General features: G+C 46.6%; 2 protein-coding genes across 2 annotated transcripts; one reads left to right on the plus strand and one right to left on the minus strand.

The window, feature by feature from the left end:
• The first annotated feature begins 3759 nt into the window (after positions 1-3759).
• On the plus strand, positions 3760-62969 carry SCAP (SREBF chaperone). Its single transcript, XM_079116697.1, has 23 exons — positions 3760-3895; positions 24614-24833; positions 40243-40372; positions 50663-50820; positions 51546-51766; positions 51948-52053; positions 52609-52781; positions 53147-53273; positions 54713-54825; positions 55748-55842; positions 56999-57097; positions 57221-57439; positions 58133-58503; positions 58994-59179; positions 59259-59460; positions 59531-59646; positions 59740-60259; positions 60331-60416; positions 61642-61724; positions 61806-61972; positions 62096-62176; positions 62289-62495; positions 62577-62969. Exons 2-23 carry the CDS (start codon positions 24712-24714, stop codon positions 62820-62822), a joined length of 3828 nt encoding a protein of 1275 aa, XP_078972823.1. The 5' UTR covers positions 3760-3895; positions 24614-24711; the 3' UTR covers positions 62823-62969.
• Positions 62970-63078: 109 nt separating this feature from the next.
• Positions 63079-90749, minus strand: PTPN23 (protein tyrosine phosphatase non-receptor type 23). Its single transcript, XM_079116812.1, has 25 exons — positions 90502-90749; positions 79889-79963; positions 71609-71736; positions 71297-71373; positions 70576-70625; positions 70318-70449; positions 70014-70094; positions 69812-69943; positions 69680-69727; positions 69268-69324; positions 69097-69155; positions 68850-68929; positions 68648-68762; positions 68490-68555; positions 67969-68114; positions 67378-67689; positions 67146-67300; positions 66900-67051; positions 66630-66809; positions 64794-66558; positions 64515-64699; positions 64290-64394; positions 64080-64218; positions 63876-63989; positions 63079-63808 (listed from the first exon to the last, which is right to left on the minus strand). The coding sequence occupies exons 1-25, from the start codon at positions 90583-90585 to the stop codon at positions 63323-63325; spliced, it is 4923 nt and encodes a 1640-aa protein (XP_078972938.1). The 5' UTR covers positions 90586-90749; the 3' UTR covers positions 63079-63322.
• Positions 90750-102769: the final 12020 nt, after the last annotated feature.

Raw genomic sequence — 102769 nt, forward strand, 5'->3', positions numbered from 1 at the left:
TTGGGACTCAATCCTGCAGGATTATAATATGTTCAGTCAGAACATATTATAACCTAAAAATTTGCCAGGCACATACCTGTAACCCCAGTGACTGGGAGACTGAGGCAGGAGGATTGCAAGTTTGAGGCCAGCCTGGGCAACTTAGTGAGACCCTATCTTGAAATAAAAAATAAAAAGGGCTGGGGGTGTAGCTCAGTGGTAGAGCACTTGCCTAGCATCCTTAAGGTCCTGGGTTTGGCTGCCAGCATCACACAAACAAACGGATGGACTTTATATTTGCCAAGAGAAAAGAGGCAGTGGAGAAAGGAAAAACTGGTGATAGGAAATGAGATTATTTTTGAGGGGACAGATCAAACTTTCCATCCTCCTGCCTCAGCATCCAGAATAGCTGGGATTATGGGAGTGTACTACTGTTGACTAGCAGCAGATGATCATGGTATTTAAGGGATCACATTTGGAGAGAGTGACTGATGTAAGGGTGAACAAGGAGTGAAAGAAGCGCTCACCATACTGCTCGCTACTGTTGCTCCTAATTAAAAAGTGGCAAGCATATATGTATGTGTGTGTGTGTGTGTGTGCACGTGTGTGTGAGAATTTTTTTTTTTTTTTTTTTGGTACCAGGAATTTAACCCAGGGGTGCTTAACCACTGAACTACATACCCAGACCTTTTTATCTTTTGAGACAGCGTTGCTCAGGGCCTCACTAATGTGCTGAGATTGACCTCACACTTGTGATCCTCCTGCCTCAGCCTCCAGAGTCCCTGGGATTACAGATGTGTACCACTTCACTGCTTTAAACGTATTCATCTTTTTTTTTGTTTATTTGTTTCGTATTCATCCTTTATAGGAGAAAAATTCCCATTTTAGTCCAAAATTCAATCCTGAACACAGGGCATATAATTTGAAAGCTCAATTTGGGCCAGTCACCTGTCTGTGTATTTTTAGTGTCACTGCCACAATAGCCTGGGCACAGGAGGGAGGCCAGACTGAGGCTTAAAGAGGTAGTCCATTTGTATGGGAGCAGGTAGTCCATTTGTATGACTTCTCTCACTCTTTTTTTTGAGGCAGGGGCTCTCTAAATTGCTGAGACTGGCCTCAAATTACTAATTCTCCTGCCTCAGTCTTCCAAGTGTTGGTCTCACAGGTGGTGCATTGGGCCCTGGGAATGACTTTTCCTAGATTGCGTAGGAGGGTCAAAGGGGCCACTTCCAATTCCTGCCTTGCACTGTGACTGTACCTGCACTGTCTCCCATCCTAGCCCTAGTGCCTTTGAGGGCAGGAACAGATTTGGTTTCATTGGGAGCCCTGGGTGGATATAGGGTAAGGCTGACCCCCTGACTCTCCAAGTGGTCAAGGTGTCTCTGTGCCTATGTAAATGGACCAGGCTGCCTTCCATGGATAGCGCTTAAGTCTTAGCATCGCCTCACCCTCTCCTTCTGAGAGGCAGTAAGGAGACCAGCCTCCAGTGTTCATGAAGGTGGAATGTGAGGATAGTCAGAACGCTCAGCTCAGCACACGACAGTCTGATCACTCAACGTCCTACTGCCATTGCATGACACCTGTTCCATGCACAGGATGGTTACCTGCACATTAGCCACTGGAAAAACCACACTCATATTCCTCCTGATGTAGGATAGAAGACACAGGGATAGGTAGAAAGGAGACAATCGGAGAAAGCAAGAGGGACTACCACTTTAAATCTAAAAACTCCAGAAATGCCCTTACCTTCACCCCCCCCAGGCCTGTTTTCCTCCAGGCCTAAATTCTTCAAAGGCCTAATAAATCCTAAGAATGCTGTAACTTTAGCTAATTAGTGCCTATATACCTTGTTTGCGTACAGAATGTATTTTTACACTAATTAAAAGAAGCCTAGGGAGAAATATTGTTAAAGACCCATGATGTGGATACAGTTCAAGTGCTGTCAACTAGATAACATCAACTTGAGGACTTTGAGAAGAACGTGGCCTGCTGTGCTCCACCATCAAAGAAATTGAGCATAATAGGCTGACACCACCTCTATTTGTTTCTCATATTCAGTATTTACAAAGTTTTCTTTAAAAGAAGAGCCAGGCAGGGGTGGGGAAGCATGCCTGTAATCCCAGCAACTCAGGAGGCTCAGGCAGGAGGCTCCAAAGAGTGAGATCAGTCCCAGCAACTTAGTGAGACCCTTTCTTGAAATAAACAAAGGGGTTTGTGGTACCTGTAGCTCAGTGGTAGAGTGCATGCTGGGTTCAATTCCCAGGACTGCAAAACAAAACAACCTAGGACCCCCCCAAAGCGAGTCTCATTCTCCAATGCCAGCACTTCTATATTCTGTCCTATTGTTTGCTTTCTTGAATAAATCTCCTTGCTTTCCTGAATAAATCTCTACTTGTACCTCCTCTGACATCCCGAAACTCCTTTCTGTGGTGTTCAGTCAAGAACCTGCCAGGGCTGAGCTGAAGTTCATTCTGAGAACTTCCTCAGACCCCATTCGGTGACAATTCCACTGACAACAGTCACTACCACCTTAGACCTTTCTCCTTGCATTGTGCTTAACAAAAATGGGATCATACTCTACAGTTTATTTTGAACACTCATTCAAGAATGACTTTCAACTTCAGTAAGGAGCAATAAAACATTATTTCTTGGTACTGGGGTTTTATTACTGAGCTACATCCCCAGCCTTTTTAAAAAATTAATTAATTAATTAATTAAATTTTTATTGTTAACAAATGGGATACATATTGTTTAATAGCATACCATTTGCATATTCATAAATTTACATAGAGTAATGATGTTTGATTCATTCCATTATTTTTTTCCTTCCCCCCCACCCCTCCCACCTCTCTTTTCCCTCTATACAGTCCCTCCTTCCTCCATTCTTGTCCCACTCCCACCCCCATTAAGTGTCATCATCTGCTTATCAGTGAGATCACTCGTCTTTTGGATTTTTGAGATTGGCTTATCTCACTTAACATGATATTCTCCAATTTCATCCATTTGCCTGCAAATGCCATAATTTTATTATTCTTTATAGCTGAGTAATATTCCATTGTATATATACACCACAGTTTCTTTATCCATTCATCAACTGAAGGGCATCTAGGTTGGTTCCACAGTCTGGCTATTGTGAATTGAGCAGCTATGAACATTGATGCGGCTGTATCTCTGTAGTATGCTGATTTTAAGTCCTTTGGGTAAAGGCCAAGGAGTGGGATAGCTGGGTCAAATGGTAGGTCCATTCCAAGTTTTCTAAGGAATCTCTTTTTTATTTATTTTGAGACAGGGTCTTGCTAAGTTGCTGAAGCAGGCACTGAATTTGCGATCCTCCTACCTCAGACTCCCCAGCCTCTAGGATTACAGGCGTGGGTTACCGCTCCTATTTTAAAACATTCTTTTAAAAGGCTGTAGGGGAACTCGTTTTATGTACATAACCTATTCAACTACCTCCATCTAATGTATCTCAGTTGCTTCTCCCCTACCAGCTTCGGTGCTGCGGCTACAACCCAGGCCCTGGAATGGGAGAGGCAAGCGCTCCACCACTGAGCCACACCCATCCCTGCCTCCAATTTTTTGCTGTTATACAGCACAGAACAGGAGCATCTTGTGCGTGCTCTCGGCTCCTCGGAATGTTCTGTCAAAGCTCCAGTGCGCTCTTCCGCCCAGTACAGCTTGGTGCGCTCGCGCTTCCAGGAGCTGTGCGGCAGGTGGCCGCCAGAGGCCGCGCAGGAACCGGACGAAGCCACTGCGCATGCGCAGGCCGCTGGGCGCACGTGTGGAGGGCGGTGGGCGGGAGGGGAAAGGTGGGAGGTGAGAGGTGAAGGGGCGGGAGTTGCGCGGGAGCCACGCACCGGACCGCGGGCCGGGAGCGCGCACGCCGTGCCGCTGCCGTCGGGAGCTGCCTCGGCTACAGGTACCGCCGCGCGCGTCTCTGCGGAGCCTGTCCGCGTTGGGCCCAGCCTCTGCCGCCGGGGAGTGTCCAGCAGCCGCGCGGGCCTCGGACCGCAGCCCGCGGGGGCTGCAGGTCTCGGTCACCCGTCCTCGCACCGCCCTGCTGAGCTCCGCGCCCCCGCCGCGCCTGCCGTCCGTCCCTGCCCGGCAGCTCCCCGGGCCCCCGAAGCCCCTGGTCCCGCCCCACCCGGTCCGGCCGAGCTCGGCACCTCAGCCCCAGCATCTTGGGCTCTGAGCCTGCCGTGGGGCTGCCGGGATTTCCCGAGCACGGGGAAGCGCGTTGTCCGTTCTTCTCTCGGAAGGTCTGAGAGGCAGCACTACTGTTTGATGGTTCGCTCGATTTCTGGTTTTCTGTGTAGCTTGCACCCTAAACTTTGCTCGCTGATGTTGCTTCTGTTGACTTCCAGGTGGGTGTATCACCCCAGTATATGCAGGGTTTTAATGTCACGCCAGCGCCAGCTGCAGGGAGCCCTAGATCTGGACTGCGAACATCGCAGCGCGCTGTGCAGCTGGAAGTGATGGAGGGGCATTGAGCCCCCTGGTGCCGGCAGTCTCCCCTGGCTCCGACACTTACTACACCCCTTTCTGCGGTGGCAGGTAGACCTGGGCGACTATACTCTAGCGATTTTGTAATAATTCTTGTGAAGTGAACATAGATTTCTTTAGTGATGTTATCTTTGTATATGTTTCTTTCATTTGACCAAAGGTTTTGTGGAGTTTGGTTATTCAGTGTCCTTATTGGTGTGCTGCCATTGATGTTGTGCTAAAGGTTGAAGGTTTTATTAAGGAATGAAGTGTACTAACTTGGGGGGGTGGTGATGCATTTTAGGTGTTCCTAAGTGATGCTTAATTGAAGATGGTATCTTTTTAACCATGTGTTAATATAGTTTAGATTTGAAATGTTTTACATATTTGCAGCATTCCCACGGGCCACATAATGTAAAAAAAACAAAACAAAACATAATACAAGTATAAATGTTATCTCCATATTCATTATTTTGATCATAGATTGAAATGGTAGGAATTAGTTTTCATCTATTTTGGACTAATCTGGCTTTGGAATGCTCTCTATCTTCTTTTGTTACTGTGGAAAAAACAGCACTTCTCTGGAGGCTTCCCTGTATTTTATAATCACCAGTTTAGGACCTCACCAATCTAGATTAGTTTATTGTCATGATCTGGGTAAAAAGTTTACTCCTTGTTTTTGACAAGATAAGATAACAAAGGCATCAAGGTGCTGATTTGCTTGATGGTCATGTGAACTAGTTAACTGTCCAGTTCGGGAAGGAACTGTGCCTGCTGGACTTTGGTACACATGTATTTATTAAAGTTGGTGATAGACTTTAGGGATGCCAGTGCCTAGCCATGCATATGAATTTGTCCCAGGAACACTGGAATGACACTTAGGTTCTTGTGTTGGTTATTTACCCTCACTGTGGGTGGCCATTCGCTGGCCACCAGTCTTAGTTTTTACCAGCTCCAGCAGGTACTCTCTATGGTTTGTGTCATCACTCCCATTGGAAGTGGATTCCCAAGGTCTCCCAGCTGTAAAAGATGGATTAGGCCTTCAGACTAGGCCTGCTGGACTCCATCACTTGAACTGCTGCCCTTGGAACTTGCTGTCTTCCTGCACTGGCTAAAGAAGCAAGGTGCATTACTCAGGAGGCTGAGGCAGGAGGATCCTAAGTACAAAGATAGACTGGGTCACTTAACAAGACCCTGTCCTAAAACTAACTAAATAAATAAAGAGCTGGGGTTGTAGCTCAGTGGTAAAGCAACCTCTGTTCAATACCTAGTACCAAACAAACAAGATCCATGTGACTTCTGCCACCTGAATTAACACTTCTGGGTAATATTTGTTGAGTATGTATGCTGTCTGGGCACTGGGCTGTGTGCTTTAATGTTAGCTTATCTTACTTAATCCTCATAATAAACAGATGAGATGATACTATTATCCTTTCTTTTATGGATGAGTTTCAGAGAAGTTAGCTGACTGGTACTGGGTCACTGGCCAGTTAGGTGCTGGTCCTGGGTACATACCCAGATCTGTCTGACAACAGAGCTTCCATGCTTTCATGCTGTTGGACCTGCTGGCTTCAGTCTTTGGTTTGCTGCATTGGCAGATAGATGCAGTGGAAGAAGGTGGTGGGGTGGAGGGAGGAAACCAATGTCACAGACTTGAATTAGACATGGTAGAACTCAGATGGAGATAGCAATTTGACCCATGCATTTGACAGTTTCCACTTGAGCTGTTAGGGGCATCGCCTGAGAATGCTTGTAGGGTTGCTAGATCTTGCATAAGCTTTGCAGTGGAATCCAAAGAGGGTGTGTTTTCAAGCATCAGGGGTACATGGGTCTCAGGGAAAAAAAAATATTAAAACTGATATTTGTGTTAATTTGAGACTTAATTTTTTTTTTTTTTTTTTTAATTGAACTCGGGAGCACTTGACCACTGAGCTACAGCCCTATTTTTTGTATTTTATTTAGGGTCTCACTGAGTTGCTTAGCCCCTCACTTTTGCTGAGGCTGATTTTTTTTTTTTTTTTTTTTGTGGTGCTGGGGATCAAACCCAGGGCCTTGTGCTTGCAAGGCAAGCACTCTACCGAATGAGCTATCTCCCCAGCCCGAGACTTAATTTTTATTATGCATTTTATAATGTACAGTATATCTTCACAGTAGGACATGTATATAATTTATATGTAAACATATATATATATTGAGGGCATGTACTTGAATAATAATTATTATTATTATTTTTGGTTGGGGGCGCGAGTCTCATCATGTTGCCCAGGTTCGCTTTGAATTCCTGGACTGAAGAGCTTCTTTTTCCTCAGCCTCCAGAGTATCTGGGAGGACAGGTACATGCCCTACCCACCACCTTGAAATTTTGTTGTTGGGATTTCATGATCAAAATATTTGGGAACTACTGATTTCTTTGATGTTTACCTTTTTTTTTTTTTTTTTTTTTCTTTTTTGGTATTGGGAATTGAACCCAGGGCCTTGTGTATTCTAGACAAGTGCTCTACCACTGAACTATATCCCCAATCCTTTTAAAGCTTTATTTTGTTTGTTTGTTTATTTTTGTGGTGCCGGGAATTGACAAGCACTCTACCAACTGAGCTATATCTCTAGCCCCTTAAATTTTGTTTTGAGACCTAGTCTTGCTAAATTGCCCAGGCTGGCCTTGAACTTGTGATCCTCTTGCCTTAGCTTCCTGACTAGCTGGGATTATGGATGTGCAAGCCCACCCTGACTGATTCTTAGCATTTTCTGAAAGTATAAAATATGCAAGGCATTGTGCTCACCAGTTGTTCTTGAGCAGTAGTCTAGTGAAGTTCAGTGTAATTCCACATAATCAGAGAGAATGGGTATTCATATAAATAACCAATTACAACTTATTTTCTTGAAATTGCAGTCACAAATCTGAAAGAGGATCTGATATTTCAATAGTTTATGTCTCAAACTTAGTACCAGTCTTAAGTTTAAAACTCTGGTGACTGACATGGCTCCTTAGACAAGACTAGAAGTTAAGAGTTTGTTGAACTCCTATTTTTTTATTTTTAAAAAACTTGTTCTTTTTATACATGACAGTAGAATGCATTCTGACCTATTATATGGACATGCAGTATAACTCCCCATTCTCGTGGTTGTACATGATGTGGAGTCACACTGGTCGTGTATTCATATATGAACATGGGAAATTTATATCTGATTCAGGCTACTGTCTTTCCTATTCCCTCCTCCCTCCCCTTCATTCCCCTTTGTTGAACTCCTATTTTATTTTTATTTTTTAATAAAAAATATTTTTAGTTATAGATGGACACAATGCCTTTATTTTATTTAGTTTTATGTGGTGCTGAGGATCGAACCCAGTGCCTCACAGGTGCGAGGCAAGTGCTCTACCACTGAGCCTCAGCCCCAGCCTGAACTCATATTTTAAAATGTTAATTTATGTTGGAGGGCAGAGGGACTAAATCAGTTTGCATAAATATTGCAACTGTAATAGTTCTGTTTGTTCTCGTCTCCATTTAGAGTGTTTTCAAATAATCTGAATGTTGAAATTCTTAATACATTGATTCTTTATCATTTTTATAATCAAATTTTATTTTCTTCAGTTTCATTGTAGTGATTGATACATTGCCTCAAAATGAGCAGTTCAGAATTCTACCTAATTAAAAAAACTTTATCTTCTTCCAGTTTATCTTTTCACAGTTGAATAGTTTTTGTTTCAGAGATTGAATAGTTATAATAGTGAGTATAGAGGAAGAAATGTTTTCTTAACTAGAGAAATTATTTTTACTTAAAGGAGACATTATTACTCTCTACCATTGGTTCTCAAACTTAAGCATGAATCAAAGTTACCTGCATGGTTTGTTTTAACCCCACCCTTATAGTTATCCATTCTCTAGATCAGAGGTATATCCGGAAATTTGAATTTCAAGCAAATTTAAACTCTCAAAGCTGCCTGCTGCTGACCTGGGTGCAGCTTTGAGAGTTCCATGGAAAGACACTTAAGTAGACCCAGCCCAATGCCAGTGTTCACCTGTGCTTCCTGCTAAAGCCCATCAGTATCCGTCAGTTTCGTAGAGTTGGCTTGCCAAGTACATAATTGGCTTTTGTTTTTAGCCCATTTTCTTATTACTTTTAGATGATGTCATAGTTAATATTGCATTCCTGCAGGTGTGGTGGCACATGCTCGTAATCCCAGTGACTCGCGAGGCTAAGACAAAAGGATCACAAATTCGAGGCCAGCCTCAGCCAATACATGAGACCCTGTCTCAAAATAAAATTTTTAAAAAGAGCTGGGGATGTGGCTTAGTGGTCAAGTGCCACTGGTATTGTCAATAACACTCCAAAAAAGATTGCATTCTCAATTATGGAGGTATTACCATTTTCCCCCTTTAATCCCATATTCCTAAATTTCTTAAGAGATTCAAGTATTTATATATTTTTTGTGGTATTGGGGATTAAATCCAGGGCCTCTCCAATTCTAGGCAAGCACTTTAGTACTGAGCTGCATCCCTAGTTCTTTTTTAAAATGTTATTTATTTACTTATTTTTGGGTGCCAGGGATTGAATTTAGGGGCACTCGACCGCTGAGCCACATCCCCAGCCCTATTTTGTATTTTTTTTTTTAGAGACGGTCTCACTAAGTTGCACCTCACTCTTGCTAAGGCTGACTTTGAACTTTTGATCCTCCTGCCTCAGCCTCCTGAGCTGCTGGGATTACAGGTGTGGGCCACTGTGCCCCGCTAAAATATTAAGACAGGGTCTCTCGCTTGATTACCCAGGCTGTCCTGTAATTTATAATCCTGCCCCAACCTCCCAAGTTACTGGGATTACAGGCATACACCATCATGCCTGGCTATTTTTTTTATTTATTTGGCTGTGCTGGGGATTGAACTCAGGGTATCCTGGATGCTAGGCAAGAACTCTACCACTGAACTACATCCCAGGCCCCATTTATTTATTTTTTTAGTGCTGGGAATAGAAGGTAGGTCCTTATGCATGCTAAGCCCGTGCTCTACCACTGAACTACACACCCAGCTCTAGTTTGTGTGTGTTTTTAAATATAAGTCATTCAGGTTGAAGAAAAGTTAACACACACAGGCAAACGCACATGCGCATGCAACCAGTTTAGATAGTCTGTAACCCCCCCCATTGGTAACTACTAGTACCTGCTGCTTAGACTTCTGAGGCTGCTTTCTTGCTCACTTTCTCTGTATAACTGGATCATACCATTTTGTACATTTTTACGTCATACTGTGAACATTTTCATGTAAAAATGATAATACTTTTTGTTTTTGTAAACGAAATCTCATTTATTTTTATGTTTTCAAAAGCCTCCTTTGAGCAACCTTGTGCAACCCAAGCAGCTTTGGGATGTGGGCTTGGGTTGTACCTTTGAGAAGACTATACTGTTGGAAGGTCTCCGTAGCTCCTCTCTTTCATTATCTGCTCTAAGCTCGCCCACCCGGTCCTTCCTCCCTCTACCAAGGTCATGTTCTTGCTGCTTCATCTCCATGTTGTAAGCAAGTTAAGGCCTGAGACTTGGTCAGATTTGACAGCGATTTGCATTTGTCACCCATGATGATAGTGATTAAAAGAAATATCAAGGCCTGCTTTCAAGGCCTGGGAATGTAGCTCAGAGGTAGAGTGCTTGTCTAGCCTACTCAAGGCCTTGGTTTCAATCCCTAGTACCACAAAAACAACAAAAAAAACCCCTGCCTTTAATAGACAACAGCAACTTAGTGAGACCCTGTCTCAAAATAAAACATCAAATGGGTTAGGGCTGTGGCTTAGCACTGCCTGGGTTCAATCCCCAGTACAAAAAAAAAAAAAAAAAAAAAAGCCTATACATGGAACTGTGCCAGAAATGCTTCAGTGCACCTATTTTAGGTCTGTAATGTTTTGGTTTTGGTTGAAGCTGGATCATGACGAAGCACTGTAATTCTGGACCCTCTTCCAGTTGTTCTTACTTAGCTTCATTTGTATGACTCCATCAGCTTGCATTATGTTTTTCATTAAGACACTGTGAAGAAAGCCTTGGGGGCTAATGAGAAATTTTCTTCAAGACAGATACCTGGAATGGTTGTGCCTCTTTCCAGTCACTGGTTTGATTTTTGTCACTGTGAACTATGTCAGTGTTCCCTCTTTGCCTTGGCCACTAGGGAGCTCAGAGTTAGATTTTGTACTCTGTTTTGCACTTTTCTTATTAACAGTTTTTCTGGTCTATGTCATTTTTCTTTTTGTTTTTTTTTTTTTTGGTACCAGGGATCGAACCCAGGGATGCTTTACCTCTGAGTTGCATCCCTAGCCCCTTTTTATTTTTTATTTTGGGACAGGATCAAAATATTTTTTATTTTTTAGATAGCTAAGTTGCTGAGTCTGGCCTTGAACTTGTGATCCTTGTGTCTCAGCCTCCCGAGTCACTGGGCCAGGCTTGGATTAATTTTTGTGTATAATATAACAAGGTATAATGAGTAAGGGTCTTAGTATTACTCTTTTGCATGTGACTGTCCAGTTAAACCCATTACCGTTTGTTGAAAAGATTGTCCTTCCTCCATCGAATGGTTTTGGCAACTTTGTTGAAAATCAGTTTATCATAATTGTGAGGGTTTATTTCTGGGTTCTCTGTTCTCTTTCATTGATCTGTATGTCTGTCCTTAAGCTAGTTCATTGTTTTGATTACTGTTGCTTAGTAGAAAGTATTGAAATCAGGAAGTGTAAGTTCTTCAATTTAGTTCTTCATTTTCAAGATTGTTTTGACTCTTTAGGGTCCCTTGAGATTCCATGTGAGTTTTAGAATGGGCTTCTTTGTTTCTGCAAAAAATTCTGTTGGGATGTTAAAAGGGGTTACATTAAATGTCTAAGTCATCTTAAGTATATTACATCTTCGAATTCATGAATACAGGCTTTCTTTCCATTTACGTCTTTAGTTTCTTTCAGCAATGTTTTGTAGTTTCACTTTGTCTTTTGCCTCCTCCTCTGTTAAATTTATTCCCAAGTATTTTTTCTTTTTGATATTGTGAATTTAATGTTTTCTTAATTTTTTTGATAGTCATGGTTAATGTATAGAAAGGCATCTGTCTTTTGAATGTTCATTTTGTGTCCTGCAACTGATGCATTAATTTTGTAGCTATGTGTAATTTTTAGAGTTTTCTACATAAAGGAGCATGTCATCTCAAAAAAGTAATTTTACTTCATTTCCAATTTTGATGTCTAGGGAGAAGAGGGAGATGGGAATGGGAAAAGGTTCTTGACTCATTGCTCTGACTAGAATTTTTTTCCTCCCAGTACCGGGGATTGAACCCAGGGACACCCCCACTGAGCCACATCCCCAGACCTTTTTAATATTTTATTTGGAGGCAGGGTCTCTCTGAGTTGCTTAGGGTCTCACTAAGTTGCTGAGGCCAGCTTTGAACTTGAGATCCTCCTGCCTCAGCCTCCTGAGAGCTGCTGGGATTATAGGTATATAGCACCCGGCATCCCAACCATTTTTATATTTTATTTTGAGACAGGCTCAATAAGTTCCTCAGGTGAGGCCGGCCTTGAACTTGGCAATCTTCCTGCCTCAGCCTCAGATCTCTTGAGTTGCTGGGATTACAGGTTGTGCCTCCATGCCCAATTGGCTAGAATTTTCAATACTGTGTTAAATAAAAGTGACAAAAATGGGCATCATTTTTTTGTTCTTGGTCTTTTACCATTGAATGTGATGTTAGCTGTAAATTTTTCATATATAGCATTTATCACGCAGAGATTTCCTTCTGTTCCTATTTAGTATTTTTATTAAGAAAGGATGTTGAGGACCGGGGTTGTGACTCAGTGGTAGAGCACTTAACCTAGCATGTGCGAGGCCTTGGGTTTGATTCTCAGCACCGCATGTAAATAAATGAGTAAAATAAAGGTTCATCAACAACTTAAAAAAAAAAAAAGAAAGAAAGAAAGAATAGAGGATGTTGAGGGCTGGGCACAGTGGTACATGCCTGTAAATCCTAGTGACTCAAGAGACTGAGGCAGGAGAATTTCGAGTTCAAAACCAGCCTCCTGAATCACTGGGATTACAGGTGTGTGCCACCATGCCCAGCTAAGAGAATTTATTATTTTCATTTTGTTTTTTTTGCAGTGCTGAGGATTGAGCCCAGGGCCTTAGGCATGCCAGGCAAGCACTGTACTATTGAGCCACATTCCAAGCCCTCAACTGCTTTTTCTGCACCAATTGAAATGGTCATCGTGGTTTTTCCTTTCATTCTGTTAATGTGATATATTACATTAATACTTGCTTGTTGAATTCTCCTTACATTCTGGGAATAAGCCTTTGTCATCTGAGATGAATTTTTAATATCTACTTTTTATAAAACTCAGTGAGTCAAAAATAATTATTGAGTTCCTCCTGTGTGCTCAGTACTATTGAAAATGCTAGAAATTCAGCACTGAACACGGCGGTTTGATTCCCTGCTTTCAACAAGCTATGTCATAGGGGAATGGAGTGATACACAGAATAAATAAAGTTTCGGTCGAAAGTGCTGCAGAAAGCAGAAAGTTGGCAAAGGCACTTAGCTCAGGGGCTGCACACTGTAAGCCTGTGAGTGTTTACACAACACTTGTAACAGTGGTTACAAGTGGGGTAGAGTTGGACTGGTGGTGGTGGAGGGGAGCATTTTAGTTTGAGTTGGGACAGGTGGTTCCGAGACGAGAGGTGAGTTGGTGGCAGTATGTAAAGACCTGGGAGGCAACTTTCCCAGCAGAGTAGGCAGTACAGAAACCCAGAGATGGGACTCGAGCATGACCGTCCTTCTTACCAGCAGAGTCTGGAGGAGGGTAGGGGAGGAAAGGTCTGAGAAGTCGATAAGGCCCAGATTTTGTAGGGATGGTAGCCTCGTAGTAAGTTTAGATTTCACTTTAAGTGTAATGGTCAACATTGGAGTGTTTTAGGCAGTGTAGTGACATCAGTGACTTGTGTTTCAGAAAGATGTATGGAGGATGTTGTGAGGCAGAAGAGTGGAGGTAGGTACTCCTGTCCACATGACGGACGAGGGGCAAGCCAGGGAGATGATGACGTGTGCTCCGATTGGGATCTCGCTGGGAGGTGCAGCTGTTACAAGCAGCAGAGGCAGCGGCTCCTTTCTAGGTTGCCTCCTAGACTTTTGGCTGGAGCCATATATAGGGTTGCTAGCGGTATAGTTAACTGAAATGAGTGAGAGAACAGGATTTTGTGTGGGCATGGTGGCACATGCCTTAATCCCAGTGACTTGGGAGGCTAAGGCAGAAGAATCAGGAGTTCAAAATCAGCTTTAGCAACTTAGCAAGACCCTGTCTCAAAATAATGTATAAAACGGGCTGGGGTTGTGGCTCAGGGGTTAACCCTGGGTTCAGTCCCTATACCAAAAAACAAAACAAAACAAAACAAAACAAAGCAAAAGAACAAAACAAAACAGAAATCAAGAGTTCTGTTTTGGTCTCATTAGATTTGATATGGTTATTAGACATCTGAGTGGAGATGCCAAGTAGAAATGAGAGTTTGAAGGAGTCTTTTTGGGGGAGAGGCTTGAGATGAATGTCTGAGAGTCATTAGCAAACAAAGGTGACTCGAGCCAGCAGGCTGCATGTGAAGCTCTGGGGAGATGGGGCAGATGAGACCTGCCAGGAGCAGTCTCCAGGGACGCCGCAAAGGAGGCTAAGAAGAAGGGAGCACACATGGGTTCATGGTAAAATTGAAGGCCAGTACATAGCATGTTGCATGTTATTTTGGGATACTGTCAGACCTTTCAGTGGCTGCCTGTGCAGGTGTTTGATCCTGAGAGTCCATTAAGTGGTTTTACAATTCTTTCTCAAATAGGCAGTGCTTCAGTTGAAAGAATGGAGACGTCCTTGTGTTCTCAGTAGCCTGGGGAGCAGAGATTGCCAGATACTGTCTAATAGGAAAAACTTTGATAAGTTACATAGTAAATTTCTTGTTGAGAAACAAAGTTAAATTTTCAGAAAAGACAAAAGGTATAGTTTGGGAAGATGGAAAAGAAGCATGGTGGTGATGGGTGCACAACAGTGGAGTTGTACCTAATGCTGCTGAACTGTACACTTAAAAATGGTTAAAATTAAAAAAAAAAAAAAAAAGGTTAAAATTGTGCTGAGTGCGGTAGCCCATGCCTGTCATCCCAGCAGCTTGGGAGGCTGAGGCAGGAGGATTGAGAGTTCAAAGCCAGTCTCAGCAACTTAGTGAGGTATTTAGCAACTCAGTGAGACCCTGTCTCTAAATAAAATACAGAAAAGCACTGGGGTTAAATGGTTAAGCACCCCTAAGTTCAATCCCTGGTACAAAAAAAAAGGTTAAAATTGTAATTTTATGTTTATATACACATATACACTCACACACACTTACTGCACAACCAAGGTACATCACTTTGTCACTGATTATAGTAAGATAAACCTTTAAATCTGAATGGTAAACTGCTCTCATATTGGTTAAAGTGAAGTGTTTTGTTGAGAGGTACTGTGCAATCAACTTTCTTTTCTTCCTTGGTACTTGAGATTGAACCCAAGAGTGTTTTACCACTGACCTACATCCCCAGTCTTTTTAAAATTTTTGAAAATTTGAGTCTCGCTAAGTTTTTGGGACTGACATTAAACTTGAGATCCCCCTTCCTCAGCCTCCTGAGTCGCTGGGATTACAGGCATGCTCTATTGCTGTTCACCATGGAAATGATCCTTGGCTAGAAGTGGAATCAGTGTTGACCATTGTCACACTCATTGACCTGGACTGTGTGGCATAATCTCCCTAAGCCTCAGTATCTTTATCTGTAAAATAGGATTTTTTGTGGGGGTGATCCCATCTCTTTCAGCTCTGAAATTCTGTAACTTCCTATTTTGCTTAATACATATCTGAAAGACAGCACTTTACAGTCTGGGAAGTGATTGAACATTTGGGAGAATTTTGTGGTCCCAGGGATATCATAATCCATAACTGTTTCCATAGATGGAAAATGTTACTTAGTATCAGACTGTAGTTATGAAAAAAGAGCATTTAAAACTTTAGTAGGCCTTGCAGTTTGAGGCAGAAATAAGAACTGTGTTTTTTTAGATTGACCAAACATTTGGGAATGAGTACCATGTAAATGTGATTTCAGTTTATCTGTGAGGCTTCCCACATTGTGACTTGACAGGGACCACAATGGTTAGAAGGTGTTTGAGCCCAGCACACCACCCTTTGCCTTCAAAAGTGTGGAAGGAGTCTTGGGGCCTGGTGGTCAACAGTGTAGGAGGCATGGAGACAAGAGACCCTTGGTGGCAGGTGAATGTGGAAGCGCTCCAGGACAGTTGTTAGAAGGGGACAGTGAAGTCTGTAGCTGGCATGCTGGGGAGATCTCTGGGGGTTTCCAGACACTGTCCCCAAGTAAAAGGGCCTGGGGTAATCTCATTTCCTGGCTCTTCTGTGCCACACTTCCCTTACAGGCAGCTCTCTCTACTGTCGGGAATGGACCCATCTTCCATGCAGCATTTCTATTAAGAGCTCTTAAAGTAGCAATAAAACCAGCTCATCACACTTTCCATTTTGGGGATAAGATTGTGTGCTTCCAGCAGAGCACACTCCTGACAGGAATTCGGGCAAGGCACCTTCAACCTCTGTGGCCTGAATGTGCCCTCTGGTCAGGTGTGGCTGGCAGCAGGAGGCTAGTCCTGGCCTTGCTCCTGCTAGCACCTGTTGGGGCCAAGGCTGAGGCACTCTCTCCCTGGCCAAGGGTCTTATCCTGTGTAATGAGACCCATAAGGGCCACGCCCACATGGGCTGCTGAGTTATTTATAGTTTTAAAGTGGATTCTTTGCTCACATTCTTAGCAGTGATAAGTTATCCTTTTGTTAGTCTTTCCTGACTAGGTCAAGAGGGAGTAAAAATGTAGGTCACTGGCATCAAGGAAGAAAATCTTTAATGTATTTGTTGATGTTCATTTGTTGAGGGAGTTGGCATCATGTGCATGGTTATTTATGACAGCCATTACAACCAATAAATATAATTAAGACTTTGTTCAATCTAAATGTTTCTATGTCATCCCAACAATTATTCTAAAATGTGGCAGTAGTTATCCTCTTGAATGTATTTGTGTTTCAAATTCTCAAATTAGCTTTCATTCATAGCTTTCATTCATAAACTGAACTACCTTTTTTTTTTTTTTTTTTTTTTGGTACTGCTAAATGGATCTTCTGAAAACTCTTCCAGCTTATATGGCTAATTTTGATGCTTAGAGAAGTAAAGTTTCCTGCCCTGAACATTGGTCCACTTTGCAAAACAACTTTCAGAAAAACTCCCCTGAAGAGACCAGTGGACTAGTTTAGCATAGTGAATGGACCTGCAGTGACTTTCCACCCTGCTGTAGGCGGGCTCTGGCTGCTCTAGGGAACACAAGGTGATTCAGCCTGACCTTTTCCTGAGGGCCACTATAGTCAGTAAGGGGAGGCCAGAGAGTCAACATGAACCATGTGTGGTGGAAATACAGCTGCAGAAGCTCAAAGAAGAGGGCTGCTGCTTCTACAGGAAAGCTTTACTCATTTTTTTTCCCCACGTTCCTTCTGCTTACTCACCTTTTTTAAATTTTAACTTTTTTTTTGGTTGGGGGTACTGGGGATTGGACTAAGGGGCACTCAACCACTGAGCTACATCCCCAACACTGATTCATATTTTATTTAGAGACAGAGTCTCATTGAGTTGCTTAGCACCTTGCTTTTGCCGAGGATGGCTTTGAACTCATGATCCTCCTGCCTCAGCCTCCCAAGCCACTGGGATTACAGGTGTGTGCCACTGTGCATGGCTAAAATTCTAACTTTTTTTTTTTTTTTGCTGGGGATTGAACCCAGGGCCTTGTGCTTGCAAGGAAAGCACTCTACCAACTGATCTAGATCTGCAGCCCCACATTTTAACTTTTTAATATAGGAATTCATTCACATGAGACAAAATTGAAAGGGTACAAAAGAGTATACATGGGGAAATTTCCCTTCTGTCCTGCCACTGGGATCTTTCCCCACAGGTAGCCGCTGTTACCTATTCTCAAGTGTCCATTCAGTAGTGTTTTGTGCATATATGAATACACAGAGAGCTCTTTTCTTTTTTTAACTTGAAAGTAGCATATTATATGCCCTTTTTTCTCTGAATGTTTCTTTGTGATTGTCCATTGTCAGTACTTGAGAGCTGAGCTGGGCTGGGGTTATAGCTCTGTGGTAGAGCACTTGCCTAGTATGTACAAGGCCCTGGGTTCCATCCTCAGCACCAAAAAGCCAAAACAAAACAAAAACACACAAGAGCTTCCTCATTTTATTTTACAACTGAATAACATTCCATTGTCAGGATGTAAAAATTTATTTTGTTAGAGCTCTGCTGATGGAACTGTAGGCAGTTTTAACTTGTGCTGGCATGAGTGACTTCCTGGGGCATCAGTCCACCCATGGCCAAGTGCATCTGCCCATCACTTAGCAGAGGCAGGAGAGCTGGGTTGGTGAATATGTGCTTTTGTAATTTTGATAGCTCTTACCAGATAAACCTCCATAGCAGTTTTATTCACATATATTCCTAAGCAGCGTGTGACAGTGCCTCTTTATTCACACCCTCATCCACACTGTGATACCGCACAGGTTGATCTTAACAGTTTGACAGGTGAAAAATAGTTTCCATATGTAGATTTCACACACCCTCATACTCTTATACCTTTTGGTTCAACCTTCAGAAAGGTTGAAAGAGTAGTAGAATGAATGCTCATATTATCCCAGGGGTAGTTTTATATCTGTCTGGTTGCAATAAAATGGAAGGACCATTTATATTTCCTTTTTAGTGAAAAGCCTGTTTATATCCTTTGACCAGTTTTCTTTGCGCTTTGGGTGTTTTTTTTTAATTGATTTTGTATGTATTTGTTTATGTATGAAGGAACTAGCACCTTGTCAGTGATATGAATTGCAGCTAACTTTTTTACTCAGGATGCTTTTGTCATTCAAAAAATTTCAGTTCTCAATTGGGTTATTTATTGGCATTTATTTATTTATTTAACAGTGCTTCCTGAGTATCTGGGATTACAGGCTTGCACCACTGCACCCAGCTCCCGAAGTGTCATGTCTCCAAAGAAGGGTCTGAAGGGTTCCCAGAGAGAAGGGGGAACTTGACTCAATCCATCGGGGTTCTTGGCATTTGTGTCAGAGAAGAATTTCAGCATGTACCAGACAAAGGCATAGACAGGTTCATTTAGGAAAGAAGATAATATGTTCAAGGGTGAAAACATGCTGTCTCCAGAGGAAGAAGACAGCTGCCCCTTGGCGTGGGGTGTGAGTATTTATAGAGGACGGGACTAGTGGCTGGACTGGAGGTGGAGGCAGGGTGGAGCTGCAGTTTCATGCCAGTTTTCCCTTTGCTCATGCATTTCCCTCGTTTTACAAGGGCATGGGCCATGGGCCTGTTGCTCAGGAGTTGCAGTTGTTCCTGAGTGCTTTTTGTACCCCAGGGCTTCATGGGTGTTTCCGTTGAGACTCAGAATCTTTATTACAAACCCTTTCCACAGAAGTGCCTGTTTTTTTTGTTGTTGTTGTTTGTTTGTTTTTGGATACCGGGGATTGAACTCCCAGGCACTCAACCATTGAGCCACATCCCCAGCCCTATAATATATTTTATTTAGAGACAGGTTCTCACTGAGTTTCTTAGTGCCTCACTAAGTTGCTGAGGCTGGATTTGAACTTGTGATCCTCCTGTCTCAGCCTCCTGAGCCACTAGGATTACAGGTGTGTGCCACCGCACGTGGCTATTTATTTATTTATTTTTAAAGATTTATGGAGACATAGAGTCAAAAGTCAGCCCGAGTCTAGCACATGGTATATAAATGCAAGTTATTTTTATTTGATAAATGAAGAAAGCTGAAAAGAATTTTCAGTACATTTCGAGTGTACCTGTATAACAAAGACATGTACCCTCGAATGTGTAGTCCCTAGAGAACCATTAAAGGCTTTTGTGCAAAGGGTGACTGACACAAGCAGATGTTTATTTTTGGCAGCTGTCCCTACTGGCAGTGTTGGAAGATGAACCAGAGGTGAAGTGCAAATGCAGGTAGCCAAATCACACAGGAGACTTCTCAGAATCATGCTGGCTGAAGGTTGTGGGGATCTTGCCCTGCTTGCCACTAGTCAAGTTTAGCATATGATAAAATGTGGCACTGTAGAGTTGACTTAATTTGGCAACTCTTGGGTTCTGGGATTTGGTAAGGCAGTGGTTCTCAGAGGACATGTTAAAACAGATTGCTGAAACTCATCCCAGACTCTCAATTCATCAGATTTAAGGTAGACCTAATAATTCCCTTTTTTGGGGGGGTGGGTACTGGGGAGTGAATGCAGGGCTTTATGTATGCTGGTCAAGCACTCTACCACTGAGCTACATCAGTAATTTGCATTTCTAATAAACTTCTGCATGTTGCTGTTGCTGCTGTTTTGGGGACCACACTCAGAAAATCACCTTGGAAGAGGGAACGGTGAAAGAAAAATCCAAGCTGAGGGGGTTTTACACTGGGACAGTTGTGAAGAATAGGATAGATGAAGGACTCCTTATTTAAAAGACTTTATTCAGAGAAAGGGGTTATTATCTATCCTTCTCTGAGAACACCTCTCAGAAGCTGAGAGGAAGGTGTGTGGTGAGCACTGTCGTGATAATCAGTATCTGACTCTGGTTGGTTGCTTTGCTCATTACTTATTCAGCAAGTTCTTTCCAGGCTCTGATGTGCAATCATGAACAGGGAATTTGTTTATAGTCTTGACAGAGGACAGATAATAAAACAGGGAACAAACCACTCATACAATTAGAGTTCTTAATGCTGTGAAAGAGAAGAAATAGGCTCTGTGAGGTACAGTAAAGGAAACTGCTGGTAACATATTGTCAGGGGAGGTCTTTTTGTAGAAGTGACATATCACCTGAGACCTGAAGCCTGCAAAGGAGCCAGCCAATAAAGAGAAGAGGGAATAGAGAAGGGAAGAATATGTGTCAGGGCCTTGAGATGGAAATGAGGCTGGCATTCACAAAGCATTGGAAGACAGGAGGGGACATGGAGGTGACACAAGGTGAAGTTGGGGAGGACCAGGGCAGGCTATGCAGAGCCCTTGGAGCAGGGGCAAGCATTTGGGCTTTGTACTATATACAGAGGGTATCTGGCCCAGGACATTGATAGAATCAGGGTAAAGTGGCAGATACCTGTAATCACAGCCACTCAGGAGATTGGGGTGGAAAGATCCCAAGTTCAAGCCCAGGCTGGCAATTTAGCAAGACCCTGTCTCAAAAAATAAAAATGGTGGGGGATGTAGCTCAATGGTAGAGCACCCCTGGTTTCATTCCCCATAACACATACACACACAGGAAAATTAAAAAAGAATCTGTATCCACTCTGACCTCTGAGACAGGTGGATTGAAGGAGGATAAGAAGGGATCTATGAGACTTGGAAGGTGGCATGACAAGTTCAACATAATAACTTAAATCAGAAATGTATTCCAATACTGTTGTAGTACAGAGATGTGTATTGGTTACTTTCAGAATTGAAGTAGCAGTTTTGGGGCTTATAAAGAGGGCTTTTGGGATAATACTCTGTTGTTTTTTGATGTGGATGGTGTTTAGGTTACATGACTATTTATTTTGTGGTAATTCATGGAGTTGCTAGTTTATAGTTTGTATGTCTTTCTGCAATATGTTACGTTAAATTTTAAAACTTCCTATCTGAAATTCAAAAATCAATACTCATAGTAAAAGATGTTAAATATAGATAATTAATGTTAAAATTTCTGCATGTAATCACATCACACGAAGACCAGCAACTACTACTAACATTTTTTTCTGTTCCCTTTTTGTGCATTTCTGGCCTGTAGTCCTTATTTTTTCTAATTATAAAAGTAGTAGATGGGCTAGGATTATATCTCAGTGGTAGAGCACTTTCTTAGCATACTCGAGACACTGGCACTTCAAAAATATTTTAAAAAGATAAAAGTAATATGTGCCCTATGTAGAAAACTTGTTAGACACAGTAAAGCACTACCCACTTCTCACAATGAAATGATGCTGTGATTGAAAGAAAGATACCGACACTATGTTGTGGGAAGTTTCTTCAATGGCAAAGAGAATCCTGAAAAATTTGAAGATTTTTATGTCAAAAAATGTTAAGGATTCTGATTCTGATTAAGGTGGAGTAAACATACTCTACCATTTCTTTCTGAAAGAATGCAGCTGGAATTCCTGGATAGAATGCATGGATTAGGTATCTGAGTACCCTGAAAGATAAATTGTAGCAGATGGATTGGGGAAGGATACTAGAACTCGAAGTACCACTGAACTGTAGTGAGTTTCCTGTACAATTTGTTCCATCCTGCCTGGACTCGAAGGCAGCCCAAACCTGGAGCCTTCTCTTTCTAATCTGAGGTTTGGGAAGGGGGATCCTGTGGATCAGGAGTGGGAGTAGAGGAATAAATTTCTTGTTTATTATATGCTTTGTCTTTTCCCACTTTCTCTTGCCTGGCTGCCATGTAGTTCTGTGGTAGTAGAGGCAGCAGTGACATTGGAGCTGGGTGAGAGAGGAATCCTTCCGTAAGCATGGATACAAGAGCGCAGAGGGAATTCTTTTTACTAAGTTTCTGTGTGCTAGGTATTAAACTCAGGGCCTTCCTTGCACATGGTAAGCATATTCTCTACCACTGGGCTGTATACCCCCAATCCTGACCTGGCTGTCACTTTTTGATGATCTTACCCTTTTAAAAAATTTTTAAAAATTTTTCCTGTGGTGCTGGGAATTGAACCCAAGGTTGTTCTGCCACTGAGCTGCATTCTCAGTCCTTTTCATTTTTTATTTTGAGACAGGATCTCACTAAATTTGCTGAGGCTGGCTTCAACTTGTGACCCAGCTTGTTTCTGCTTATAGTGGTTCTTCCACAGAGGCAGGATTGCTTATGATTTTATGTAATATGGTCCATTCAGGCCGCCAGAGCAAGGCCGTATCTTTAGACTTGGGAAGCAGAGTTGTAGATTCTGATCTGTAGCAATCTGTAAGTGTGGGGCAATATAAGAACAAATTTTTGGCTTAGGTTGGGTAAATTTTGCTTTGGAGTAGCTTTGCATTAAAATTATACTGTGGAGTAGAGATGAATTAATGTCTCCTCTTGCTGGGTTCAGGTAGGTGGGCTGTGTAATGAACTAGAATTTAGATTTCTTTGTTTTCCAGGTGCTGTGAAAATTAATAATTAGTGTAACTAGTAAAGATCAGTGCAAGTTAGATTTGTATTAGTTACAGGATGAAAGTGAATTAGATAGCTTTTACCCCATATTAATAGTTCTGAGTGTAAGAACTGAACTACAGGTAGGCTCCCCTCTCCTCTGTTGGCTGATGTATGTGTAGGAGAGTCCTGGGAAGGGGATTGGGGCAATAGGATTAGGATTTCCTGGAGGGCCTAATCTTTGGGAAACGTTTAAGCGGGGAGGTTTGGGGCTCCTCAAGGACCATGGTTTGAAACTGCAGCTGACTGTGGCTGCCTGTCTTCGGGAAACCTCAGAGTCTCTCTGTAGGTACACATCTCCTTTGTGTTTGTTTGCCCCTTAGGGTTGGAAGGGAAGGTTTGCTGGGCTGGAGTAGCGAGTTGCTTCCTGGGAGTCTTTTTGTGTGCTGGGTGTTGAGCACAGTAGTGTGTCCTCTGCTTGGGACTTTTTTGGCCTTCATGTCAGGGTGAGCCTTGTGAATGGTGAAGCTGTAGCACCTTTGCTGCTCCGACCAGCAATCACCTGCTGCCTTCTGAATCCATTGACTATTGAATGGGCCCACAGAGAGTTCTTAGTATTTCCTTAGAAAGTTCCTGGCCTGGAAATTGTACATGCAATTAAGGCTGGTGCTTCCAGAAAGGTGGAAGGAGTGCCAACCTTTCCTTTTAGCTTGTGTATTAGTTGTGGTGTGACTCCTTCTCATTTCTGGCCTTGACACTTTTGAGGAGTCATTTTTGTAGCCTGGGTTTTTACCAGGGAGCTTAATCAAGCCAAGACACAAACATGTCTGGACAGGTTCCCTAGAGTGCAGACCAAAGAAACAGTGACATGGAACAGGAAAAGTGGATTTAAACATGAATTCCATTGGAGAGCTCAGGAAGACAATTTTAGGTTCTTGGCCTTCTACTAGAGTTTTCTATTTGATTTTTTTTTGGTTTAAGGATCCTTGTTTGCAAGCAACAGAAATTAACTTTGGCTAACACAGGAAAAAAGAGGATATGGAATGGATTACAGCTTGGAAGGAAAAGTTGATGAGCCTGTCTTCAGAAAGGACTGGAGCCAAAACAGCCTGGGGATCTTGGGTGCAGGAACCTCTTTGGGGATGAATAAGCAACACCAATACCGTTCCTCCTCCTTTCTGCTCAGAGGTCAAAGTGAGAGAGACCTGGCTGTGTGACTTGAGTCTGGGAGGGGCATCTTGCCTGATGGTCAAATACTGTGGAGTGGGTTCCCCTGAGCCACAGAGGGTTTGTATTCCTTGTTAAAGGGGGCAGCTACTGGGCAGGCAGGAAAGGGAGAGGCCTTTGTCCTCATGCTTCCAGGAACCAGGACCAGGACCAGAGGCTGCACCTAATGCTGTTGCAGACTACATTTAATTTGGTGATTCTTACTCAAGAGGCCTAAGCTTTTTGGTGTTTTTATGTTGAAGGTGACCTCACTGAACATTCTTGTATCAGTAATTGTCATTTGTATAAGAATGTGGTTTTTTGGGGGAGGTAGCATCCTGTTGCAAAGGTTTTTCCAACGATTTCTGTCAACATGGCCTGTGCACAGTGGGGCACTGGAGGATGTGCTAAATGCCCATTTGGCAGAGAGCAGCTGAAGGTGATGTCTGTTACCCAGGTGTGCTTTTCTGTGCCACATGTGAAAAATGCTCTCTGGGGAGTGGCCTTTTAGAAATAGCTAAAATAGAAGAAGGTTGAGAGTTTATAAGCAGAGCTATAGAGGAGGTTCTTTGGCTTCTTGGGTTACACTGTTTGGAAAGTGGCTCAGAGTTGCTGGAGGGATTACCGTGGGTGTATGTGTGTAGACCCCAGTCTCCAGACCTGTCTTATAGGCATCCTGGAACCATTCACATAACTGCTACCTGCCCCTGGCACCCCTGGTGTGCAGAGCCAAGTACTCTTTGTTAATTGGCTTTTCTCCCTTCTGCCCAGGTTTCTGCAGATGGTATCCATTATCAGTGATTTCCAGCAACTGCCAGGCTGATCCATGGTCACTTTCCGGGATGGCAGCAAGGTGACTTCAGCTGAGGATGACCCTGACTGAAAGGCTGCGTGAGAAGATATCTCGGGCCTTCTACAACCATGGGCTGCTCTGTGCATCCTACCCCATCCCTATTATCCTTTTCACAGGACTCTGCATCTTAGCCTGCTGGTATGTTTCTGGCCCTGGATTTAGTGGGCCAGTGTCTTGGGACGATAGTTTTCCTGACCTTAACTGCTATGGAGCCCTTGAACTCTGGGCTTTTTATGCAATGGGCACAACACTGCCTTTGTTTCATTTTGTTTGCAGTACTGGGAATTGAGTATTGAATCCAGGACCTTGTGCTTGCCTGGCAAGTACTTTATCACTGAGCTACATCCCCAACCCCTTTTTATGCAGTGGGCACTTGAGCTTATTATAGTTGCTGAGTGGAGAGCTCTACTTCTGAGGTGTTTAGCCAATAAAATTAAAAAGTCCAGACTGGTCCTGACTTGATGATTTGCCACATTTGTTCATGTCACAAGTACTGTCTCAAAATAATGTTCAGCTGGGCACAGTGGCACATGCTTGTAATCTCAGCTACTCAGGAGATAAGGCAGAAGGATCATAAATTCAAGGCCAACCTCAGCAACTTGGTGAGCCCCTAACTCAAAAAAAAAAAAAAAAAAAAAAAAGGGCTGGAATGTATCAGTGGTAGAGTGTCCCTGGGTTCAATACTCAGTACTAAAAAAAAAAAAGTACGGATATTTGTAAGAAACTCAGAGATAATTTAAAAACGTGATCTTCTAATTTTCTTTCTTAACAGTGGCATTTTCCTTTTAGTACCTGGTTAAGAACAGGAGCCTTCAAGTGCAGTGCCAAATCCTTTTGATCAATTTCTTGGTTACCCTCTTGCTGACTGACTTAGAGACTTGGTTCTCTACTCTCTAGTTATTTTCCCTCCCTCCATCCCTCCCTCTCTTCCTTTCTTCCTTCCTTCCTTCCTTCCTTCCTTCCTTTCCTCCCTTTATGTGTGTGTGTGTGTTGGGGATTGAACACGGAGGCGGGGTGCTTAACCACTAAGCCATATCCCCAGACCTTTTTATATTTTTAGAGACAGGGTCTAGCTAAGTTGCTGAGGCTGGCTTTGAACTTGCCTCAGCCTCCCAAGTCACTGGGATTACGGGCATGCGCCACTGTGCCTGGCTTCCTTCTGATCTCTTGCTGATCCCTGGGGCCTGCTGTGTTGCCAAGGACTGTAGTGAGAGCTATAGGTGCCTTTGGTACCAGCCTGTGTTTCTTAGGGCCTCCCAGAAGCCTGAAGACTGGCTGGCAGGGTTGTAAAAGGAGGGACTTGATGTAAGATGATACCTGATGACCCTTTGCTCTAGAATACTGATGGCCATGTAGAGAGCACACCTTACTGTTCTTTCCTCTGGAAAGAATCGTGGTTTCCAGATTCATTGTGTGTCTAGCATGTGCAGGTGGTGTCAGGGCTGTACTGGAAGGAGGCTTAGGACAGCACCTCCAGTTCAGTCTTCTTGTAAATGGTCCAAAGTTCTGCCCTCATCAGGAGAAAAAAAGGAAGCGTCATCTGTGGAGTGTGTCCTAGTGGGTGACTGGTCGGTGCTTCAATTATGTAACAAAGATCTCACCTGTCCTCAGGGTAACCTTTTGAAATGGTCCACTTATACTTCCACTTAACAAAGGGGGTTGGAAGTGTAGAGATTTGTCGAGCCCACAGCTGATAAATTGGGAAACTTGGGTTCAAATCCAGGCCCCCAGGCACTCTCACCCTGCCTCTCCTCACTGGCTCAGTGCATTTGTATTGGTGTTGAAAGTTTGCTAAATTGGATGAATTAGGAATGTTCTGGCAACACAGCTTTTGTTTTCTCATTCTTTTCCTGAGTTAATTGACACCTCTCTCTTGAACTTTCAAAGCTGTACTTTCTAGGGCTGGCCTATAGGCTGAGGTGGTTTCCAAACCATCAGTCACCTGGAGGACACATTAAATACAGATTGCTCAGTCTTACTCCAGAGTTTCTGATTTCATCAGGTCTGGGATGGGCCCCCAAATTTGCTTCTGACTGGTTCCCATACCAGGAAACAGTATGCTACCTCTTTCTTGAAAAACTTCCCTGACCTTCTGCTACATCACTCAGCTAAAGTATTTCCTTTTTTCTTTTTAGAGTATTAGGGATTGAACCCTGGGCTTTTGCACATGTTAGGCAAGTGCTCTATTACTTGACTAAATCCCCAGCCCAAGTGTTTCCTCTCTTATTCTGATTCCTATGACAGTTTGTGGCTGTACTCATGGTCATTGTCACTTATATTGCCTTCTGTTGAAGAGGTAAGTTGTTGTTCTCTTTTTCACAGATAGCCTGAGCTACAGGAAAAGGGAAAGGTGTTTCTTCTTTGCCATTTGTCTCCTGGATACCTAGCGTAGTGACTGGGACCAGGCAGTTTCCTGGCAGCAGTTTAATGTGTGTGGCAGCTGTTGGGTGCAGTTGGGTCTTATCTTTGAATGAGTAATTTGATATACAAGTGTTTCAAAATAGACTGTCCTTGGATATACAGCGTGAGGCCTCTGCTATGAAAACTCTCTGAGATGGCTAAGGCTTCTAGTATGGAGGATACTTCCCCCACTTGGGGTGAAGTAGAATAGGATAGGGGCTGGGCGCACAATGGCACATGCCTGTAATCTCAGCAGCTCGGGAGGTGGAGGCAGGAGGATCACAAGTTCTAGACTCGTCTCAGCAATTTAGTGAAATCCTCAGCAACTTGGTGAGACCCTGCCTCAAAATAAAAAGTGAAAAGGGACTGGAATGTAGCTCAGTGGTAAAGCACCCCTGGGTTCAAACCCTGGCATGCTGCCCCACCCCCTGCAAAAGAAAAAAAAAAAAAGAATGGGATGGACTAGGGAATAGGCAGATGGAATATTGACACTATGTAACTACCAGTACAACTCACCTGCAGCTGAGTTGGACAAATGTCCACCTTCCATTTAGCAGCTGGCTGAACCCCTGTTCTGAGAGTGGGGGCGAGGTTCAGGCTTGGGCTTATGGGAGGGAAGAAAGATCAGCTTTTATTGATTACCAGCTCTGTGGGACATCAGGTGCCATCACACGAGACTTCATTTAGTCTCTAACACCCTTGGAGATGATTGTTTTCCCCTGATTCTTTGAAAGATGAGATTTGCCTCCCAGAGCTAGGAAGTAGTAAGTGCAGATCTGTGTGCATCCTTTCTCCACCACGGGGATGTGAACTTTGAGGGTCACAGGTGCTGCTGTCTTTCATTGTGAGGAATTTGCTCCCTGAACAAGAGGCCTGAGAAAAGGGTTGCAGCTGTGGTGGGAGAAACAGGGCCAGGCAGGGTCTGCCTAGGCAGAGAACAGGCTGTTTAGGAGAGTGGCAACTATGCAACAGAAACAGAAGAGAAAGCCCAAAGGAGGATTCACTTAAAGGTGGCCAAATTCAGTGTAGAGACAGTCTTTTCCTTCAAACCCACCGTGTTAGATTGGAAGTGTAGCTCGTGATGAAGCACTTGCCTAGCATACCCAAGCCCTGGGTTCAGTCACCAATGCTGCAAAACAGCAAAACCAAAAACAATTCCTCCCATCTCAGCCCAGGGTCATTGGTTGGATAATGTGCACAGCAGATGCGACCTAGCCTAGGTACAGAGGACAAAGATGAGAACACCTGCCCAAGCCTGCAGGAAGAATAAGCACCATCTTCTCCCCTTTTTTATTGATGATAGCAGATGATCAGTTATTACCTCAGAATCCACTGATTCTGGGACTTTCTGGCCAGGAGACCAAAGATGCTGGACCCAGGATTCAAGTCTCACTATCATCTTCCATCCTGAGAAACTTTTCTGAACTTTTCTGTCCAGAGTGGCTCTGCCTTTTACCAGTCTCAGGTGCCTAGAGGAAACAGTGTGGGTGATAGACAACATTTAGTAGTTTGGTTAGATATTCAAGTTCCATTTAATTGCTTTTTGGTCCTCCTGGGATGAAAAATTTGTTCAACTTGAATCCAAAGGACTACTGCACCTAATATCCCTGTTTGGATCCAGCAGTCACCTGAGCTGTAACAACACTTTTGTTCACTCCTATTCACCACCACTGGGTCACCAGAGCAGGGCTAGAGAGAATGATGACTAGTGACAGCTTAGGAATGTGCCCTTCTCCATCAGGCAGAAGACTGCTGGGAGAAAGGGGGTGGGTGTACACAGGAGTCAGAACCCCTTCAAATAGCACCAAGGGTGTGTGGCTTTCTCTGAACTGTTGTGGCTGTGGGTTTCAGTGGCTAAGAGCTGAGGACACTACTTCAGATGACCTCCGTGCTGAGCCTTGGAGTGAGCTGTTGTTAGTGTTCTTCCTGCTCGGCCCCTAGGTGAAGCGCCTGCTACTTTCCTCTGGGAAAATCTGATGAAACTGGTAGCAAATGGGCACTCTGGCAAGAGCGATCTGTTTACATTTCCTAGAGGTTAGGGCCACTGGGACTCAAGGGGTGGCCCAGCAAGGCAGAGGGTGCTGTTGCTCTGGACCTGTTGTAGTGAGTGGGAGGTACACCACAGGGTAAAAGAAGAGGGTGCCAGGCTAGTGGGACCTCCCCCGCTTGGCCCTGTGCAGGTCAGAGAGTGATGCTCATGGAGAGACAGCGTGGGTTTCAGCTTGGAGAGGAGCTTGGAATCCTGGCACAGGCACACGAAGCCTCCTGAAGGCTGGTGACCCTGCCGGTGCTTGAGAACAGGCTTGGTCCCTCTCCCACTCCTGTTTCTCTGCAGGAGTGGTACCGTCAGGCTGTGGCAGACACCTCGGTTGTGATGGCCTCTGCTTCTCAACTTCCCCTTCTGTCCACATGTCCTTCCTGATTACCATGGTCCCTTTGGTCACACAAAGGGGCTGTGTAACAGGTTCCCTCTTTCTCTGCTCAAGTGACCATTCTTTGGAAACATTTATATGTTCTTTTCTTGAACAAGAAATAAATAGGAATAAATGAAGCCCTGTCTGCCTGTGTTGTGGTTGGTCAGGCTGGATAGCTGATAATGAAGTTTCAAAGCACCTTTTTTTTTGTTTTTTTTTTTCGGTGGTGGTACTAGTTGAACCCATGGACACTTTCCCACTGAGCTTCATCCCCAACCCTTTTTATCTTTTTTGTTTTTGGACAATATCTCACTAAGTCACTGAGGCTGGCCTCAAACTTGTGATCCTTCTGTCTCAGCCTCCCAAGTAACTGGGATTATAGGTGTACCCAGCTCAAAGACCTCTACCCTAAAGCCTGGACTTGAGGCCAGTTGGCCAGCTTTCTGCAGCTGTCCATGGCACTGACTCTTTCAACCAAAGCCCGAACCCTTTCTAAGCAGAAGTAACCCCTAGCTTCACAAGCCCCATAAAAGCTCTGAAAGTCCTGCAGGAAATTGGAAATTTGCAGGAGTAACCCTTAGTCTTTCACTCTCTTGTGCCTAGTCCTGCATTGTTCTCCCCAGGAAAGAAAGAAAAGGAGCATCTCCCACCTCTGATATCTCCAAGGTGTCTGGTGTGACATCTCTGGTCATTTCTGTGGTCACTGTCTCTGCATGTCTTCAGTGAGTCCTGAGCATCCTATCATAGAAGACTGGGGTGAGAATAGGAAGAGCGTAGACCCAATACCATCTGCATAACTTGTGGGATCAAATGCAACATGAAAATGCAGGGCTGTATATTCAAAAAGCAGGAGGAAAGCATCATTAAAGGTACTAAAACATACTTGAATGGAAGTGGGTCAGAGGCCAGGATGTCCACCAGGTGTGCTGTGGTGCTGCCCTCCTGGGATGGGGTGACTGCCACCTCACCGTGCCTCGAGGTGCAGCAGGGTGTACACATCTGGCCCAGCTCTCCTTGCTTTTGTGCTCAGGCCCCTGCCAGAGGGTGGCAGCCGACACTGTACCTAAGCTGGGAGGGGAGGCCAGGGCCAGGGACGCAAGGATGGTGTTTGGGAATCTGACCCCCAGAGGAGGAGCACAAGAGTCACACCCTAAGCCCGCAGCAGTACCACTGGACTTCACTTGCAAACACGAGTTTTGATGTGGTCTTCTCTGAGACATGGGTTTGAGTTCAGGTGGCTTACATACAGGGTGAAACAGTACTCACAGGGAGACGGCCGGGAGGGTGCGTCACCCCGCAGGTTACTGCCCTGAGCAGCTGCATGTGCTTGCCGGGGACACAGGAGGCTATGGACAGCTCAGTGCTCCCCACCTGAGTGGGGAGCTCGACCATCTAGCCAGGGCTCTGCACACTCTTTACACACACACACACACACACATAAATTTTTTTTTTTGCGGTGCTGGAGATTGAACCCAGGGCCTTGTGCATGCAAGGGAAGCACTCTACCAACTGAGCTATCTCCCCAGCCCGCCCTGCACACTCTTTCTATCAAGGGCCAGGTGGTGTTATGGGGCGCAACTTAAGAACAGACCGATCACCACTGAGAAATCCAAATTTGAGAGTCTTTATTAAGCCGGCCGGCTGACTGTCTCACACAATGGCCCAAAAAATGGCTATTGGGAGAACAGCCCCAACCACAGGGTCATAGGGGTTCTTTTACCAAAAATCACATCAATTATAAGTGTCTGTTGCTATGATTCAGAATTACACATTAAAATCATGTGAGATCATTGACAGAGGGGGAAGTGGGTCAAACTGACCCTTACCTAGGTACGAACTAAAGAATGGTTACTAACATCCACACAATCACTGTTCACATGGTACATTGTTTAGGAGCAATAGGAATCAAAAGAGAGCAATTTTTCTTTACATAGGAATTGTCATTGTGTATTGTTAAATATGTCACACTAAGTAACTGATGATGGGTACAGAGGTGGAGTGTTCCCATGGGGGAAGCTTATTTCCTACATAACATGGAGTCTCAGAGTAAAATGGAGTCTGTTTAGTTATTTCCCTTAGAGTCTGGCCTATAACATTCTCATGGAGTCATATCTGTCAGCCCATCACAGTGGTAAATATTATAGGCTTTGTAGGTTACATGCAGTCTCTCCTTTAAAAATGTAGAAACTATTCTCAGCTCACAGACAATACAAAAACAGGCCATGGTTGGGGGTGTAGCTCAGTGGTTGAGTGCATACTTAGTATGCACAAGTCCCTGGGTTTAATCCTTAGCATGAAAAAAAAAACAAAAAAAAAACTGGATTTGGGTTGTCCTCTGCCAGCTCCTGACCTAGCAGCATGAGCTGCTGGTTAACAGCTGCTTCCCGCTAACCCAGAGGGGATGAGCTGGGTGTGGTGGCACACTCCTGTAATCCCAGTTACTTGGGAGGGCTGAAGTAGGAGTATTGAGACCAGTCTCAGGAGCTTAGTGAGACCTTAGTCAGCTTAGCAAGAACCTGTCTCAAAAAGGGCTGCGGGGGCTGAGGAGATAGCTCAGTTGGTAGAGTGCTCACCTCGCAAGCACAAGGCCCTGAGTTCGATCCCCAGCACCGCAAAAAAAAAAAAAAAAAAGAAGGGCTGGGGATGTAGCTCAGGGTTTAAGTACCCCTAGGTTCAATCCCCGGTACAAAAAAAATAATAATAATAAATTAAAAAATCAGAGGGCATGAGGGTAGGGCACCAGCAGCTTCTGAGAAGGTCTCTGGTGCCCCTGTAGGGATAGGCCATACAGGTGAGACAGCAAAAGGGTGTGTGGCCAATGGGTGAAGAAGGGTACCAGTCATGACTGAGCCAACTCTGTAAGCCACATTAGAAGTTTGAACTTCAGTTCCACAGATCTGATTAGGAGATAAGGAGGTGATTTCAGGACTGGAATCGGTGAGTCAAGTTAGGCCAGTGAACGATTCTAGGTGAGAGTTGATGGTTGCTTTGGTTTAAGAGGAAGCCATGGAGGTGGTGAGACATGGTTGATTCCTGATGTGTCTTGATGGTGAAACCCTCAGGATTTTCTGAGGACCAGATGTGGGATGTAGGAGAAAGGAGTCAAGATAAAAGTGCTTGGACTGAGCAACAGACGGGTGGAGCTGAGACAGGAAAGGCAGGGAGGTTTTAGAAAACTGCTTTGTTTCCTCTGCCCTGTAAGATCAGGGTGCACAGAGATATCATCTGGTTTTAGAAACAAGTTTTGCGGAAGCAACATGGGGGTTGGTGGTAGAAACTCCTGGGTAGTTTCTTCCTTAAAAAATGTCTTAGGTCTTTGCTTTTTTCTGATCTAGGAACAATAAGTATTTCTGACATCTGAAAACTGCTTGACAATTTGCTCCCCGACTTTCCTTTTGGTTTGAAATTTGATCGCTGTGGATAGTGACTTTTCTCTTGCCTTTCACATTTCTGTGGAATTTTTTCTTGATTTTTTTTTTGTCTATATTAAAAGGAATGTATGGTTCTTAAAATTTTCAAATAAGTCAGCAATGTAGTACAGGGCAGCAAAGCATGATGTTAAGAGGACAGACTTCACATACTGGTCTGTGATTTTCTAGTGGGGATGTGCTTCTGCAGGCCTCATTGGGTTGCTTGAAGCTTAAATGAGTAAATACATGGAAGGCACTTAGATCATGATTGGCACATAGTAGGGGCTCCATAAGAGAAGCCATCATCATTGTGCAGGACAGAAACAGCAGGTCCACTGTGAGCAATAGGAGCCACATGGGGCAGGCACAGGCATTTTGACAGCTCTTGGGAGGAGCAGCCCCAACCTAGTATTTTGGGAACAGAGAAAGTCTTCCTGGAGAGAGAGATGGTTCAGCTGAGGCCTTGAAATGTGTTGCCATCAAGGAAGCATGCGCAGGAGGTTCCTGTGGGTTCACAGCCTCAGAAGCAAGAGGGGACAAATCACAAGGAGTTATGTGGGCTCCAGGGCATGGTTGAGAAGGATTGAGCCATTTTAAGCTTTTTAAAACCTGTAGACTTCCAAAGGGGAACAAAGGGAAGGGAGGGAGGATGGGAATAAGAAAGACAATAGAATGAATCAGATGTAACTTTCCTATGTTCATATTTGAGTACACAGCCAGTGTAACTCTACATCAGGTACAACAAGAATGGGAAGTTATACTCCATGTATGTACAGTATGTTGAAATACACTCTGCTGTTATGTATAACTAAAAAGAACAAATTAAAAAAAACAGCAAACCTGTGGACTTCTAAGAGACTTTATCCTAGAAAGTGGACACTGACATGTGCTTCCTTTCGGTCTCCTCCTGCTGGAGTGTGCCGACTCCTGGGTTCATAGAAACAGGTTGTGTTTAGTGTAGTCAGCATACTTTTGAGCAGCATGTGTGGAAGATGAGCACAGATAAAGAAAGTGTACTGCTGCCTTTGTCTTGCAGTGGAGCCGAAGCTCCAGCAGACCTAGCTCTGGCTCCAGCTCTGCCTTGGCCAGGCATTGTGTGGGCCTTTCCCTAGTAGAATCTCAGGTATGTCCAGAAACAGCCTTGCTTGCCTACTTCCAAGCAGCCAAGCCTTGGCTTTTTTTGGACCTCAGGAGCACTCAACCACCAAGCCACATCCACAACCCTGTTTTGTATTGTATTTAGAGATGGGGGTCTCACTGAGTTGCTTAGCACCTTGCTGTTTCTGAGGCTGGCTTTGAATTTGCGATCCTCTTGCTTCAGCCTCCTGAGCCACTGGGATTATAGGCATGTGCCACTGTTCCTGGCTGAACCAAAAGCAGTAAAAGAGAAGCAGCTCTTCATGTACAGGGGGATCTCAATAAGATTAATAGCTGATTTCTCCTCAGGAGCCACGGAGGCCAGAAAGCAGAGAGTTATTTAAGTTCTGAAAGAACAATACCATTAAGCAAGAATTCTGTATTTCAGAAAACAATTCTTCAATAATAAAGAAGTTAAGACATTTCCAGATAAAAGCTGAGAGATTTATCTGTCAACCTGCCCTATTAAAAAAAAAAAAAAAACTTAAAGGAAACCTCAGGCTAAAATGAAAGGACACTGAATGGTAATTGGAAACCATAAGGGAAAATAAAGAACATTGACTGGTAAAGGTAACCAGCATTACAGTACTTTTGGTTTGCTTTGTAACTTCTTTTTCCTTCATGATTAAAAAGGCATTATTGCATTAAGCAATGATTATAAATCAGTGTTAGTGTGCACAGAATGTATAAAGATGTAATCTGATGATAGTGATCTAAGGGGAGAAGGATGAATATGTGTAAGAGCAGAATGTTTCTATCCTATTGGAAAGAAGCCCTGGGTGCAGGGGCCGGTAATCCCAGCCGTCCCAGAGACTGAGGCAGGAGGAGTCCAAGTTCAAAACCAGCCTCAGCAACTTAGTCCGTCTCAAAATAAAAATTAAAAACAAAGGGCTGGGGATGTGGCTCAGTGGTTAAGTGCCTCTGGGTTCAATCCCTGGTACCATTCCCCCACTAAAAAAAAAAAAAAAAAAAAAAGCTCTTCAGACTTGGTTGATTTCATTTGCTTTGTCTTCACATTCACTGATGCTTTCTTTTGCCTGCTCAGATCTGCTGTTGAACCTGTGACAGCATTATTCACAGGTCATTATAAATTTAAGATATTAATTATATTTCCCAAGAGAATGGAAGCAAAATGGCACACCACAAAACAGGAAAGAAAAGAAAAAAAACAACAGTCTTAGAGGAATTGAGGAACAAAAAAAACAAGGCATGCAGAAAACAGCTGAATGGCAGAAGTATATCCTTTATCAATAATCACATGAAATGAAATAGATTAAGATAGCCTCTTAAAGGGTGAGATTAGCACATTAGATTAAAAAATAAGATCCATATGCATACTATCTACAAAATACTTAAGAGCTGGGTATGATGGTGCATGCCTGTAATCTTACTTGCTCAGGAAGCTGAGGCAGGAGGATCACAAGTTTGAGTCCAGCTTGGACAATTTAGTAAGACCCTGTCTCAAAATTAAAGGTCTGGGAACTGGGCATGGTGGGTGGCACATTCCTGAAATCCCAGCAACTCAGGAGGCTGAGGTAGGAGGATTGTGAGTTCAAAGTCAGCCACAGCAATTTAGCAAGGTCCTGAGCAACTCAGCAAGACCCTGTCTCAAAAAATAAATAAATAAAATTAAAAAAATTACAAAGGGCTGGGGATGTAGCCCAGTGGTAAAGGGCCCCCAGTTCAATCCCTGGTGCCAAAACAAAACAAAAAACAATGGGCTGAAGAAATCCCAGAAGGGAAATTAGAAAACACCTGGAGGTGGTGAAAACAAGACCCCAGCACAGCAGAGCTGACGGAATACAGTGAGACAGCAGAGGGAAGTAGATAGATATAAACAGATAGGGGGGGAAGGACTTGGGTCTCATATTGAAAATACAAACAATTAGAAGTTGGGCTGGGGCTGTAGCTCAGTGGCAGAGTGCTTGCCTAATGTGTGAGGCACTAGATCTAATCCTTAGCACCACATAAAAATAAAGGCATTCTGTCCACTACAACTACAAAAAAAAATTTTAAAAAAGAATGAGAAGTCAACCAAGAAAAGACAGTTAAATAAAAATCATTAAGAGGAGGAGGTGTGGGGAGGGGACACTCCCTTCCTGGGCCACAGTCCTTTCCTTGGGGGCACTGCTGACTTCACAGCTTCCTTATATTGACAGGAAAACTCCTGGACCTGAGAGGGAGCAGTATTTTGAAAACCTACTTTTGTGGGGCTGGAGGGTGATGCTCAGTGGTAGAGCAGGGGCTTAGCATTCACAAGGCCCTGGCTTCCATCCCCAGCACCAAAAAAAAAAAAGGAAAAAAATACCCAACTGCTAATGGAACAAAGCATATGTGCAGGCAGGCTGTGTCAGACCAGGGAGCTGTGACACTGAGGGGCCAAAGGGACCTGCACTAAGGGAGAAAGTAGGTGGACAGGCCTTGATGGGCGGGTGTAGCTCAGGAAGGGGATAACCCATGGGGCCAAGGTGACCACGAGATAGATGACTGCATGAGCCTAGCAGGAGGCGCCTGATAGGCTAAGGGAGCCCGTTGACTGGGTGACCAGACAGCCATATATTATGAAGGAAGATTAAAGTAACGGAAGTGGCTGGGAAGTCCACATGTAGCCTGCACTAATCTGACCCTAATTCACAGGCTCTGAATTGCTGCAGGTGAACTCCTGGGATGGCCTGAAGTTTTCCTCTGCTTGGGGATGTGCCTTCTTCCAGTCTGTCTCCTCTCATCCCCCTCCTCTCACTCCAGTGTGTCCTCTACATCACCACCCACCCCAGTAGAATGTACATTTTCCCCTCACTTTTTATTGGTGCAGTATAGTTAGAATGTAAATTTAAAGACAGCAAAGATTCCTCCTGTCTCGTTCGCCTCTGGGCCTTGCACGGTGTCTGGCCCTGCACTGATGCTCAGATATTTGTCGAACGAATGATGACTGAAGGACACCACCAGGCTACGGTGCCCCATTATTGGTAGCCCAGCTCCCAGAACTGGCAAGGTAAGATGTCCAAAAAAGGAGAAGCAGAGTGCTTGCTTTGGCAGCACATACACTAAAAGTGGAATGATACAGAGAAGATTAGCATGGCCCCTGTGCAAAGATAACAGGCAAATTCATGAAGCATTCCATATTTTTATCCCACTCCCGGGTATATACCCAAAAGACTTAAGGTCAGCATAGTACAGTGACTCGGCCACATCAATGTTTATAGCAGCCCAATTCACAATAGCTGAGCTATGGAAACAGCCTAGGTGCCCTTCAGCAGATGACTGGATAAAGAAAATGTGATATATATACAGAATAGAATATTACTCAGCCAGAAAAAAAATGACTATGGCTTTTGCTGGTAAATTGATGAATCTGGAGACTGTCATGCTAAGTGAAATAAAACCAATCCCCACATAAAACTAAAAGTTGAATGTTCTCTCTGATATGCAAATGCTAACACACAACGGGGTAGGGGGGAAAATAGAAGTTCTGTGGACTAGACAAATGGGAATGAAGGGAAGGGAGAGAGGATGGGAATAGGAAAGAGTGGAATGAATCAGACAACTTTCCCGTGTACATATATGAATACACCACAATGAATCTCTATATCATGTAAAACCACAGGGATGTGATCCTAATTAGAATAAGTTATGCTGCATGTATGTATAATATGTCAAAATATACTCTCACGTATATCTAAAAAAAAAAAAAAAAATTAGAAGAAGCAGCAGATCACACTTGGATCCCTCTGCCATTTTTACCATTTGCCTCCCCCAAGTTGGACATACCCTAGATTGTAGGACGATAGCTAAAGGGGAAATGTTAATGTCTAGTGCTTTTTGTGACTTTAAAAGCTTTTTTTAAGCTGATTTTTGCATTCCCCAAAGATGCTTTCATGTTGTATTAATCTCCAGTTCAATTTGAAGAGGACAGAGCTTGAAGCTGACTGCTTGAGTTGAAAACCTAAGTTAATTGACTAAAGCTGGGTGACTTTCAACCAGTGACTTAATCATTCTATGCCTCATCTGTAAAATGGGTATTGTAATAGCACTCACCTCCTAGGGAGAAGTATTCTTAAGGGCTTACACTAGATCCTGGCGCATACAAGGATCTTACAAGAGTTTTCCATTACTGTTCAACCCCTCTCTGGGCTTCTACTTCCATAGCCTAGAGACAAGAGCAGATTCCAAAATATATATGCATATTCTAAAAGGAGAACAAAATCTGACTACATCCTATGATTACTATGCAAACTTGATAGTCACAGCCTAAATTAATCTTATATTCTATCATAATTGTTTGAAAGAATCTTCTTTCTTAATCAGAGCATCTTAGAGACAGACTGTTGTGTTATTTTTTGTATTCTCAGTGCCCAAGCACATAATACATACTCAGTGTTTTTAAATGTAGGTGGGTTGAGATAAGAAGCCAGAGAAAAGTGAAAAATTTATTTTAGTGATAGCAAGGAAACTATGTAATTATTTTGTGATTAATGTAGTACATATATTTAAAATTTTAAAAATTTTGTCAGAAGACTTGAAGAGGTATTTCACAGAAGCTACCAAGTGGCCAGTGAGCTTTTGAACAATTTTTAGCATTGTTTCTTCTCAGGAAAATATACATTTTTAAAAAAAATTTTTTAGATGTTGATATACCTTTATTTTATTCATTTATTTATGTGTTCTTGCTGAGAATCGAACCCAGTGCTTCACATGTGCTAGGCAAGTGCCCTACCACTGAGCCACAACCCCGGCCTCAGGAAAATACACATTTTAAACCACAGTGAGACTGAAGGCACAGCTCAGTGATGGAGTGCTCGCTTCACACCCACCAAGCTCTAGGTTCACTGCCCAGCACTGGAAAGAAAGCCCCAGAGATGCCACTGTCTCCTCTAACACACGGGTAAAATTAACTGGATGGACAGTGTTAAGTGGTAGCAAGGATTTGGAGCCAGAGCCCCTATCCTAACACTGGTGATACTGGGAACATAAGTTTGTACACTTGCTTTGGAAAACTTTGCTAGTGTCTTAAGCTAACCATGTACACTGCAGGACTCAGAAAACCATCCTAGGGGTAGATCCAGCAGAAATCAGAATATATGGCCTCCAAAAGCCACATATAAGCATGACCTTCATAGCTTTGTCCTTAATAGTTCAAACTGGAAACAGGGAAATGTTTCTTGACAGTGGAGTAGAAAAATGCACTGTGATGTATGCATTCAGTGGAGTTGTACGGATGAATGAAAATGATCCACGGCGTGCAGCAATGTGCAGGAATCTAGCAGATGTGGATTGAGTGAAAACAGCCAGTCACAAAAAGAATACATAAGTAGACTGGATTATTTCACTTATGTGACATTCAAAAATAGGCAAAACTTGGACTGAGACTGGAGCTCAATGTTAAAGCATGTGCTTGGCATACAAGATTTGTGCATTGAGCTATATACAAGTTATTTGTGAATTTTTAAAATGTTTTATTTTTAAGTGGGACCTACAACAAAATGCATATCTATTTGTTAAAGCAAGGCCAGTTTTGTTGTTTTTGGGGTGTGTGCATGTGTGTGTTTTGGTACCAGGGATTGAACCCAGGGGGCTTTATCACCAAGCCATATCCCCAGCCCTTTTTGTATCTTATTTTGAGACAGAGTCTCTCTGAGTCACTTAGGGCCTTACTAAGTTACTGAGGCTGGCTTTGAACTCCTGATTCTCCTGCTTCAGCCTGTTTAGGATTACAGACGGGTGACCGCTTCTGGCCGCAAGGCCAGTTTCTAATTTGCTTAAGATGTGTCCACTTGGTGCGGTGTAACCCACATCCTTGGTGTGTTACACAGTTGTCATGGTCTGCCCCTTTAAGGGGAGCAGTTGCTCAGCCATCTGAATCAGAATCCATCTGAATTTTACCGCCCCCCCCCCCCCATAGTTAAGTCTATTTGACAGGGTTTTTTGTTTGTTTTTATAATTTGTTTTTAGTCCGAGAACATTCAACCAGTCTATCAACTGGACTTGCTTGTAAGCTTAACGTGACTAAAGTGCGTCGGGACAGTCCCGGACCAGGTGACTTCTGGTTTGCGCCCTGAGATTTCGCGGTTCTGGGATTGTCCGTATTTCCCCCCGCAGGGAGCTTAGTTGCGGCTGCCGTGGCCCCGCGGTCCCCGCGGCTCCGCCTGCAGAGCATCCTCACTCCTCTCTCCTTTCCTTTTATGCCAGCTACCCACTGCTGAAGCTCCCCCTGCCGGGCACCGGACCCGTGGAGTTCTCCACCCCGGTGAAGGACTACTCGCCCCCGCCCGCGGACTCTGACCGCAAACAAGGAGAGCCCAGCGAGCGGCCTGAGTGGGTAGGTGCTCCGCGCGTCGCTGTGCTGGGGAGAGCGCGGCCGGCCGCTGATTGGCCAGGGCGGTTGAGCACGAGTGGCCAGCTTGCATTCACGTACCTGAACAGAGGTATGAAGGCACCAGAGAGGTTTAGTTATGCATTTAATGAATAACCTTTATTGGAAGAAAGCACCAAATGACGCGGAAGTGTGACTGTCCTACAAAAACGGACCTGCAGTCAACCTAGTGGTGGCCAGCTGGGGCTGGGTCCATACTTGGGCTGCCTACGCACTTGGGCAGGTGTCAGGTGACAGGCCATTTGCTCCTTCCCCTTGGGTGGTCATGAGAACAGCTGAGCTTTGCTGAGTGTTCAATCATGAGAATCCCTACACTCTTTTAATGTTCGCAGCGTGCACCTAATTCTCTCAGATGTTAGATTCTACTTTATCCTTATGATTCAGTCAGGTAAAAAGTGTAGCATTTTTGATCTTTTTTTTTTTTTTTTTTTTACAAGAGGTGGTCAAGTGCTTCAGTTATTTAGTTCACGTGGACCAACACTGACCCCAGCTTACTGCTTTTCCTGGGCTGCACTGTTCTCCATTGACTGTCTCTGGGCTCAGTACTTATGTAAATGAGAGAGAGAAAAAAAAAAAAAAAACCAGTCTGGCCTAGGGACCTGACTTACCATAACTCTGCTCTCATGATTTGGAACATAAGCACGCTTGAGTAGCTCATCTCTGGACATTTTTCCTGCCGTGTAATGGACAGGGCATGTCCTCCAACATAGTGCTTTGGTGGGTGCTGGACTTGCTGAACCTCTTGAGGAGGTAGAGCAGAGTTCAGGGACCAGAGCTCTCCCACCTTCTCTTTGATAGCAAAGGCACCTTTCTACCCATTTTCTTTTTGGTTTAATGTAGCAGCCAAGTAACTTAATGTGAACTTTACTGTTGCTGAAATCAAGACATATCTGGTGGCACCGTGTGTGTGACCACTGCCCAGGGTGTCAATAGGAAGTACACAACCCTGGCGTGGGGGCTCTGCCGGTGAGGGTCAGAGGGAGCATGGTCCGATGCTGGTAGGAATCATTTCTATGGCAACCTGTGGCTTCATGTCCCAGCCTGACCATTGGTTCACCGTGGGACCTTCTTGGTTCAAACCTCTCACTTTTGTTGATCTTATAGTGTAGTTTTCCTATAAAATGGAACTGATGGTTTCCAGGTCCTAACAGGTTAGTCTTGTGTCTGTGGACGTTTCTTGTCTGGTGGGGTACATTGGACCTGACGGTGAGGGACAGATGTTTAACAAGACCCCTGTGTGTATGTGTGTGTGCGTGCGTGTGCATACGGTTTGCATCCTCTTTCCTCAGTGCCCTTCATTGGCCTGGGATAGTGACAGCGAGTGGTTGTTCAGGATCAGAAGTGTCAGTGTTCTCTTTCTGATTGGAGCCCCCAGTTCCCTGTCGGATGGATAGGGAGACTTGGGCCTCTGTGTAGTCTTCAGTATCAAGTGGCTCAGTGGTCAGTTACCTCACCTCCACTGACTGTCCATGATACAAATACAGGCAGTGAAACTGGAGTGGTAAGGGCTGTTTTAGTTACAGGAACAGAAAACTCAACCCGAACCAGAGTGAGCGAGAAGGGTCTGTTTTGGCTCCTGTACCTCATAGCGGGGGCAGGGCTGCTTTTAAGGTCCACACGGCTTGAGCCTCTCTGGGCTTTGTCCTCTCTGGGTCAGCCCTACTCTCATTCCTCCCAACAGTGGCTCTAGGATGTAAGGGCGATGTCCTGTGACATCTGTCATCCCATTGATGGCCAGGGCTGATTCAGCTAATCTGGCTGGCTAGGAGGGTGTCCCCTCTTTCCCTCACTGTGCGTCCCTCCCTAAGCTGTGTGCTCAGTGGATGAGGACCACCCTCTCTGATAAAGGAGGACCGTTCTGCAGTCAAGACTACACAGGTAACCATGCTTCCCTGCTAGAACTCCAAACAAGCCCTCCAGGTCTAGCAGTGGCTCCAGGAGCCCTGCTGTGAGGTGTTGAGAGTGCAACCGGGACCTCGTGCAAGCTAGCAAGTGCCCCACCACTTAGCCACGCCCCAGCCTTTCCAATACATGGAGACAGGGGAGTCCAGCAGGCTCTGAATGGGGTCACCTGCCTGCCCCGTCGCCAAACCCTGTTGCTGAAGGTGGGTGCTTGCTTGCCAACTTCCTCACCTGGCTAAGAAGGTAAGAGGAAGGCTTCCAGAGGGAAAGTGGGGTGCACAAGCAGCACCCTGCAGGCACACCAGAAACGGGGCCCCTCCTCCTTCCCTCATCCCCTGCTCCGCACTGCCTTTGCCTGTCTGTGGTGTGCCCACAGGATGTTGGGGACAAGCTAGAGGCCCACTGTCCTTGAGGATATCCTGCTCAGGTTGGGAAGAGAAGAAAATCTCTCTTTAAATTTTTATTTATTTATTTTATTTTTGCAGACTGCATTTTGAGTCATTGTACACAAATGGGGTATGACTTTTTGTTTCTGTGGTTGTGCACGATGTAGATTCACACCATTCATGTGATCATACATGTACATAGGGTGATGGTGTCTGTCTCATTCCACCATCTTTCATACCCCACCCCCTCCTACCTCTCACTTCCCTCTATGTAATCTAAAGTTCCTCCATTCTTCTCTCACCCCCTATCCCCCACCCCCATTATGTGTCATCATCCACTTATCAGGGAAAACATTTGGCCTTTGGTTTTTTGAGATTGGCTTATTTCACTTAGCATGATATTCTCCCATTCCATCCATTTATCTGCAAATGCCATAATATTATTCTTTATGGCTGAATAATATTCCATTGTGTATATATACCACAGTTTCTTTATCCATTCATCTATTGAAGGGCATCTAGGTTGGTTCCACAATCTAGCTATTGTGAATTGAGCTTCTATAAACATTGATGTGCTGCTTCACTGCAGTATGCTAATTTTAAGTCCTTTGGATATAAACTGAGGAGTGGGATAACTGGGTCAAAAGGTGGGTCCATTCCAAGTTTCTGAGGAATCTCCATACTGCTTTCCAGAGTGGCTGCACCAATTTGCAACTCCACCAGCAATGTATGAGTGTGCCTTTTCCCCCACATGCACACCAACATCTATTGTTTGTGTTCTTGATAATATCCATTGTAATTGGAGTAAGATGAAATCTCAAGAGTTGTTATAATTTGCCTTTCTCTAATTACTAAAGATGTTGAACACTTCTTCATATATTTATTAATCACCTGTGTATCTTCTTCTATAGTGTCTTCCAGTTCCTTGGCCCATTTATTGATTGGGTTCTTTGTATTTTCGGTGTAAGTTTTGTAAGTTCTTTATAAATTTTGGAGATTAGTGCTGTATTTGAAGTGCGTGTGGAAAAGATTTTCTCCCACTCTGTAAGCTGTCTTTTTACATTATTGATTGTATCCTTTGCTGAGAAAAAGAAGACAATTTTTTTTTAAAGTTTGAAATAAATATATGAGGGCTGGGCTTGTAGCTCAGTGGTAGAGCACTTGCCTGGCATGTGTGAGACACTGAGTTCAATCCCAGCACCACATATAAATAAATGAATAAAATAAAGGTCCATCAACATCTAAAAAAATATTCAAAAAAACCCCAAAAACAAAATAAATATATGTTAAAGAGATAAAAGTGGGTCAGGGAGATAGCTCAGTCAGTAGAGTACTTGCGTTGCAAGCACAGGTCCCTGAGTTCGGTCCCCAGCACCGAAAAAAAAAAAAAAAAAAAAAAGAGAGAAAGGCACCAATTGAAAAGAGTTCCCAGTGGTCAATGCTAGAACAATTTTTGCCAAAAAAAAAGTATGGAATATATTTGTATACCCAGATTATAAAATAAATATCCTTGTGCTGAATCCATTTGATTAACTAAATGTATAAATGGAGGACATTAGACATATCTCTTAGGTAAAAAAAATTCTAAATAATTTAAAAAATATTTTTTAGTTGTAGATGGATGCAATACCTTTATTTATTTATTTTTATGTGGTGCTAAGGATCAAACCCAGTGTCTCACACATGCTAGGCAAGTGCTCTACTGCTGAGCTACAACCCCAACCCTCTAAATAATTTATGTAGCTACCCCTCCTTCAGGAAAGTCAAGCATAACTCCCCACTTCCCAGGTGTGGATTGCACATAGCGACTGCCTGCCAAAGAGTACAGAACTGGTGCACGCCTGCCAGTGACTTGGGAGGCCGAGGCAGGAGGATTGCAATTTTGAGGCTAGCCTCGGTAACTTAGTGAGACCCTGTCTCAAAATAAAACAAAAAGGACGGACTGTAAAGCACCCCTGGGTTCAGTCCCCAGTACCAAAAAAAAAAAAAAAAAAAAAAAAAAAGAAAAAGAAAATGTACAGTATAGAGAGAGGAAGAGTGACTCAGTGAAGAAGCCTGAAACCTGACAGACAGCTTTTCATCAAGGTGACAGAGGTTAACCACAGTAACGAGTCATACTGGTGGTATGTGCTCTTGATCTGTGAGGAGGAGGACTCTTTATCTCTGGGATCTTCCTCCAAGACCCATAACCCTATTCAAATAAGTAAAATATCAGACAAATCCCAGTTGAGCTCAAAACATCAGGGTAACTGGGTATAGTGGCGCACACCTGTAATCCCAGCCATTCAAGAGGCTGAGGCAGGAGGATCGAAAGTTCAAAGACAACCTCAGCAACCCAGCCAGGCCCTAAGCAACTTAGCAAGACCCTATCTCAAAATAAAATATAAAAAGAACTGGGGATGTGGCTCAGTGAATAAGCACCCCTGGGTTCAGTCCTGGTACCAAGGCAGGGAAAAATCGATATAAAAAACAGGAAAGTCTGAGAAACTGTCATAAGCTAAGAGAAACCTCAGGAGATGTGACAATGAAATATATATTGTCCTTGATGAGATCCCAAAAGACAAAAAGGACGTTAGGCAAAAACCAGGGAAATCTGAATACCCTTTAGTTTTGGAAGGAAGTCTACAGAGATCAAGTGTTAATCTTTTCACATCCCCCCTTTTTGTTTTTGTCCTGAAGATTGAACCCAGGGGTGCTGTATCTACCACTGAGCTAGGTCCCCAGCCCTTTATATCTTTTATTTTGTGGCAGGCTCTGGCTGAGTTGCCCATACTGGCTTTTTTTGTGTGTGTATACTGGGGATTAAATTCAGGAGCACTCGACCACTGAGTCACATCCCCAGCCCATTTTTGTATTTTATTTAGAGACAGGGTCTCACTGAGTTGCTTAATGCCTTGCTTTTACTGAGGCTGCCTTTGAACTCAGGATCCTCCTGCCTCAGCCTCCTGAGCCACTGGGATTATAGGTGTGTGCCACCACACCCAACTTTCCCAATTTATTTTTAAAATTTCGTACATTAAGGTTCAGTCTTTGTGCTGTGAGGTCTTGGTACTATGAGTTGTTGAGTTTGTGGTTCAGCCTTTCTGATAGATGTATGGAGAAATCTCACTGTGGTTTTAATTTGCGTTTCCCAGATGACTCGTGATGTTGCTCACCTTTTCAAGGGAATGTTGTGCTTGACTGTCTTCACTTTGTGCTGTGTGTTTACGTGTTTGGCTCTTTTGCATGGAGTTGCTTTCTTTTCATGTGGTTGTGGTTTCATGTGGATCTGCGTGCTGGGGGCAGGGCTCTCTTCTCCTCCTTTGCTGAGGGGATCCTCCCCAGGCTGGGTGGGGAGGCAGCGTGCAGTTGGCAGCCTGCGTCTCCTCCAGAAAGGTCTCTAATCGACCCTGCCAGGTCCTTGTGCGGAGTTTGGTGCATTCTGTGTTGGAGTCAGGGTCTTTTAGGGCCGGGAAAGGACAGCTCACCCTGGGCAGAGGGCAGGTGTTCCCAGAGGAAGAGGAGGAAGAGCAGCAGAAACAGCAGAGACTCTGTGATCTTGGGCAAATTACTTAACACTTTTTTACTTTAGTTTCCACAATCATAAAATGTGGACAATAATTATACCTACATTAAACACTGTCACAAGGGTTAAGTGAAGGAATGCAAAGACTTAGCCCATTGTTTGCATTCAGCAAATGTCTGTGATTGTCATTGTCTTTGATTAGGTCTGGCTGGCCAGAGCAAAGGTAGAGAAGGAAGGTTCACCTACCTGGATAGCCCTGCACTGTGACTAGTGTGACACCATAGGCTTCCCCAGCTCACTGCCACTTCCTCCAGGAACCCTTCCTGGCTTTGACCTGTGTGCCTGGTTCCTGCTCTGTCTTGACACCCTGCTGGAGTCATTTTCATGCAGATTTACAGGCACTCATGTTTTACACCTAGCGAATGCTCCGGAAAGGTCTACTGTTTTTTCTTTTTTATTGGTGCATTGTAGTTGTACCTAATGGTGGGATTTGTTGTTACAGTCAGGAAAGTTTTCTTGTTAAGTAAAGAAACAGCAGGCTTGTTGAGGTGACAGCGAGTCTGCAGTTTTTCTTGGAGCATGGTAGGTGGTAAGGTAGGTGGGATCAAGTTGAATCTGGGCTGTTGAGTTTAAACTTTAAATTTGCAGGCAGAGGAAGCTGTTCCTTAGAGGCACTGCTGGTCATGTCATTGGTAAGAAGACTGATTTTATTGAAGACTGAGATGACTGTGCCTGGCACACCAGATTGTTTTCATAGTTTTAAGGGGTAACATTTCAACCAGACACTTATTTTGGTTGCTACTCAGTGGTCTGGTGAGGTCTGAGGGTTTATTCCCATTTCCCTGAGTGAGTCAGGAAGGGGCTAAGGCTCAGGAAACCCAGAGACCCCTACCCAACGCACAGAGCCAGGGAGTAGTGGAGCTAGAATTTGAACTCAGGTGGGCCTTCTGAGCCTGTTCTTCCCTTTTTCCCCGCTTACCCACCCAGGTGAGAGGACAAGGATTGGGGCCTTCTTCTCTAGAAGAGTCCTCTGTATCGTGTTCTGAAGGGAGCCGTAGGTGGGTCAGTGTAAAAGTAACATACCTGGAGTTGGTAGCTCTGTCTACATGTGAAGGAAGGATTATATTTAAAATAGAAATAGAAAATAATTTCTTTCTTTTTTTTTTTTTTTTTGAGACAGAGTCTCACTAAGTTGCTGAGAGTTTCACTAAATGGATGAGGTTGGTTTCAGACTTTCAATCCTTCTGCCTCAGCCTCTTGAGTTGCTGAGATCACACATGTGCCACCACACCCAGTCTAGACAATTTTAGGCATAACCTGAGGCCTCCCGCACTGACCCGGCTCCCCTAGGCCTGCCTGTCATGGAAACCAGAACCTTCCACCAAGCCCCACCTGGCAGGCCCACAGGGGTGGCTGAGTTGGTTCTGTGCTGGGCTTCAAGACCAGTGTTGCAGGGCCTGTATTGGCTGCCTGAACCTGGGCACAGACTTCCTTAGGAACCCCGAGCAGGGCCTTGGTGCTACGAATGGTGGTGGCCAGAGAGGACCTGGTGCTGCCTCTTCCCCCATGCTGTGCATGCTGGGCCTTTGCTCCCGTGGTCTGGTCTCCATGGGAACTCACGGTATTCAGAACTGCACGGGGAGGTTTGCTGTAGAGGAAAAACAGCCTTGAGAGTGACAGCTCTGGGTTTTAATCCTGCCTCCGCTTGCTATTAGCTGTGTGACCTTGGACACATGTCGTATCTCAGAGCCTGGCTTTTCTTACCTGGGTCCTTGAGGCTGTAGTAATCGGAGCTCAGCTGGGGAAGCTCTGCCTCCACGCTCACTCACAGGGCTGGCTGTCAGCAGGTCCTCGTGGCTATTGAACTGGGGCCTCAGTTCCCCCTCACTGGGTGTTGGATGAAGGCTCCCTTGGTTCCTTGCTCACAGTAAGCATCTGATTTCATCAGATCAGTGGTTCCAAAAGACGGGGGGATTAGTCATAGTGTTTTGTAACCTAATCTCAAAAGTGACATCACTTTGGTGTATTGTCAAAAGCATATCGGTAGATTCAGCCTGCTTTTAAAGGGACAGCATCACACAGGGGCACCAACCATAGGAGGCACTGTTTACTGGGGGCATGTTAGAAGGCTGTCTGCACTGCCCCATCTCGTCGCCAGTGCCCCCTTTTCAGTTTTGGTACTGAGTATTAAATCCAGGGTATTTAACCACTGATCTACATGCCAGCCCTTTTTATTTTTTATTTTGAGGCAGGGTCTTGCTAAATAACTGACGGTTTTGCTCAGTTACTGAGACTGGCCTTAAACTTGGGAACCTCCTGCCTTAGCCTCCCAAGTTATTGGAGTTACAAGTGTGTACCGCCATGCATGGCTCAGGACCCCCTTTCTGCACACAGTACTTGGATTCTGTTGTCCTTGAGCCTCCTCTGTCTGTGTTCAGGACCCCATCTTTCATGTGTCCATATCTATTTCCAACTCGAGCGTCAGGTAGGGATGGTGAATGATTTAAAGGCTCCCCTTTAAATGCCTTCCCCCCACCAGCATCTGCCTCTCACTCTCAGAGGGTCTTAGGTACAGAGGCCTACAGCGCTCCACAGCTCGTGTCCCCAGGAGCAGTCCTCAACCAGTAAGTGCGGGAGCAGCAGGCAATCCCTCTGCTCTCATCTGCAGGCGTCCACAGAGGTCACTTGCTCAACACCCAGGTCTTCTTGTTGTGGGGGTAGGTGCTTGAGATGAAACCCAGGGGCTCTTTAGTACTGAGCTACACACCCCATCCTTTTTATTTTCGACTCAGGGTCTCACCAAGTTGCCCACACTGGCCTTGAACTTGTGATCCTCCGGCCTCAGCCTCCCAAGTGGCAGGGATTATAAGTGTGTGCCACTGTGCCGGGCTCTGAACCTTTTGTCAGCTGCCTCCCTTCCCTGTTTCCTACACTGCCCAGATAAATTACTTGTCTTAGGGTTTACTTCTGGGGGCACGCAAACTAAGATAGTCAGTGACAAGACCTAAGCCAATGCCTATGGAATAAACTACCATAAGAGGGTCCCCCCCGCACCCCTGCCCTGGGTACTAGAGATTGAACCCAGGGGTGCTTTACTACCGAGCTACATCCCCTTTTTATTTTTGAACTTGAGACAGGGTTTCACTAAGTTGCCCAGGCTGGCCTTGAACTTGTATGATCCTCCAGCCTCAGCCTCCTGAGGGCCTACTGGGTATGCACCAGGGTGTAAACTGTGAGAGGATTTTGACGGCTGAAGAGGGAATGTGCAGGCACGTATGTTGGATGGTGAGTTGATGAGAAATGATCAAGCCAAGGTCTTGAAAGGGCTGGAAAGATGTGGAATCCCTGCTTGGGAGGTTCAGTGGATGTCAGTGGAGGAGGCCTGCCTGAGGCTTGGCTGTGCGGAAGCCCCACGTGTGCATGGTTCTTGTCTGGGCGGGCTTCCCCCGGCCGGGACTTTTCTTTGCCTGATGAAGTGCAGACAGTTGGGCTGGGCCTTGTCCTGGCCCACATCTCATTTTCCCTGTAATTTTCTTTATTCCTGCCGGTCTCTGTGTTCTCAGTGTCCTTTGCTCATCAGATGCCCTCCCTTGCCCATCCTGATAGCCACTCAGCCACAGCTGACCCAGCGTGTGTGGTAGGGGTGCGCCCTGACGATGCTGTCACTGGGGTTTGCGCATGTGGACACTTGTCACTGTGTGCTTTTTGTACATCCTGTGAGGGTAGATGGCAGGTTCTAGTGAGGAAGTATAGTGAGGAGACCTGTGTTTGAGTCCCCATCGAATCCTGGAACCCCCAAAAGGCACTGCACAGGCAGGACTGTCATGGGTCAGACAGAATGATGCACCCTGCTGTTTATTGCTGCTGTTTCTGACTCCTTCATCTCTGCATATGCCATTTATATTCCCGTGTGTATATATGGAGGGAGGCGGGTGAGACCTCTGGATGCTGCAGGAGAACGTTGTTATCCTTCTTCCACAATGAGGAAAATGAAACCCAGAGAAGTTCAAGCTCTTCCAAGGCCAGGTAGTTGGAGAACCAGAATTTAAAATGGGGTCTTTTGATCTTCACAACCCATTGCCCCACTGCGCGTGTGAAACCTGGATTGTGAGACGGGCTGCATCCTTTTGGGAGCTGGTATTCTATTGCAAATGTTCCTTAAAAGCTGGATAGTGACATTCTAGGCTTTGCTGACCAGATAGCCTCTGTTGCATTCAACTCTGGAAGTGTGGGAGCAGCAGAGACAGTAATGGAAAGTGGGGGACAGTGCTCTTAGAAATTTGAGAGAAACAAGCCTGGGCCCGGCTTTGGCCTGTGCATCATAGCTTGCCCACAGTGGGTCCCACATAAGAGTCGCTCAGCAAGTCCTTTCTGAATGTGGACCCGTGTTTCTCTCTCCTGCGCTGAGCTGACCTTCCTGCTCTACCCCCATTTCTTCTGCAGTACGTGGGTCCCCCCGTGGCTTACATCCAGCAGATATTTGTGAAGTCCTCAGTGTCTCCCTGGCATAAGAACCTTCTGGCAGTAGATGTGTTCCGCTCACCTCTGTCCCGGGCATTCCAGCTGGTGGAGGAGATCCGGAACCACGTGCTGAGAGACAGGTACCCCTCCCAGGAACCCTGGCCTCCCCAAACCCATTCTGAACTGAAGGGAGCACCACAGCCTCGCTGTAACTCCAGTGAGCCAGCTAGCTCTGCAGAGGTAGGACAGCCAGGAGGAAGAGGGAGCCTGCTCCCAACCTCCCGCATCCTTGCACTGTGTTCCCCTGGGACTGGGGAGTCCTGATCCCCACACCTTAGACAGAGTGAGCGTCCACAGGCTTGCCTCTGGTGAGCTCGCTGAGGACTAGCTGGCTCATGACTCAGGTGGCTCCTTACCTCTGGGTTGTAAGATGTGGGTGTCATAATGGCTCTGAGGACGAGAAGCAGGCTGCACCGGGGATTCCTTCAGAAACCTTAACGCTGGGCCCGCTTCCCGGCCCCTCAGTAGCTCTCTGGCGCTTTCGACTTTATTGGCTGCCACTGCTTGGTTTTAGTTAGCGAGGACTTTGACGAGGATTTTGGTGAACTGTGAAACCCTCAATTTCTCCTACTCACCTGCCTCGCCCACTAAATTGACTGGAATGTTTCAGCAGGGGCTCTTCCGCGCCCCCCACTCCTTGGAGGTGTTGTGGGCTCCGTGTTCACTTTGAAGGCCAGGCAGCCACATGGTTTGGTTGGTGACCCTCTGGCAGTACTTTCCCCTGGTGGCAGAGGTGCCCCATGAGTCCAGTGAGCCGCCCTCTGCTGGCAGGCACAGCATGTACCTTGTCCTGTCTCCTGCTCAGCTCCGGGATCCGGAGCCTGGAGGAGGTGTGCCTGCAGGTGACTGAGCTGCTGCCAGGCCTCAGGAAACTCCGGAACCTACTGCCTGAGCATGGCTGCCTACTGCTGTCCCCTGGGAACTTCTGGCAGAATGACCGGGAACGCTTCCATGCTGACCCTGACATCATTGGCACCATCCACCAGCATGAGCCCAAAACTCTGCAGACGTCAGCCACACTCAAGGGTACCCCAGCCCAGGTTCCCTGAGGACCCACACGGGAGCCCGCTGGCCGCCATCTCTCCTGGGATGGGTGCTCTGGCAGATGGGGGTTACCCTGACTCTAAGGGTGGGGGTGGGGAAGGGCCCTTGGTGGCCCTGCAGTGGCTGCCATTCCTTGTCAGTGCCCACTGGTCTCTGCCTGCAGACTTGCTCTTTGGTGTTCCTGGGAAGTACAGTGGGGTGAGCCTCTACACAAGGAAGAGGATGGTCTCCTACACCATCACCCTGGTCTTCCAGCGCTACCATGCCAAGTAAGGTGCTCAGGTTCTGGGTCTGACTGCTCCATGTTGACATGAGGCTGAGAGGTCCCTGTTCTGCCCACAGGGTTCAGAATGCCCCCTGACAACTTGGATAGTTTTGGGGCCTCTTGGTAAAATGTTATATCCCTTAGACACCCTTAGGGTGTTGTTTGCTGCATTCAAATGGGGATGGCTTGACAGCCTGCTAAGAACAAGGGCCTGAAGCGAGGCTGACAGTTCCGTGTCCCAGCGTCTCTCTGGTTCCAGCCTCGGCAGGCAGCCCCAGCAGATAACTGCTGAGTCCTTCCTCATGGAGCACGACAGGCAGCTCTCCCCGTTGACAGGACACTTGAGGAGCCTCCAGTTGGCCCTCCTGGGCCTTTGGCAATCGAGGTGGTGTAACAGATCAGGGAAGGAGCAGGGGAGCTCCTGAGACAACTTGGCCAGCATTGTAATTCTTCCAGCACCCCTGGGAACTATGAAGAAGTTTAGAACCTTGGAGAAGTTTTCTCCCAACAGGGGGAGAGAAGCCTAGAGGGACCCTTCCAGGGGTTTTCTTGTCTCCAGGTTTCTGGGCAGCCTGCGTGCCCGCCTCATGCTTCTGCATCCCAGCCCCAACTGCAGCCTTCGCGCGGAGAGCCTGGTCCACGTGCACTTCAAGGAGGAGATTGGGATTGCCGAGCTCATCCCTCTTGTGACCACCTACATCATCCTGTTTGCTTACATCTACTTCTCCACACGTAGGTCCATGGCAGGGAGCATCTCCACATCACCCACTTCCCTGCCTCTGGAGGGGCTTGGGGTAGAGATGTGGAAATGCCTTGTGGTCACCAAAGTCAGAGTCTTGGGGGCTCAGGTGGGTCCAGGGCTCCTCTCACTTCTCAGGGAAAGACCCTTCCTGGGTTAGAGTTCCCAAAGAATGTGCCAAGTGCACGAGACTGGGAAGTGTCCATGACTGTCCCTTTCTTTTGGTTAAACCAGGAACTCTTTCCTTGATTGTCAGGGCACATAAAGGCAGGGCACACCTGTATGCTCCCAGGAGATCAGTTAAGAAGGACCAGGGGCTGGGGAGGTGCTGCCTTAATGTGTCCTCTCTGCCCTACAGGCAAGATCGACATGGTCAAGTCCAAGTGGGGCCTGGCCTTGGCCGCCGTGGTCACGGTGCTCAGCTCGCTGCTCATGTCTGTGGGCCTCTGCACTCTCTTTGGCCTGACGCCCACCCTCAATGGCGGGTAGGTCCCCAGCTGGTTCCCTTGGGCCACAGTGTGGGCCCTCAGGCCAGAGCCTTGCACATCTGGGTACTTGGCCCTCCTTGAACTACCCCATGTCTTCCCCTTGCTGTTTTTTACATTCAAGAGGTACATGTTCCTTCTCTTTTTTTTTAATTTGCGATTCTGGGGATTGAAGCCGGGGCCTTGTACTTTGGAGGCAAGCACTCTACCAGCTGAGCTATATCCCCAGCCCTACATGCTCTTTCTCTTTGAGCATCTCGCTTGTCTCTATACATGTGTGTTGTAGGGCATGTGTTTACATATAGTACATACATAGGTGTGTGTATATTTATGTGCTTATAAGATTTTGTGTATATAGGAAATATATTTGTGTATCCATGGGTATACACTCCTTGTGTGATGGATGTGTGTTTGTGTTACACACACGTGCGTGCTCGTTCTTGGTGGCTTATGTCATAGAAGGGTGTGAAGGATACATTTCTTTTCATGGTTAAGAGATTTAAATGCCCAATCAGAGAATAAGCTTAGAGTGAGTTTTGTAAAGGACTTGAGAATACTGTAATTCATCACCTCCTGCAGTGACGTTTGCTCTGCCTTTGCTGTTCCTCTCTGAGTCAGCCTGGAAGCCCTTCCCTGTTTGTCCTCAGGCTTTCCCCTCCTCTCTGACTGGCCCTACCTGCCTGTTAGTGCTACTAACCCACTGGTCTGTACCAGAGCTAGGCTTATCTGCCGGGTCGTAGCTAAAGTGACCCATCTTCCTTCTTCCCTCCCTCCCCACGCCCGCCCTTCCATTTATTTTGTGGTTTGGAGGATGGAACTCCGGCTTCGTGTGTGCTAGGCACGTGCTCTGCAGAAGAGTGACTTTGTGTTGCTTCTGTTACTTCCCTTGTCGGTGAAACACTGCTTCCCTTCCCACACCCCCCCTCCCTCACCCCTGCCTGCAGGCCTCCCTCACTTCCAGTTCCTCGGAGTCTGTTAGAAGCAGCGTGACCCTGGGGCTTGGCCAGCTGGAGGGTGTCCTTTAGGAGCAGTTGCTCTTCCCAAACGCAGCTTGTCAGCAAAGGCTTAGGGCTTTAGGCTGTTTTCACCCCTTTCCTTTAGTTCTGATGGCGGCTTGGCCTAGAGTTGTCGTGTGGGTCTCGGCAGCAGTCACTGCTCTAGCCAGCAGTCTGTGTGGCCTGGCAGCGGGGCGGGGAGCTCTCCCCAGGGGCCACCCCAACCTCCTCCTGTGCTGGGTGGGAGAACTGGCGTGGTTGCTGGTGCCTGAAAGCCGAGAGCTGTGTGTACAGAGGCCCTGGTGTGTGAGGGAGGGTGGGGAGGGTTTCCCTGTGCTGGTGGGAGTCACTCCGCAACCACTACAAGCTGGAAACCCTGGAGCCTCCCAGGGCCTGAGCCTGGTGAAAGTACATGTCCCTCACCATCTTCTTCTCTGTCCCCAGCGAGATCTTCCCGTACCTGGTGGTGGTTATTGGGTTAGAGAATGTGTTGGTGCTCACCAAGTCAGTGGTCTCCACCCCAGTGGACCTCGAGGTGAAGCTGCGGATTGCCCAAGGTAACCTGGGGCCTACCCCTCTTGCCAGTGCACCCCTGAGAAAGCGGAGCCCTTGAAACCTGTCCTGCTCTGGCTGCCAACATAGCACTCAGTGGGCCACCAGGCCCTGGCAGCTTGCTACCAGCTACCTTAAGGAACCACGGGGTCACTGGACACTACTTGTCCTGGGTCACATGTCAGTAAGAGAGCAGACCAGACTGCTGCAGAGGTCGTGGTTGGTGGTGGCCTTGCATCTGGCCCACTGCTAGTGTCTATTCTTCCTGTCTCACTCCACCATGACATGCCCAGGTGCCTGGGCTGTCACTCTGGAGGTGCTGCCTCCACAGATGACCTCGCAGGTGGGAACTGGGGATTTGGAATTCTGTGGAAAGAGAGTAAAGCAAGAGCCTGCCCCTGGAGGTCTGGTCTCTTGAGCAGACTCTTCTTAAAGCCCATGTCTGTGAAGAATGGGCTGGAGTCTGGCTGTCCATTCACTCATCCAGCCTCTGTGAGCTTCTGTGACAGGCCAGACCCTGCATGGGGGTCATGAAGAGATGAGGGGAAATAGTCCCCACCCCGTAGGCACTTGGAGCCTTATCCAGGCAATGGTGTGATGGCATGGGGACCAGGGACTTGCCATGGGGAGAACAGGAGAAGCCAGCTTAGTCTGCCACTCCTCCAGCCGTTCTGCCACTGGTAGGCACTCTGAGGTCACCCATGCTGCCCAGACAGGAAAGGCGCGTGGCGGTTCCGTGAGGTTAGAGTGGTGAGGCTTGCCTTCCTCAAGACTCTGCTTCTCCCTCTGATGGCTGTGGCTCTGCCCTGCACCCTTCAGTGGCCTGGGCCCCCTCCCGATGCCTCTACCCCGCTGTGGGCCCCATGGGGGTGTGCAGACGTGGAGCACAGGGAGGGCCTGTGCTGCCCCGTGCCTTGCCCTCTGCAGGCCTCAGCAGCGAGAGCTGGTCCATCATGAAGAACGTGGCAACCGAGCTGGGCATCATCCTCATTGGCTACTTCACCCTCGTGCCTGCCATCCAGGTAAGGCCCCAGGGCTGGCTGCTTGGCTGAGCATGGAACCAGCCACGGGGCTGTGCAGCTGAGGACAAGGTGCGCCCCTCTTTCCTCACGGGCGTCCTGGCCTGTGAGATGGGACCCCTCTTGGTAAGCTGGCTGCCACAGTTGCAGGGTGCTCTGGTACGCCCGGCTCAGCAGCACTCGGCGCATCCTGACTGTACGACATCGAGAGCCTACCCGGCCGGGCCCTGCCTCTGAATCTCCCCTACTTGCTTTCCCCTTCAGCCCAGTAGCGGAAGGAGGCCCTGTGGGCATGGCGGAGCAGCTATGCACTCCTCAGCCCCGGCTTCCCACTGCTCAGGCAGAAACACCGTGGAGTCCATTTCACCTTGCTCCATAGCTGTAGCCTCCAGATGCATGACCTGGTCTCCCTGTGGGTGGGCTGCCACCCATAAGACAGTGACCCTTCTCTTGGCAAAGTGCGCTCCCTCAGCTGTGGGGATAGGGGAGATAAACCCACCTGTGGGAGAAGGAGCTCCCAGCTTTTCCTCCTGGAAAAAGCAGTGTCTGCCAAGCAGGGTGTAGCCCTGAGTCTTCAGAACCACTGTACGTTTCACCCTGTTGTCTTAACGTATGGAGCAGGGCAGGGGAGAAAAATGGAAATCCCAGAAAATCCCATCCCTTGACAGGGTTTGGGGAGCAGAAAGAACACTTTTTTTCAGTTTTATGGCAGAATGAATCCCTCCTGCTGTCTCCTTTCTTTGGGCCAGTACAGTTACCAGCCAGGAAGCGTCTGAGAGCCCTGAAATGGGACAGGCCTGGGCTTTAGCTAGGTCTGTGGCCCAAGCAGGGTCAGGGCTCAGTGGGGGAGGGCACTTTGGGGAGCAGGCTGGTGGACCCACAGATTTCCAAGGTGGATCAGACCCTGCTCTGGGGGACGGGAAGATTGAGGGAGGGAACCACCCTGGCTCAGCCCTCTCTAGAGAGGTTTGAGGGGTCTGCGCTGCCCCCTGGTGGGGATGGGGTGAGTGGCTGGCCTGTCCCCACCAGGCTGCTCCACATTCCAAGCACATCGCCCTCTCTGCCACTGCCTTGTGGTTCCGAGGTGCCTGCAGCCGGGGAGCTGCTTCTCTGGGGCTCGCGGCCACGTAGTCACGGCGCCCCTTGTGTGCTCACCTAGGAGTTCTGTCTCTTCGCCGTCGTGGGCCTGGTGTCCGACTTCTTCCTCCAGATGCTGTTCTTCACCACCGTCCTGTCTATTGACATTCGCCGTATGGAGGTAGGAGTGGCTGAGCTCCACCTGTCCCACCCTCAGGGAACTCTGGGAGAGAGGGGTACAGACCCCAGGCAGGGGCAGTGCTTCCGCTCAGGCGGCACTCAGGCCTGACCGCTTGCCCCACAGCTAGCGGACCTGAACAAGCGACTGCCCCCGGAGGCATGCCTGCCCCCAGCCAAGCCTGGGGGTCGGCCAGCACGCCAGGAGAGGCAGCTGGCTGTGCGGCCATCCACACCCCATACCATCACACTGCAACCATCTTCCTTCCGAAACCTGCGACTCCCCAAGAGGCTGCGTGTCATCTACTTCCTGGCCCGTACCCGCCTGGCACAGCGCCTCATCATGGTACCTGCCTACCCTGCCCTCTGGGGTGCCAGCACTAGATTCCTGTGGGGTGCTGCCCTTTGCCTTGAGGTGGAGGGGTGCTCCTCAGGCCCTGGTGGCCTCTTGAAGCCTGGCCTTGGGAGCTGCCCATTGTGCCCTCCCTGCCCAGACCTTGGTGATTTCTAAGGAGATAAGCCCACCTGTGGGAGAAGGAGCTCCAGGGCCACCTAGATGGTGACCAAGAACTAGAGCCCGCAAGACAGGATACTCCGGACTGGAACTGCTGTGTGGCCATCACGTTTCCTGGGTGTGGTTCCTTGGCTGCTGTATAGCTTGCATGAGGCAGAAATGGCTAGGCAAATAGGTCACCAGCTGGGCCAGGTCAGCTGCCAGGGAGCAGCACCTCTCCTGAGGAGCTGGAGGGAAAGGCGAGTGAGGCTGAGGCTCGGGGCGGGTATGGCCTCCGGTGCAGGTCAGGCAGCTGGTCCTCTGGGAATGGTGGCAGCACTCTAGCCCTAGCTGAGGGCAGGTTAGGGCTGAAGGAGTTGTGTGTCAAAGCTGAAGGTGCTCCAGTGGTTGTCGGGCCCCTCTAGTAGCAAGTGCCAGCAGGTGGCAGTGGGAGAGGACTTGGGGAAGTGGAGGAGAGGACAGGCCAGGGCTGTGTGACTGTGAACACCCAGGCCGGGGTCCCTGAGCCCTGATGCCCCTCTGCAGGCTGGCACTGTTGTCTGGATTGGAGTCCTGGTGTACACGGACCCAGCGGGGCTGCGCACCTACCTTGCTGCCCAGGTGACAGAACAGAGCCCCCTGGGAGAGGGCGCCCTGGCCCCCATGCCTGTGCCTAGTGGCGTGCTTCCTGCCAGCCACCCGGATCCTGCCTTCTCCCTCTTTCAACCTGATGCTCCCAAGCTACCTGAGAACCAGACGTTGCCAGGCGAGCCATCTGAGCGTCCAGCAGAGGGTGTTCATGACAGCCCAGTTCCAGAGGTAACCTGGGGGCCTGAGGATGAGGAACTTTGGAGGAAGTTGTCCTTTCGCCACTGGCCCACGCTCTTCAGCTACTACAACATCACGCTAGCCAAGAGGTGAGCCGGGCTGTGCCGATTGCCCTTCCCTTGGCGATCAGCCTGCGAACCCCTCCCCCTCAGGCAGGAGATCCACTGGTTTGAATTCTGTATTGAATTTCAAATAAAATGATTCAAGATTGAGATATGGGAATGGGAGCTTGCAGCAACCACAGCTTGAGAGGGTGGCCCTGGGTCCTTGCTCTTGAGGAGTGACAGGTTGCCCCTTCTTCCCCTGGGCAGAAGGAGATTCACCCACTGTGCCTGGAGGGGTGAGGAAGCTACCTGTGTGGCCCGAATGGCTGCTTGGCTGTAGTGTCTGGGCGGGAGCCAGGTTGGGGTGCCAGAACAGAGGGTTCACCCCTGTCCACATCCTGCATACTGAGAGGACTACTTGGGGAGCAGTAGTAGTCCTGGGTGGAGAGTAGGGAGGGGACACGGCTGGTGGGAGTGGCAGGAGGACCAGTGGAGGGGTCCTTCCTTGCTGAGGCTGGCCACTGCTTGCTCCCAGGTACATCAGCCTGCTGCCAGTCATCCCAGTCACACTACGTCTGAACCCAAGGGAGGCTCTGGAAGGACGGCACCCGCAGGATGGCCGCAGTGCCTGGGCCCCATCTGGGCCAGTGCCCGCAGGCTGGGAGAGCGCGCCCAGAGTGCCTGGTGGGGCTCAGGCCCACGGTGACGTCACGTTGTACAAGTAAGGAGAAGGCAGGACAAGGTGAGGTGGGGGTGGCCCTTGGTGTTTGGCAGGCCACGCTCACACTATGCCCACACAGGGTGGCAGCGCTGGGGCTGGCGGCCGGCATCGTCCTGGTGCTGCTGCTGCTCTGTCTCTACCGCGTGCTCTGCCCACGCAACTACGGGCAGCCTGGCTCCGGACCCGGCAGGCGACGGCGCGGGGAGCTGCCCTGCGATGACTATGGCTACACGCCGCCTGAGACGGAGATCCTGCCACTGGTGCTGCGTGGTCACCTCATGGTGAGCCGCGGTTGCTTGGGCGGGCAGCCTGTCTGGGCACAGCCCGAGCCAACGTTGTGTGTTCCTGCAGGACATCGAGTGCCTGGCCAGTGACGGCATGCTGCTGGTGAGCTGCTGCCTGGCGGGCCGAGTCTGCGTGTGGGACGCTCAGACCGGGGACTGCATCACCCGTATCCCGCGCCTGGGGTAGGTGCTGCCCCCCGTGAGTCTGCCCCGGACTCCACTGTATGTCGCCACACGACCCCTCTTCAACCTGTCCACTTGGCCCCCACCCAACAGGCAGCGACGGGACAGTGGCAGCAACAGCGTGTTGGAGGCCCAGGAGGGCTGGGAGCGACTGTCAGACAATGGGAAGGCTGGCCCCGAGGAGCTCGGACACAGCCCCCCGTTGCGACACCGCCCTCGGGGCCCTCCGCCACCTGCCCTCTTCGGGGACCAGCCGGACCTCACTTGCTTAATTGACACCAACTTCTCGGCACAGCCGCGAGCCTCCGAGCCAGCTCAGCCTGAACCCCGGCACCGTGCCGGTTGCAGCCGCGCTCGGGATGCCCCAGGTTATGACTTCAGCCGCCTGGTGCAGCGCGTGTACCAGGAAGAGCCGCTGGCCACTGTGCGCACAGCAACTCTGCGCCCACCCTCACCAGGACCCATACTGCCTCTGGCCCCTGAGGATGAGGGGGGCTCCCCCGAGAAGGGCTCCCCTTCTTTTGCCTGGGCCCCCAGTGCCGATGGCTCCATATGGAGCTTGGAGCTGCAGGGCAACCTCATCGTGGTTGGGCGGAGCAGTGGCCGGCTGGAGGTGAGCCTCGGGGCTGTCCACGCAGGGCTTTCGGGCCTTCCTGCCGGGCACTCACAGCCCCTGGCTTGCAGGTGTGGGACGCCATCGAGGGTGTGCTGTGCTGCCGCAGTGAAGAGGGCGCCTCTGGCATCACAGCCCTCGTCTTCCTGGACAGAAGGTGAGAGTGCTGGGCTGCCTGCTGGCCCTGGGCCCCTCCACGGTGGAACTCGACTTCCTTTCTGATGTAGCCCCACCTGTCCACCTGGCAGGGAGGGGCGGTGACTAAATGAGTTTGGGGTGTGAAGTTCTTGCAACAGGGCCCACAGCCACTGTCACAACGGGCAGTGAGGACAGTGTTCCTCTTTTACCCTTCCAAAGTCAGAGCCTCTTAGGACCTGATCCTTACTGACCTTTCTGGGTCTCAGATGCATTTTTTATTTGCAGAGAATCCATGTTAGGAACAACTCTGTTAAACAACCTTTTTCTTGGGTCCTGGGTGCTGCCCCCTTTCCTCTCTTCCTCCTGCTCCTCTTGCCCCTCAGCACCCTCTTCCCAGGGGTGTTCCTGACTCCTCTGCACACACTCCCTGCAAGGACTTAGCTCTTGGACTTTGGCCCAGGCCATGTCCAGGTGCCTCCTGTTGACCACCTGTTCCAAGCCAGCTCGTCCTTCAGAGACTGGCTGTGGATGGCATCACCATCTAGGCTGGGGTCTTTTCCCGCCCCTGGAGTTGGGGAAGCCCCGCCCCTTAGCGCACTGTCTTGATTTCTGCCCTTTTGCCTGGCCCCTCCCCTCCCCCTCCCCCTCCCCAAGGGCACAGGTTGTAGACAGGCTGGAGTAAGGTTTTTACCCCCATTCCATGATTTGGGGGCTACTGGGCAAATGTACCCATCCCTGTCAGCCTATGGCTGGGAATTCTTGGGAATTCCAAAGAAAATCCTTTTTTCTTCATGGAAAAAGGAACAGTAGGATGTGTGGAGGTCAAAACTGCTTTTACCTGAGGCAGCAGCCCCTGTGACATTACAGCCCCACCGTAGGTCCGTAGGTCCTGGTTCCCTTCTCAGAAATGCCCCAGCCTATGTAGGGGATTCTTCCACTTCTTTTTTAATTTCCAGCTGGACATGAAGTTCACTAGGTACCACCTCACACATTAGGTCATTTAAACCTTACAACCACCCTGTGAGGTAAGCACTATAATCCCCATTTTATAGATGAAGAAACTGAGGCAGAGAGAGGCTAATAATTAAAGAGTTACAACTTAAGCACTCGGGCCCCAGCAAGTATTTTCAGCACCTTGTTTTCCTCTTGGTCACAGTCCCTCATGTCACTTCCCAAACTGGCCTTTTCTGTCTTTGTTGTTTCCATATCTCGCTGAGAGGGAGCCACCTGTTCTTCTCTTCCAGGATTGTGGCTGCTCGTCTCAACGGTTCCCTCGATTTCTTCTCCCTGGAGACCCACACTGCCCTCAGTCCCCTGCAGTTCCGAGGTCAGAGGGCTGGGGCAGGCGGGCGGATGCAGGGGCTGCGGACAGTGGCTTTTTCGGTCTCACTTGGCCCCTCTTCTTCAGGGACTCCAGGGCGAGGCAGTGCGCCCTCATCCCCTGTGTACAGCAGCAGTGACACCGTGGCCTTTCGCCTGACCCACACAGTGCCCTGCGCACACCAGAAACCCATCACAGCCCTGAAAGCTGCTGCAGGGCGCTTGGTGACGGGGAGCCAAGACCACACGCTGAGAGTGGGTGGTGTTCATGTCTCGGGTTTGGGGGGCTGGGGTGCTGAGGAGCGACAGAAGGCATTTCCTGGCTAAAGTGTAACTTGGGAAATCCCAGAGACCACAGCCTGCTCCTCCCCGTCCCAGGTGTTCCGTCTGGAGGATTCGTGCTGCCTCTTCACCCTGCAGGGTCACTCAGGAGCCATCACTTCTGTGTACATTGACCAGGTAAGGGGCACCGAGCTAGGCTCAGCAAAGACCCCACGCACTGGGGCATGGGGGACATGCTTGTTGACAAAGGCATTCCACAGTGACCTGTTCCTCTGCTTCTTCCCCTCAGACCATGGTGCTGGCCAGTGGAGGACAAGATGGGGCCATATGCCTGTGGGATGTGCTGACTGGCAGCCGGGTCAGCCACATGTTTGCCCACCGTGGGGACGTCACGTCCCTCACCTGTACCACCTCCTGCGTCATCAGTAGTGGCCTAGATGACCTCATCAGCATCTGGGACCGCAGCACGGGCATCAAGCTCTACTCCATTCAGCAGGTAAGCAAGTGGGGTGGGGCCTATTGTCCAGGGGCTTCAGGAAAGGACTCGATACTGAGCCTCTCCTGGCCTTGCCTTCAGGACCTGGGCTGTGGCGCAAGTTTGGGTGTCATCTCAGACAGCTTGCTGGTGACCGGCGGCCAGGGCTGCGTCTCCTTTTGGGACCTAAACTACGGGGACCTATTACAGACAGTCTACCTGGGAAAGAACAGCGAGGCCCAGCCGGCCCGCCAGATCCTGGTGCTGGACAATGCCGCCATTGTCTGCAACTTCGGCAGTGAGCTCAGCTTGGTGTACGTGCCCTCCGTGCTGGAGAAGCTGGACTGAGAGCAGGCAGCTGAGACCCCCTCAGCTGGCTGCACGGGGGCCTCTTGCCCAAGCAGGGCTGGGGTGCTATGTGGGGCCGACGCACTGGACCTAGACTGAGGGCAGCAGCTCCTGTCTGACTGTGATATTAAACTTTTTTAAAAATCACATTTGCCAGGGGCCTGAGCTACTTTTATCTCCCATCCTCTTTCTTAATAGCTGCCCAGAAAGCAAGGGTGGACTGGGTTTGGTGCCAAGTTGGCAGACTCAGACAGTACCCCAGAACAGGTTGGTTTATTACTTTAATAGCAAAGAGCTGGAAAATGTCAGGTCCCACAAAGGAGCAGAACCTGGCCCAGGGCCTGCAATATCTCCATCCAACAGGGGTGCAGGCTGGGCCAGGTGGGGCTACTAAAGGCAGCAGGAATGGGAGTTAAAGAGGCTGTGCCCATCCACAGAGGCCCTGTGGGGTTTGGGCAGGAGAGATGATGTAGTGTACAAACCAGGCATGTAAAGCCTGTTCAGGTCTTGTTCAGTGTCCAGAGTGGATCCAGAAGGCTAAGGGGGTCATCAGTGGGCCCAGCCGCCCGTAGACCCTGTCCATTATGGGCCTGCAGAAAGTTCTGCTTGCTCATCCGCTGTTTCCCTCTCAAGGAGCTGTCCAGGGAGAAGGCCTCTGGGGTCAAGGAGGCTAGCAGCTCCAGGGAAGAAGAAGGGGGCCCTAAGCTGGGGGTTTCAGGCACCGGCTGTTCCTCCTCAGGCTGGGGGGCTTCAGGCAGGGGTGAAGAGATGGGAGGTGGGGAGCTGGGTGGGACTGGGACCGGGACTGGCTCTGGGAGGCTGGCTGGTGGCAGGCCTGGAGGCTCTACAGGGCCGGACAGGCTGGCGGCAGGGGAATCCAAGCCCCCAGGGGGCCGGATGCTGAGCTTGGCAATGGTGGCCTGGATGGAGCTGATGGGCACGTCCCCACCAAGGACCAGATCTTGGGAGTCCTGAGGAAGATGATTCTGAGAAGACAGAATAGGTGAGAAAAGGGATTCACAAGTCCCAGCAACCCCAGGGAACTGACCTCACCTTCTGACTGATGCTTATGTTGGCCAAGGTTTTGCATGGCAGGGGTACCCCGTGGCGCTGCAGGACCTGCTCCACGTGTCTCACCACCGCCTCGTGGCAGAACCTGAGGTGTAGCTGCAGAGGTGCATTTGGCTTGGTTGGCTGGGCAGAAGACGTCAGCAGCAGGGGCCCATCCCGTCCCAGTCACTACCTATCCGCACTCACTTTCTCCTGCAACATGTGCTTCCTCTGTTGCCGCATGCGCCGCACCAGCTGAGGCAGCTCAGGGATCCCATTTCCAGCTTCCACTTCCTGCACAGCTGCATAGAGCAGTGCAAAGGCTCCTGTGCGGCCCACACCAGAGCTATGGCAAGAAGGGGAGTAAGGCCGAGCCAAGAGCCCAGGAAGGAGGAACCCTCAGGCTGCCCATGCTACCTGCAGTGCACAATGATGGGCGTGTGCAGGGGTCGCTGGTGCAGGTAATGCGTGTGCACCTCCTGGATGAAGCGCAGCAGGTTGCCAGGGCTGTCAGGCAGGCCTCTGCAGGGCAAGGCAGGGTTATGGAAGAGCCAGGCCAGGCCTGATACAAGGCCAGTGCCCTTCACAGAACCAAGGGATGGGCTGCCTTCCCCCACCCTGACCCTGTGACCACCCACGCACAACTCAGGCCAAGTGGGGAAGTGGAGGTGCACAAGCGAGCGCTTGAGGCTCTGGTCACGGAACTGCAGGCTCAGCACACGTTCCACGTGAGTTTCAGTGGTGCGGACACTGCTCAGTGCCAGGCTCAGGGCTCCATGCACCATGGACTGGCCCCTCTCGGTGGGGAAATAGCGTGCCACCTTTTGCTTAAGGGCAAAAAAAGATCAGGCTGTTAGGTCTAGTTTTCCAGAGTTCCACGCCCACTATCCCTGGCGGGTATCCACCTAAACTCCCTCTCACCTTCTCGATCTCGGCCTCCGACACCAGCATGACAATGACCGACACTTTCTGCTCGTGCACCATAAGCCAGAAGTCAGCAGCTGTGCCAGGCAGTGGGGCCTGGGTGGCCACTAAGGGGGGACAGTATGGTGAAAGCCCCTCCACACAGCTGGCATTGATGTAGTCATCCTTGCCTGAGCGCAACACCACACGGTTACTGTCATAGGGCATGACGTCCTGGTGCCGGTTCTTCAGTGAATAGCAGCGGGCGATGGCGATGGAGCGGCCTCGGGCATCATGTTCCTGTGCATCCTGCAGCTCCCGCCAGACAGCATCCAGAGCCCCTGCGTCCCCCAGTTGACCCCGAAAAGTCTCCAGCTCTTGTTGCAATTGCCGCAGCCTCTCAGGATGCTCATAGGGGTCCCGCTCGATCAGTCGCAGGGCCTGTGGCCGACGGCCCTCGGTGGCATCCACCTTGGTGGGCTGCAGCAGGGGCTGCCCACCCCCAGGAGGCTGAGTGCCACCATGTTGGCTCTCAGGGCTAGAAGACAGCAGGTCTGCAGCTGCAGTGCCTCGGCGCAGGCACGGCGGTGGCTCTGCTGCTGGGGGCCGAGAGGGTACGGGGCCAGGCCCTGGTGATGGGGCAGGTGAAGGCACCAGGTGGGGACTAGGGGTGGGTTGGCCGGTAGGTGGAGGGCCTCGAATGGAGAGGGGGACTGCTTGGGGGCCTAGGGGTCTGGGAGATGGGGCAGGACCATATGCCAGGGTGGGATGAGGAGGCTGAGGAGGCCCAGGAGGCCCAGGGCTGGGGAAAGGCAGAGCCCCTGAGGGTGGGGGCAGAGGATCTTGAGAAGGGCCTGGGTAGAGCTGGGTATGCAAGGGGGGTGGTGGCTGCCCCAGGCTGACACCAGGCTGAGGAGTAAAGGGGTACATGGGCTGTGCTGGTATGAGTCCCGAGGCCTGGGGTGGGAAGAGGTGTGGATGCTGGAATGGAAGGGGCTGCTGTGGGGGCTGAGGCCCAAATGCTGCCTGTGGAGGCTGAGGCTGAGGCTGAGGCTGGGGTGCAATCCTAGGAGCTGGAAACCCTGCTGGGATGCCAGGAGGAAAGTGGTGCTGAGGTGGGGGTGCCGTGAGGGGCTGCTTGGTTCCTAGAGGGTACGTGTAGGGTGTGGGCAAGGGCTGCGGTGGGGGCACTGGGAAGCACGGCTGGGAAGGAGCAGGGGTGGGGTTTGGCCGGGGTGCGGTGTGGCTGGAGATGGGGGCCTGGACGCTATCTACTGTGGTGGTGGCCGGCCGAACTGCCATGGTCAACTCGGGGCCTGAGAACTGGGGAGGTGGGGCTGAAGGCAGACCAACTGCTGGGGGTGGTCCATAGGGACTGCTCACACCACCATGCTGCGGGGAGGACCGGGGCACAAGGCCCATCTCTGGTGTGTAGGTGGAGGCTGGGTAGAGGGCAGGTCCAGGTGCCATGGGCACTGCAGGGGGGCCTGAAGCCCTGGGCTGCATCAGTTGGGTGGGGCCTGAATAGGTGCCAGGGGGTAAGGGGCCTGAGAGATAGTGAGGTCCAGGGCCTGTGGAGCTGGGGAAGGGTCCAGGAGGAAAGCGGAGTGGAGTAGCAGTTCCCAGGAAGGTGTCAGGCAGCCGTGGGCCAGCCATCATGTCAGGGGGCAAACTGCGCAGCTCCTCGGGTGGGTCTCCTGTCTCTACCACCTCACCCTCCTCCCTGCGGGGTAGCAGTGGCTTTGGGGCTGTAGGCCGTGGTGGTGGCTTCTTCTTCAGCTCCCTGTGGGACAAGCAGGGAAGTAAGACCAGACCTCTGGAGCTCACCAATGCCAGAGCCAGGGCTACACCCACCTGTCCAGGAGCTGCTGGCGGGCGGCCTCTCGGGCCTGGCAGGTAGACTGTGCTCGTTCCAGCAGGGTGGCCACCTTGCTCTCCAGGTCTGCATAGAAGTCCTTGCCCTCCTGCGACTTTTTCATCAGGTCCTCATAGGCTTCGTATGAGGCCACCAGGGTTTGCAGTGTAGAATTCCACCTGGCAGGCAGAAGGGCTGGAATGAGGCCTGCCATTAGGGCCAGGATCTTGGCCATTAGGGCAGAGGCCAGAGTGTAGCCAGGCACTGACTTTTGGTCTAGTTCGCTAAGCACCCGCCGCACAGCTGCATACTGCACATTGGCCTCAGTCAGTGCACGAAGGACGTTGTCCTGGGCGGCCAGGTTTTGCTCCAGGTACACCCTTAGCTGGTCATACTTCTTCAGCTGCTCCTCAAACAGCTTCTGAGGGAGGGAAGGTAGGGATGACACTCAGGACCTCACCGTCTAAGGGACAAGCCCAGAAGTAAAACTCCTCCACCCTGCTCACCCAGCCCACCTTCATCTCTGAATGATCTGTGGTGACTAGAGAGGCAGTGATGTCATCCTTTTGGATCAGCTCACGCAGCTGCTGCTCTAGGGACACACGTTGGTCCCGCATCTCCTGCACCTTGGCCAGGATGCGCTTCAGGTTCTGCAGCACACCTTTGTCCTCTGGGGGTAGCAGTAGTCAGTGAGGCCAAAGAACCCCTGGGGTCTACGCCTCTTCCCATGGTGACAGGCAAGCTCACCTGGGGTGAGGGCTGGCGTGGGCAGGGCAGCCCGGATCTGGTCCAGAGGCCCACTGAGCAGGCGCAAGTTGCTGACATGCAGATTCATGGCACGGTGCAGCTCACTGTTGGTGAAGGAGGCCTTCTCATGCACCTCCATGTACTTGGCCCATTCTCGCCTCACTTCTGCCAGCTCAGCTTTGGTGACAGCTGGGCTGGCCCCAGCCTGGCCCACTGCTTCCTGCAACTTCTGCTCTTGCAGCTCATCCTCTTCCAGAAGGTTCTTGATGTCCTTCAAGGAGGCCTCCACATCCGTGAAAACGCCCGACAACACTGGGGTGTATTGGGGGGGCAGCCCCTGAGGCAGGCAGACCAGGCACCCCAGACAGAACTGCCCACTCAGGCCATGGCCTGTGTGTGGCCCAGGCATGCTGAGCTCCACAGACACAGGGCGCACAGGGTTCAGTGATCTACACGTGTAGCGGGTGGATGCCTGAGCGAGGACTTAAAGGGTACAGCCTCCATCCTTCGTGGACGGGCCACAGGGAGGAGGCCACAACAGGTAACATGCATGGTCCCCTTCCACCTGCCTGCTCTGCCTCTTTTGCTTACCTTGCATGGACTGGACGAGGTTCTTCACAGTGTCGGGCCGAACGCTGAGTGCTGCGCATTTCTCCATGAGCTGGGGTGGGATGTGGCTATAGGCATCCAGGTTGTCCACTGTCTCAGGATCCAGCTGCATCGAATCCATGAATTGGCTAGGGGACAACAGGGCCAGGTGATGCTGAGTGCTGACCCAATTCCATGTCAGAGGGGCCTGCTGGGGTGAGCCCCCTTCACTGAAAATGGGCCTAAGATCTTAGCACAGAGTAAGTCACCACCCGCAGCCTCTACGACCACATGGACTCACAGGGGCTGTGCCCAGGCACTGCTGGAAATGGTGGAACTAAAGGAGACACAGTCCCTCTGAGACAAGACACACTTACATTCAAGTCCATGAGCCCCAAGCAGGGTTAGGAAATCTTGTGGTACAGAGATCTCACTCCTCATCTCCCCTCACAGGTGGCACTGGGACCTACCCCCATGATGCCTGATGTGTCCTCCCTGCCTCCCACCCCAAGTCCCAAACTTACTCAAGGACCTCATTCTTATCTTCAATCTTGGCCATTATCTCCCGAAGCAGCTTGGCCTTCTCCTCACTGTGGAAGCAACAGGGCAGTCGCCAGGCTCCCATCTCTGAGACACCCAGCTGCCTCCTACACCAAGTGCAGGGCCAGCCCATCCCACCCACCTGTACAGTGATGAGGCCTCATGGGCAGCCATGGGTACCAGTTTGGCAAAGATGTCAGGACCGGTAACAGCTGGGTCTGTGGGGTTCACTGGCAAGGGCTTCACCAAAGGGGCTCCTGGAAGATGGAGGAAGAACTGTGGAGCTCAGGCTCACACAGACCTCCCAAGGCTGCCACTTCTCAGTCTCCCCTCATCTCCCAGACCTTTCACGGACTGAAGGGTGTCCAGTGCTGGGACAGCTTCGTGGTAGATGAAGTCATTGTCCTTCTTGGCAGAATTGTACCTGAGGGTCAGGAATGAAGAGAAGAATAACTAGGGATCGGTGAAGGCCCACAACCTATTTGGTTGCAGTTCCCTGGCCCTAGTGGCTTCCTCCCAAGGGCGCAGGCAGAGGAACAAGACCCTTCCTAACAGGAGGGAATCTGGACCACCTCAACTCCACAGACTCACTTTCCTCCAATAACATCCATAGCAAAACGAAGTGCGTCCTGCACAGTATCAGGCTGGCCCTGTGGAGGAGGAATAGAGATGGGGCATCAGCACTAACCAAGGCCAGTGCCAGGACACCCGCTGGGCCTGTTCCCTGCGTACTCTGGGCAGCCAGACCTTCCTCAGCTTTACCTTGGCCAACTTGATGGCTTCATTAAGCTTGTCCAGGGCACTCTGGAAGTAGGCCACCTGTGGAGGGCAAACTCTGGTCTTTTCTCTGCCTGGTCCCTAGTGTGCCTCCCCACTCGGCCTGGCCTGGCCATCAGGTGACCATCAGAAGCCAAGAAGCTATGGTTAGTCCAGAAAATAGCAACAAGGTAGGGCCTACAGCTTAACACTCCAAACAGCCCCCCTCTCTGGGGAGCCTGCCAGGCCTCCCAAGAACCTTAGGGATGAGGGCTGCACAGGTGGGACAACATGTAAGAGTAGCACAGTGACAGCAGGTCAGAGAGAGATTACTTCCTATTCTGTAAGGGACAGGACCATACCAGGATCCAATAAGGCTGGCACAGGTCCTGAGCCCCACTCAACAAAGCCCACTCACCCGCTCTCCAAATTTCTGCTGCTCTTCAGCCTGTTTCCCCATGTGCAGCTAGAAAGGAAAGGTATATGTGACTTGTTTCCTGAGCTGTGGCAACTTGGCCCAACCCAGACCCAGGGACCCCGCACAACTCACGTGAGCCACAGCCGCAAAGTAGTAGATCTTCATTTGTACCAGTTTCTTCCAGTCCTTCTGGATCCGGCCCAGCAGCGAGGCAGTGTCAGGGTTCTCCAAGGCCCGGCACGCCTCCTTGTAGTAATCCACCACCTGGGGTCCAGGATGGGGTTAGCTGGTGGGGGTCAGGCAAAGCAAAGACCCATCCTTAGCCCCTCTCTACCTGTGCACTGATGCGGGCCACGAGAAAGCTCTTCCTGTTGTCCAACATTGACTTCTCCAGAAGGCACTCCTGAGCCTGGCCCTGGGGTGACACGTACAGGTCATTTCCTTGCACACCTGGAAGTCTTTCCCTCCCCCAAGAAGCACTGTCCTGTGCCTGATCCACCTGGAGCTCAAAAGACCAAAGCCAAGGACTTGCTTGTCTCTTACTGTCACTTGTGCATGGCAGATTCAGCCCCAGCTGCCCTTTGCTTGGCCAGCTCGTCCCTAGATTCAATTAAGTTTCAACAAGGGCACCTCCTCACCAGCATGAGGTTCACATTGAGAGTGAGGATCTGGCGGCTCATGTCAACGCTGTATGCCTGTGTGAAGTGCTCACGTAGGTAGGCAAAGGCACCTGCTGCACACTGGAAATGGGTACAGGAGACCTTCATGCCCTGCAAAGGTGGAAGAGGAGAATGGCTTTGGCCCACTCCCATGGGACAGGAGTCATTCAAACTGTGGAGGCCACCCAGCACCCCTCCCGAGCACATGTACATGTCCTGTCACTACCCACTCCTCACCTCCTCAGACACCCTCTTGTCCATGGCCCCCAACATGGAGTGCAGTGCACCTGGGGAGGCAGAGAATGCAAAGTCAGGAGAGCCTAAGGCTACTTCCCCAGGCTGCCCATGCCTGTGTCATGGGTGAGACAGAAGGGTTGTCATCTGTAGTCAGGAGAACAGGTCTGAGACTGGGGCAGTCAGTGCAAAGACACCCAAGCTGGAGCAAAGAGGAAGCTCAGAAGCCTTGGCCAGACTTTCCATCTTCAGCTCTGCACTTGGCAGGTGGGCAGGAAGGAGACTGCTCTTCAGAGCCTGGGGTTCTATCTTGAAGCTTTAGGGATGCTACAGAGTGTTCTGCAGCTCCCCATGCCTCTCCCTGAACCAGGATAAGGCTAACCCAACAGGTGAGCTGAGGTCAGGCTCTTCTGTGTGAAGCAGCCCATGCCATGATGGGGAGGGAATGCTGTCAGTCAAAGAAGAAAGGCCATCTCTCCCAATCAGAGCACACAGTGGCAACTCTGTGTAATAGCCAGACCAATAGAGGCTCCTCCAGCACAGTGGCTCCCCAGGGGCCCAGAAAATAACAGGGACCTGGCAGAGCTGTGGTGAAGTCAGTTGAAGGGCCAGAACCCAGATGTCCTCCCCTTACTCTCCCATGGCCTTTGTGGTCATCTGATGATCTCAGAGCCTGGGTTGGCAGGGCTGGGGAGCAGGGCCATGAGGAAGGGATTAGGCTCACCAAGGTTGTAGAGAATGCAGGCCTGCTCATACTTGATGTCCTCATGGACCACAGACTTGCCTGAGAAGATCTCGGTCCTGTAGACATGCCAACTCAGTCATCTAAAAGGCAGGAGTTGGCTGGGGCCCCAGGCCACATAAGGGGACCAGCCACCCCAATGTGGGGTCAGAGAGGGGAGGCCTGGGGAGACCATCCTAGGCTGCGCCCAATTCTGTGCAGCAAGAAGAAAGAGAAAGGGAGGGAGGCAGCACCCCAACCAACCAAGCACCCCCTAGGCTTCCCAATTCCCCAGCCCTGCCTGCTAGCTCTCACCATGTTACAGGGACAGCAGCCTCCTGACCCGAGCCCATGGGAACCCGACTCTGCAGGTAGTGGAGTTGGCCAAGGTATTTGCGAAGGACACTGCAGCCCTCAAAGTCCCGTGGGACGCGGACAGCATTCTAGGGGGCAAAATGGGAGAAACAGGATTGCCATTATTTAGGGTAGAGGATGGGTAGGTCAGTTCACCTACAAGTACCAAGAAATACACATCAGCAAGGCATGGTGGCATAGGCCTGTAATCCCAGCAACTTGGAAGGCAGAAGGAGAAGGATTACAAGTTCAAGGCCAGCCTCAGCAACTTAGCAAGACCCTGTCTCAAAATTTTAAAAACAGCTGGGGATGTATCTTGGTGGTAGAACACCCCTGGGTTCAATCCCTAATGCCAAAAAAAAGAAATACACATCAACAGAACACCCCACCGTTTCTCACAAAGGAATCCAAAAAAAGCCTACACCTACACCTAGAGTCATCTGACAAAGTATTCCACCAGCCAGGTACAGTGGGCTATGAGTCAGTCCCACGTTTCTAGAAGGCTGTTTGTAACGTTATAAAATTTTTACTGTACTTTTTTTGTTTGTTTTAGTTGTCGATGGACTTTTATTTAATCTATTTATTTACATGTGGTGCTGAGAATTGAACCCAGTGCCTCATACATCCCAGGCAAGTGCTCTACCACTGAGCTACAACCCCAGCCCTGTACTTAACTTTTGATCCACAGTTCTCTATCTAAAAATTTATAGTAAGAGACATCAGGGAAACCAAATATTTGGATGTGCATACTAGGATATGTATCACAACATTATTATATATTGCCAGAGTGAAAAACTAGATGCTACCAAACTTTCCATTAAAGGAAGACTGCTTAAATAAATTATATCAAGGCTAACCAACCACACCAGAGAACATTCTAGATATAAGAACCATTGATACATTAAGATGGTTTCTGCCTACTATTAGGCAAAAACAAATGTAACAAAGGAATGGTATGATCTCATTTATCTAAAATCACATAAATAATGATATCCAAATAGGTATGCTGACAAAAAGGGAAAAGATCTAGACAACTATACCAAAATGTTAACAATTATCTGTGATTAAAGTGATCTCTCTCTCTCTCTCTCTCTCTCTCTCTCTCTCTCACACACACACACACACACACACACACACACACACACACACACACACACACACACCCAAAGAGATATGTGCCTGATGGAGACGTATATTTAATTCTTCACATTGTATATTTTTAAATATTGAACATTTTCTATTTTTGTAATAACAAAACTTTTCACATTTGGGGAAAAAAACAAAGCAAAGCAAATGAATACCCTCCTCAAACAAACAGAAGAGCCAGATGATACACCCTGTAGGAAGCAGGTGCCCAATGAGGGGCTGGGCCAGAAGCATTGCAAACCCTGGCCTGCCCAGTCCCACCCTAAGACCAGAGTTCCTCACTGGTGTGCCAGCAGCAGAGGTGAGGCTGGCACCAGCTACAAGAATCCTTCAGGACACCTACGGGGAGCTCAGCTTGGGCTGCCAGTGAGGATGGTCTCCGGGGATGTACTCGCCCTGTGGGACAGCAGAGCAGAAAGCCCAGCACTAGCCCCGCTCTCCACCACTTCCTGGCAGGCTCCGGACACTGCTGCCCCTTTAAACCTCCCCTGTAAGGCCTCTAAAATGCCCAGTCTGAGGATGAGATGTGTCACAGCCACTCTGCTGAGAAGTCACCTCAGGGGTCTGTCCCACAGGCCAGGGCTTCTCAAATCTATATTCATTCTTATCACACCCTCTCTCATGACCTACCACATTCAAACTCCACTCGTACTTAACATTTTTCTTTAGACCAATTCATTTTAAAAATTAGATCCATATCCTAAGCAGTAACGGCTCTGAAATAACAGGTCTGATGTTTTCAATACTCATTAAAGCACATACAAAAATATTAAAGTAAAAAGTATTTGCCTTCTACTTCCTAAAACCACCTTTGGGGAACAGTGGAAAAAACTTTCCCTTCCAGGTCAGATGGGTCCACTCACAGTATTACCCAACAAAGCATGAAGGATCCTCTTGTCATAGGCTACCTGATGAGCTTCACGTGGTGGGCACAGCAGCATAGGAGTCTGAGAGCAGACTCTGATATGTGTCACCTCCAAACCATCCCTGCACCTACCAGTTTTATACCCTACAATCACACAGGCAAGGATTTAACAGTTACAAAAGAGAAGTCTTCTTAGAAACAACTAATCCAGGCCCAGTTTTACAGATGAGGAAATGGAAGCCTACATCAGGGGCAGAGATTCCCAAATTACACCCACCTTCCCTTGTTCCTTTACAATCGCTGAGTTATGATAAAGGGGCAACCTGACTTTTGCTGTTTCTGCTTTGTACATATGTGGGCTGTGACATATTTTCTCCTACTCATTAAAAACTAGACCCGTGTTAATTCTAAAATTGCTCATTTAGTTTTTATTTTTGTATGTTGCTGACTCTGGGAACAATTATCAGCGTCTAAGTAAAAAAATGTTGTTCTGTGGTTTCACAAGTTTGAGAAACACTGATCTAGTCCAACTCCCAGGAATGAGCCCAGGTGGCTGTGCTTGTGTGTCTCAGGAATGGCTCTCTCCAGTCCACTGCTCTGTACAAGCTGCTGCCCTGTGCTCAGAGGCTTTGGAGATGGATGACGATGTTCCTCCTATACCATGTGTATGTCTAATGCATGCAAAATGGTCCTAGTCCTAAGGATTACGATTATTTTACTAGTTTTCCAATTTTACTCAAATTTTGTTCAAATTCAATTTGACATGATTCTGGGAAGATGGTGAAATAAATAAACAATAGAAATTCAGCTCCAGACCTAGATAGTAAGTGGGCAGAACCTGCTGAGGTGACTACCTCACAATTCAGGAGTCTGTTAAATATTAAAGGCTTACAACCTCCTGGGGAAGGCTTGGACAGTAAATTGTGGTAATTTCAGTTCCTAGCATAGTAGCAGTCATCTATCCCCCATCACCAGCACCCAGCAGGCAGCTCTACACACAGTTTCAGGAATAGCACACGGAAACCAGGATGGCAAAAAGGATTCTATTTTCCAAACACACGAGATCTGTGCTCTGTTGCTTCTGATCATGGAGATGCACAGATGAAGAGGCCATTGTTACTGTATCTCCCTCCACTATAGGAAGCACCTCCACCTCTAGCTGAAGTAACTTCTTCCTAGTCAACAACAGGTCACATTTCCCTTTTTCCTCTTTCGGAAGCTGATGAAGACTAGAACATCCAAAAGTAACCACCCATAGAGGGGAAATCAGAAAGTTACCACACATGCCCATGGAAAAGCACAGGTTCAGAAAAGACCTAAGAAGACCTTAAGTTAACACTTCAGATTGATCCTTGGCACAGAAACAGCCTACGACAATCAGAAAAACAAACCCAAAGTCAGCAAACCCCAGGTAAAGGGTGAATCTGATTTCCAGTGATACTACATCATTAGATTCAAATGTCCAGTTTCCTCCGCCTCCCCTGTATATGTGTTGTGTGTGTGACCAGGAATTGAACCCAGGGGTGCTTTACCACTGAGGTACATCCCCAGCCCCTTTTATTTTTTATTTTGAAACAAGGTCTCACCAAGTTGCTTAGGGCCTCACTAAGTTGCTGAGGCTGGCCTAAGAACTTGCGATCTTCCTGCCTCAGTCTCCTGAGTCACTAGGATTACAGGTGTGTGCCACTATACCCAGTTTGAATGCCCAATTTTCAGCAACAAAAAATTGCAAAGCATACAAAGAAACGGGAAAGTATGGCCCATTTAAAATAAAACAACAGCCACCAAAATCAATAAAGAAAGAAACCACTGATAGAAACCGTCCCTAAAAAGACCAGTTGATCTACTAGACAAAGACTTTTAAAATGATCATTTTTAAGAGCCTCAAAGAACTAAAAGAAGATGTGGAAAAAAATCAATAAAATGATGCATGTACAAAGTGGAAATAAGATGAAGAAATAGAAAATCTAAAAAGAGGTCTGGCATGGTGACGCAGGGAGGATTGTGAGTTCAAAATCAGTCTTAGAACTTATCAAGACCCTGTCTTCAATACAAAATATAAAAAGGGCTGGTATGTGGCTCAGTGGTAGAGCACCCGGGGGGTTCAATCCCCAGTACCAAAACAAACGGAGAGACATCCCCCAAAAAACATCCTGGAGCTGAAAAGTACAACTGAGATGAAAATTGCACTCAGGGATTCAAAGGGAGATTTGAACTGGCAAAAGAAAAATTCAACAAACCTGAAGATAGGATGATGGGAATTACTGAGAGGAATGGAAAGAAAAAGGACTGAAGAAAAAGTCCCTTAACACAGCCTAAGGGACCCATGGGACACCATCAAGTGGACCAACATAAATATTGTGGAAGTCCCTAAAGAGAAGAGAGGGGGCAGAGAGAACATCCTAAGAAATAATGATGAAAAATTTCTGATCAAAGCCATGAATATAAACATGCAAGAAGCTCAACAAATTCCAAGTAGGATGAACTCAGAGACCCACACTGAGACATGTTATAATCAAACAAAGGAGAAAATCTTGACAGAAGAGTGGAAAGCAATTCATCACATACAAGATCATTAGCAGATGTCTCATCAGAACCTTTGGAGACCAGAAAGTTCAAATTCAAAGTGCCAAACAAAAGAAAAAATTCAACCAACAATCCTATATCTGGCAAAACTCTCCTTCAGAAGTGAGGGAGAGGGCTGGGGCTGTAGCTCAGTGATACAGCCCTTGCCTAGCACGTGTGAGGCACTGGGTTCAATCCTGAGCACCTCATAAAAACAAATAAAATAAAGGTATTATGTCCATCTACAACAAAAGATAAAAATAAAAATTTTTTTAATTAAAAAAAAAAAAAGTGAGGGAGAATTTAAGGCATTCCCAGATAAACAAAAACAAAAGCAAGGGAGTCTGTTACCCGTGGACTTGTAAGAAATTCTTGCCTTTTTTTTTTTTGGCGGTACTGGGGATGGAACCCAGGGCCTTGTGCTTGCAAGGCAAGCTATCTCCCCAGCCCAGAAATTCTTAAGGGGACAAGAATTGTGGCTCGGTGGTAGAGTGCTTGCCTAGCATGCATGAGGCACTGGGTTCCATCCTCAGCACCACATACAAAACTAAATAAAATAAAGTTAAAAAAAGAAAAAAAAAAAAAGAGATTCATAAGGGACTCCTGCAGGTTGAAATGAAGGAACACTGGACAGTGTAAAGAAATAAAGATCTCAGTAAGGGCACATATATCAGCAAATACAAAACAAAACTTTAACATTATTTTAATATTACTTTAACAGTGTTGTGTGACTTTTTTGTTTTCTACATGATTTGAGACTAATAATATCATACTCTCATACTCTTTCACTTTTACTTTTTAGGGGATGACAACATCTCCTGAACTTTCAAAATTTTTACTTAAACCTTCTTATGTAGAAAAAAAAAGTTGTTTTTAACTACTAAAACAGAATGGGCCAATGAGGTGACTGGCCTTTTTGACAATGTTCTTTTCTTCTTAAGAACAGTGTCACTTTCCTTAAAAGTCATACAAGTTCCTGTACTCCAGCAAAATAAAAAGCACATATTAAAAGCCCTCAGCTAACACTATACTCAACAGTAAAATTTTACTGTAAGACCAGGAAACAAGAATGCCTGCTTTTGCCATTTCTATTAACCTGGTGGTCCCAGCCAGAGCAATCAGACAAGAGAAAGAAAAGGCATTCAAACTGCAAAAGAAGCAAAATTTTCTGTTTACAGAAATCATGATCTTATACACACACACACACAAAAAACCCTCCAAGATTCTCTGCAAAACTTTTAGAATAAACAAATTCAGCAAAGTTGCAGGATACAAAATCATCACACACAATAATCACGTGTCTCTATATACTAGCAATGAATAAAAGTTTAATTTGTAAATTAGGCACAATAAGAGATTAACAATAATAAAAATAGGATAATAATAATATACTATAATACAAGTTACATATATGTGGTCTCTTTCTAAATATCTTAATGTACTATACTCATTCTTGTGATGATGTAGGATGATATAATACCTATATGGTGAGATAAAATGAGGTGAATAATGAAGGCATTGTGATGTAGTGTTAGGCTACTATGTAAGGGTTACCTGAATACTAGTATTGCAATACAGCAACAATCAGCTAAGCCAATCAAGAGGAATTCTGTTATTAATGGGCAGGTAGAACATATAGCATGGATACACTGGACAAAGGAATGATTCACATTCCCTGTAGGACAGAGCAGGACAGCATGAGATTTCATCACACTACCCAGAACTGTGCACAATTTAAAACTTGTATTATTTATGGAATTTCTGTTTAATATTTATAGGCCAAAGCTGACCACACAAGCTGGGCATGGTAGTGCACAACTGTAATCCTAGCAGCATCTCAAGTTTGAGGTCAGACTTAGCAACTTAGCAAGACCCTCAGTAGCTTAGTAAGATCTGTCTCAAAATAAAAATAAAAAAGGAGTGGGGATGTAGCTCAGTGGTAAAATGCCCCTGGGTTCAATCCCTGTTACCAAAAGAACAAAGATGACCACAGATAATTGAAACCATAGAAAGTGAAATCACAGATTAGGGAGGTGACGGTATTGTTTAATAGGTACAGGTTCAGTTTCATGAAATGAAAAATGTTAGAGACTTGTATGACAATGGAATACACTTAAAGCTACTTACCTGTATGTATACTTAAAAATGGTTAAGATGATAGATTTTATGTGTATTTTATCACAATTAAAGATTTTCCATAGTTAAGTTCCCTGTAATAAGGCTCCTAATAAAAAACGAATACATATTTTTTCCATAATTAGTTTATGAACTATTGTAAAATAACACATTTCCCCTTGTGTTTTGTTACAAGTCAAAAAAGCCTGAAGTCTGCACTGGCATGGCTGAACCTGAATTTCAGTGATATAAATAATAATTCTAAGTACAAATCAAAGGCAAATGAATCAGATTTATAAACATTAAACATGTATAAAGTTTGGAAAGTCTATTAAAATACAATAAACAAAAACAATAAACTCAAAAATATCTGCATGACATAAGGGAGCGAAATCATTAACATATGAATGAATTTTATAACCCAACGAGGAAAAAGTTATAATACCTATTAAAAAAACAAAAAAACCTATTAAAAAGAACATTAACAGGCAATTCCCAAGATATAAAACAAACCATTTACAACTGTACTATTAACCAAATGACTAAAAATTAAGATTAAACTTCCTTTTCACCTATCAGATTGCCAAAGTTGATAAGGAGTGGCAGGACCAGGTACATATCCTCTTTGGGGAGCATACTGGAAAAAGTGAATACCATTTACCCATTAACTCCTTGAGACATGATCCTAGAAAGGCCCACATATGAAAAGATAAGGATTATAATTTTTTTTACAATAATGAAAATTTGAAAGAGCTTAACTGTTCTCCAAGAGCAAACAGGTTAAATTATAATGCAATATAATGGTCACAGGCCATTTAAAATACTCTTGTCATATGTTCATTGATATAGGACATATTCATAGAATATAAAGTGAAGAAGGCAGGTCACAAACTAGTACAGGTGGTGAATAGAATCCTATAGAGATTTTATACACACACACACACAGAAGTGGTTTCCAGTACCCCTGAAGATACCAAAATCTGAGATTGCTTAAGTCCCTTATATAAAATCTCATGGTATTTGCATGTAACCTACATGTAACCATCTCTAGGTTACTCTTAATGCCCAATATAATGTAAATGTCATATAAATAAGTTAACACACTATTTTTTTTTAGAGAATAAAAACAAGAAAAAAAGTCTTTACATATGTAGTAAAGAACCAGTCATGGAAGGTATTTTTTGTTTTGTTTTTTGAGGGCTAGGGATTGAACCCAGGGCCTTGTGCATGTGAGGCAAGCACTCTACCAACTGAGCTATATCCCCAGCCCCACAGAAGGTTTTAACTACATTTTCAACCTGCAGCTGGTTGAATCTGCAGATGTGGAACCCACAGAAGGCCAAGTACAAGTACAAAAAATTGTAAAAAGGAATTTTAAGATTTTATTTTTGTTTTTACTATTTTCAAATTTTCCTACTATAAATTTCACTGTTTTTGAAAAGGAAAAAAAAAAACACTAAATTCAAATAAGACCACAGTTCTACGTGGTTTCTTTATCTCCCTATCAAACCAATCTTGATCATGACTACCTAAAAATACCATCATCCTACCTGTCTGAGCAACTCCAGCTTCTTCAGTTCCTCATTGTAGGCTTCTGGGTTCTCTCCATAATTCTTCAGGACAAACTAGAAAGAGAAAGAAAAATGCAAGCTAGTGTGATAATACACATACATTCACTCTCTCTGTTCTGGGCAATCATCAGCCAGGGTGTATGATCAAGTCCAGACCCATAACCACAAGGTTTTCTCCCAGCTCACCAGGAAACTCTACCTCCATAATGGGCAGCACAAGATGCTGCGCAGGCAACCTCCTCCTCCTTAGAGCACAGTGGAAAAGAAGACTGCAAACCCCGTGTATACACCCCGGCAGGTCCTCATAATGTTGTGGACCACTCTATGAGGTCCAGGATTCTGACAGCTCAAGAAGCCAGGCAACTTAGCTGGCTGAAATGGAACCCTAGGAGAATCCCCTAAAAGGTCACAAACTCACGAACTCAAGATTCCCTCCAGAATTGGGCCTTGCTTTGTTCTGGGGCCACAACCATAACTCTAAGCACATTCAGGCAAGAGGCATCAAACAACGGTGAGAGTATAAAGCTTTCCTCACTCATCTATTCTCCTTTCTGGCAAAATGTACCACAGAAATAGGTGCTCTGCAGAGTCCTCATCTGTGAGGAAAGCCCTGCAAGTATGTGACGGGAATGACCTAGATGGGAAAGGGTGAGGAGAGACTGTCCACATCAGAGGGGGACTGGCCTGCCTGCCCACAACAGTGCTCACCACCTCAAGAACTTTCTTGACAATGAGTATTCTCACCAGCTCAGAGACCTGAACCAAACTGTCCCTTGCTAACTAAGGTCAACAGATAAGGCAGTTGGAACCATCCCTGCTGCAATACCTGCTGCCTGGTGTGTTAATACTCTGGGGGGCTAGATCTACCTGTTCCACAAAGGACAATAATGACTAACTCATAAGCTGAGGCCCTAGCCAAGGTTTGTGAGGCGAAGAAGAGAGGAGGCTGAGAAAGGCTGTCTAGTAGCACATTCTCTCATAGCATGTCTGTGGCCTGCCCACCTTTCCCGTGGCCCCTTACCATGGCTGGTTACTAAGGAACTAGCCATGTAGAAACCTGCAAGGTTGCTCTAGCAGGCAAAGGGAGAGGAGGGACAGACAGAAGGGAGGTACTGCAGAATTAATTATAGCACTATCCAGCTATTTCATCAAATACGAGTCTAACCCACTCTTCTGTTCATTTTACTTTCTGAAATTCCCTGTATCTGTGAGCTCTCTCCTCTATCCCCCTGCTACCTCTGGCCTGGACAAGCCACCCATTCAAACCCATCCCTAACCAGGCTAGAACTGTCTTTCTAACACAACTCTGATGTCACTCCTAGCTTTTAATCCTTCTGACACACACACACACACACACACACACACACACACACACACACACACGCTCTCTCCCTCTTCCCCCGCCCCCCCCCTCCTCTCCCCGCCACCGCCGGGAAAAAATAAACCAAAAACACTCTTAGGTTACTGAAATCATAAGAAATAAGCTGCAATCTAAACAGAAATATTATAATCTAAAGAGAACATGCCACAGTAACTTCCCCAAAACCTCTAGTACCAAATGGAATCTTGGCACAGAGTTCATGACCCTTCACAACCTGCTCCCAACAGCCTTTAAGGACTGTCCTCTGGCACATCTCAGGGACACCCACGCAATTATATTTCAGACTGTCTAACCTCCCGGTGTTAAGGTTTGTCTACATGTTGTCCCCCCGTGTGTTCACAGAAGGGTCAATGACCCACCCCTGCCATGCCAAACAATAAGAGTGAGGAAAGGTAGGCCATATGAGATATGTGGATTCTCTTCTTTACAGGAAAGGCAGAAGACAGATGACAAAGTTACCCTAAAAGGAGACATTCAGAAAAATTCAGAAGATAAGGATTTTTCCCAACAATTAACCCAGTCTCTTAAAAAAATTAATGTCATTTAACAGGCAGGGGCCCTAGGGATGTAGCTCAGTGGTAGAGAGCTTGCCTAGCATGTGCAAGACACTGGACTTGGTCCCAAGCACCACAAAAAAATTAAAGTAAAAATAAAGGCAGACCTGCTGGTACATGCCTGCTACTGAGGAGGCTAACCCCACCTACTCAGGAGGATGACAAGTTTGAGACCAGCCTGCACAACTTAACAAAATAAAGTTTTTAAAAGGGAGAGGGCATACCTCAGTGGTAGAGCACTTGACAAGTATGCTCAAGGCCCTGGGCTCAACTTCCAAACTGCAAAATAAATGAATAAAAATAAAAAGGAGGAGCAGAAGAGTATTCTAAATTGAGTGATTAAAGATAATACGAGAACTCAAGACTGAATCAGAGCTTGGAAAAAAGCTCTAAGATATGTTACAGTAACAGGTGAAACTTAAACTTGCTTTCAAAGGGTTCACAGGATCAATCTATCTACATATCTATCTATCTATCTGTCAAGAACAAACATGGTAAAATGTAACCATTAAAACGAATGGCAGCTCAGTAGTAGAGTACTTGTTCTGGGCTCTATGGCCAGTTCCACTCAAAACAAAAAACAAAAATCCACCCCAGATATCAAGGATTTGAATGAGCACTGTATTAATTCTTCCTATTTTTTTCATTTCAATGTTTGAAATTTGGAAAATTGCTTTAAGAGTTGCTGAAGAACTAAATCAGGCAGCCTCCCACAGCCTCTGATGCTGATGGGTCTGTGGCCTAGCACCCAGGCCTGGCCACCCATGACTGCGCACCAGGGGCCGTGAGGGGTCACTCCACCAGCCCACAGGAGAAGCATGGCAGCCATCCCCTCCAGCAGCTCTCTCCTAGCCACCCACTACTACTATCCACGCCTCCTAGGCTCTGCACCCAGCAACAGCTCCTGTGAAAGTGCTGAATACCCTGGGAGGCCATTCCCCACCTCCAGGATCTCCCCAAGGCCGACCTGGGTCACTGGTGGGTCAGCTTCTTTTTTTGGAAATCCACTCTTCCATTCGTGGCCACAGTGTTGGGAGTCCCCAGAGCAGACGGAATCTACCTAGGCCTCCATCAACACGGTCACCAGTGACCTGGCTCCAGAAACCACGAGGAAGCAGCCAATCAGCCAGCCCCGTCAGGCCAGCACTCGGCCTCAGTCCTGACCTGGGAGCCCATTGATGGGGGCTTCCAAGGTGCTGGGTCAAATCCTGCCCACTCCAACGTGTGGGCTAGGAGGGCTGCAGTAAGCAGAGACCACCTGGGTTCTTCCCCACCGAGATGGCAGGCCCAGGGCAAGAGACCTCTCCTCTCCAAGCCACAGTAGGCTTTCCTGACCCCCACAACTGTGCCTTGCTCCAAGCAGAAAATAAACTCTAAACAGCGGGCAGCCTCCCAACCCCTCCCGCCACAAAAAAAGAACAAAATGATACTTGAAAAACACTTTCCCCTTTTTGGGTCCTTTAAGGAGGTAAAAGGCATTAAAGAAATCCCCACTAGAGCTAGGCATGGTGGCACATACTTATAATCCCAGTGGCTTGGGAGGCTGAGGCAGGAGGGCTGCAAGTTCAAAGTCAGCCTCAGTTACTTAGCAAGGCCCTAAGCAACTTAGTAAGACCCTGTCTCAACAAAATAAGTAAATAAATAAAAGGGCTGGGGGGATGTGGCTCAGTGGTTAAATGCCCCTGGGTTCAATCTCTGGTACAAAAAAAAAAAAAAAAAAAAAAAATCCTCTTAGAAATATTCTACTATGCACACACACACAAAAACCCCTTAATTTTAGGGTTAGGTTTAAAGACACTCTGAAGTTCATTTATGTACTCGTGGTTAATAATTCTCCCTCTGACTGATGTAAGTCCTTCTCCCTTACTTCCTCCTCGGCCAAAATAAAACAAAACAAACCCTCACAAATATAAAATGTGGCCTAAGCTATAAGGTAAAACTGGATTGTCTAAATGGGAGTATGTTCTTAGATTCCTTTTTAGTAAGAGGTTTTAGGTTTGTCCACCCTTAGGTTAGAGAAAATAAGTAAATGTACGTGGCCTAGAGGCCCCAAGAAACAGAAGCCAAAGGAATCTGAGGGACATCAGAGAGTCCTAACAAAGTTAAGAACATCTGTCCCCCTGCTATTCACACAATGGTGATTGGGGAAGAAATGCTGCTGCCACCCCCTGCAACCTGCCTCATGGCTCCTCTGAGATGAGCAGCAGCAGACACTATTGAGCCCTTACCACAGGCCAGGACTGTACTGAGGGCCGAACAGTCATCACTCATCCTTACCACACCTAATGAGGTGGATGCCATTCTGATCATTACCATATTACAGATGAGGAAATGCGGAAACTGAGGCAAAGAGGTTAGGGGGCATTTGCCAAGGTCCCAACCCTGGTAGTTAATGGGACACTGACCAAAACCCAGGCCTTCATGCTCTATAGCTCAAGTTATACCTTAGACCAATGTGCTTCTTTCTTTTTAAAAATATGGTTCCAATAAACAACCCTGAAAAATGAGCAGTGAAAATGAATCCCTTACCACACACGACACCATGGAGCAGCCAGGATGTTTTTGAAACACTGACAAAATCCTCTATGACTGCTAATTACTCCCCCACTAAAGAAAAGAGGAAAAGAGGCTGAGCGAAGGTCTAGCTAGAATAAGGAAGAGACCTTCCCAGCAGCCTCCCTATATTCGGAGACTGCAGAACTGCCAACAACTTGGTGAGGACTCTGAAACTCCCAGCAAAGCCTGAGAAGGCAGCCCAGCAGCAGAGGCACTAACAGGACACCATGCACCTGCACAAGGGATAGAGAACTTGGATCAACTAGGATCCTTTTCTGAGAGCAAAAGAGAGGTCTATGTGAAGTGAAAACATGTTAGAGAATCAGAAACACTGGTGGTGGGGAGATTAGAAGTGAAAAACAGTAAAAGACTGTCTTCATTTCCAGAAAAATACCAAGAGAGAAGCCATATCCAGAGAGAAATCCAAGATACAGTTTTCAGTTCTAGCTGTGACCCTGAGTTGCTATGAAATCTGGGCTTGCATTTTTTATGTGTAAAATGGAATTAATATTACCACTCACAGGGCCACCTTAAAGACTTGAGCTATTTTCTAAACAGGGAAAGAAAGAAGATGCTCAGCTGAAAATGTTGCTTAGAGTATGTCAAGACTTATACTAAGGACTCAAACATTAACATTTTTTGTTTGGTACTGAGGATTGAGCCCAGGGGTGCTTAACACTGAGCTATGTCCCCAGTCCCTTAAAAAAAAATTATACACACACACACACACACTTTATTGAAGACAGAGTCCCAACGAGTTGCTAAGTGCCTTGCTAAATTACTGAGACTGGCTTTGAACTCTTGATCCTCCTGCCTCAGCCTCCCAAGCTGCTGGGATTACAGGTGTGCACCATTGCGCCCCACTTCAAACATTCACTATTGATTCTCAAAAGCTAGTATGGTTCCACATACCAAGTGAGAAAAGTGAGGATCAGATTAGTTAGGTGATTATTTGTAGCAGGTGAAGGTCATTCAGTTCTAAGGGGCAAGGAGAGACATAAACCAAGGTCTGGCTCCTGTGTTTATGTGTTTTCCTTTTTACTTAGTCACAAATGGCACAGAATTTTATAGCTAATGATCACTGGAAACATATATCCTGGGTCCTGCCATTATAATACTATTGCTGAATTTCAAAACAAATTTTAGTAAAAGAGAGTACTGCCAAGGAAAATCATCCCCTCTGTCCCTGTCAGTAGGCCTGAGAATCACAGGGCAGTAAGTACCCAGCACAAGAATAGACTCATCCTACCCTAGTCTCTTCCCCAAATAATCTTCAAGGCCTCTTCCCCATGTCTCATCTGAATGGTTTTTAGTCTTTCTGAATAAGTGAAGAAGACTCAAGTTACATCTCCGAGAGGGTACTAGAACTAGACTAGCTCATTCAGCTCACATCTGTAAGCCCACACTTGTCATATACAAGTATTTATTACTTCCCAAGTAAAGGAAGAATCTGGTCTAAACCCTGAGTAAAATGGATACAAGCCCTTGGTTTATGAGATAAAAGTCAGAGAAGAAAGTGGATAATCCAGGTCATCTGTGCCTGGAGCCACTCTGCTGTAAAACACAAGAGGGAAGACAGGCTCAGGCAGACCAGCTGGGTGACTCCAAATCTGTGATAAGAAAGTAAGACAGGTCATCACCACAGGTAACTAACAAAGTCTGATACCCTCACTGCTGAGCAGCCAGGGGCCAAAAGGCCTTTGGTCCTCTCATTTAACTTTCTGTGTGTGTGTGTGTGTGTGGTTTTTTTTTTTTTTAGTGTCAGTTGTCCAGTGGGAAATCTGGAAGGCATGGGGTAGGGGACTTCCACAAACCTGAAAATTCAGGCTCTATCTAGATGTAAATAAGATGAAAAGTAAGAAGAGGCAACAAGTGTGTGTTGGAGGTCAACAAGTGATGGGACAGTGAAGATCAATCTGAATTCAGAGAAATGTAGTACAATTGCCAGGCAGCCAAAGGGATCCTGATGAGGTATGCTTCAACCTACGTGATAGGCAGGAGCAAAGGAATTCCAGTAAGGACCTGAGCAAGGGCAACAGTCAGATGTGGAAGGAAGAGTGGTTGAAAGTTCCCACTGGAGTGGCCTGTTGGAGTGAAGTCAGAGGTAAGCTCCAGCAAGTTGCTGACAGAACTGAAAGTCAGGCAGTTTCTCTGGAGGACTCTGGGAGGAAAATGGAGTCTTACAGATAATTCAACCCGAGTACAAAGAGGTGAAAAGAGAAGCCAATGGAAAGGCAAAGAGACTATCAACCAGATGGTACACCTGCACTTGATGAGTTACTCCATGAATCACTAAAAGGTAAGCTCCAGGAATGTAGGGATTTTTGTCACCAACATATTCCCAAGGGTGGCACAAAATAGGCACTTAATAACTATCCACTCAATACAAGAACCAGGGATGGATGCATCATCTCAGCTCAAGTGAGCCTGACTTGAGTTCAAGTGCCATTGGTTCAGGGCAAGTGTTTGGGAAAGAATTTCAAATGCTAACATTTGTGACCAAATCATTCACTGATAAAGAGCAGAAGTCATCCTTCTGTTTCCAGTGAGTCAGCACTCTGCCCTCCAAAGGGTAAGAAAGAAGGTACTGGGTGGGTTGAGGATGTGGCTCAGTGGTAAAGTGCTTGCCTGGCACGCACAAGGCCCTGGGTTCAATCCCCGCACCAAAAAAAGAAAAAAAAAAAAGAAAAAAAAAAAAAAAAAAAAAAAAAGAATTGCAAGGCCAGAAGCACTTCTCTACTAAAAATTTATGTGGGTTCAGGTATGCCAAACTACAGTTTGGAACTGTAGTTCAAAACCAATTTACTCTTCTGGCTCCTATTTCCCATAATGGGAGGCATGCCCACTGGGAATGAAAAATCAATATTGTTAAAAGATAAATCCTTCACAAGTTTAAATTTAATGGCATTATCTAAGCATAAGCAAGAACACAACAACAATTTGCAAATTGGGCAGTCCTCCAACCAGAGCAAGTTCACAGAATTCCAACCAACAACATCATCTGACAACATTTATATAAAAACAGAGAGACACAGAAATCAACTTAATTGACTATAGCTTAGTCTACCAATCAGTCAATGGGTTACAACTTAACTAGTTGGTTGTTTAGTCTAATTAAGTGGTTACAGAGCTTCCTGAAACCAACCAAAGTCCAGTGACTGTAATTAAACTATACCAGTTTGGTCTTTTAGGCCCAGTCCAAATGTGTCTTCCCACAGATTCTACTTAACAATACTAACCACCATGAAAGGTTTTGTCAAAAGTCTAGCCCTCACAAAAAAACTGTCTAGAAACTCCTATTCATCCTTTAGAATCCACTTCTACCAAGTATCCCCTGATAGCCCCTCCTTAGGTCAGTACTTCGGTACACCACAAATACTAATACTCTTACACTAATGTCATTGTGCTGATTTTTAAAATTTTCTCTACCAGACTCTGAATTGCTTGGGGGGAGAGAGGGGGATGGTCTCGTTTGTCTGGAATCACCAGAACTCAGCATAGTGCTTGAGAGGCTGACATAAACAGAATCAATTTTTAACTTTACTATCCTAAATTAAATTCTATTCCCCAGCTCCGAGCAAAGATAGAGAAGGACAAGGGGACCAGTGGCAGAATGTAGAGCAGGGGCTCTAGAGTTAGGGCAAGAGGGGTTCCCAGGCTACACCGGCTTCTGCAGAATCCCCTCCCATATCTAGGCAAATAATTTCTTGAGCAGTTCCCCTCACAGGGACCCAGGTGCTCCCAGGAAAGCCACAGTATCTTACTGGCTTCACAAGAGTGACCAGAGCAGCAAAAAAAGTTAAAACAAAAATAGCTCCTAGGAGTTTCTGGGCTGAGAAAATCCACTGAATTTCTATATATCTAGGGTCACCATAATCAAAATCTAATATAAGTTCCCTCTTGACTGTCATTCAGTTATCTGAGAAGCACTTTCCTGAGTGCCAACTATGTAGAGTATACTCTGCCAGGCTATGAGGAACATGGAGATGCTGCTCAGAAGCCAACAGAAAAGGAGGAGTTAAAACAGCACACATTACTGTCATCAAAGAAAGGATGGACAGAGTGGAATTCAGAGTATTCCACTCTGGAAAGATTAATCCAGCTGAAAGGATTAAGGGAGACTTTGGAGGAGACAGCTCAAACTGGACCTTAAAAACAGAACCAATATACAAAGATTAAAGAAGAACCCTATCACCACACTACAGGGCAAAAATGGGCACTCTTAAGTTGGAGGAATTTCATGACCAAAGATATACCCATAAGAGAACATGCAAAGCATGTTAAGGAAATAGCTATGAGCAGAATCTGGGATACCTATACCAGAAACACATACATCAGGCATAGTAGGGTTTTGAAAGAAATGGATTAGATTAGGGAGAACTCTCAGTGGGAAACAAAGATAATGGCTTTAGCTAAGTACAGTGGTACATGCCAGTAATCCCAACTATTGAGGAAGCTGAGGCTGGCAATTTAGGGAGACCTGACTCGAAAAAAAAATTTTTTTTTTTGGGTGCTGGGGATCGAACCCAGGGCCTTGTGCTTACAAAGCAAGCACTCTACTGACTGAGCTATCTCCCCAGCCCCCTGACTCAAAATTTAAAAATTTATAGAGGACTTTTTTTTTTAAATGCCTTTTTAAATTTTTATGTGGTGCTCAGGATCAAATCCAGCACCTCAGGTGTGCTAGGCAAGCATTCTACTACTAAGCTACAAAACTAGGCCCTCAAAATAAAAAATTTAAAAAGGGTTTATGGGATAGCTCAGTGGTAGAATGCTTGTCTACCACTGGGGATTGAATTGGGTTCAATCCTCAGTACTCTAAATAATAACAATTGGCTTTATTCTGTAAAGCTAGAAAACAAAAGTTTTGCTGTTTTAGAAAAACTCACCTGGTTGTGTTTGTACAAGAAAGCAGACGGGGAAAAAAAATGAACAAAATTCTGGAATTTTATATCAATTTATCTAATTTCCTGGTTTTACAGCTTTGGGGTGTAGCTCAGTGGTGTAGCACTTGCCAAGCACGCATGAGGCCCCTGAATTCCATCTCCAGCCCAGAAAAGGGGGAGGGGGGAAGAAAAGAAAAAGGAATGCAAACAAACAGTGCCTAAACTAAGGCAGTGGTATTATGAAGAGAAGATGGGAGACCGATTCTTGGGTAAATACTTCCAAACTCATTTTCTTTCTACTAGTTCTTTCTCCAAGTACCCCAGTGAGTGGTGTGTCATCCAAATTTGCTGCTTACTCCAGCAGCTAAAACCCCAAGGCCTCCCACCTGCAACAGCTTCCTGGTTGGTCCTTTTAACTTCTACTTTGGCCCTCAATGCCACTTGGTCCCAAAGCAGCAGCTGTCTCAGAAATCACCTGCTGCTCAATTACCACTCCTGATGTCTCTACTGAATCCCCTTGCCTCAGTCAACACCAAACCTGTCTCCTCTGTTCAACACGATGACTAGTAAGGTCTCTCGGAGAGCTACAACACTGTTTTACGTTGTCCAGGTAGTTTTAAAAAGCAGGAGCCCTCCCCAACACGGCAAGGAATTGTGTGTTTAGGTTCAAAGAAGTTTTCGAATAAGATTCTTCTTGTGAAGAGACCATACAGAATTGCAGTCAGTATCAAAGAGACTCCCGCTACAAGGGTCGAGCATCCCTATGGGCCACCGGGAGTTCCGATATCCAACGCCCTGTGCCATCCTCAGCATCTGTCCAGTAGGGTCGTGGGCTAAGAGCCCACCAAGGGCCAGTTGGGCGGTGGAACTTGTAAGCTCTGGGCTGCCCAGAGCTCCCAGTGGGGCGGTCCTGCCGTGGAAGCGGGCGGGGCAGCACTGGGTTAGCGCGTCGCCCTTAGGAAGTGGGAGCCTCTGTGGGACTGCGGGTGGCCCGGGGCAGAAGTCGGGAAACGGTGCCGGCGAGGATGCGGGAGCTCGCGGAGGTCAACCAAGAAGGGGAAGGGCTGTCTGCGGCGCAGGGGTGGGCCAGGCGGAGGAAAATCGGCCTCACTCGGCCCTGCGACGGGGCTGGCCGGCACGGCGCACAGGGGGCGTCACGCGCTGCCAGACGACTGAGGTCCGCGGCGGACAGGGAAAGGTGGGAGGAGCGCTCACCTTCTTCACAGCTGGCTGGAAGAGGAAGTCCCCGGCCTCCTTCAGGTCCAGCCAGATCATGGGCATGCGGGGCACAGCCTCCATGGCGACAGCGCCCTACGGCCGCCGGCCTCTCCCTTCGCCTCTTAGTTGCGGGTTCCACCGCGCGCACGGCCCCGCCCCTCCGCGCCGGAAGTCGCTCGTCACGCGGGGACGCAGATTGCCCCACGGCTTGCTGGGAGGCGCAGTCCGCCCCGCGCAGCCGTCTGCCCCGGTGGTCTGCATTGCGCATGCTCGGTTGCCTTCGCGAGGAGGAAGTCGGGAGGGGACGCCCCCGCGGAGAGAAGAGGGTTTCTGGGAGTGGTGGTCTCAGTCTGCGAAGCGGCGAGGTTCCGCCCACTGCGTGCTCTGTCCGGGGCGGGGCGCTAGAGAACTTCCTCGGGAATTTGTAGTCTTGAGTTTCGTTAAAGGCGGTGGGGGACTGGGGCTGGGGCGGTACGGTTGTTGAGCAGCGGGCGGAGCGGGAGGAGTAACGGAAAATAGCCCTGAAGGAGGTGCGAGGGAGTCCTCCGGGCCATTCCAAGTCCTCGGAAGACGCACCGAGCGGAGACTGGCGTATCATTCCCGCTTGGAAGGCCTGGCCCTGCCTGAGAGAAAAGCACGTCCTTTTGTGATAAAAGGAAAAGAGCGCCTGGATGGGGAGTATAGCGAAAAAGAAGAGGCCTGGAGCTGTGTGTGTGGACTTAAGAGGACCTAGGAGGTCCCAGACTCCGGAAAGGACCTTGTCTCCAGAAAGGGGACCTGTAGGGCGGAAATTTTAAATCCTATGTATATACTACCTAGTTTTAGAAATAAGTAATAGAGAATGGTTTGGAAATAGTGTAAAAGTGGAAGCAGGGAGACCAGTTGGGAGCCTTTTGTTGTCTTCCAGGAGAAAGGTGATGGAGGTAAAGAGTGGGCAGAAAAAATTTGTGCCCATTTTGAGAAACATCTGAGGACTATTTTGGAGATGAAATTATCAGAACTAGGTGTGGATGGATGTAAGGGAAGGAGGCTGTCAAAGATAATTTCCAGGTTCCTAACCTGTGTAGCTAGTGGCCGCCCATTGTTACTGACGTGGTCGTGTTCAGGCCTCTGAAGCTGGCGATAGGTATCTTCAGAGGAAATGTGGAGCAGACCACGAATGTGAGATCTGGACTCATAAGACAGGCTTCAACTCTGAAACAGGGTCCAGGTCCCCTTTGCAGTGAAACCCCAGAACCTTTCAACTTCAATCAAGGGCTTGCCTTCATGCCAACTGGAAACAGAGCAAACAGGAAAGAAAAAAAAAGTACACCAATATTCATGGCAGCGTTATTCACTATAGCCAAAAGATGGAAACAACCCAAATGTCCAGCAACAGAGGAATGAATAAACCAACTTCAGTTTATATATACAGTGGATTCTATTCAGCCATAAAAGGAAGGAAATTCTGATTCATGTTTCAACATGAATGAGCCTCAAAGACAGTATACTAAGTGAAATAAGCTAGTCACAAAAGAACAAATATTGCTTATGATTCCACATATCTGAGATACCTGGTGTATTTGAATTTACAAAACCAGAAAGAAAGTTGGATGCTAGTTGCCAGGGGCTTAGAAAGAGGGAGAATGGGGAGTTATTTTTAAACAACAACTGTAAATGGATACAGTTTTATTATGAGATGATGAAAACATTATGGAGATTGCTGGTGATGATGGTTACACAACAATATGCTTAATGCCACTGGACTGTACACTTAAAAATGGTTAAAATTGGGACTAGGTGAAAACCAATGGTAGAGGATTTGCCTAGCAAGTTCAAGACCCTGAATTCCATCCCCAGAGCCAATGGAGAAAATAAGTTAAAATTGTAAACTTTGTTAGGTGTGTTTTGCCACATTTTTAAAAAAAGTACAAAACATCAGATAATTTTTCTTAAGGAAAAAGAAAATTTTACCATCATCTTAAGAAGATCTTGGTTCTGGAAGACCATCTTTTTTTTTTTTTTTTTTTTTTTTTTGCTTTTTTTTTATTGTAAACAAATGGGATACATATTGTTTCTCTATTTGTACATGGAGTCAAGGCATACCATTTGTGTAATCATGAATTTACATAGGGTAATGTTGTTTGGTTCATTCTGTTATTTTTTTCCCTCCCTCCCACCCCTCTTTTCCCTCTATACAGTCCTTCCTTCCTCCATTCGTACCACCCTCCTTAACCCTAACCCTAAACCTACCCCTAACCGTAATGCTAACCCCTCCCACCCCCCATTGTATGTCCTCATCTGCTTATCAGCGAGATCATTCGTCCTTTAGTTTTTTGAGATTGGCTTATCTCACTTAGCATGATATTCTCCAATTTCATCCATTTGCCTGCAAATGCCATAATTTTATTCTTCATGGTGGAGTAAAAATATGGAACACTTCACGAATTTGCATGTCATCCTTGCTCAGGGGCCATGCTAATCTTCTCTGTATTATTCCAATTTTAGTATATGTGCTGCCGAAGTAAGCACTGGAAGACCATCTTTTTAAAAATTTTTTTAAAAATCTTTTTTTATTTTTACAGACTACATTTTGATTCATCATACATAAATGGGGTACAACTTTTCATTTCTATGGTTGTACACAATGTAGATTCACACCATTCATGTAATCATAAATATACATAGGGTAATACTGTCTGTTTCATTCTACTATCTTTCCTTCCCCCACCCCCTCCCACCTCACTTTCCTCTATACCATCCAAATTTCCTTCATTCTTCTCTTCCCCCTGCCATTGCCCCCATCGTTATATATCATCATGCACTTATCAGAGAAAACATTTGGGCTTTGGTTTTTTTGGACTTGGCCTATTTCACTTAGCATGATACTTTTCAACTTCATCCATTTACCAGCAAATACCATAATTTTATTCTTCTTTATGGCTGAGTAATATTCCATTGTGTATATATACCACAGTTTATCCATTCGTCAATTGAAGGGCATCTAGGTTGGTTCCACAATCTAGCTATTGTGAATTGAGCTGCTGTGAACATTGATGTGACTGCATCACTGTAGTATGCTGATTTCAAGTCCTTTGGGTATAAAGCAAGGAGTGGGATAGCTGGGTCAAATGGTGGGTCCATTCCAAGCTTTCTGAGGAATCTCCATACTACTTTCCAGAGTGGCTGCACCAATTTGCAACTCCACCAGCAATGTATGAGTGTGCCTTTTCCCCCACATCCACGCCAACACTTATTATTATTGCTTGTGTTCTTGATAACACCCATTCTAATTGGAGTTAGATGAAATCTTAGGGTGGTTTTAATTTGCATTTCTCTAATTACTAGGGATGATAAGCACTTTTTCATATATTAGTTGATCACCTGCATATCTTTTTCTGTGAAGTGTCTGCCCATTTCCTTAGCCCATTTATTTATTGGGTTCTTTGTATTTTGGGTGTAAAATTTTTTTAAGTTCTTTATAACCTTTGGAGATGAGTGCTCTGTCTGAAGTGAGTGTGGAAAAGATTTTCTCCCACTCTGTACACTCTTTTCACATTATTGATTGTTTCCTGTGGTGAGAAAAAGCTTTTTAGTTTGAATCTATCCCATTTATTGACTCTTGCATTTATTTCTTGCCTTGTTAAGGAAGTATGGTCCGAAGCCAACGTGATGGAGATTCGGGCCTACTTTTTCTTCTATTTGGTGAAGGGTTTTGGGCCTAACTCCTAGATCCTTGATCCATTTTGAGTTGAGTTTTGCAGGGTGAGAAATATGGGCTTAATTTCATTTCGCTTCATATGGATTTCCAGTTTTGCCAACACCATTTGTTGAAGAGGCTATCTTTTCTCCATTGTATGTTTTTGGCACCTTTGTGGAAGACCATCTTGATGTTACTTTGTCAGAGGTGGAGGAATTAAGGACAAGGCCCATGCCCTACAAAAAACAATTTATAGTAAATGAAATGCAGCCTCCCTGAGGCTCCCTGATGATGAGATAGCAGTCAGCTCAGGGGAGCTGCAAGACCCAGGCATAGTAGCTGGGTCTAGAGCAGGCTGAGGGGTAGGAGCTAATTTTGCTGAGCAAAGAGGCAGAAGCTTAGCCACAGAACACAGGCCAGGCCCCAAACATGAGGCCAGCAAGGGGTCAGGTTTAAGCAGTTGCAGGTCAGTATGGGCCAAAAAAGGAAAAGAGGTGGAGTAGGAGCCTGTAAGTGTGCCTTGTAAGACAGGGAAGACATACAGGGACATTCCAGGTGAATGGAACTTTAGGTGCAAAGGGGACCTCTGGCCAGGTTCTGGGATTCAGCAACCAGGCAGATTGCCCCTACCTCTTGAGCTTCTCAGAGTGACAACTTAGCATAGCAATTACTGTCTCCTTCCCTTATCCTCATTTCTATAGAATGGGAACACCTTGCACCACATGGTGTTTCTGGGATTGAGCTACAACAACCTGTGAATTTCAGGCATATCAGTTTTCCAGAGTTGCCTTAACAAAGTTCCACAGACTGAGTGACTTAAACACATATTTATTTTCTTACCATCCTGGAAGTTCAAGTTTGCAGAGTTGGTTTCTTCTGAAGCCTCTTCCCTTGGCTTGTCAAAGGTCATCGTCTCCCTGTGTCTTCCCTTTGTTTCCAAATACAGTACTGGAGATTATGAACATAGGAATGGGAAGGGGGTGCAAAATTCACATAATAATGTTACAGTAATATGAAGGGTGATTGGTGTGAAAGACATCAAATACCTTCATAGGTCTTGAATACTGAGGCCAGGATAGGCCAGCAACAGTGGGACAACAGAAAGTATGTCTCTGGGGCAGGGTTGTGCCCTCCTAACACACATTTTTCCAGCAAGGTTGGCAGTTAGAGGAAGCTTCATTGGTACTGGAGAAGGGTCAGCTTCATCACAAGGGGGCAGCAAACACCGTGTTTCCCCAGGTCCCTTTACATTTGCCTCAAGACCTTGACATCACACTCAGCAGAGCTGCATGGGCCTTCAAAGACACACACACAGATTGAGTAGGGTCTCAAAGGTCATGGTGAGGACTTGGGTTTTTCTCTGGACAAGCTGGGGGACCATGAAGGAAGTTTGTAACAGACCCAGGGATATGGTCTTTTAAAGGACTCCATGGGCTGCTGTATTGATAGACTGAGGAGGGGACTAGAAGGGCCCACCAAGAATTGCAGATTCCTCTGCCACTGTTCTGGGCTGTGGCAGAGTGTGTGGAGGGTGGAGAACTGCACCACTTGGATTTAGTCTTCAGAGTCTTCACAGTCAGATCTGGGATGTGGACACCCAAGAACTTAAGAAGGAACACTCCTCAAGGGGCAGAAGGACTTGATGTGCTCAAACTGGCCAAGGAGGCCAGGTCATGTTCACAGAGGAGTGTTGGGGTAGTGTGAACCCAGAGTGGGCAGAGAGCCTACCAGGGTTGGTGAGAAAGGAGAGCTTCCTGGAAGATGAGAGGTAGTCCATAGGCTCAGAGCAATTCCCAACAAACCCTTTCTGGGGGTGGTAGAGACTTGACATATTTTCCAAATATATATGGAAAAGCAAAGGCCTTAGAAGAGATCAGACAGCCTTAAAAAAGAAAAAAAGATTAGGAAACCTATTCCACCAGATATCTAGACTTGTTAGAAAGCTGAGTAATCATGTTTTTGCTCAGTGTGGGAATTTGCTCAGGAATGCAACATTAGATCATCCAAATGGAATAGAAAACCCAGAAACAAAACCAGAACATCCACATCCACTTCATAGATTCCAAAGGAAAGGAGGGGCTACTGAATAAATGACTCAGGTGAACTAGCCAGCCATCCATACGAGGAAAACAAAAAAAAAAAAAGTGGAGCTTGTTTTGGATTGAATTCTCACCCCAAAATATATTGAAGCCCTACCCTACTACCCCCAGTATCAGTGAATGTGACATTATTTGGAAATAGGTCTTTGTAGATATGAAATTAAGATGTGATCATTCCGGATTGAGGTGGATCCTAATATGCATCGACTGGTAACTTTATAAGAACTTTTGTGGGGCTGGGGTTATAACTCAGCCGTAGAACGCTTGCCTAGCATGTGTGAGGCACTGGGTTCCATCCTCAGCACCACATAAAAATTTTAAAAAACGAATAAAGGTATTGTGTCAATCTACAACTACAAAAAAGAACTTTTGCCTTGAGACTGTGACATCAACCCATACCTGAGTTTCTAACCTGTCAATCTGCCCTGTACAGGTTGACTTGCCAACCTCCACAGTCACATGAACCAATTCCTTAAAACAAATCTCTATCTCCTGTTGGTTCTGTTTCTCTAGGAAGCCCTGACTAGTATAGAGTCATACCTCATGCTATGTTTCCAGATATTTCCAGTAGTGTTTGAAGTCAGGAGAGTAGGGTTTTTTTTGTTTGTTTTTTGCTTTTTTTTAGTACCAGAGATTGAACCCAGAGGTGCTTTACCACTGAACTACATACCCAGCCGTTTTTATTTTTTATTTTGGGAAAGTTCTCACTAAGTGGTGAAAAGTTCTCACTAAATTGTCGAGGCTGGCCTCAGACTTTCAATCCTCCTGTCTCCACCTCTGGAATCGCTGGGATTACAGGCATGCACCACCGTGCCAGTCAGGAGACTGGTCATGCTTGGGGCTAGAGGCAGAGTAGAGACTTGAAGTGGGGTACCCAGAGGATCTCTGGGGCTTCTGAGAACATTCTGTTTCTTGGTTAGGGCACTGGTTACAGGAATTTGTTTATTTCAAGAAAAGAAACCAAACTGCATACTTGTTTATTTATTTATTTTTAATTTATTTATTTTGATTCATTGTAAACAAATGGGGTAAGACTTATTTCTCTGGTTGTACATGAAGTAGAGTCATACCATTTGTGTAATCACACAGGTACATAGGGTGATGTTTGTCTCAATCTGTTATTTTTCCCTTCCCCCTCCCCTCCCACCCCTTTTTCCTCTATACAATCCATCCTTCCTCCATTCTTGCCTTCCTACCACCCTCCATTATGTATCATCATCTGCTTATCAGAGAGATCATTCAGCCTTTGGTTTTTTGAGATTGGCTTATCTCACTTAGCATGATATTCTCCAACTTCATCCATTTGTCTGCAAATGCCATAATTTTATTATTCTTTATGGCTGAGTAATTTCCATTGTGTATATATACCACCGTTTCTTTATCCATTCATCAACTGAAGGACATCTAGGTTACTTCCACAATCTAGCTATTGTGAATTGAGCAGCTATGAACATTGATGTGGCTGTATCTCTGTAGTATGCTGATTTTAAGTCCTTTGGGTATAAAGCAAGGAGTGGGATAACTGGGTCAAATGGTGGTTCCATTCCAAGTTTTCTAAGGAATCTCCACACTGCTTTCCAGAGTGGCTGCACTAATTTGCATCCTCACTAGCAATGTACCTTTTTCCCCACATCCTTGCCAACACCTATTGTTGCTTGTATTCTTTTTTTTAAATTTATTTTTATTGTAAACAAATGGGATACATATTGTTTCTGTTTGTACATGGAGTAACAGCATACCATTTGCATATTCATATATTTACATAGAGTAATGAAGTTTGATTCATTCCATTATTTTTTTCCTTCCCCCCCACCCCTCCCACCTCTCTTTTCCCTCTATACAGTCCCTCCTTCCTCCATTCTTCTCCCCCTCCCACCCCCCATTAAGTGTCATCATCCGCTTATCAGTGAGATCATTCCTCTTTTGGATTTTTGAGATTGGCTTATCTCACTTAACATGATATTCTCCAATTTCATCCATTTGCCTGCAAATGCCATAATTTTATTATTCTTTATAGCTGAGTAATATTCCATTGTATACATATACCACAGTTTCTTTATCCATTCATCAATTGAAGGGCATCTAGGTTCCATAGTCTGGCTATTGGGAATTGAGCCGCTATGAACAGTGATGTGGCTGTATCTCTGTAGTATGCTGATTTTAAGTCCTTTGGGTATAGGCCGAGGAGTGGGATAGCTGGGTCAAATGGTAGGTCCATTCCAAGTTTTCTAAGGAATCTCCACACTGCTTTCCAGAGTGGCTGCACTAGTTTGCAGTCCCACCAGCAATGTATGAGTGTACCTTTTTCCCCACATCCTCTCCAACACCTATTGTTGCTTGTGTTCTTGATAATCGCCATTCTAATTGGGGTGAGATGGAATCTTAGTGTAGTTTTGATTTGCATTTCTCTTATTACTAAAGATGGTGAACATTTTTTCATAAATCTGTTGATTGCTTGTACATCTTCTTCTGTGAAGTGTCTGCTCATTTCCTTAGCCCATTTGTTGATTGGGTTATTTGTATTCTTAGTGTAGAGTTTTTTGAGTTCTTTATATATTCTGGAAATTAGTGCTCTATCTGAAGTATGAGTGGCAAAAATATTCTCCCACTCTGTAGGCTCTCTCTTCGCATTGCTGATAGTTTCCTTTGCTGAGAGAAAGCTATTTAGTTTGAATCTATCCCAGTTATTGATTCTTGCTTTTATTTCTTGTGCTATGGGAGTCCTGTTAAGGAAGTCTGATTCTAAGTCAACAAGGTGAAGATTTGGACCTACTTTTTCTTCTATAAGATGCAGGGTCTCTGGTCTGATTTCAAGGTCCTTGATCCATTGCGAGTTGAGTTTTGTGAAGGGTGAGAGACAGGGGTTTAGTTTCATTCTGTTGCATATGGATTTCCAGTTTTCCCAGCACCATTTGTTGAAGAGGCTATCTTTTCTCCATTGCATATTTTTGGCCTCTTTGTCTAGTATGAGAAAATTGTATTTATTTGGGTTTGTGTCCATGTCCTCTATTCTGTACCATTGATCTACCTGTCTATTTTAGTGCCACATACTTGTTTATTTTTGTGTTCAATTAAAAAGTTAACACAAAAACTTAATTCCAGTAGATTAGGGACCAAAATGAAAAATTTTCTAATTTTTTTCCCTTCCTCTGAGGCTCCAGGGACTCGAACCACAGCCCCTGTGCATGCTAGGCGAGCACTCTCCAATATGAGCTATTTCTTTAGCTCACACATTTTCTAATTTTTAGAAGATACAAGAGAATATCAACTCCAGGAGAGAAGGATTTCTTCAACAGCAACAAAGCACCAGCAGTAAAGGAAGATCAATAAATTCAAATTTATTTGCCTTAAGAAATTCCATTGAGCCAAAGACATAAAATACAGGTGCCAATTTAAAGAGGCTCCCACCTGCCAACTCTGGGACAAATTTGAGTATCAAAATAAAATAAGGGGCTGGGGATATAGCTCAGTTGGTAGAGTGCTTGCCCCCCCATGCATGAGGCCCTGGATTCAATCCCCAGCACCACAAAAAAAAATAAATAAATAAAATAAAATAAGGACAGAAAGAGATTATAATCCATTGAATAAGAGACTATGTGACTTTACAGAGGTATAAATAAATAAGTGAGGGAAAAAGTCTTCTCCACTGTAAGAAGCCAACAGATAGATGAAATTAGAAAATCAATGTTTGGCAAGCATTTTAATCATTCAGGCAGAATTATCAATGAACATAAAAACCAATGCACTTGAGAAGTAGAGGGTAATTACCCAGTCCACAGTGTCTCCCCACAGGACAATTATTAGTTACAAAGGGAAAAGCAGTAACTGCGTATGGAGAAACTTGGCAGACCTTGGCTTAGCCAAGTGATAAGACTTAATCACCAGCAACATGCCTTTGCCAAATGATGAGATTTAGTATTACCAACAATGAGATAAATCTACATCAAGTGCCTTCTGACACGATGTTCTTAATCTTTTTTTTTTAACTTTCAGTTGATTGTTGTTTTTAGTTGTAGATGGATGCAATACTTTTATTTTATTTACTAATTTTTATTTGGTGGTGCCTCACACATGCTAGGCAAGTGCTCTACCACTGAGCTACAGCCCCAGCCCAGACATTCTTAATCTTAAAGTACTGATGAAGCAAACATTAGACAAATGAAAACTGAAAGACATTCTATGACTGGTCTATAACTGGTCTGTAATTCTGTAATCACCAGAAAAAATTCAGTATTCTGAAACACAAAGAAGTACTAAACAGACAACAGACAACAAAAGAAATATAAAACATGATATGGGATTTTTCTTCTTTCTTTTTTTCAATACTGGGGATTGAAAGCAGGTGTGCACTCTATCACTGAGCTGTTTAGTTGTTTTTGTTTTTATTTTTGAGACAGGGCCTTGCTAAGTTTCCCAGGATGGTCTAGATTTGCTTCAGTCTCCCACATAGCTGGGCTTACAAGCATGTGCCACCATGATGTGGGATTTTCTTTTGCTTCAAAAGATAGGAAGGCTGCTGCCATTTTGAGACAACAGCCAGGCCCTGTAGGACCCCTGGCCGGACTGACTGAGTCCCATCTCCAGGATCCCTCAGCCCGACCGATCACTCCCTGCCTCTGGGGCCCTTACATCAACTGACTGCTCCCTGCCGCCAGGACCCCCAGACCAACTGACTGCGCCCTATCACCGGGAACCCAGACCAACTGATTGCACCCGGCCTCCTGGATCCCACAACCACACCAAACACACCCGACCTCCAGGACCCCTGCCGGACCAAATGCATCCTGTCTCCAGGACCTCCAGCTGACCACGTCCACCCCTGAGCTGCAGCTCCCCATTTGCCAACACATTTGGAAGCCAGAGCAGCCATCTTGGATAATCCTGGAAGCCATTGCTCCGATCTTTGGGTGGGGCAAATCCCATCTTGGGACGCCTGCTGGAGGCTTGAAGCCCCTTCTCAGGTACCTCTCATACCATCAGGAGGTTTCATTAGTATATGACTGTTATACAGTAGATTTTCTTTTTTCTCCTTTTTAAAAAAAAAATTTAAGTTTTTATTTCTTTACGTTTCTTGCTTTATTTTCCTTCTGTTTACCTGTTCCCTCAGAGTCACTTTCTCCCTTATTTACATGATGTTATTGTCCCCATAGGGGCTATTTGGTCTAGGATTGCATAGTGTCTGATTTGGGTACTGCTAATATTGATCTCCCCTAAAGAAAGGGTTTTGGACACCTATAGGACCACTATAAACCTATAGGGGGAAATCTGCAATACCCCAGATCTGCAGTGCTAAGAGGGGAAGATACATGAACAACATGAAAAAACAAGGGAAGAAAATGATCCAAACAAATCTAGATTCTATAGTAATAGAATCCAATGACAGTATGTTAGGAGAAATGTCAGAAAAGGACTTCAGATTATACATGATTAAGATGATTCACGAAGCAAAGGATGAGATAAGAGAGCAAATGCAGGCAATGAATGATAATACCAATAAGCTGAAAGAGCACCTGCAGGAAGCAAAAGATCATTTCAAAAAAGAGATAGAGATTCTCAAAAAAAAACCAAATGGAAATCCTTGAAATGAAGGAGACAATAAACCAAATAAAAAACTCAATGGAAAGCATCACCAACAGACTAGATCACTTGGAGGACAGAACCTCAGACAATGAAGACAAAATATTTAATTTTGAAAATAAAGTCGCCCAAACAGAGAAGATGGTAAGAAATCATGAACAGAATCTCCAAGAACTATGGGACATCATGAAAAGACCAAATTTAAGAATTATTGGGATTGACGAAGGCACAGAGATACAAACCAAAGGAATGAACAACCTATTCAATGAAATAATATCAGAAAATTTCCCAAACCTGAAGAATGAAATGGAAAATCAAATACAAGAGGCTTACAGAACACCAAATGCACAGAATCACAACAGATCCACACCAAGGCACATTATAATGAAAATGCCTAACATTCAAAATAAAGATAGGATTTTGAAGGCCACAAGAGAAAAGCATCAGATTACATATGGGGGAGACCAATACGGATAGCAGCCTACTTCTCAACCCAGACTCTAAAAGCTAGAAGGGCCTGGACCAACATATTTCAAGCTCTGAAAGAACATGGTTGCCAACCAAGAATCCTATACCCAGCAAAACTAACCTTCAGATTTGAAGATGAAATAAAATCCTTCCATGATAAACAAAAGTTAAAAGAATTTATAAATAGAAAACCTGCACTACAGAATGTTCTCAACAAAATATTCCATGAGGAGGAAATGAAAAACAACAATGGAGGTCAGCAAAGGGAGGAACTACCTTAGAGAAAAACCACTCAAAGGAGAAACCAAGCCAACTTAAAAACCAAAAATAAGCTAAATGACTGGGAATACAAATCATTTCTCAATAATAACCCTGAACATTAATGGCCTAAACTCATCAATCAAAAGACGTAGACTGGCAGAATGGATTAAAAAGAAAGACC

This window comes from Sciurus vulgaris, assembly GCF_902686455.1.
Source record: "Sciurus vulgaris genome assembly, chromosome: 16".
Classification (NCBI taxonomy): domain Eukaryota; kingdom Metazoa; phylum Chordata; class Mammalia; order Rodentia; family Sciuridae; genus Sciurus; species Sciurus vulgaris.

Coding starts and splice junctions, on each gene's coding strand:
- SCAP (XM_079116697.1), top strand. CDS start 24,712: ATGACCCTGACTGAAAGGCTGCGTGAGAAGATATCTCGGGCCTTCTAC. Junction 55,843..56,998: donor CCCTCGTGCCTGCCATCCAG/GTAAGGCCCCAG, acceptor GTGCTCACCTAG/GAGTTCTGTCTCTTCGCCGT. Junction 59,461..59,530: donor TGCTGCGTGGTCACCTCATG/GTGAGCCGCGGT, acceptor GTGTTCCTGCAG/GACATCGAGTGCCTGGCCAG.
- PTPN23 (XM_079116812.1), bottom strand. CDS start 90,585: ATGGAGGCTGTGCCCCGCATGCCCATGATCTGGCTGGACCTGAAGGAG. Junction 66,559..66,629: donor CGCCAGCAGCTCCTGGACAG/GTGGGTGTAGCC, acceptor CTTGTCCCACAG/GGAGCTGAAGAAGAAGCCAC. Junction 64,219..64,289: donor CCCATCATTGTGCACTGCAG/GTAGCATGGGCA, acceptor TTCTTGCCATAG/CTCTGGTGTGGGCCGCACAG.